Source organism: Ixodes scapularis, unplaced genomic scaffold (assembly GCF_016920785.2).
Source record: "Ixodes scapularis isolate PalLabHiFi unplaced genomic scaffold, ASM1692078v2 PGA_scaffold2__306_contigs__length_199485367, whole genome shotgun sequence".
In the NCBI taxonomy this organism is placed as follows: domain Eukaryota; kingdom Metazoa; phylum Arthropoda; class Arachnida; order Ixodida; family Ixodidae; genus Ixodes; species Ixodes scapularis.
Window position 1 is genome coordinate 94232468 of NW_024609857.1, and position 144179 is coordinate 94376646.

The following is a 144179-nucleotide window of genomic DNA, read 5'->3' on the forward strand; positions in this document are numbered from 1 at the left end:
AAGCGTCGTCGGGCGACCGTCGTAGGGACGGCGCCCAGGACAGGCCCTCGGCTGGCCCTCGGTTCCGCCGCACGCGAATCTTTCTCACTCTGCGGAGAGAGCCATACATTTTGAAAATACGCTCTTCTCAAATAAGGAAATAAAAACGGGTAGAGCGTAGTGAGAGTCAAGCATAGCTTAGCAAGCACACGGTACAAGACAAAGTTTGAAACAGCGGCGCACTTCGCAGAAACAAAAGAAACTTCCTCACCTTCGCTTGCACCAGTCGGCCATGACGGTCTGCCACTTGCGACGCTGCGTCTCACAGCTCTCAGTAATCGCTTGCTATTATTGAACACAGTATTCGTAAGTAAGCTATCTAAAATATCCGCCAAAAAGGCTAAAACGTAAAAAGGAAGCGATGCTCGAATCCTCCGGAACTCCAACGGCGGCCGAACGGAGGCTGATTGCAATAGCGATGGTCTCGCGCAGTTTTCAAAAGTCTCTTATTTTTGTCCTTTTTTTTTTTAAGACAAAACTAAGTAAATCAATATATTAGTAATAATAATGTCACTTTATTATATTCGTAAAAAATTAACAAAATGTTTAGTCTATCTTAGGTTTTATCTAAACTTTCGGTTTTCTTTTTCAGTGTACAACCGAAACTATCTCAAGCAATTTCTCCTAGGGGTGTCGCGAACTTTTGTCGAACCAGATTTTTAGGTTGAACTTTCGGGGTTCGACTGGGTCGAACCGGTTCGACGAACCTTTGAACTTTTCACCAGATTCGACCGGTTCGACTTTGTGGACACTCTGGCCAGACCTTGATACAAGCATGTCTAGGTTTGGAGAATTCTTCTTTTGTATGCAATGGGTTATTTTATTTTATGAACACTTGCAATTAAAAGAAATCAATTCTTATCACTGAAGAAGTTAATAATTTAATTTCTTGTATTGAATTAACTGAAAGAACCAATTAGCGCTGCCCTTGATTCCTCACTTAGCCATCACCATCCAATCCGAAGCCAACTGGTCAGCCTGTCGCGCATGCGCACACGAGTCGAACCTCAATGCAAGGTTCGCCGAACTTTTCACTAAAAGTTCGAAAAAGTCGAACCTGGTCGAACTCGAACCTCGGCCGGTTCGCGACACCCCTAATTTCTCCCATGCCGCCAAGGCTTTTTCGTCAGCAGCGTTAAACACTTGGTGCCATTGCCCTCGATCGCCTAGCTTCCGAATAGTGCTAACAGTTTTTTTTACAGTAAACTTTTATTCTTCAATAAAGGTAACAGATACAGCTGAGGGAAAATAAAAGCTATCTTTGTAATAAAAGTAGACTTTTCAATTGCTAAATTTATAGAAATGACTAGCTAAAATAATTATTGACAAGTTGGATAACGCTACTTTCCGTGGCGTACAATGTAGCTAATTTTTCTATTTGTGCTTTTTTTTAGGCGTAAGTCCATGTTGCATATGCGACGTAAGTATGCTATGACAGTGCCGGTCGTTTCCCCGGGGAACTTTTGGACCACGTGGTTTGCAGTGAAATGAGAAATGAAGCATCCCTTTGCCACATTATGTCAGCTATACCCGGTGAAATTTTTAATCAACTGGTTTCAGGAAAATTGGGGGCTCATTGTCATGTTGATGCACTCTTCATGTGTGTCGTGCGACCCGCCGGACATTACATGGGTGAATAACCGTGGCAACATTTTTTTAAAAATTAAAATCCGTAAATTTACTCTTTTATTATGGCTGTTTTAGAGGCAGTCGTTATTATAGCCTAACACAATCAAAACTATTTACGAAACTGCAAGGGGCTTTCAGATATTTATTTATCGAATTTCGCACTTTTTTCCCTCGATTCAAGAACCACGCGCGGCAGGGGCGGGCAAAGTAGAGAGTGACTGGGAGGTTTTGACATGGCATATCGGCGATGGCATGTTTGTTGGTGTTAGCGAGAACTTCTCATACTGGAGTTCTATGCATTATTTAATTTTTCCAGTGAAGTTACAACCCTCATAAAGTGCTGTCGTATTCAGCATGAACGAAGTTGCACACTTTTGACAGCGTGCCTTTGGTGGATGCTCCAGCATCATACTTCCAACGGTTCGACTGAAGGGAATACGTAAGAATAGCATCCTGCGCTCTGTCCAGCGCGCTGTTTTTAATCAGGCGACAAAAGACAAAGTTTTAGCTATGAATAACCCAAAACTCTTCACCTTTTCGGAAATTGTTTCAGTTGGGCTAAAGTTTATTCATAGAGCCTTTAAAACTGAAACTTCAACATGGTCAATTACACTGTCAATTAAAAAAGCTAATTAGACAACGTACTGTGATGTTATTATTATTGTCATTTACTCATCTAATGTCTGCCGAGCCCCACAAATATTCTGTGAAGACAGCATCGGCCTATCTATCGCGTTTTTAGTGTCTTGATGTTAAAAATTGCGCTATATATATATATATATATATATATATATACCGGGTGTTCATTTTTAATTCGAACAGATTTATTTTAAAAAATCCGTAAGAGATGCACTGATACGGTTTGTGCAGGTGAGTTATACGGCCAGGGGGACATATTATAGGGGGCTAATCGTAACGATTAGTTGGCGAATTAATTAAAGTTCGTTAATTAACTTTTTAATTAATGAAAATAGACACACGATTCCAATTAGAAACTTGCACAGCGTCACTGAAAACCACTAAATCAGTCATTTTCAGAAAGACTTTGAGCGCGTGAGAAGCGTAGTAGTGGACAAAAGTTACGACTCGTGGAGCAGGTACAAGGCTGGGGCTAGATAAGAGACGGAAAAATCGCGTGGGCGCCTTACCGCAACCGCTAGCTTTGTACCTGCTCCACGAGTGGTAACTTTAGTGCACTACTACGCTTCTCACGCGCTCAAAGTCTTTCTGAAAATGACTGATTTAGTGCTTTTCGATGACGCTGAGCAACTTTCTAATTGGAACCATGTGTCTATTTTCATTATTAAAAAGTTAATGATCTGATTTTAGTTAATTAGCCAACTGATCGTTACGATTAGCCCCCTATAATATGTCCCCCTGACCGTATAACTCACCTCCACAAGCAGCATAAGTGTAACTTTCACGCCTTTTTTTGTAAATAAATCTGTTCGAATTAAAAATGAACACCCGGTATATATACCCGTTATTATAATTTGAGTACACCGACTGCAAGCACTGAAAGTAGACCTTTAGTATACCTAAGTGCGCTTTCTGTATACTGATTTTGAACTACTTTTTACCGCAGGCACTACGATTCTCCTACATGTACTAGTTTTGTACGGACGAGTATACTTTCAGTCCACCGCCATTTTTACTGCAAGTATACTTTAAGTACACTTAAAGTACACAATCAGTACAAAAACCGCACTGAAAGTATGCTTTTGGTATACTTCAGTACACTTCAAGTGTACTGATTTTGAACGACGTTTCGCTAAGGGCATGCCCTTAGCGAAAAGTCGTTCAAAATCAGTATACTGAAAGTATACTAATAGTGAACTTAGTGTATGTACTGAAATCGTACTAGTTTCACACTTTTATGAAACAAACTAGTATGCCTTTAGTACACCCCAAGTACATATGTAGTATACCATAAGTGCACCTCGAGTGTACTTTTAGCATACTATAAGTGCACGTGTAGTGCACTACATGTGTGCTTTTAGTGTACTAAATGTACACTACCAGTACATATATGCGGAGTGTCCCAAATAACTTGCACCAAACTTAAAAAAAAAAAAGAAAACGGAGCGTTCTGCGGGAGTGAAACCAACTGTACGCTGTTAGAAAGTCTCTTGCGAAAGTGCACGAAATTGTTTTAGTGCGCCTATTTATTTAATTAAGAGTAACAAGCTAACTTTTGAAATCTTCGTTTAAAAGCCGGGGTGTGAAATCGAAAGTTGTAGAGCGCATTAACAAACACCCAATTAAACCATTTTCAACAAGGTGCACTTTGCATGCTCCTTTTTCCTAGCCTTCAAAAAGACGCCCGCGAAATACAAAAAAAAAAAAATACCCCGTGACAACTCGCTTCCCCAATCACGGCGTGCGAGCGCGCCGCGAATATGCGTTCTTTGAAGGCAGGAAAAAAGCACGAAAACGTATTATGTTTCAAACACTTTAATTGGGTGTTTCTTAATGCGCCCTGCAACTTTACAATTGATATCTTGGCCCTTAAAAGAATATTTGAACGGTTAGATTTTTAACCTTAGTTATTTACATAACCAGGCGTATTAAAAAAATCTGTGCACTTTCTGAGGACACTTGCTAACGACAGTTGATTTCACTCCTGAAAAGTCCTCCGGTGTTTTTTTAAGTATGGTGCAAGTTATCTGCATGGGGACGCAGTGTATGTCGGGCGTTCTGAATGGAAAGAACGGTCTCAAATTGACCGGAAAAATCGGCGCCTGCATTTAAAAAGCTGACTTTTCAAAGGTGTTTCTTTCAACAGCTGTATCCAACCTGTGAAATTTCATGTCATATGGCTCCATTCTCGTGAAATGTTAAGAAACGCCGTTGACAACTCAATTGATGATAATGCAGAGGCGCCACCATCGGGAGATGCACTCATAAAAATGAGTTAGCAAATTAACGAGGAAATCTTTGGCAGCTCTATTCCTCGTGAGAATGACGTACCGGCGTCTTCCGAAACTGTGTGAGAAAAGCCATAAAGAAGAGGTGCACTGCATTTTTCAACTGAAAGTATGTATGTGTAGCATACAAACACTTCTTCGCGTAATTGATAGCACAGAAATTGAAATCCTACTTATCACTTTATTCAAGTTTCCCAGCCTGCCTCACTGTACACTCTCCTTTGTGATGATGGTATGCCATTACATCCTGCGTAAAAAAGAAGAAAAAATTACCCTATGCCACTCTATGATATAACGGCACACAATTCGCTCAAAGGACCACTATGTGAGGAAGGCAAGATAGTAACAACTTAATCCTGACAAAAGGGCGAGGAAAATCAGACAATATCGTTTCTGAAAGCCTGATACCTGAAAGAAGCTCTAACACAGACCAAACAAAATGATTGGCATTTTTTAATGCCTCGTTTTCTTTTGCTATGAACACAGATACAAGTCATACGCTATTACACATTCAGTGGTCCGGCTGAATTTATGATAAGCACTTTTTTTTATATAACTTCGAGCTTTTAGAGAAAAGATTCAATATAATGAGTCGGACATAAATGGTTGCTATGAACTATCCTATATATTTACACATTATCTGATATCATAAAAGCACTAGAGCGGGGTAGGGCTGTACTGCATTAATTATAAATTTCTAACCAATCAAAAGCTGGCATTTATTTAATTTATTAGTATTGGCTATTATTCTTTGACAAAAAATAACTGGGCGAGTTGGTACGTTGGTAGTCTCTCAACTCCATCGAATATTCAGGTCCTTTTAACATTTTTTCATGCTTTTGCTTTTTCTAACTGCTCTGACTTTTGTAGCGGCTTTCGCCGCCACTAAACAACGTGACATCCAAACTCACTTTATTCACAACACACAATCGGAAACTTGGAAAGCGTGCCGCTTCAGCATAAGCAGAAAGATCGTCCGTCTCTACGGCACAGGCATCAGCACGGGCAAGAAATCATGCTGCTCGCTCTTGTAACGTTTTTCTCGCTCCCGCTTTATGAAACAAATCGTTGGCGAGAGACTGTTGGGACCACACGTCAGAGCTAGCATGACCTGTGATTGCTTGAACTGCCAGACTGTACTTGAACGCTCCGCAAAAGCGTCGTCGGGCGACCGTCGTAGGGAAGGCGCCCAGGACAGGCCCTCGGCTGGCCCTCGTTTCCGCCGCACGCGAATCTTTCTCACTCTGCGGAGAGAGCCATAAATTTTGAAGATACGCTCTTTTCAAATAACGAAATAAAACCGGGTAGAGCATAGTGAGAGTCAAGCATAGCTTAGCAAGCACACGGTACAAGGCAAAGTTTGAAACAGCGGCGCACTTCGCAGAAACAAAAGGAACTTCCTCACCTTCGCTTGCACCAGTCGGCCATGACTGTCCGCCACTTGCGACGCTGCGTCTCACAGCTCTCAGTAATCGCTCGCTATTATTGAACATGGTATTCGCAAGTAAGCTATCTAAAATATCCGCTAAAACGTAAAAAAGGAAGCGATGCTCGAAACCTCCGGAATTACAACGGCGGCCGAACGGAAGCTGATTGCAATAGCGATGGTCTTACGCAGTTTTCAAAAGTCACTCAGAGTCACATCTTTTTGTACTTTTTTTTTAAGACACAACTAAGCAAATCAATATATTAATAATAATAATGTTAATTTTATTATATTCGTAAAAGATTAACAAAACGTTTAGTCTATCTTAGGTTTTATCTAAACTTTCGGTTTTCTTTTTCAGTGCAAAACCGAAACTATCTCTAGCAATTTCTCCCTTGTCGCCAAGGCTATTTTGATTCATCAGCGCATGGTTGCACCGCTGGGATTTCGGCTTTTCTGGAAGGATCGGCTCTCGCGGCGCATAAATAATGAGGGCAACCTCGCGTTTTGAAACAATGAGCGTGCCCGTCTTTTTGACGAGGGAAAGACACGTTAAATTTACGTCGATTTTTTACAGTGTGGAACTCTCGATCGACGATGTTGTTCGTTGTTGCAATTGTATATCTCTTTTCACGTGAACTGAGATGTCTTAGAGTTTTGCAAGATAAATCTACACCATTAAACACTTTCGGTGAAAGCTTGAGGTTGTTACATAAAGGCGCCAATTTCTCCAGCCAATTTCAGAGCGAGCTTCCATTCATAACACCACTTCGCTTACGCGGTTCAGAAGTTCATTTGCGCTGCATGCGACCATGCAAGGTGGAGCATCTTATGTCCTCATTATTAGCCGTAGTTTATTTTGCCTCCTGTCCTTTTGATTGCTGTGGATGCAGATATCTGAAACAGCCTATAGTGCGCTGAGATCTGCATTACAAAAACACCGGATTATCCTGCAAACGTAATTTGTCCACTAGCCTATGAGGCAGCACGCAAGTGGCGGTGCACTTTGAAAACAAAGTCATGTGCATGCTTTTTCATCAGCAGCATTAAACACTTGGTGCGATTGCTCTCAATCGCCTAGCTTCCGAATAGTGCTAACAGTTTTTTTTACAGTAAACTTTTATTCTTCAATAAAGGTAACAAATACAGCTCAGGGAAAATAAAAGGAATCTTTGCAATAAAAGTAGACTGTTCAATTGATAAATATAGTAGAAATGACTAGCTAAAATAGTTATTGAGAAGTTAGATAACGCTACTCTCCGTGGCGTACAATCTAGCTAATTTTTCTATTTGTGCTTTTTTTAGGCGTAAGTCCATGTTGCATTTGCGACGTAAGTATGCTCTGACAGTGCCGGTCGTTTCCCCGGGGAACTTTTGGACCACGTGGTCTTCAGTGAAATGAGAAATGAAGCATCCCTTTGTCACATTATGTCAGCTATTTTTTAATCAACTGGTTTCAGGAAAATTGGGGGCTCATGTCAATGTTGATGCACTCTTCATGTGTGTCGTGCGACTCGGCGGACATCACATGGGTGAATAACGGTGGCAACATTTTTTTTAAGTAATTAAATTTCGTAAATTTACTTTTTTTTTATTAATGCTGTTTTAGAGGCAGTTGTTATTAGAGCCTAACACAATCAAAACTATTCACGAAACAGCAAGGGGCTTTAAGATATTTATTTATCAAATTTCGCACTTTTTCCCTCGATTCAAGAACCACGCGCGGCAGGGGCGGGCAAAGTGGAGAGTGACTTAGCGGTTTTGACATGGCATATCGGTGATGGCATGTTTGTTTCTGTTAGCGATCGAGAACTTCTCATACTGAAGTTGTATGCATTATTTAATTTTCTAGTGAAGTTACAACCCTCATAACGTGTTGTCGCATTCAGCCTGAACGAAGTTGCACTCTTTTGACAGTGTGCCTTTGGTGGATGCTCCAGCATCATACTTCCAACGGTTCGATTGAAGAGAATACGTAAGAATAGCATCCTGCGCTCCGTCCAGCGCGCTGTTTTAAAATTGAGAATTCAACATGGTCAATTACACTGTCAATTAAAAAAGCTAATTAGACAACGTACTGTGACGTTTATTTACTCATCTAATGTCCGCCGAGCCCCACAAATATTACGTGAAAACGGCATCGGCCTGTCTATCGCGTTTTTAGTGTGTTGATGTTAAAAATCGCACTATATATATATACCCGTTATTTAAATTTGTGTACACCGGCTGCAAGCACTGAAAGTAGACCTTTAGTATACTTAAGTGCTCTTTCTGTATACTGATTTTGAACTACTTTTTACCGCGGGCACAACGATTCTACTACATGTACTAGTTTTGTACGGACGAGTATACTTTCAGTCCACCGCCATTTTTACCGGAGGTATACTTTAAGTACACTTATAGTATACAATCAGTACACAGACAGCACCGAAAGTATACTTTTAGTACACTTCAGTACACTCGAAGTGTACTGAAGTGTACTAAAAGTATACTTTCGGTGCTGTCTGTGTACTGATTGTATACTTTAAGTGCACTTAAAGTATACTTCCAATAAAAATGGCGGTGGACTGAAAGCATACTCGTCCGTACAAAACTAGTACATGTAGTAGAATCGTAGTGCCCACGGTAAAAAGTAGTTCAAAATCAGTATACAAGGAGTGCACTCAAGTGTAAAAAAGGCTTACTTTCAGTGCTTGCAGTCGGCGTACTCAAATTATAGTAATGGGTATGTATATATATATATATATATATATATATATATATAAATATATATATATATATATATACATATATATATATATATATATATATATATATATATATATATATATATATATATATATATATATATATATATATAGTGCGATTGTTAACATCAACACACTAAAAACGCGATAGATAGGCCGATGCCGTTTTCACAGAATATTTGTGGGGCTCGGTGTACATTAGATGAGTAAATAAACGTCACAGTACGTTGTCTAATTAGCTTTTTTTAATTGACAGTGTAATTGACCATGTTGAATTTTCAATTTTAAAGGGGCTATGAATAAACTCTAGCCAAACTGAAACAATTAGCGAAGAGGCGACGAGTTTTGGGTTATTCATAGCTATGAATAACCCAAAATAATCCGGTGTTTTTGTAATGCAGGTCTCAGCGTCCTATACGCTGTTTCAGATATCTGCATCCACAGCAATCAAAAAGACAGGAGGCAAAAGAAACCATGGCTAATAATGGGGACATAAGATCCTCCACCTTGCATGGTCGCATGCAGCGCAAATCAACTTCCGAACCGCGTAAGCGAAGTGATGTTATGAATGGAAGCTCGCTCTGAAATTGGCTGGAGAAATCGGCGTTTTTATGCAACAACCTCAAGCTTTCACCGAAAGTGTTTCATGGTGTAGATTTATCTTGCAAAACTCTAAGGACATCTCAATTCACGTGAAAAGAGATTGACAATTGCAACAACGAACAACACCGTCGATCGAGATTTCCACACTGTAAAGAATCGACGTAAATTTAACGTGTCTTTCCCTCGTCAAAAAAGACGGGCACGCTCATTGTTTCAAAACACAAGGTTGCCCTCATTATTTATGTGCCGCGAGAGCCGACCCTTCCAGAAAAGCCGAAATACCAGCGGTGCAAGCATGCGCTGATGAATCAAAATAGCCCTGGCGACAAGGGAGAAATTGCTTGAGATAGTTTCGGTTTTACATAAAAATAAAACCGAAAGTTTAGATAAAACCTAAGATAGACTAAACGGTTTGTTAATTTTTTACGAATATAATAAAGTAACATTATTATTATTAATGTATTGATTTGCATAGTTTTGTCTTAAAACAAAAAGCAAAAATAACAAAAAGAAGAGACTTTTGAAAACTGCGCAAGACCATCGCTATTGCGATCAGCTTCCGTTCGGCCGCCGTTGGAGTTCTGGAGAGTTCGAGCATCGCTTCCTTTTTACGTTTTAGCCGTTTTTGCGGATATTTTAGATACCTTACTTACGAATACCGTGTTCAATAATAGCAAGCGATTACTGAGAGCTGTGAGACACAGCGTCGCAAGTGGCGGATAGTCATGGCCGACTGGTGCAAGCGAAGGTGAGGAAGTTCCTTTTGTTTCTGCAAAGTGCGCCGCTGTTTCAAACTTTGTCTTGTACCGTGTGCTTGCTGAGCCATGCTGGACTCTCACTATGCTCTACCCGGTTTTATTCCGTTATTTGAAAATAGCGTATCTTCAAAATTTATGGCTCTCTCCGCAGAGTGAGAAAGAGTCGCGTGCGGCGGAACCGAGGGCCAGCCGAGGGCCTGTCCTGGGCGCCGTCCCTACGACGGTCGCCCGGCGACGCTTTTGCGGAGCGTTCAAGTACAGTCTGACGGCAGTTCAAGCAATCACAGGTCATGCTAGTTCTGAGGTGTGGTTCCAACAGTCTCTCGTCAACGATTTGTTACATAAAGCGTTAGCGTGAAAAACGTTACAAGAGCGAGCAGCATGATTTCTTGCCCGTGCTGATGCCTGTGCCGTAGAGACGGACGATCTCTGCGTATGCCGAAGCGGCACGCTTTCCAAGTTTGCGATTTTGTGTTGTGAATAAAGTGAGTTTCTATGTCACGTTCTTTAGTGGCGGCGAAAGCCGCTACAAAAGGCAGAGCAGTTAGAAAAAGCAAAAGCATGAAAAAAATGTTAAAAGGATCTGAATGTACCAACTCGCCCAGTTATTCTTTGTCAAAGAATAATAGCCAATACTAATATATTAAATAAATGCCAACTTTTAATTGGTTAGAAATTTATAATTAATGCAGTACAGCCCTACCCTGCTCTAGTGCTTTTATGATATCAGATAATGTGTAAATATATAGGATAGTTCATAGCAACCATTTATGTCCAACCCATTATATTGAATATTTTCTCTAAAAGCTATATAAAAAAGTACTTATCATAAATCAAGCCGCACCACTGAATGTGTAATAGCGTATGACTGTGTGTTCACAGCAAAAGAAAAGGAGGCATTAAGAAAATGCCAATCATTTTGTTTGCTCTGTGTTAGAGCTTCTTTCAGGTATCAGGTTTTCAGAAACGATATTGCCCGATTTTCCTCGCCCTTTTGTCAGGATGAAGTTGTTACTATCTTGCCTTCCTCACATAGTGGTCCTTTGAGCGAATTATGTGATGTTATGTCATAAAGTGGCCATAGGCTAATTTTTTCTTCTCTTAAGTTTTTACGCAGGATGTAATGGCATACCATCATCACAAAGGAGAGTGTACAGTGAGGCAGGCTCGGAAACTTGAATAAAGTGATAAGTAGGATTTCAATTTCTGTCTTATCAATTACGTGAAGAACACTGACCATAATGCTTGTATGCTACACATACATACTTTCAGTTGAAAAATGCAGTGCACCTCTTCTTTATGGCTTTTCTCACACAGTTTCAGAAGACGCCGGTACGTCATTCTCACGGGGAATAGAGCTGCCAAAGATTTCCTCGTTAATTTCCTGACTCATTTTTAAGAGTGCATCTCCCGGTGGTGGCGCCTCTGCATTATCATCATCAATTGAGTTGTCAACGGCGTTTCTTAACATTTCACGAGAATGGAGCTGTATAAGATGACATTTCACAGGTTGGAATACAGCCGTTCAAAGAAACACCTTTGAAAAGTCAGCTTTTTAAATGCAGGCGGCGATTTTTCTGGTCAATTTGAGACCGTGCTTTCCATTCAAAATGCCCGACATACACGGCGTCCCAGATAACTTGCACCATACTTAAGAAACACCGGAGGGCTCTGCAGGAGTGAAATCAACTGTCGTTAGCAAGTGTCTTGAGAAAGTGCACAGATTTTTTTTAATGCGCCTGGTTACGTAAATAACTAAGATTATTGAGCTAACCTTTCGAATATTCTTTTAAGGGCCAAGATGTTAATTGTAAACTTGCCGGGCGCATTGAGAAACACCCATTTAAAGTGTTTGAAACATAATACGTTTTCGTGCTTTTTTCCGGCCTTCAAAGCACGCACATTCGCGGCGCGCTCGCACGCCGTGATTGGGGAAGCGAGTTGTCACGCGGTATTTTTTTGTATTTCGCGGGCGTTTTTTTGAAGGCTAGGAAAAAGGAGCATGCAAAGCGCACCTTGTTGAAAATGGTTTAATTGGGTGTTAATGCGCTCTAGAACTTTCCATTTCACACCTCGGCTTTTAAACGAAGATTTAAAAAGTTATCTTTTTACTCTTAATTAAGTAAATAGGCGCACTAAAACAATTTCGTGCACTTTCGCAAGAGACTTTCTAACAGCGTACAGTTGGTTTCACTCCCGGAGAACGCTCCGTTTTTTTTTTTTTTTTTTTTTTTTTTTTTTAAAGTTTGGTGGAAGTTATCTGGGACACTCCGCACATACGTACTGGTAGTGTACATTTAGTACACTAAAAGCATACATGAAGTGTACTAAACGTGCCCTTATATTATGCTAAAAGTACACTCGAGGTGCACTTATGGTATACTACACATGTACTTGGGGTGTACTAAATCTATACTATTTTGTTTCATAAAAGTGTGAAACTAGTACGATTTCAGTACATACCCCAAGTTCACTATTAGTATACTTTCAGTATACTTTCAGTATATTGATTTTGAACGACTTTTCGCTAAGGGCAGCGCTGTGTTTGTAGCGCTCCGCTGCATGCGTGAACAGACCTTTATTTTTCCAGAGGCGAGCATCGCAGTGCCATGGCGTTTAACTTGTGCCGTCTTCATGACGCCATGAAAGACGTTCTTGAAGCAATTAATTTGCTTCAGGGCAGGGGCCTGCTCCTGGGTTCTCGTGCGTGCCCATGAGTGGGAAGCTGCGATGACGCTGCAAGTCCGCGCTAGATCTGCGGATGACTACTCGTGGAGATGCGGTGTGTGGATGACTCGTGAGGTGCCCAAGAGGAAGCCGGTCAAGGTTCAGTGCCGGGGCGAGGTCTCGGTACGGAACGGTTCCTTTTTCGAGGAATCGCTCCTGACGCCTCCCCAACTCATGAAGATCATCTACTTCTGGTGTCAGAACCTACTGTACGCCGTCATTCGGCGGGAGACTGATGTCGCAAGTAAGACAATAACTTATTGGACGAGCCTTTCTCGGGAGGTTGTGGTAAGTGCCGTCTTTATGCATTCAGAGATGATTGGCGGCGAAGGCGTTACTGTAGAACCAGACGAGAGTATGTTTTGGCGGCGAAAGTACCATGCGGGTATATTTAAGGCTGGTCAGTGGATTTTCGGCGGTGTGAAGCGTGGCAGCGGGTGCTGCTTTATTAGACAGTTTTAATATAGCGTTGCTGGCTCTTGCGTACGCAATACGCAATAGTATAGCGTACGCTAAAAATGACCTGCTCGGACCGAATTTAGTTGTGCGTTACGTTTTCGAGTGAACACCGCGCGTGATCTTGGTTAAATTTGCTAGAGCCGTAGAATTCCGCGTGCTTATAGCGAAATATAAGAAATATTGAAAAGAAAAAGTGTCCAATCATTTTATTTTAGATTAAACCAAGCCACAGCTGCCTCGTCAAGCGCGCTTTTCTGCGGGGTACAGAGGCTACGAGTACGAGTGCGTAGCCAACTTCGATCTCGGAGCCTCCGTCAGTCGTCCCGTGGAAACGGCACCTTTTATTAATGCTACCACGAAATGAAATTCATGACCCTGATATCCAGTGCATAGCGAGAACTTCGGCGATTTCTTTTAGAGTCGGTCGTCCGTCGGCGATGAACTGTGGGAATTGGCTGAGCGTTGAGCAGATCGCAGCGTCGACGCACACTGCGAGCGGCGAACATTTCCACTGTGCACTCCTTCAACTGCAGGGCGATCTGATTCGACCGCGGTAGGTCCCAGAAAGATTTGCCGAGCTGAACACCACGCAATTTCACGTAACACAGGACTTCGAAAACACCACGTCGCCCTTGCTGCGCCAGTCGAGGCAACCGCCATCTTGAAACTGGCGCTCTCGTTGGGTCCGAGATCTCTCGAGAGCGTCCCGCAAGGCCCGCTAGCCAGCAACGCAAAATCCCCAGCGTTGCGTGCGTACGCAATACGCTAGCCCTTCTATTGCGTTCTGCGCATGCGCACTCACGACCCGCAATCTCCTTGCGTACGCAAAGCTATAGCGATACGGTCCACTAAAACTGTCTATTGTTCCCGTGGAGACCCGTGGCGCTAAAACCCTGAAAGGGCTAATAGCCGAGTGGATCCGCCCTGGAACAAGAATAATCACTGACTGCTGGGCTGGATATCGCAAGCTTGCAGATGACGCTCACTTAACGCACCTCACCGTCAACCACAAGCTGCACTTTGTCGACCCGAACACTGGTGCGCACACTGGTGCGCACTCTTTTCCATCTGGATGGCGCGAGAGCCACCATTTCACTGGTTACCTTGCAAGGTTCATGTTTTGGAGGAGAGAGAAGGCGCGCGGAAACACTGATCCAGTCGTTCGTCGCCGCGGCCGCCAAAATCTACAGCCCCGACGCAGACAGGGACCTTCCATATAGTGCGGAGGACGAGGATTCTGACGGCCCCGGTGCCTAAGTGATCCGCTGCGCTGAGCGAATACCACCTAGAACACAAGGCCTGCGCGTTTCCTCCCGTAAACGTCATTACTAGTAGATCCCCTCAGCGCCCCCTATAGGTAGCCCGGATGAGCACCATCGTCTGCTACGTCGTCTGCGCCAATGTCTGCTCCACCGTCTGCGACATCGTCTGCTTCAGTGGTTTATGTAGCAGATAATAAAACAGATGCTCACGCCGAGTGTCTGTTGCGATAGCATACGATGAAGTTAGGCGTTCAAGTGGAGCGTCAAATGCATGAGTGAAAATGCCTTACTGCTGTGCGAAGGGCTGCAAAGCCCTTCGCTGGACGTTGGCACTGGACGCCATTTTAAGGGCGCTGAAGCAAATATATAATGCAGCCAACGAACACCACAAGCGCGAGAGCTCGAGGTTGCTGCTTTGAAGCGTTCTTCCGCAAAACGAACGCGCGCGCTAGTGCATGTCTCAAAGCCAGGAGCGCGTGCTAGCTCGCGCTCCTGGCCAAGGGAGTGCTCGCATGCAAGTTGCAAATGAACTGGAAGCCCGCCATCAGCTCGCGCTCAGCAGTCGCGCACACCAGTGGCGCACACACACCTGTGGCCACCAGTGAATGCGACGCGGTCCATACTCTCGTCAAGTTTCAGCCTGTTTGCCGCTTGGGGCGGGTCGGGGATCTACTAACGAAACGTCAAGCGCAGGCCTTGTCTTCTAGGTGGTATTGGTGGGTGCCCCGTCGCCCGCCTGCGTGCACAAAGACGACTTATGCGCCAACCGCTTGTCAAGTGCTCGTTTCCCGCCCTTTTCAGGGCCCCCATATTTTGCAAACGGAGCTGCTTTCTGGATGCGGCACCCTGTGTCTCTGTAAAATGTTCACAGGAAAGACCCAGCAAAGGTATGTGGTCCCCAACTTGGATATCGCGCGTTGTGATTCAAATAAAAATTTCTCTTGCTTATTTCGCGCCTTTGATCTCAATAAATGCCCCCGTTGCAGTCGTCCCGCTGTGCACATGCTCTCGCTTGCTCAATCGCCGTCGGCGTGTCTCAGCTTCGTCGTCTTTGCCAGCGGCGCACCGGCGAAGGCGGCCGATCTGACACACAGCGTTCGGCTTTGGCTAGCAGACGGCGTTCGTAAAATGACGTCAGCTGTTGCCGGCTTCACGCGGCGGTAGCGTGCGTGCTTCCATTCATTCGGCGTTCGTTGCCATGGTAACGGCGATGAAAGCAGAAGGACTTTCCGCTCATTCGCACGGAAGCGAATCCGCGTTCGCAAAGCGGTTGCGAAGGCGGTTGTATAAAGATTCAGTACAATTTCACGCGCACTTGATGTCATCGAGTGCGCGTGCAATCGTACTGAATTTTTATACAACCGCGTTCGCAACCGCTTTGCGAACGCGGTTCCTCTTCCAGTGTGAATGAGCGGTTTATGCTGCGGAAGGATGCTGCGGCGCAGCGATACCAGGTGCATGCTGAGACCCTTCCCGCATGCTTTTCAATGGGCGGAAGGCGAACAAAAAGAGCTCGGAATAAGGACTTGGAATAAGGAAATGAGTTTGCCAGATGCCCCAGTTGAGCGTTTTTGGTATTGACTTTGGAGCTGGGGGAACGAGTGTCTTCGCCGCTGTGACGGTCTTTTTTTTTTTTTGTGTGTGTGTGAGTGTATTGCGATTGTACGGGAGCGGGTGTGTTTTGTTTACTTTATTTTTAAAGAGCGCCGTTTGGTTGAAAACTGCGAAACGGCTCGGTAGTCGTTGGGAGTTTCGAGAGCACAACCCGCTTTCCCTGTCGGCTCCGGGCGTAGCCTCGGGCACCGCGGTAAAGGGGAAGACCCGTCTGGACACTGAACGTCAGCTCTTCTGTGCTCCAACTCTGTGCGGCCTTCCTCTGCCGGACTGCCCCAGTGCGTCGACCGTCCGTGACGCGACAGCGTCTGAAGCCGACAACCCCCGCCTCTGGCGCACCACGGCCACGTCGAGACAGAGCCCGTCTCAAGTGACCGACCTCAGGTGCGCCCACGCCTCTGCGAGCTTCGTCGTGCCGGACTGCGCCAAAGTGCGGTATCGTTCCCATTCCTCTTGTTATGTATACTCTATAAGCTCATAGCTATTAAGTGTCTCTTGTATGCTTCCGCCTGATTGAGACTGTGTCTGTATTATCCTTTCACTTTTGTCACCATCTTACTAGCCTTTTATTAAACGTCTCTACTGCTCTGTTCGTCACGTGCCTTGTCTTTGTCCCCCCTTCCCTGGAGCCCACGTACTGTGGGATAGCGGGTGTCCGAACCCCCGTTGCGGTCTGCGGCGAGTGCGCTTCCCCTCTCGCTCCGCACCGGACCGTGACACCCACGCAGGAAAGTATGAATCAAAATGAAGCCTCCACCCTATTTAAGACAATCTTGGATTGGACATCTTGAACCTGAAAGAGAAATTAAGTATTTGTAACTGTCCATCCAACTGAACATTGTCACGAAAATTCGACTAAAATTATGTACAGTCATCTGTATAGGCACTTTTATGCAGGAGATTTAGCCTAGGCTAGCCTCTTTTCGTTTTCAACTGGTTTGCCACTCTTTCTGAGAAAATCTCACGGAACATTGTTTGAACTCGCAGAAAAAGTAGTTCCATTAATCAGCAGGAGCAGGTCCCAGTAACTGCAACCTACTGCCTCGGTGGGAGACAGGTACAAAAAGACCAGTAGACAGGTACAAAAATACCTGGCAATAAATCCACGATGACTTTGTTCAGGTCGTTCCCTGGAGTTTTAGTTCCCTACTCTTGAGGCAGGCTGGTGCAGGAAGCGGTGTTCAGTAATACTAATAAAATTAAGAAAATCGTCGGCACAATGCTCGCACCGGTCCTCGCCTCGAGCAGCGAGAAACTGTAGTCGCAACTGTGGGCGGGGGTCTTATCTTTTCCGGGAATTTTCAGCCTATGCCCTCACGATCAAGCCCGAAAAGGTATCCCACTCGTAGCTTCTAGCGCGAGAACGCGAACAGGGTATCCCGACGTCTTCCAACAGGACGCACGAGAACAGTGGTTTATTTTTATTAGTAATCTTTCTTTTAAAGGGGTACGGAAACAAAAATTTAAATATTCAAATTTCGTACGGAAATGAGTTAAGCATGACGGATAATAACCGTAAATAATAATCGCAAGTTTGCATTTTGAACGACTGGCTATATTTTTCGTTCCAAATAACGGTGCACTCGAGCAAGCGCTCGCGAGCTCGAAGAGAAGCGAACGGAGAGCGCGATGCGTCATGGGATATCCGGCGTAAACAAAAACAGAAAGAAAAGATTTCCCGCGTTTGTGGAGTACCAAGGCAGGCGTGGTTATGAGCTTTGCCCTTGGTGACGTTGTCAGCGTTGTGGTGGTGTCAATAGCGTCAGCGCGTTACAACCGAGCCGTTCGAAGTACCCGTGGGGTGACGAGCATGTGGCTGTCCCAAGGAGCACGTAGCTTCCACAACACTGTCAGCTTAGGGCTGAACGGGGTGGGGAAAGCAACTTTTGTTCGAGTTTTGAGCGACGGGCTAACCCAGAGCCTTTGATACCAGTATAAAAGGCTCTGGGCTAGCCTTCTACGGGGAGAATGGCTGTGTCCGGTTGCACGAACGAGGGTCCGAGAGAGAGGGGAGTCCTTCCTTTCCGTCTTGGACCGTTTGGTACAATGCGCGACTTGTGAGTTGAGGAGGAAAGCTAAGAGGGAAGATGTCGAAATGCCAAAGAGCGGCGCTGCTCCGAAGGAATCTGCTACGTCACGACTATGTAGCAGATTCCACAACGTTGCTAGACTACCTCCCAAATAAGCTCTGCATGCATCCACCAGGTGCACATAGCAGAACGCGTTGGATAGAGTAAACTAAGACGAGCGCTGCTTTGCTGATTTCTTTATCTCTTGAGCTTGTTTGTTTCTAGTCATCGTAATATGCTTACAGTGTTGTCGCATTCGCATGCTGAAGTAGTAGTGGAGCAACTGGGCGATTGTTTCTTCTTTGTGTTCAGCGCATGAAAACGTTATTGTGCATGTGTCAAGAACACTGTCGATTGTGTCCCAGTAGACAGTCTTGTGGCTTTTATTTTGCACGAAGAACTGTTCCGCTTTCTTCATTAGCTGGAAAAGGTTCTTGTTGGGGTGTGTAAGGCCTCCTCTGTTCTTCGCGTTTGTCAGTGCTCCTTTAGTAGAAGTGTTCTTGTCGATGCTGAAAGCGGATCGGCATGCAGGGCAGCGTGTAGCTTTTTTTTTTTTTTTTTTTTTCACGCTCAGAAATCTAGTTACATAATATAGCATGCAGCCCACAGCCTTGGTTTCATGAGCCTTTTCTGTCCAGACATCTTCGCATTCCCAGTCTTCGACAGAAATTAGACTGTCAAGCTAGGTCTTCACTTGGTCAACGAGACGAGGAGACGAGGTAGTAACTTGCGATCGGCCCTCGGGATTGCACGACGCCACTGCCCCAGGCGAGCGTCATTCGATGGAGCTTTAAACAAGGACACTCGCTCTGCGCAGTTCCGGTACCCCGAATTGCAGTTGGGAACGAAGCACGTCTTTCCCATCCTTATAGCATAACTTCTTCGGGTTAATGCTCATCTTCGTGCACGATGGTGGCACCGGTGATTGACACAGCACCAAAGCAAAACATGAGGCTAGCCACTGGCCGCACACCACTACCACACCGCGAAAAAGTCGAGCAAGCTATGCCCCCGATTCCGTGGCCGCCGAGGAGGGACCTCATACCCACGGTGCTCACACCTCAGCGCCCTCCGTGGCGGCACGGAACAACTGCACTTCGTTTCATCCTCTGTTGTACCGCAGCGAAGGCTAGAAGCGCGAGCTCATAGCGTTGGCAGCTGCTCTTAAGTCACGAGAGCTTGTGCCGCCGGGATGTGCCCCTGAGCAAGGAGCTCGCGCTTGTAGCCTTTCCTGCGGTACATCATAAGGTGAAACAGAGTATACTCCTTGTTCGAGGCTAGTTCCGAACACGATCTGGTCGCTCGCTCCCCGCGGGAAGAGCGGCCAGAGTCACCACCTAAATGTATTTCTTCCACCGTGGTCGCGCTCAATGGTCGCGCTCCTGTACGCTATGCGCCGTTTAGTTGCTGCGCTCGGAGTATGAAACTCGGAGCGTCGGAGTAGGAGTAAAGGAGTGCCGACTTAACGCACCCACTGACTCCGCGGTAACTCTAGGTAACTCTTGCCTCATTGAGCTGCACTACAGCAGAGTCACTCTCGACCACAAAATATTTATTTATAAGAACTGCGAGGGTTGTCAGTTTTAATAGTTGTAAGAAGGCTATTTGACGGGCTTCTTGAAAAGCTTCCAAAAAGTTGCAATGCCGACAACAGTGGACAACAGCTTAGAAACGGGGGAAACGGCACTTTTTCTCGTTCTTCCCATGGGAGGTATTCAGTGGACGCCATATCTGTGGGTGCTGTTTAGAGCGCATGATTGATTGATTGAAACGTTTATTTAATTTCCATGCCTCTGGTCTATGGAACCTCATGTGGCATGGGGGAAGGGGGAGTGGGAGAGGGGTAGTGATGATGGTGATGGATTAGACGTACCGTCCGATCCCGGAGGACCGGAGGTAGGAGATGATTGATGTGAAGATGAGATCTCGTTCTGCGGGTGCTGAGGTTCTCGGATGCGTCCATTCCCGAAGGGTCATTGGTCTAAGGTGCGGTGGTAACGTGTTAATTGCCGCTATCCGTTCTAGTGACGTCCCTTCACAGGACCATACAAGATGGTAGCAAGTCGCAGGGAAACCGCAGTGTGGACATCCAGGGTCAGGACCTGTGTCATTCTCATCTGTTGACTTGTATACTTGGCACGCCAAAAGGGAGTCACCATAGTCCGAGTCTGGAGCCTGTGTAGTGCCACTTGCTCCCATCATGGAAGCCCACGAGGGATCGGGTGGGGGTTAGAAGGTAGGAGCGCTGCAAGGCGCGCTTTTCGTGCTCTTTGTTCTTCCCTCTTCTTTTGGGTTAGATCAAAGCCCTCGTCAGGTGGAACGTCCCGTTGAACGGGCGAGGGGACCGGGCCTTGTGAGGGCTGAGTATTTGCCTGTAGCAGTGCCCTCGCGGCCCCGTCCGCCCGCTCGTTCCCTGGAACGCCTGCGTGGCCCGGTATCCACGCGATGGTGATTGTTTGTTGAGCCGCGGCTTGACGTACCAGTTCGCGGATGCGCGCAACTGTAACGTTGCATGTGCTCGACTGCTGTAGTGCACGCACCGCCTCTTGGGAGTCGGTGTATATTCGAGTTTCTGTAGTTTCTGCTCGTGGCATGTTCGTGGCTGTTTCAACGGCGAACAAAACTGCCAGAAGTTCCGCCATGCAACTGCTCCGTGTACATGCGGTAAGCTTGTGGCTCGTCTCTTTGCGTGTAGGGGAATGCCAGGCAATCGCAGTGCGGCCGTTGTTGTCTCTCGCCGCGTCCGTGTAGAAGACGTCCACGTGCGCGGCAAGCTTGCTGACTTCAGCGCGGTGGATGGCTACTTGTGTAGCACGTCGTCCAGGGTGATCAGGTCCTTGATGACTTGGGAGGGGCTTGATGGGAGTGACTGCCTCTGCATCCCAAGGTGGCGTCGGTGTAGGCATGAGTGGGCCGTCAATTAGGTCGGAACGGCCAATCGAGGCAAGAATAATTCGCCCGTGAGGAGTGCGAGATAGCCGCTGAGCTTGACTTATCCGCATCTCCTCGGCAATCTCACAGATGGTGTTCATTTGAGCGGTCCTTTCTAGCTGTTCAACCGGTGTGAAGCGGGGGAGCCCTCTAACGACCCGCATGGCCGCTCTCTGCATGGTTACTAGTGAGGTTTTTTGAGCCTTCGTAAGGCGGAGGTAGTTCAGTCCGTACACTACCTTCGAGATTAGGAGGGTAGGGACGAGTCGCCGGAGGAGATCATCCTGTGCACCCCAGGCCTTGCTCGAGATAGCCTTGAGCAAGTCTAGGCCCTCCTTCCACTGCGATTTTACTCTCCGAAGCCACGTGACTGCACCGCCTTTGTGGTCAAATGGGACCCCGAGGATTTTGACGGAGTTGTTCTAGGCGATGGGGATTCCATCCACCCTCAGTTGGATGTCGGTACGGGCGCTCCTGCGTCGGCTGGGTATTCGCGACTCCAGCGACCTATACACCAACTCATGTTTACAAACAAACCGGAGCGCCCCTAGCGGACGTCACCGGCGCCGCGCATGCGCCGTGGTTGGTGGGCAAGAAGCCCGCCGTCGCCCATAAACAAACCATTGAATTGGGTTGTTGTCGGCGTCGGTGGGAGTGCCCGTGCTCTTTTTCGCGTTGGAATTGTTGATTCTACGTCCTCCTAACAATGTCTGACTACTTGAGCGGCTTCAGCAAAACTATCGAGGCAAAACTTTGCGTGAATAATGTGACGTGCGGTGATTCATTTCACGTGGACGCCGCAGAATGGGCGCTAAGGCCTGACTCCCACGTCGAGATTCTGCTCGCTATTTTCAGTCGCGACGTCGCTCGGACTGCAAAAGCGTGGACCGTAGCTGAGATGGTGGACATCGATACTGAAAACCTCAAGTAGAATCGGGCATTACAAGTCGGTGATGGCCACTGGTAACAATGATCAACAACTTCTTGTATCTGTTTACACTTAGCCGACTTACCCCAACCAACCTTCAAAAGTGTTTTGAGGCCTGCACTTAGTTCTTATCGCAATTACCGGGTCAACGTTTGGTTTGCGAGCCGCTGTCGTTTGAACGAACTGACGACAAAAAGCAGCCAAGTTTGAAAGCAGACGGCAGTTCGAACGCACGCGCAATGGAGTACGGGCAAGAAGAACCGCGTCCCGCGTCAACAAACCATTCGAATGTCACGTTGTCGGCGTCTGTGTGAGTCTGCATACTCTTTTTCGCGTTGCAGTTGTCGATTCTACGTCATCATCGCAATGTCTTACCACTTCAATCGCCTGAGCGAAATTATCAAGGCTCGTTACGCCGCTAAACTTTCCGTAAATAATTTGACGTGCGGCGATTCATTCGCATGAACGCTGCAGAATGGACGCCAAAACCATGATGATATTCTTGTAGCTATTTTCGATCGCGACGTCGCTCGTGCTGCAAAAGTGTAAAAGGTAGCGGCGATGATCGACGTCGATACTGAAAATCGGAAGCGGGAACAGACAAGGCGTAACAAGTAGGTGATGGCCACCGGTACCAATAATTAACATCTTGTATCTACTGTTTACACCGAGCCTACTTAAGTCTTTTGAGGCCTGCAATTACTTCTTATTGCAATCACCGGGTCAAAGTTTGGTCTACCGGCCGCTTTTGTTTGAACGAGCAGACGACAAAAAGCAGACAACTTTGAAAGAGCAGACGAACGTTCGAACGATCAGCCGGCCGTGTGAATTGGAAGACGCACTGAATCCGTGGGTGGTCCGGACAACTTGGGGGTTTTCTCTCGGTCACGTTGGAACAAAGCAAATGCATCTGGCGACTACAAATTGTGGCCGCACACGCAATCGTAGTTCGACAGCGTCAGGTTTGCCCTTTTCACGGCTACAATCCACGTTCTCGGACGAACGGAGGGGGCAAAAACACATGAAAACCGATCTTCAAACCTTCCCAGACTCTCTTGGTACAGCCCCCGTCGCAGCATTTTGACGAGAAGGCAGGTTTTTTGTCTCGTTTCTTCCAAAGGAACACAGGAATGCATGTCTGGCACGGCGACTTCTGCCCACCGCCCCAGACCGGAAGTGCGTCCGGCGCGCCACCACCGCGGCGTGACGTAGGAGAGTTGAGTTGGTGTATAGGGGGCGCCACCACCAAACAAACATGGCGGCTGAGTCCAGGTCGCGTCGGCTCGGCCGGGCCGCCTGAACAGGTGGCGCGTTCAATTTAACCGATTTTCTTTTGTTTAATGCCCAATTTTATAGGTATTTGAACTGAGACGGTTAAGTGTAGCCGGTGCACATAAACTTGCAGAGCATAGTTCTGTTTTCCCGGAGTTTTTTGTTCTTTTCATGTCAAACTTTCATTTCGGAGATTTCGTTCAAAACCGAATCTATGGGCGCTGGAGAGACGGTAATATACTAATCAGTTTCGATCATCTAAAGAAAGCGGCAATGATTGCATAATTCTTCCACCGACAGTAATTTTCAGCCAACTCGCATGCCTCGACCATGCGACTTATCTGTCCGCGAAATCGAGTTTTTGTGCGTATCTGCGTTTAAGAAACAGCTCCAGTCGGCTGCTGGGTGAATAACACAGGCTGCAGGAAAATTACGAAAAGTAAACAAGCGCTTCTTGAGCCAAGGAGCATGTTAACCCGCCGGCACCCCACTAAGCAGCTGATACTCGCATTTCAATTCAGGTTTTAGTATAGCAATCGAGAAGTCATTTTGACGAGCGGGTTTTGTATTATATTACGTACTATGTCCCACTAAAGCGATCGTAGTATATTCTTAGGTTTGAAATATGAGCTTAGTTAACTAGCTATTAGGTGAACTGCTCAATAAAAGTATATTTGACAGACAGAGAGATACTAAGTTAAACTTAACCAAATGGTTCTAGCCGGTAGTACGGAAACGAATGCGGACAAACTGAAGAGAGTCTTCATTGGAGATTCACGCAGAACCTCTCTGGCATTGAACTTGACTTCGAATCTTGAACGAATAAAATGAGTATTTTTGTGACCGGTCAACCTGAGCAATGTCCGGCGCGCCGGGGCCCGGCGCGCCGGGGCCCGGCGCGCCGGGCCCGGGGCGCCGTTTGGCCCGGCGCGCCGGGATATCGCGGAAGCTTTTATTTTCATCCAACAAGTCGCCAGGCACTCCCAGCATATTGGGAGAAGGGAAATCCAAGAGCTCCAGCTCCTCGAATTGTTCGTCGACATATGGGATTGTCGATGTATCGGATTCCCCCCACGAAGCAAGCTCCGTGTGTTCGATCGAGTGCGGCTCCTCTACCACGTTGCCCTCTCCGGGTGGGGAGCCGCACTCGATGGTTACGCCGATCCTTCGGCCACCTTCTTGCTTGGACCCCCCGCTCCTCGTCGAGTGGCCACCCACCGTGGAAGTTCCCCGGAGCGATCCCTCAGTCCGCCCCGCGGAACCAGACCCAACACCCGTTCCCAGCCCCAGCCCCCGAAGTCCCCAAGAAAGGTTCCACCCAAGAAAAAGTGAACCCCGGGAACTACCACCGGACTTTCATCCACCCCAAGAGTGCTACGACCTTCTACGTTCGGTCGAAGCCCTCCCCACGGGCCTTCCCCGTGCTTTGGATGTGGTGCTGGGACAGGCACAAACTGTTGCCGTCGTCGTCAACGGAGTGCCCACGTTGGGACTTCTGCAGGACGTTCTCGTGCCCGAGGACCTCCTCCAACAAGCCCTGCGGGAGGCCGGCCTTCCCGGTTCTTCCGCCACCCTCGACCCCGCCGCCTGGCCTTCCCTCGCGACGGCGTCTCCGGTGAGCCTGGTGCAGCAGCCTGGGGCCTTCCCCCCGTCTTCTCCACCCTCAAGCATGGCCTCCTCCGCTTCGGACACTTCGTCCGATTCTGAGGTGGCCAGTGTGTGTTCTGATCTACAAACCGGGGCCTTCCCCCGGCCTCTGTCGCCCTCGACCACGGCCTCCTCCGCTTCGGATACGTCCGATTCTGAGGTGGCCAGCCAGTTGGCCGAGGACGACAGCTTGGCGGATGCGGCACTACGAATCCTGCAGTGGTTGCAACGCAACCAACCCCACCCGCCACCAGACCAGGACTCTACCAACGACGACGACGACGACAGCAGGCGGCCAGCGGCCTTCCCGCTTTTGCCACCGCATCCTCCCGTTCGGCCCAGTGAACCCATACCCAAGGTCAGATGGGACTTTGTGGCTGGAACTTTTGGGTTTAACCCCCCTTTTGATCCTTCCCATTTGAACTTTTTTGCTCGTAAGACTTCCGTCTTCAATGGCCGCCACCCCCACCCGGACCAGATCCCTGTGCTCCGGCTGGCGGTGGCCTCCATGCTTGCCTCCGGCATTATTGAGGAAACCCAAAGAGGACCCTTTTTGTCACCTATCCAGTTGGTGCCCAAGACCCCGACGGCTTCTCGTTTTGTCCTAGACTGTTCGCATTTAACATCTTCCCTGCCCAGTCCCAAGTTTCGGTTGCCGCCTCTCCCGCAGGCTCTAAAAGCATGCCCCTTACCGGCGGCCCCCTTTTTTGTTAAATTTGACTTACGAGACGCCTTCTACCATTTTGGCCTAGCGCCGGCTACACGAGCCCTTACGACGTTTAGACTCGACGGTCGTTATTACCGTTACACCGTCCTCCCTTTCGGGATAAGACCTGCCCCCTTTTTTATGCAGGCATTTGCTACCGCCTTAGCGCGGGAAGCTCGAGCCCGTGGGCTTTGGGCATGGGCCCATCTAGACAATTTTTTGTTTGCCCATTCCGACCCAGTTTTTCTTAAGTCCCAACTCGATTTTTTTTTGGACCAACTCTCTGAGGCTGGAGTCCGCCTCAACCCCAGTGACTCTATGTTCCGTCCTTCCAGACAAGTTAAATTTCTGGGTTTTCTTCTTGACGGGACCTCTGGCACTATTGGGCATACGCCCTCGCGGCGTCAGGACTTACTTTTGGTACTTCGTGCCTTACACCAGCCCCAAACCCAAAAGGTGTACCAGCGAGCTGCTGGTTTTTGGGGTTTTTATTTTTCTTTATATGCATCGCACTTTCACGCGCTGCGGCCCTTGCATGTAGCGGCCGCCACTGGTGCCCACCCATCCCTTTCTTGGCTTCAACTTTTTGAAAGTGTTGTCTTGACCTTGCCGGTGAGGGTCCCTTTTGACATTGTACCCATCCAACGAGATGTCTACGCCGACGCCAGCTCGACTGGCATCGGACTTTGTCTACCCCATGGCAACGTGGCCATCATCGCCAAGCACCCAAGACCCATCTACCAACGTGAACTGTGGGCAGTGTTGTTGGCGCTACTCCTGGCCCCGTCCAGAACCCGGGTCCTCACCGACAACCAAGCGGTCTACCATGCCCTAACGCGAGGACATGGACGCACTCTTTCACCCCATGAAGCCCTTGCGGCTACTGTAATCTTGCTGAATAAAAAGGGTTGGGTTGGGTGGGTCCCAACCGACCAGAACCCGGCCGACGGCCCCTCTCGCCTCCACCGCACACTAACCGTGGGGACGAGTGGGGTCGCCGCCAGGGGGCCGGAGCCTATATAAGGAGGCCCCGCGCTCCTTAGATGACTCCAACCCTGATCGGAGGGCGAAGGCCATGACAACGTCAAGCGCGCTCTGCATGTAGCGTTGTTGGCTATCCGCCCCACCTGCCGTCGTCCACAGGGTAACGATATCCGCATAAATGGTGAAGCGAATTTGTGGGATGGCTTCAAGGGCGAGAGCCAGGTCAACCATGGCGACATTGAATAGTAGCGGCGACAATACAGCCCCCTGTGGAACACCAATATTGTTTGTTCTCCATTGACCTTTGGTTTGTCCGATAGAAACCTGCAGCACTCTAAAAAAAATGGGTGTCATGGGGTACACCCATAGGGGGGTGTAAGTGCTTGTCACATATACTACACCCTTTGGGGGAATACATGTGCACCCAAAATATGGGAGTACGTGTACACCCGTTGGTGTGGTGCACATGTACACCCTTTTCTACAGAAATCTCAGTCGAAGGGAACACAGGTGCACCCCATTCAATGGTGTACGGCTACACCTCTTTCTACACCCAATGAAATGAAAGGGAACACAGATGCACCCCATTCGATGGTGTACCATTGCACCGCTTCATACACCCGCCTCACTCAAAGGGAACACAGTTGCACCCCGCTCAATAGTGTACCATTACTCCCCTTACTACACCTACTGCTCTCAAAGGGAACACAGGAGCACCCCGTTCAATAGTGTACTGTTACACCTTTTTCTACACTCACTGAATTCGGAGAGAACACAGATGCACCCAATTCAAAGGTGCATGGTCACACCACTTTATGCACCCGTTTCATAACTTCATAAACCTATTTAAGACACCAAGGAAAACAGTAAAAAATGTATGCACCCCGGTGATTGCAAAAAGGCAGGTAAACGGAAACACAGTATTGTTTGCAAATCTCATAGAAGTTTATTAGACAGCCTATTTCGTAAACAAGTACAAACTTGCAAGCAATCCGTGATATCTGAAGACGTACAAAGAAGCTGTTACACAACTGAAATGATTATTAAGCAAACAAGAACCAGGGGTGAGTCTTATAGGCAGTGTCCATTCTGCCAACAGCCGGTAAAATTATTTCCACAAATTTCCACCGGCAGTCGCCATTAATTCATCGAACGACGTTTTGTCGACAGCCCATATTAGCTTTTCTATATTAGCTTCTCTCCTTTCTTTTCTTGTAATGAGCCGCCCCAGAATGTATCCGCGAAGTGACGTGTATGGGTAGGACAGGTGGGTTAACATTTTTGCAATAAGCCGCCGCAGACTGTCGCCACGAAGTGGCGCGAACGGGTGGGCTGGGTTGGTGAGCACTGAGCACGCGCCTCAGAGATACACGCGCGACAAAATGTCCCTACCCTGTTGGAAAATCTCGAAGATGGAAAGATGACGGAAAAGGCTCATACAAGCGTAACCGTAATATGGGACATCCTATACAAGCGAAAAAGGCGGCTCCAGTATAGTGGAATAAGGCGGAACGACACAGGTGGGCGGAACCATACAAGCGTGTCGTATTATGGGACATCCTATACCAGCGTAGTGGATTAAGGCGGAACCATGGAGACGGACGGAACCATACGTGCATAACGTAATATGGGACATCCTATACCAGCAAAAAGGCGATACCAGCATGGTGGAGCGGCTCCACCATGTTGGTTTCGCCTTTTCACTGTTGTACAGGGCGATTTAGTTTTAAGCTTTACATATGTTTAAAAAGGTCGTGAAAGCTAAATTAATGCGGTTTGCGCAGACGAGTTATACGGCCAGGCGTACGTAGTACAGGGACCTAGTCGTAACGATCAGTCAGATAATTAAATACAATTTGTTAATCAACTTTTTAATTAGTGAAAATGAAAATATGGTTTCAATTAGAAACTTGCCGAGTCATTGAAAACCACAAAATCAAGTTTTTTAGAAGGATATAATGCAGGGGTAGCGTTTTATGCGTTCTGCAAAAAGCTTTATTTGGACGAGTTTCTAGGTTTCAGTTTCTTATCAGAGCTCATCTCTGCACCCACGGTCCTGTTCCCCAGGGGCTTAGACACGCAACACACGTGCGCCTTGCTTCCCTTCATCCTACGAGGGAGGCGAGGGGGCGGCTTCGCACTGCGGCCACCGGGCAGCTGGACCGCAGGTGCAAAGATGCGCTGTGGTAAGAAACCGAAGTCTGGAAACGCGTCCAAATTGACCATTTTTTTAGAACGCCATAAAATGCTACTCTTGTCTTATATCTTTACAAAGAAAATTGATTTAGTGTGTTTTGGTGATGCTTAGCAAGTTTCTAATTGGAACCATGGGTCTATTTTCACTGATTAAAAATTTCACGAACATACTATACTTAGAGAAAGGCTGAAGCAGTTTTGTATTTGAGAAAACACTTTTAAATCTACTTCATTCGACCTCCAGAATCTAATATCAAAATTATTTGCTAATTTAATTAATCGAGGCTGCATAGTCATTTTTAAAGCGTTGTGAAAGCACTTCTCTGAAGAGCGACGTCACAAGAGCAGCTTTCAAAATCTTTGTTCACGCATCTTCAGCGCCTATCAAAGCTATGCACGCACATGCTATTTTTTAAAAGGGCAGAAAAATGTGTCACGACTGGTGCCAATGCCGGAGAATATACCTAGAAAACTTGCGATTGGACGCTCGGCCCTTAAGCGACACACGCTTGGCGGCCGAAAGGTCTTCTTACGATGTCACTGTTGGTAGGATTTTTTTTGTGTTTTCTCACGTTTAGTTATATCTTTGAGGAAAACGAACGGGATATTCAGATTCGCGGGATAAAACTACGCTAGAATGAACCTCCATCTAGTTTTCTGAAAGAAGTCTGGCACATCTCTGTAATAAGCCGACGGATCATTACAAATCAGCCTTTTATACTATGCCGCCCTGGCCATATAACTCACGTGCACAGACCGCGAAATGTAGCTTCTACGGCTTTAAAAAAAATCTGTAAAACATAGAAAAAAACACTCTGTAGAATGTCCCCCGATACGATACGATTGTATGGTTCCTTCCCCGCTTGCATTGTTCAAGAAAGACTTGTGGACATCCAGCGTTTCATTGGAATGCTGGATGTCAGCGAGTCTCTACATCAGTGAGTGGTTTCAAACAAGCATGATGTTTGCACACCAGTAAGCTCTTATCCGAGGCTCACCAGGACCACTAAGAGCAGAGGCGAAATGTCGTGACCTGGTAAATTTGGTTGCAGGTATTTATTTTTAGAAGAACTGCAAGCAGCAAAGCTTAACTTTGCTCAAAAGAAGATTATTAAAAATTCAATACTGAACAATGGTGTCCCTTGAGCTGTCAGACCAAACTCCCACTCTTGCCACTCAGGAGTTCCTAACTTGTGCGTAGAGGATCAGCACAACCCAGATTTTTGCTGCGAGCGCACCTGCAATATAAAAGTTGAATAAATATGAGATGAAATATGAGACGTTTACAATTCTCTGTAACGTGAAATTAGAGCACAGATCTTGAAGAGGAGGATGGGAGGGTATGCCCCTCCTCCCCCTCCCCTCCTCCTCTTCTGCTCCCTCCCATTTAGCGGGAAATTTCCCTGAATTTAGCGGGAAAATTTCCCCACTAAATTTAGCTGGTTAAGTTTCCCACTAAATTTAGCGCAGAAATTGATGTCACATGACCTCAACACAAATGCAGTTTTTCCGCTAAAAGTAGCGGGGAAAATGACGTCGCATGACCGTGTCACGTCATCCATAAAAAAATTCAGTTTCTCAGCTAGACTTAGCGGAAATATTAACGTCACATGACCACAACATTAATTCAATTTGCTGCCAAGTTTAGTTGGGCGGTTACGCCGACAGCGACGCCGCGAAAAGCGGAAACGGGTGCTAAAAGCTGCGCTAAAAACTAAATGCATCAGGTGAAATAAAGTGAACATTAGAGATACTGTAAGAAAAAGAAGAGAATCTAAGATACCATTCTCAGATCCTTCCTTTTGTCCGTTCTCAAATGTTTTGATTTCAAGAAATGTTTATCTCTTTATTCATACCCAGAGAACCCCTCCTAGTTTCAGCATGAATGCAATAAATCAATGCAGACTAGACCTTGTAAACTATAATCCACATGAAAATGAATGTTTGCCACATAGTCATGTATGAGTCAGTGGCTCAGATCTCTAAATACATTTGTATTGAGGAACATTCTTGAATAAAACTTCTGGGCTTCGAATTCAACAGTTTGTACTTCCATAAGAAACACTGTATGGCACTGATTTTTTTTTTTTTTTTGTGACACATCAGAAACAGCACAGCACTGTCATCCTCACATACCTAACAAGAATTTGTATTTTTTCTTTTAGCATGGCATGTGCTATTCTAATGCCCATACAGCATCCTTTAACAAAATTTCCTTTGTAGAGCTTTTTATTGGTTCTTACTTAGCTCGCACGACAGATTCGTTACCTTGAATTATCAGTCGGCATCAACAGTTTTATATATTAATGTAATAGCGAAAGACAAGATGTATGGACTTGAGTACGGCTCAGCAAGCACAGATGTTGAGAAAAGTACTGAAGAAAACTCAAATGTCAAAATAAAAATAAGCTGGAATGTGGATACAATTATGGACATGATCATGAATACAGTTAGCAGATTCAATATGAAGAATATGTGTTAGACGCACGCTCAAAGAAACCTGTTGCATCTATATTCATTCAAATTACTTTGCAGAACCCAGCGCTGCAGTCTCAGGTGGGAGTTCGCTGAATGAGTCTACTGAAAATGAGTGTAGACGGAAAAAGCAGTTTGATCTGCGATAATGAGCATTAAATAAGTGACATGTCATTATTACTGTTACAGTGCCGAATGTTCCAAACTGTCAGTCGCATCATTCTGCGAGTTCCATCTGTATATTACAGGGTTTGGCTCTCTCGAATGCTTTGCGAGAAAAATGATGAACTGGAAATATCTAGAGTAGTTCTAGAAAAACTATTTCCAGAATCTTATCTCAGCATCGCAAAGAATATAAAAAGTTTCTAAAGACAAGGTTAGTGCACGAGTTGAATAAACTAAATACTTTGTTTTTCGAAACCATCTTGCCGTAGTAAATGTATGAAGTTCCCCTAGGTAGAGCTAGTCATTACGGATGATTGTGCCCATTGCGTACCATAAAAATTTAATTTGCAACCTACAATATTTACAAACTCAATTAACTCTGAATAAGTGGACCACTTGGCATTAAAGATTGGCCTCACCATGACTGTCTGCCAACATCTACATAATAATTTCCATGAACCTAAGTATTTCAAGAAAATATTTGGTGCGAGCTGCTTAAAACACAATAGCACTTTTTAACAAGTGCTGACTGTTGGGCAAGTTGGTACGGTACATTAGAAAACATGATTGTGCTTTGAAGACGAGGACATAGGAAGGACAGACATCACAGAGTGCTAACTTTCAACTGATTTAATTCAAGAACCTCAGCGTAGAAACACACTGCGTCACCGCACCACATCTCAACCAATCCGTGGCACTGCCACGGACCGCAAGTACGCCAACTCCTTATCCGCCAAGTCAATTGACGCCACACTGACACAACACGTGCCGGAACTATTTATAGCATCAGCCTCCATAATCTCTCTAACAGTCATATCTTTGTGCCTAGCAAGAACAGTAGACTGAGCAAATAATGGTTTGCACTCTCAGTCATGATCTGTCGTGTCACTGTCATGACTGCGGGTGCAAACCATTATTTGCTTCGTCAACTGTTCTTGAGAGGCACAAAGATAGGACTGTTAGCGAGATTATGAAGGCTGACACTATAAATAGTTCCGGCACAAGTTGTGTCAGTGTGGCGTCAATTGACTTGGCGGATAAGGAGTTGGCGTACTTGCGGTCCGTGGCAGGGCCACGGATTGGTTGAGATGTGGTGCTGTGACACAGTCCGTTTCTACGCTGAGGTTCTTGAATTAAATCAGTTGAAAGTTAGCGCTCTGTTGTGTCTGTCCTTCCTATGTCCCCGTCTTCCAAGCGCAATCATGTTTTCTACCGCACTTTTTAACACTAATAGAAAGCCTGTAATGGGCCACAACTTAAGCAGTTTTCACTTCATTATAAAGAGCAATTACACATATGTGAACCATGAAAATAGGCCTGCACTAAATTTTTTTCTTAAGCTGAACGTGCTATGCTCTGTTTACTATATAAATCTTTGCAGAGCTGACAATGTGCAAGTTCCTGTTTTTTTATATTTCACATGTCCCGACTGGTGGGTGTGGTAGGGACATAAGATTGATGACACCAACAAAACACAATGATTATTTTAAGAATTTGTTTGGGTATAGCACGAGCAAGGCGATCTGCGGGAAGTTATTTCTGTGCCACCGTCGAACCTACATCCGCGGGCTTTAAGTTCACATGTTAATCATGTCTGCAGACTCCTTTTTGTAATTGGAATTTCATCCAACCCAAGATTTGAATGTTTTTTGCATTTTAGGCTTAGTAGCGCTTTTGCTGTTTCACCTAAAGAATAGGTAAGAATGCTTATTTCAAGTGGCATACCTAACACCTGATGGCACGAGGACTCCCCTGTCGTGACGCTGATCGAAAGTCACAGGCAGGGAGATACTGCGATGCTCTTGTTGCTGGGATTACCTCCCCCATGGTCCTGGCCAGACCACAGAAAAAGATGAGTCCAAGCTTGTGGCCACTAGGATCTCCAGATCTTGAGGCACCCAAGTAGCTGAAAATAAAAACAAATCACAATCAAGTACTTGGCAGAGCTACATTAGAATGGCTAGCATATTCTTTCGTGATCAGCACATAGATCCTCTTATTTTAGTCATAGTCACCCCCCAGGACAAGGCTACGTAGGCGTTAAAATGATGGGTACCGAATTTAGGCGAATGATCAAATGCATTCATTTAACCCCCTTTCGCCCCAACCTGAGAGACTTCTGTCAAATATTCACATTCAACTTTGAAGACTACAAATAAAACTACTACTGCAATGCAAAGCCGTATACTGGGAGAGTTTAGCCAGCGGGTGTGGCAACGAAGGCGCCGGAGAGGAGGAAAGGGAGGAGAATGCCGAAGGAGGGATAGAGAAGGCAGCAAAGAGGCAAAGAGATGACCGCCATTTTGATGCAAAGCTGTCGGCACAGAGCACTGTTGAGGCTATGAGTCGTCTGCTACGGGCTTATTTATTTTTTTTGCCTAAATAAAAGTGCGTTCAAACATGGAAGAACTTCTTTCTTTAGGTTTTTAAGCCACCGAGGAATAACACTATATCATTTTATTGCCAGAGCCTGCCAAATAAAAGGAAAGAACCGAAATTTAAATATCGATCCCATGCCGGGCGAATGAATGAAAATGGCGGCCCTCCCCGCTCAGCTGGGAGCAGCCTAGAGTTCACGCGCATGCGCTCACGCCTCTTGCTCTGTGCCGCGGGCTGATCAGCTCACTCGGAAGGGAGACGTTACAGCAGCGAAATCATAGACTGCCAGACTCTCCCCATATATGGCTCTACTGCAATGGAAAGATTTTCCTACCCTCGTGCTCAGCGAGTGTCGACTGTGGATACAACTCCAGTTCATACACTCGCTGAACATGAGGGTAGAGTCTACCAGCAGAGGGCAGGTGTCTGTATACAAAGAGTTTAGTTGGCACACCAAGAGGCTAACGAATAAGAATGGGTACTACTCTGAGCAAAATGCCAAAAAAGCATGGATCTCGGCTTGACACTAGCAGCGGCACACAGTATCTATTTTACTGACAAAGGGGTACTAAATCATTATTTTCACCTACCTAACTAAACTAAATATTCTTCCCCGCTTGCTTTTTAGGAAAATCTCTAAATTTACAAAAACTACTAAGACAACGGCTAAGCAAAAAAAAGCAATGGCAAAACCAGCAATCGAATTCGCCTGCTCTCCAGTAGGACGACATCTATGGCAGGCAGACCTGCAGAATGAGCAAGCAGCTTAAAAACCAGACTATGTCCTATGTATAATTTTTTTTTTTTTATGCTGCAAAGCAAGCGCTGGAAGGAGGTTTCACGACATGAACGAAACTTCTTGCAATCAGTTGAGAACAAATTACAGCAGTGAACTTGTCCTTGCTTCTGGCATAACGTTTTAGTGTTGCCCATGGAAACTCTCATAAATTTGTAAATAAAAACAAAAAAGACTAACCTTCATAAAAAAATCTGTAACTTTGGCAAAGAAAAGTTACCTTGAACAAAATATGTACAATACAGTTGTACAGTGTCCATTTGTGTGCTTAACCAATTTTGAGGCAAATCGGCGACAATGAAAAGAAGACGTTTGAGTACAATTAAGGGAAAGACAGAAAGGATGCATACCTACAACAAAAAAAATTTAGAACGACCACGGGCAGGAAACTCTGGTGAGGCTCTCAAAGCGACTCCCTGATATGGGCCTGCGCAGATCACAGAACAAGATTGGTCACAGCTTGCAGCCATAAGGTGCTTCATACCATGAAGTTACAGAAGCGGGTGCAATTGGAAGCAAAGTGCATTTCATTTCTCTGAAAAACGAAGAGTTTAATAGCTCGTATGCATTCATAAGGTGATACTGTCATGAATGCACAAACTTTTCAATGCAGCGCTATATCACCAACTTGTTAACCATGCCGGGCAACACTAAAAACTGAGAGCATTATTTTAAACTATCTCAGCTTAAAGTTAACCACGACAGAAGCTTCAAGCCATCCTTGAAAATTCAGTGCACGAAGCAAGCCATGTGACCTTCTAGTTGGACGCCATGGTACGTCCAGCTTATAATCATGTGTCATGCTGTTTTAGCTGCAATGGCTTGTAGTGTCAAAAGTGGTCCAGCTTAAAGAGACTAAAAGTATAGACGTTTATGAGTGGGGCCCTCACCTAGTCTGCAGCTACATTGCGAAATAGGACGTTCCAACCGGGATGTTTGCTGCCTGTAACCACACGTTCAGCTTGTGCCCAGCGATTGTTCCGAGCTGAATAGATATCCTCGACAGTGCCATTATTTGACAAGCATTTCTATGAATGTTAAACATGATTGACTTACAGGGAGACTCCACCTCAACGACTAATGACTTGGGATACCTAACTGAATACTGATATATCAACTAAATGCAAAACAATTACCTGGCAAGCATTAAATTTTTTAAGAGGCTGGGTCGACTCTGCATTAAGTTGAAGGAGTCTATGCGTAATAGGACAATACAAACAAAAATATGCCTTAGAATTCCTTTTGCACCCCCAAAATGATGTCGTTTTGAAGCTAAGGTACACAATGTTCTTGATTTAGAAAGTGCCTCAGCTGTACAAATGCATATGCAATAAGGGCACTTGCCAAGCCTATTCTACTCAGCTCTGTGCAGGTTAAGCTAAGTTAGAGTATAGAAGTACACGCTCACTGACACCATGAGAAAGGCAGGGAGAAGTCTCCGTTGTTCCACCTCCAGCCCGTCTGCTACCTTCGATAACTTTTCAGCGCCTGATGAGCCTGGAGCGAGCACATCTGTCCAAAGCAGGGTGAAAAGCACAAGCACATGCTGGAGGACGCCCAGCCATTCTCTTTTTGTCATCGGCTATACTGCATATTTTTAGTAAGACATATTTTTAAGTGAGGAAAAGTACTGCAAATATGCAGTCCACCTTAAAGATAACAACAGTTGCCATTCACCATTTTCCAAATAAGTGCTCCCACCTATCGTAACATCTACACATATGGTACATGAGTAGGTTCAGGACTGAGAGGCTAGGAAACGAAGCACTCACAAGGCTTGTCTGGCCCTTCCAACCATGCGGGTACATTCGTTGCAAGTTCCCGATTAGTAGACAAAATGATTTAGAATGAGCAAATCTTGTCTACGCCCGAGGTAGAACATTGAATTGCGATTCCCCCATATTGTGCGAACCATCCTTCAAACTGCAGTACCACCTGCAAATGAACTATGTTGTGCTGCGGCACGCGTCCATGCTGCCTGCTTCAGAGGAAAACCACTGCTCGTGTTGAAGACGACATCCCACAGTGTACAGGCAACAATGTTTAACAAACTAAAACAAAATTGATATCATTCAATAGACAAAGATAGGCTCACAAAGTGTCGACACCATGATTGTTGTTGTTGGTTTTACTCTTGCATACAAACAAAAGTGACTTCCTCTCTTTTCCGATGTACAGTAAAACCCCCTTATCTTGGTGGCCCCTATTTCTTCTCGAATCGGTCACAGAGGACATAATCGCAGCCACTGAATTCCGCAAAATTGAAGGCAGCGAAAATTAAAGGGTCGCCAACATTAAGGGGTTTACTGTTCTTCTGAGTGTCACATGATGTTAACATTTCAAGGAGGCTGAAGGTATTGCTTTAAGAAAAAACTGACCTATGAAAAAAAATGCCCTTCTCCAGGTTAGGCACGCGAGGTTCTTTTGCACTACCTATAAGGCGGCAAGTTTGTTTCGGTAGAGCTTTTGGTAAAACGGAGTCACAAAAGCAGCTATACTTGGCGTCAACTATTTTGTGCTGCATTATTAAGCTAGAAAAAATTCCACAGTGTTTCGGCACAGCGCCGTTTGTTGCGAGAGCATATGTGGTTTATTGCTGCATCCCATTTGCATGATCTAGAGAAACTAGCGCTGACAGAGTTGGAGCACTCCAAATATTAACAGCCGACTGTAGAAGCATTGAGAGATGCACACATGCGAACTGTGCATCACTTAAAGGTGGATTCGAGCAAAGGTAAAAACAATATCTATACTTACGGCGGTCATACTTGCCTTTCCCAAACACGACCACTTTTCCCTCAGTAGCACCATCCAGTAAGAAGCACCAGCAACACGCCCATGAGACGCCGCCGACTCCTGGATTGAATGACGACCCGCCTGAGGTCTTGGAAGGAGATCCGGAACACTGCTTTAGGTCAGATGTTGTATCTGGTGGGGCAGGGACTAAAAGTAAAAATTAACAAATTTATCTGAAGCGCTACATTCCTATAGGATGGCAGTATTTATTTGAGGCCAGTGATGCGCTTTAATCATACACAAATGGTTGGTTTATATGATGAACCAGCAGCCCCTATTTTGCTTAAGTGTAATGCAGTGTCTAACGTTACGTCCGACGGAACCCGAATTAAAAATTAATGTTACGCCCAACGTAACTGTCAAGCATTCGAGTTACGTCCGACGTAACCCAAAATAAAAATTAAAGTTAACATATTTACTCGAAAATAGGTCGAAGCCTACTTGTTGGACCCACCGAAAATAAAAAAAAAAAAATAATTCAAATATATGTCGACCTTTTTTTTATTTTTAAAAACAGGGGAAATTTGGGGCAAAAGAAACAAACCTTTATTTACATCACTCTCAGCTAAATCACGGGGCGATGCCAAAAACTTCATCACCGTCAGAACTTCTGGACATGTCATCGTCGTCCGAAGCTTCGTCGGCTTGGTAGACATCCTCGCAAATACGCAACAATATTTCACTGACACCGTTGTAAAATGACAAGAAGAAACGAAAGAAGGTGCGAAGCGACGAAAGACGAACTACAAAGACGCAAGCAAAGCCGCCAGCAAAGCCGCCGTGTCGACATGAGCAACACGCGAGCCGAGCCGCCTCAAACAACAAACAAAAATAACTTTTTTTTTTTTTTTTTTTTTTTTTTTTTTTGTGTGCGTTTGCGAGGATGGAGGGCAAAGTGCATGGCGCATCGCGTTTCTTTCGTTCCCCGTTGCCCAGCAAGGGGAACGCTAGTGGCTAGAGGCGCCATGGCGAAACCAGATGCCCGAGAGGCGCGCGATAGCGGCACAGGCCACCGCGGTTGTTTTCGTGCACCAAAAACGTTTTGAAACAAGAAGCGGCGCGGCTCTACGGCAACTCCGGCTCGGTGACTCGATAGCTCCATGCCTCCGGTAGGGTCGCAAAATTTGGTCGCGAATGTAGATCGAAAGTCTTTAATCGCAATTTCCGAAAAAAAAAAAAAAAAGGTTGATTTATACTTGAATGAACACGGTAGTCAGCCGCGCGACGAGACACACATTATGAAAGCGATTGGTGCGAGCGACCAAGGCGATGAGCGACGTTTTGAGAAGCCCAAGAACCGAGCGGCGCAAGCAGCGAGAGTGAGAAATCTTCGTCGCTCGGCGCCGGCACTCGTAGCTTCTCGCCGTCGCTCGTCTCGTTGATCGCTATATTGCTTACATGCCGTTCAGAAAGGCGCTCTAAGTGCTTACCATTGCATTGGGACCAGCCTCGCATCCAACCTAACCAGTCTTGACTTTTTTTTAAAGCCGCCGAGGTAGAAGTTAACATCGTACATGCATCGTTTTCAAGCATGGCTCCTCGTTCATTGCTCGATTTATATTTTCCGTAAATGACAAACAGCAATGAAGCACAATTATTCTAGTTCAAAATTCTTACGAACACTTGGCACGCATGCTTACACTGTAGCGCACCTAACGTAATTTAAAAGTAGAACGAAAACGGGACGAGATTCGCTTACCGCTTCACGGAGACAGACGTCTTCGGATCCTAGGCCTCACGGCCGAACTGGGAAGTCGCCTGCGGTCCGGCGATCGGACGAGTCGAGCCGGCCTGACCCAGGTTGACCACGCCTGGTTGAACTACGAGAGGCGCCGTCGAGTTGAGAGCCAGAGACGCAGTAGAAACGGACCGTAAAACATCTGTCCCCCAAAACGCAGAACGAGCCAGCGACGCCAAAACCGCCTAAACCACTACGTTGACTACGTCGCCATCTCCGCGACGACCGGAAGCGTGGAAGCCGGGAAGTCAGAAAAGGCGCGACAGCGGAAGCCACTGGGCGGAAGCTTTACGTTTCGGTTTCGCTTTTCTCCGACGCCGGGTTTGCGGCTGGTTGCGACGACGCGAGGGGCCACGAAAAGACGCCGAGTTGGCCGAGTACGAGTCACGGCCCACGATACGAGCAACGGGCCGTTTGCCGCTGTCGACCGGCGATGCGGTATCCGCGGCTTGGTGTCACGATCGGTTTGTTGACGTGCACGCTGACTCAAAGCTCGAAGTTACGCACTTCCGTTCCGGCACCAGCCGCACCACGTTTTCCGGTGCATCGCACGTGGAGGCCTTTCGACGCATTTAGTGACCGTAAAGATGGTGCCCGCTGTCTTCGGTGCTGTGGAAGAAGTTGCGAGACGGAAGAAGCATCGAAACCAAGGCGTTTAGGACTGCAGGCCGGGGCGCCGGTTCACTCTGAACGAGAGGCGACATGTGTGCGCACGCTTTGAGGAAGCCTCCGCGTTTCGCCGCGCCAGAACTCGCCGATCGCGACCGTACCTCGAGTCCGAGAGGCTCTTGCGCAGCCGGGAACGGCACCGAGGTAGGAGCTGCTCGTTCTGCGCTACCATGCAGTGCTCAACAGTGCTCGGGGCTCTCGGTGTCGTTCGTGCTTGCACCGATGTCTTTGTGACCCCTTCGGACACGCAAGTCACGGCCCACGATACGAGCTACGGGCCGTTTGCCGCTGTCGACCGGCGATCCGGTATCCGCGGCTTAGTGTCACGATCGGTTTGTTGCCGTGCACGTTGACTCAAAGCTCGAAGTTATGTAGTTCCGTCAGTTCCGTTCCGGCACCAGCCGCACCACGTTTTCCAGTGCATCGCACGTGGAGGCCTTTCGACGCATTCAGTGAACGTAAAGATCGTGCCCGCTGTCTTCGGTGCTGTGGAAGAAGTTGGGAGACGGAAGAAGCATCAAAACCAAGGCGTTTAGGACTCCAGTCCGGGCCGCCGGTCCACTCTGAACGAGAGGCGACGTGTGTGTGCACGCTTTGAGGAAGCCTCCACGTTTCGCCGCGCCAGACCTCGCCGATCGCGCCCGGACCAACCGGACCCCGAGTCCGAGAGGCTCTTGCGCAGCCAGGAACGGCACCGAGGTAGGCGCTGCTCGTTCTGCGCTACCATGCAGTGCTCTACAGTGCTCGGAGCTCTCGGTGTCATTCGTGCTCGCACCGAAGCCTTTGTGACCCCTTCGGACGCGCAAGTCGTACTTCGCAAAGGTTTGGACGGGGCCGCCCTCACCGAGCAGCTCCGCTATATTCCGCTTACTTATGATCGCAATAAAAGCTTGCGTTCTCGGGAAAAAAATTGCGGGACCGCTCTCCGCGCCGCCGACGAGGTTGGCCGCCGCCATGTTCTCAGCTGTTCACTCGCTCCCGCAGCGAGCGCCTTCCGATAATCCTCCCCGTTCCAAAATGCGATGCGCTTTGCGCATTATGCCGTTTACATGACCGCATATTGAATGCGGCAACTGGATTCAATGCGACTAAGTCGCATTCGTGTAAACGTGGCTTATGTTCTTTTTCGACATGTATGGTGTATGTAACGATAGCGGTGGTGAACGATGGACGTTTTCGTTGGAAGATGGCGGTCGTGTTTCTGCATGTATGATTTGGTTATACCGGTGGTCCTGTGGTATAAGCGTTTTGTTGGAAAGACGGCAGTCACCTACGTCATCGGACGCAAAATCATACCAGCCACACCGAATCATATCGGCAAGCAAAGTGGCTGCCAGTATAGACAGACCCGGAGCCATAGCGGTGCCGGTATCTCCAGTTATGCAGAACGCCAATCCAAACTAGCTGCATGCATAACACAAAGAAATTATGGTGGTGTCATAACAGAACTTTACAAGCAGCAGGTTTGTTTCTTGTACGTTTTTCCAATAGGGTATCGCGTGCATTTTGCGTAACGAGTGACGATTAAATGTTAAGGCCCGTTCACACCCTTGCGACCGAGTACGACCGAGAGATACCAGACCGGTTTTTAATTGCGATCTCTTAGGACCAGCTCGGCAGCATCGCATCCGGTCCTAAGAAGTCGCAAAATGCTTAAAAGCCGGTCTGGTCTCTCTCGGTCTTACTCGGTCGCAAGAGTGTGAACGGCGCTTTAGTGTCGATGGAACGTGTCTGCAAAACGTGTATCGACAAAAACGTGTTTTCACAAAACTCCAGGAGAATAAGAAAGTCGGTATTCCACCTGCAGTTGTCACATGGTTGTAGACAGCTAATGGCAGGCGACTGCCGATGGAATTTCGGGGATATTCTTCTCCCGGCTGCTAGAAAATAGACACTGCCTAATTCTAGAGGTAATCCGGAACGGAACGGTCAATCGTTGCAAAGAAGTAGGTTGCAGTGCACTTACGTTGAAAATACCGGACTTGAATTATGTAATCCGATCTATATGTCGACACGGGCACTGCAGAACCACACAAACACAAAAACGAAAAGAAAAGGGTCCGTGAAGATTCAACACGATGTGGAAGAAGCAGTAATTTGCCGAACCGAACACTAAACACATCACATGATTTCCTTGGGCTTTTTTGAAGAAATCCCCTGTTGCCGATATACGCGCAGGACTTTTCAAATACTGGAATCTTGGTACGCTCGAATACGTTGTCGCGGGCGAAATCTACGGCAACCCCGCTGGTCGCAGCACAGCACACAAGCAACTAGGCCGGGAAGCGGACATTCCGAGGTCGAAAAAAGCTACTACGTCATCCGTGAAACCTTTACCACATGATCACGCTCCTGCCGTTATCCGCGCTCAGACAGAGGGGTCGAGGCATAAAAAAAGCCTCCGGTTCATTGGTCCGGCAACTGCGCGCCTTCTTCCATGCTTTCAACTTAGGTAGAGAAAGAAAAAGAAATGAGTATGAAAATTGCAGCTCCTTCAAGGCCAAAGGTGGCGCCCTCGCAAAGGCTTATCTTCAGGGACAACCCAACAATGAAAGGATTTGTCGCTTATATCCTCTTGAAAGTTCGACCCAAAGTTAATAGTGCAGTGGATGCTATCCGTGCCCTTGGCCTTCAGGCAGGTGCCGTGCTCTGCCTTATCTCTAGCTTGGAGACTGTAGTCACGTGATCCTACCCGGAGACCCGATTGGCCTAAAACAAACATAGCGTCCACTCTGCTGTCAATACCGAGGGAACAGGATAGCTCCATACTTCCTAAGAAACTGCGCTATCCAAAAAGTGACCCCCATGGGGGAATCCAAGCACAAGCTGATCGGGGCACGTGGCTAGCGTGGCGGTGCATTGGTACACCTAGATGTTTTTAAGGGAGAGGGGGATGCTCATTGTCGGTGTACAAGCACACTGGCTGCGCAATGGAGGGTGCGTCTTTCAGGAAAAGGGTGCATGAGCGCCTGATGCACCCGACTACACCCTTCTTTTCTTAAGGCCCGTTCACACTCTTGCGACCGAGTACGACTGAGAGAGACGAGATCTCTTACAACTTCTTATAGCATCTTCGATCAACTCGCACCGGAATCGCCCTGAAACCAGCACAGTGCACAGCGCTCCTCGGTCGTGCAGCGCGATGTCGGTGCAACATCGAGGACAAACTGCGCCGCGCCGGTGCACCGCGGCGAGCTCCACCTTGCGTCACTTCACGTTTTGTTCGTTTTTTCTTGCGCAGGTCAGCGCACGGTGCCCGTCTGTTGTCAATTTCTTCTATTCTTTTACTCGCGGATTTGACGGTCCCACAGAAATAAACATCGTGGACGTGATTGTCGATGGGGTCACGAAGCGGGTGACAATTCCACATGTATATGTTGGCCATCATTATTGGTTCAAAAAAACGAAACACCAGATAATAGCCGTACCTCGCTGTCATCGAAACGCCTCGCGCCGCTTACCACGAAGTTCGTGCTTTCCGGGCGCTCCTTGCCACCGCAGCAATCGCCAGTAATCACAGCGATGGCGAGAAGCTTGTCGTCTCGCCGTCAGAAGACCCGAGGAAATCATCTAGTGCAGCTGCGAGGCGTGTTCGTTTTTGCAAGATCGCCATCTCGATAGTCTGCGCGTCTGCTACTCCCGCCATCTTCTCGATTCCCGCTCCTGGCCGCAATGCCTGATGGGACTGCCCCCCGGCGCACCGCCGATTTTCTTGGTGCGCGTTGGGGCAACGAAAAGCCGCACCGGGAGGGTGCGCTTCGTTGATCGAGGATGTCTGGTGCGCACCGGTGCACTTGATCGAAGATGAAGGGGCGCACCTCAGTGCCCCGGTGCGCACCGGTGCGGATGATCGAGGATGAGGGAACACACTGACATTGTGGCGCCATCTATGCGGTGACCCTAGAACTGCATTTCACAAAAGCGAAGGTTTTGCGGGATTTCCGAGGTCAAATGGGCGTAATACCCATAGAAAGGCTCGTTTATAACATTGACAAAAGCTTTTCGAGCCAAAAAAAAAAGGATATTGCGCGAGAAATAAAAAAAAAAATATGCCGGACCGCCGAGTTTACACTGCTTCCCAATAGATGGCGCCAGTGTGTTCTCTGGTTTAAGAAGTTTTAAGGAACCCAGGTTTAAGAGGTCGCAAGCAGTCGCAAGAGTGTGAATGGGCATGCGATCCTGTTGGAATGTTTTGATGAAATTCAGGAATCGGCCCTGTATACCTCCTTTATTTGCGGCGGCCGCGACTGTGCTGTGTGGTATCGAATCGAATGCCTTCCGTAGGTCAATGGCCACGAGCGTACGCAGTTGGCTTTTAAAAAGCCGGCGCTCATAGAGATCATGATGTATCATGAGCAGGCTGTCTTGTGCCGAAAGGTGAGGTCTGAAGCCCGTTTGCATGGGATGGAAAGCACCCGTCGATTCAAGAATCCATGTCAGGCGTGTTGTGACCATGCGTTCTAAAACTTTGCAAAGGTTGGACGTCAAGGAGATCGGGCGGAGGTTCGCCACCGCGTGTGGTGTCTTGCCGGGCTTTGGGATAGGGATCACTGTAGACCTCTTCCAGTCGGATGGGAGTTCACCCTTCACCCAAATGGTGTTGAATGTGTCAAGGAGCTCTTTCATGGCATCTTGTGGAAGGTTCCGGAGCGCGGTGATGGTTACACGGTGTGGTCCAGGTGCCGACTTTGCTCGTGCCGCGCCAAGAGCGTCCAGGAGTTCTGCGAGCGTGAAAAGGGCGTCCGCCGGCTGTTCGTGCACGATGGTTTCCCGGGCGTAGACTTCGGCGGCGGGTGGCTCGGGTTGTTGGGGGAAGAAACAATCTCCTGCCTCTTCCGCAAGCTGCTCTTCCGTGATGTCAAGGCGGAGCGCTAGATTGCTTCCGGTGTTGCACATTTTTGTTTTCCCGGCAAGCCCTTTGTAGGCTTGCCACAGCTTGCGGTAGCCTGTTCGTTCGTTAAAGGAGTCGTACAGGCTACGCCGATAGTGCGGCGGAGCTCAATTGTGTATTTTTTGGCCTTTGCTGTCGTGCGATTTAGGCGGATCTTATTCCGGAGGGATCTCCTGGCTCTGTAGCGCTGGAGAGCCTCCAGTCTCCTGTCCCACAGCTTGATCAGGTGCAAGTCGGGAGGTGGTGTGTCTTCCTTGATGTTGTATTCCGCACGGGACTCCCGAAGGGCTTGCTGAATCCGGTCTGCGAATGGGACGTTGGCAAGACGGCTCATTGCGGTGCGGAAGTTGTCCCACTTTGTGAAAGTGACTCGACGCCTGGGCGAGGTGCTGATGGAGAGCTTTATGCGTATGGGGAGGTGGTCACTGCCCCATGGATCAGTCTGGACTTGCCATTGCACCTGTAGACGTGGAGAGGCCCAAGTGAGGTCGGGAGACGTGTCGTTTTGGCTGGCGACTTGGGCCAGCCGTGTTGGAGTGTCAGGGTCGTTGCATAGATGAAGCCCAGTTGCGAGGCATGCTTTCTTGATGTGTTTTCCCCTGGCGTTTTTGTTCGGGTATCCCCAAGCGGTATGTCGGGCATTGAAGTCTCCAGCTAGGATGGTATGCTTGTTCTGTTCTACCAAGCTTGGGCTTTTTGCTCCTTTCCTCCGTTCTCGTAGTTTTCTTCGGGGTGCGCCGCGGTGGGATTGCGCGCTTTGGACATTCATTGCTCGTGGCCACGTGGGCCCCATCACAGTTGGCGCACTTTGGATCTTTCGTGCACTCCTCCATACCATCGTGCTCGGAGCCGCACGTTCCACAGCGCTGACCTTTCCGTCGGCACACGTCCATTTTGTGGCCAATTGCATGGCATTCAAAGCAGACTAGCGGTCTCGGGCGGTACTCACGAACGGCGAGAACCTCGCGCATGTACGCCACCCGTTTAGGACAAGTCTTGCCCTGAAATGTCACGAGTATCCCGTTGCCCTTCTTCCCCAAGGGGCGCGCTGCTACCACCTTCTGGGTTCTGCACGCGATATCCTCCAGAAGTTGTGCAGGAGACACCTCATTACCCTGACCACCTAGGTACACAACGCCGCGGCACTCGTTTCCGGCGAGGGCCTTGTATGGTTGGAATATGTTGTCTTCGTCCCCCTTGCGGATTTCCTTTATTGTCATGAGCTTTGCGGTGATGTTAGGGTCCCTGGTAGTGATGGACAAGGCATTCCCTTTCTCATTCCGGTGGACGGTGTTGTTCGCTTGAGCGTGGATGCCGGCATGCTGGATTGCATCGCGGATTTCTTTTCCAGTGAATGCACCAACTTCTTTCTTTCCGACGGAGCGAAGCACCACAGTTTGTCCCGGAAGTGGCCCTGGTGTATATTTGTCGTCTTTTCCCGTTGCTTGTGGGCTTCGTTTTCTTATCTGCGAGGAAGCGCCTGGGAGCAGCCATTCTTGGTCGTCGTCTGTCTGGGAGACCGGCGTCGCAGTTAGCGGTGCCGATGGTACGGATTGACCCGGCGTGGGTCCTGGACGTGCTGTACGTCGACGTGCCAGCTTGAGAAGCCCAGCCGTCAGCTTGTGGCTTCGGGTTTGCCGATGGGAAGCGGCCATCATCTTCCATTTGTTGTAGTCCTTGATAGGACTCTGCATCGCGGTCCTCAGTGGTTGGTCTCACGGGCGACCGTGACCTATCGTTATTTTGTTTGACCGTGGGTACTGCCTTGGGTCTCTCTGTTTATGCTGGGGCGGGTCGTTCAGGACTTCTTGTGGTAGCGGCACAAATCGAGCAGCAAGTTGTTGCAGAGCTTCCAGGGTTGCCGGTTGGCGTTCAATCACTCCTGCCAGAACTTGAAAAAGTTGGCTCACCTCCGGCGGTGGTAATCTTTGGTGGGTCTGAAGGCCGGCGGGCTGGGTCCCCTGCAGCTGACCTGTGCCTTCTTCCCTGTCAACTTCTATTTGGCCCAATTTGCAAACGGTTTCTTAATTGGGTCGGCATGTTCTGGATGCCTTCCGTTATTGGGCCCGATGTGGCCGTGGTTGTCTCTGTATTGGCAGCTCGAGTGTTTGTGTCTCCCATCTCAGGTGATAGGCTTAGAGCGCTGTTCATGACACCATGTTCGAACATCACTGAAGTCGTCCCTCCCGGGTCAAACATTGGCGGTCGGGGGGTGATGGGAGGCCCTCGTTGGTCCATGATGCCCTTTCGGGCGCGAAGGTCCCTTAATTTGGGCGCTGCGAAGAGCTCTCGGCGGAGGTAAGAAAAACAAGTCTTACAGATCAAGCGCTTCGTCGTCCTCTCTCTTCGATATGTCTAGAGCCTTAGAGCGCATGCTCAGAACTAGCTCACATTAATAGCCTGCTAAGACCGGTGTCGCCTCATCCTGGCAGACCAACCTTACACTGTATAAACACTAAACGTCCAATTTGACTTTTGAAGACCGGCAACCTTGATGGTGCTAAATGCACGCTCCAAAAGGACTGCGGAAGCTCGCCTTGAGCACGCACTCAACAGTAGCGCACACGGATATGGCCCGGCCAGTAACGTTGGTTGGTGTCAACCGATGGCCGCCGGTGGCGACACTCGGCCCCAGCTGCCGAGGCCGCGGTCCACGATCCAGCCTACTACAATAGAGATCAGTGGGCTGGACAGTATTTGTCGCCACGGCTTTTTGTCCTAGCCGTTTGGTGCCGTCGAGTTCGCTGAAGTCGCCAATAGGTGGCGCAAGCCACTGCCTATTTGAAACATTTTAATTATACTCATCTATTCATCATTAAAGGGCAACTCCGGCCGAAACTGAAAATGAAATAAATTACTGGTATCGCTGTAGTGACACAAAATACGACCCCAGTCAAAATATTACGTCCGTGCGACGCGGCATTCTCAACTAATGTCGATAATAAAAATGCGACCCACCGCGAGCCGCTGCCAAGGAGGTGGTTATAAGTACTAGGAGAGGGCACGTTGCGATATTGGTGAAGCCTAGTCATAAAAAGTTTAAACGATTTTGTGCCCAGCGTGACCGCAGATCTCTCTGGCGATTGGTGCGCGTGACATGTCACGTGTGAGCAGGGGGGTAAAGGTGGGTGAGGAGGACTGGCAAATCCTATGCGCCGACATCCTGGGTCCCGAGTGAACGAACGCAAAAGAGAGCGACAGAACACGAGAGAAAAAAAGCAACGTTGCCATGGTAACGCGAAGAGTGAAAACTCTCAGCAATATGAACAGTAATAATTTAACGTTGTAAACTAAATTATGACCTATTCTAACGCTTATAAAAAGCAATAAAGTCATTACGCTGCATTAACTTCCCTTCTGTCGAAATCTCGGAAATCTGGTGGTTGCGCAGTTTCGTATTCCTCAACCGCGCCCAGCCGCGCCCCACCGGCGAAGCCGGGTATATGGTTTAGTTTAGCGTTAACGCGAGGCCGTACATCTGCGCGCTTTTCAAAAAGAAAGCTTCGAAAGGAACGTGAATATCTTTCCACCGGTAAGTTCGTGAATTGTTGAAGTTCACGAAACTGCTCTGATGATGTAACCGTGTTTGGGACCCCGAGGGTCTGCCTGCATGATCCGCCGCTTGCGGCAGCCAGAATGTATGGGAAAATGGCGGACCTTTTCCTCTAGAGTTAGTATGTATGATCTCTATGCGTGTGAGATGGATGGTTGATTGTAGAAGAAATCCTTGCAGGCTTGTGCGCGCGCTCCGTCCAGTAAGTTTTATCAGATCGAAGTCTATAACTTTATAGACTGTGGTGTATTCTAGTACCCCATAGCAAGACGAAAGTCGTGTTCCAAAATTTACTCGATCTTACTCCAGAGTAAGGGCTTTGTACCCTTGGCGTCCTGAAATCTACCCGCGTCCAGCGTTTTTCAATCTGTGCTGTGACGCGATACGATCGGCCGGAGTAACTCGGATCCATTTGGGTAAGATTTGGAACACAGCCGAAGGCTAGCTACGGTCACGTGATGTGGTCACGTTGGCATGGTAAGTGAGGAGAGTAAGGAAGAAAATGAGAAAGAGACGAGGCGTCAAGGGAGCATGGCTTGTGGAGGCTACACGGCCGACGTCATGCCCTCTCCTACCCTTCTATTCTCCATGGATGGATGGTTGATTGTAGAAGGACTCCTTGCAGGCCTGCGCGCGCTCCGTCCGGTAGGTTTTATCAGATTGAAGGCTAGTCTGTGGTGTATTCTAGAGTACTCCACATCTAGACGAAGGCTAGCTATGGTCACGTGTTGTGGTCACGTTGGCATGGTAAGTGAGGAGAGTAAGGAGGAAAATGAGAAAGAGGCGAGGCGTCAAGGGAGCATGGCTTGTGGAGGTTTCGCGGCAGACGTCATGCCCTCTCCTACCCTTCTATCCTCCTTGGCCGCTACTCCTTAGCGGGCGGCCAGCGGGGTGCCGATCGCTAAAGCAACATTGGGCCGTGACGTCAGTATCGTTCTCTTTTTTTTTCCTCCGGTCCGGGCGTTGCGCGAAGTGCGCTTCTTTGAGTCGCTACCATTGCTACTTCGGCTTGTGATTGGCGTGTTTAGCCATTGCTTTTATCTGTAGCCCGTGTAGCTTCGGTATAGCCTTTTGTTTATTTGCTTGTAAGGACTCGTTTTAGCGAGTCCTCACAAGACTCGTTTTAGCGAGCAACTCGGTGCCCCCAAGACTGCCCAGCTGTTCCTCGAAAGATGCCGAGTACAAGCTGTAGCGCTGTGGGCTACTCAAACAACCCGCTGCGCAACACGGAGGTGCTTTTTCACAAGTTTCCAACGGACCGGAAATTGGAGAAGGTGTTGGTGGACGCTTTTCGACGAGTGGACTTTGGACTTCGACTTTTACGCGCCCGAGGAAAAAAGAACGAAAAAACAGACGTGTACAGCCCAGCACACCTGTGTTCGGGCGCCGCGGCCCGCGCCGGAGAGCCTCAAAGCTTCGTGTCTGGGACTGACCCGCAGCACGAAAGTGAGAGGGCCCCCCGTACTGTACGGCACTGGCAGCGCGGTGTTGAGCAACGTTGCTCCATCCACGGAGCCCCGATGACAATTTAGGCCTAGCGACGAGTACGGAAGACCGCGCACTCGGCGACAGCCACCGAGTACGGCAGCGAACGAGTTCACTCGTTTTCCAGTCGCTAGCTTTTGGGTATACAAGCGACGAGTACGGCATAGCGCACGGACGGTGGCGGCAGCCGAGTACGGCACCGCACGAGTTCCCGGGTTTTCCAGTAGCTAGCTTTTAGGTGTACGCACTAACTCTTGCTACATATGCTGGATAACTACCACGTATGCAGAATAAAAACAAAACCAACTTTCCTCCTATCTTTAGGAGCTAGCGGAACAGAGGTAGGTGCCGCTCGGCCTGCGTACTCGTTGAACTACGTTGAACGAGAACGATCCTGACGTCACGTTCACATAGCGGCTGATTTTCAGTGTTGCCGGGGCATCGAGCGGCCAGTTTCAGTTTTGTTGGCCGCGCCCCAAACAAAACTTTGAGGCGTCAATATCTTTAAAACTACGCACACAATAACGAGAAAAAAACAAAACAAAACGTCATGATCCCAAAATCGAAAGTATGGACCGGAGTTGCCCTTTAAATATTTATTTTATTTTGTTGTATGTATCACTGTTCGAAATTTATAATTTGCATGTTTTATGCTTTTTAATTTAACGATGTCTTATGCCAAAAAGGTTTGTAGCTTACCTAGGGCGATCTGCATACCATTTGCATTGAGAGTATACTAGCGCCACTTTTATTTGAAGACTTGGCTTATTTGTTCCAGCCTGAGCTGTTCAAAGAGACAAAAGAGCACAACAAACAGAACACGCGTAGTTGTTGAGCTGGTTGCACCTGTAGGTGAATGCTTGTCGTGAATGAGTGCCGATGAAATGATCGGACGTCTTTTTTAATGTCTAGCCGGCGTCTAGCAATATAGCAATGCCGCGGCTGAAGGCTACAGCCCCAAAGCGGCTGAGTTCAGCGAATGAAAACGGAGTGATCGACTTAATAGGGGACGGGGAATGTTCTGGTTCGCGCTTGTCACTGATCAACGACGAGCCTGAAGATGCTGTCCCGTGCGCTCCAAAGAAGACCAAACGTGAGCTATTCCGACGATGTCTGGCTTGCATTAAGAAATATTTTAATTAAACAACACAAGTCTGGTCTTGACGTATAGCCTGGTATCTTCCGTAGTCATTGACGATTCAAGTTATTTGTTGAGACTGTTTCACGGTTACAACTCAACGAGGCGACTCTGCGCTGCTGTGGCTTGTAAATGTAAAGTGTGCTGCTCACGCTTGAGGCCTTGAGGCACTCAGTCATAAAAGCAGCCTACAAGAAGTTCGGGACAGTACTCTTACTGTGGGAAACTTCAGTTCCAAATGATCAAAAGTAAAGGCACACTTGCCGGCGTCGACGAAAACCGCTAAATCAGCCCATATTAGCAATATTTAAAGCCTGTACAGAATTTTACGGAGTTACGGATTTGCTCGTTCTCAGTGATCCCAGCAGGATTTTAATTAAGTGCGTTCCCTTATTTTTAATAATTAAAAATTAAATTATTCAAATGCAATTAATATCCAGATTATCTCAAAGGCATCAATCGTTTTCCTACGCGATGCGTAGTTTTCACGGGAAAATTTTGACCCATATAGACCCACAGATTCTGTGAAACGTCTTGCATTTGAGTGCTGCTTCTGACAAAGAGCCAGGCAAGCTTTGACAACACTATGGGTTGGAGCTTCCCGTAAGACCATTTTGATCTTCTTTCAGGAAAATCGAAAGGACTGTCACCCATGCAGTTGGAACTGAAACACCTCTTGTCTCAACACGAATTCATCATTGTGGGGATTCCGGCCAACCACTGCAAGGATCACCAGGATTTGTTCTGTTTTGGTCAAATCAGGTTTGCCCTGGATCATCGGCTTAGTGACAGTAGTGGTGCCCTCTGTCAGAGCTTGTGTGACTCTAAAGTCTACATTGGCTGGTGCAAAGAACAAACAAGGTGCCAGGTTATCTACTGGGACACTGGCAAGGTATGGCCACATGTGTTGCTTCTTGCAGACCAGCTTATATTATGCATCATATCTGTTGCTGCTGTCTAAGCGTCTTCAGGTTTCTTTGACACGCTGCTAGAATGCCTTTCATTGATTCCCAAAGTGTGCATAGTATTGCAGTTGGTGCTCCCGTACATGCTTCATGTAATTTATGCTAATATTGGGATTGTTGCGAACCTCTCGAAGCTTGGGTTCTACCTGTTTGAAAGCGGCAGCCTTGTTGGTGGTTGGAGTTTTGCAGATTTGAATGCCGCGAGGCTGTTAGATTTTTCGGTTCAAATCTTGTAAACATTTTTTCAAGGGCTGTGTTAAAATAACTTGAACGTTATAAAGATTTAAGCTCCACATATTTGGAATGTTATAGACAAGAGCCATGGGGACATAAAGTGAAGCTCCAGGTGTAAAAGTGCCATTCTGCAGAATGTCTTTTACACCTGAGTGTTGCTCAGAAAGTTTCTAATTGAAACTGTATGTTCATTTTCTCTAATTGAAAGGCTAATGAGTAAATTTTTACAATTATCTTGCTAATTAGTGTTTTTGCAACCCCTGGCATCTGCCGTGGCTGGCAGCTTGTTCCCAAAAAGTTCCTTTTTTTTCTCAAACATCCTATTTTTAGGGATGTTTAAATGTCTTCATGGGAACACCCATTATAGAGGATCACCTTCCTACAGCTTGGTATCTGCAGTGATGGAAGTGCTGTGCTATTTGCGCCATCAACGAAAGTGTGCTACATCTTGTGCCAAAGCGCCATTTTTGCTAAGAATTGCGCCATACTTGCGCCGAGGTAGGCTTGAACAAACCAAAAAATACAAATATTTTATTATTCGTCAATCCTAATATCCATAAAAGTAGAAGGAAACAAAAATGGTACAAATATCTATATCACAGCTTGTTTATTCACCATATATTGTGTTTCGTCGTAGGTCAGAACACAGTTGAAGGCTCAAATGCATATAGTCACGAACACACTCTAAAAGAGCAAGTCAAGGGACATTCGCAGCGCTTGATTGGTTTAGCCGATGAAATGGCATGTACAGATAATTGACGAACGCCATAGTGTTGCGCTTTTGATGCTGCGTGATTGGTCCCATTGACTCGTAGCGTCGCCTGGACTTTGACTCAAGATGAAACAAAGTGTAGAGATTGCTCTCAACTGCGCTGGCCCCGTCATTGTCTGAATTTTCAGACAATGTCGACGATGACAGGAGCTAAAAGTCGTGAGAGAAATGGCAAAAAAGTGGGGTGGCGGCTACTGTAATAAGACGGATCCAGAGCCTTGTACTACTGATGATATTGCTTGACTATCGTGTCCATTACATGCGTCCATGGCATGGCTACAGCGTACCATGGCACCTTCACTGCTCAAGTCAACCGTCACGGCTTCGTATCAGCGTGCACGCTTGTTGATTTTCACCACTTTGCACTGGAGTGCTAGGAGCAACGGTTAACATGGGGGAGCGCGTGGGTTAGCGCTAATGGCTCAGTAATTAGACTAAGTACTATTATAGGTCGGCTTTCTTTGGTCTTGACTGTAGGTTGACCTTTAATTTTAAAAGGATGTGCCAAGGAAGGAGACAAAATGCGGTTCTTTATTTGAATAAACATCGCAGTCAAAGTAGTTCCTGTGCAGCAGTCAATCGAAAGGGCAGCAAACTTCTGCTCAACTCTGGTTCGAACGCCGCTAAAGTGCAGTGCCACTTTTAAAGCACAAATGTAGATTTTTATGATATTTGTGGGTGGTTGTTTTTTCAGTTATTATATTAGAATCTTGAGTTTGGTGTTCATAAAACTTGCGGGGACATATTTTTATCGATAGACATTTCAGCAGATATGCTGATTTTTGCTGACATTTTACAGGAATTTACAGGCTAAATTAACTATATGAGTGTAAAAGTGGGGAGGAGAGAGAGACGATTTATCTCAACTGAAGTGTTGTGCTATGCCTAATTTTCCAACTATATTTTTTTAATACCAATTGTAAATGGAACCTACTCTGACATACACCTTATTTCTAAAAAGAAGACTGTGTGATTCTTTTTCATTTATTCTTACTACAATATACAATAAGTCATATTCTTCAGTATCAGAAAGGAACCTTCAATCATTTTCAGATATGAACTCATTTAGCGATGCAATCACATTTTCAAGTGACGTGCTAACAGACGTTGGCTCCAAAACCGTCAGTGGCTGCTCCAAACCAATATTTTGCCTGCTACAAAGCCTGCTACAAAACATCCAATGCCACTTCCATCACTGCATTTCTTATCTAATGCATACCAGTCCAGTGATAGTCTACAAATGTGGTTCTCAACCATTGATGTTTCGCGGACCCCTTGTGGATCGGTGGAGATGATAGAGGACCACGTTTGTGGTGAGGGGAAGGGAAAGGTATAGCTTAATTATGATAATGATTTAATAAATGGATTTAACTAAAAGCTAGTTGAAGTATACTTCTCTCATTTACATACACACTAGAAAACTCGCTTGAAAATTGGAATGTTTCTTCTAAATCTGAGAAAAGGTCAACTTTTATGGCCGTGCTCTACTGATGAGGCAGGGCTTGCGGACCCCTAGAATTCCTTCGCAGACCCCAAAGGGTTCGCAAACCCTCATTTGAGAACCACTGGTCTATAGCATCAACATTTTTGATTTAATATAAAGACAGCTCCAGAATGTCTAGAAAATTACATTTTTTGTTTTCAGTGTTCATAATTGTACCAGGGCACATACATTTGTAATTTTTGGGAGGTTCAAAGATGCTTTGTACATCATAATGATTAAAATTTTGGTTAACCTAATATTTCTAAGAACACATTTGGGGTTCACGATCTCCAAAGAAACCTGAAGTGCCCTGGGTGCATTGAGGAAATTAATCCTATATTGCTACACTACACACATCAGGTGTCTGTAGAGCACATGCAGGTGCAAAGATACTTGTAACAAGTATCTTTGCACTTGCATGTGCTCCACAGACACCTGATGTGTGCGGTGTAGCAACTTAGGCTTAATTTCCTGAATGCACCCAGGGCACTTCAGGTTTCTTGTTCTCTTACCAGCTTAAAAGGATACTGAACCGAAATTTGGATTTCGCACAATAAGGCTGCAGAAGCATTGAACAGGATGCTACGAACTCCAATACTTCACTCATACATTGATATCTCAAACAGTTGGCCGTACTTTTGGAAAAGAATAGCGCAATCAAGCGAGGCCTATTACTTCATTGTCCTCCTGCAAAAATTTGAGAATGAGGGGAAGTGGCCTCTCCTCTCTCCTCCTCGCTTTGGTTCACCAGCTCGACGGGACATACTGAGGAGGAGAGGGAATGAGAATTGTGACGTGACTTGCCTCGTCTGCCGTGTTCAGTCGTGCACTTCTTTTCCGAAAATTCGGTCAACTGTTTGAGATATCAATGTATGAGTGATGTTTTCTCGAAATCTCGAAATAAGATGATAAAAGTACACGCCATGTTTTTTTTATTGTTTCCAGTGGCTGACTTGCCCGGCTACACCCTCTGTGCCGGAAAACGTCCTCCTTGCTCTTCGAGTTCACAGTACAGCTGCGTCCACCATTTCCAACAACCTTCATCATTCTCATCGACATCGGGGTATTTTCCTGTGCATCATTGCTCAAGTGGAAGCCCTCGGCATCTCTTTGGGCGTGTTCCTTGCCCCGTTCGGAATTTCCACATTGCATCACCCAACTGACGTGCCGCGCCACAACGTCAACTCTGAAATGCAGGACGTGGTTCAGCATTTTTTTGGCATTGCTCACCCAAGTATGTTTTACTTTACGGCGGCATCGAAGTGACTTTTAAAGGTCAATTTTTGTGGTATATAACTGAAGTTCCATGTTGGCATTTATTTCTTTCAATGCGGAGGTGTTTTTATCGGGTCTAGTTTCTCTCGCAGATTCAGCTTTCGGTAATTAGTGGAGCAAGACGAAAATTTGGGGTTTATCGGGGCTCATGTTAAAGAAAATAAAACACGTGCTGGGGATTTCCCAACATCGGGGGACAAACATGTGACCTGAATACTTGAAAATGTCTCTGTACCAATAACAACAAGAAATGAGATAAGATTAGTTGCTCCAAAGCAAGAAGAAGCCTCTGTGTTCAGGGCCAGGCTGTGTTCAGCTCAGGTCCAGGTGAGCACAAAGTAAATCCATAGAGATTTTCATCCCTCAGAGCTTCTTGAAGCTTGTTTTTTCCTTATTCAAGGGCAGCTCCCACTGGAGTTTTTTTTGCCGATTTTGATAAAATTGGCTTGGGGGTTAATTTTTAGGGTTTATACGCATCGCAAGTGGGCTCATTTTCGTCTTCTGCGCATGAGAAAGGAAAGTAGCGGTGACATCAGAACACCGAGCCCTGATTGGCTGATTGCGACCCCCTATCTGAGCGTCGTCTGCTCCTTTGCAACGTCGTCTGCGTCTGTCTTACCTTTCCTGTGACTTTCGGAAGTCGAGCGAGCTCGATTTAGCCTTTCAGAGAGGCCAGACGAAATAACTCGAGCGGTACGTTGTTTTTGTCTAACAACTAGCAGACGCGCTTTAAGGAGGGAAGTCAAAGGACTCACTGGCGAGGTGTTCCGAGGCACCGAGGTTTGTTTGCTAAGAACCGAGAGTGAGCGTGCTAGTATCCGGAAGTTTCCTCCCAAATACTTTTTCCCTCCTTTCATGTGCGGTGAGACTCCTCACTCTTTAACGGCGTCGGCGGGTTGGCGCAGTTAACGTCGTCTGCTTTACGTCTGCTAGTCAAAGCGATGGCTGCTTTACCTTTCCTGCGTCTGTCGGAGATTCACCGCTTTTTCACCGGCGAGAGTCACCGTTGCCTGGGGAAACAAGGAGATGACAAGAGGAAGAGATTGACCTCTTAATCTAAAATTGAGGTCAGCGATCGAAGTATAAGACGGGAAGGGTTCACAAGGGTCGCGCGGGCATATTCCATTCAGCACGCCAGCCGGTCGTGGGCAGACGGTCGCCGAGTCGGAGTGCGTACTAGGCCTATCTGCCGTGCTCGTTTGGTCATTGTCGGTGGAATTGTGGCCGTTGGAGCTTTTCCCGGGTGTTTGTGGATCCAGCGTTCTTGTTCGTCGTGGTCTGTTTCAAGTACTTTTTACTTTTTTCTTGCTGCTTGAAGTCGGGACGCGTGAGAAGCGCACATAGAAAAATAAACGTCCGTTGGTCGTTGCAACCGCGACGCTGTCGTCCATGCTGATTTGATCGTAAGAATTGCGTAAGACAGCTTCGGAGCTATCGTAGGATTTCGTCGTAACCTGTGCGAAACTTACGAAAATTTCGTTTCGTGAATACGAATTTGTTCTCAACTTTTGTTCTATGCATACTTTTGGCGTAAGATCGTTCTGTGAACCTTCTGCACTTTAGAAAGTCGCAGGAAAGGTAAGACAGACGCAGACGATGTTGCGAGCAGACGACGTTGCAAAGGAGCAGACAACGCTCAGATAGGGGGTCGCGATCAGTCAATCAGGGCTCGGCATTTTGACGTCATCGCTACCCCCTGCACGAGGAGCAGACGAACTTGCCCTCCGCATTGGTATTTACCGAAAACACAGATCCAGTATAACTCTGGCCAAGGTCTAATCGAGACTGATAGCTCCTTAATTGGTGACGATACCGGTGGTGCTGCACTTATAATGAAAGTGGGAGAGGACGCAAATACATACATTACAATCCATCTCTTAAAGGGCAACTCCGCTTCATTTTTGATATTTAGAGAACTATGTAGCCCTCTTCAATATCATGTAGGAAAACCCCATGTCAAATATTGCGATCTAATTCCGTCTATATATTTAATAAACTGGCCAGCAAACCTTCAAGTGAGCCAAGTCGCCGAAATCTGCCAACTCTAGCGTGCGACGTGAGGCGCAATCGTCAGCGCAGTCAATGCGACGGGGTTGGAGCGGCCAACATTGAACTACTACATCAGAGGCATGACTACGTCATTCTCACGTTCTGTTTGTTTTTACTTCTCAGAGCTAAATTGAACGATGACGTCATGAGTTTCTCCTCCCGGTGTTGACTGATTGGCGTCCACGTGATCACCGTAACGCGGATGCGCTAGTTTGCGCTGCCCTGCGCGCTTATCGGTCTGTTTCTCCGCTCCCCCTCTCCTCTTTCGTCTTCTCCCTCGGGCCATCGCCGTCCATGCCATGCGAAGCGACCTGCTTGCATCGCGTGTTCTGTCCCTCGCCCCCCCCGAACGTCACAAGACCACGTGGTTCGACGTGACGTGGCCATGACTCTGACGACACGAGACCAATGTTGCCTGACGCAACCGAAGTTTCGGTTTCAGTATCAGCTGATGTTTAAATTAAGATTACACAAATAATATTCCACATTTTGCGAATTTGAAGACGTAGAGCTGTTTAGTAGTGCTTTGTGAAATGGGATCACATGTAAGCCTCAATTTTTCGGAATTGAGTGGAGTTGCCCTTTAAGTGCCTACGCCGAGTTCGAATGGGCATTGCATCCTTTCTCTCGAATTTTCAGCAAAGGTTTCAGCAGTTGCCGCTAGTTCTCGCGTGTTCCGCTTAATGAAGAAAATTGAGAAAATAAGAAAATGCACTAGATAGTTATGCGAGGTCTTGAAATTCTCTTTAGTGTCCCTTCAAGCAAGAAAATCCTGACACTTGTTTCAAACTTTTTTCTCGTCATAATAGTTTGCCACTGGAAAAGCTCGCTAAATAAACCTCTTCAGGTTGTGAATGTTTACAAGCGGTGCAGGATACTATCTGGATTCCTCTTGTGGTGGTGTACTAGATGTAAATAGACCTAGCTCTGGAGGCTTCCATTGGGTTAGTGAAGTGGCCTTATCACGCCATGTTTTCTGTCCCACTAAGCCAGAGTGATGAGTAAAAGATATCCTAGCTTACATAAAGGATTGAGTTGTTAACATATGGGCATTTCCTTCCCTTCACACACAAAGAGGCTTCCAGATAGAAATCCTCTGTTGTGTATTGAGGTACAGGAATTAAATACCATATGTCTAGCTGAACGCACCTGAATGGCCTCTCGGTAAAGGCATGGCCAAAGTAATTTTTATGGACTGAGCACTAATAACTGTGAGAGTAATTAGGGAGTGCTAGTTGTGGATACAGTAATGAAGCTGCAGCTACTTTATGTGAAAGATTGTATAGTTTTTTTGGACAGTATCATATCAACCGAGATATGCACATACTTTTCTGCAGAGGATTTAGAAGCCAGTCATTTATGCGAGACAGATATAGGGCTCGGAAATCTCATTTATGCTGGGGTTCTGACCATCTGAACATCATTTTCAATGCCCTAACGCAGCCTGCTTTCTCGTTCCCCAACATGGTTGCCCCCGTCATCATTCTCTGGGTTCTTCCCGTGCACAAACGTAATTGACCCTTCGCATCACTTTCTCCTTAGAAAAAAAGAAAGTGTAAACCGCCGCGATGCGAGGACGCGTCGCGGCAGTTCACACTCACTTCGGCAATTTCTTGATTACCAGCCTTCTAGGAAGTGAACCTTGTTGCCGTTTGCAGGGTACCCGATACGGCAGCAGTTCCCAAGACAGAATGTCGACGAGCTCTACATGAGAGTCGCTGAGGCGCAGGCGTCGCAAAAGGAATCGGTCGACTCGTCCGATGTGGATGTGCAGCACCCCGGACTTGTGCCCACGCTCCGTCCCTACCAGCGGGACGTTGTCAGGTGGATGCTTTGCAGGGAGAGGCAGCCCCCGGTAGCTTCCGAAGGCAACTTCCTCAGCACAACGGTGGTCGACTGCCGTGGGAAGACGCTCGCCTACAACGCTTTTGCAGGCTTGTAAGTATTTGACCTTTTGTTGGGTATTATCAATGTGGCATTTTGAGGGAATCTAAGTGCAGGCCTAAAATAGGGACTACAAGGAGCGTTTATAGAGTAAAGGCCCGTTCACACAGTTGCGTTCGGAGCGACCACTACACTTACGAACGAATGCAACTGGTTGGAACGACGAGTTACCATAGCAACGAAGCGCCAAACGGTCGTTTCGTTCGTGTTCGTTCGCAACGCAGGGAGTTCAGCCGGGCTGAACTTTTTCGTTACGTTCGGGAACGACGGGAGCGACAGACCAATCACAGGTCGAGGAGAGCTCGGTCGCGCGCGTTGCATGCGGGTCGTGCCAGGCTCCTTCTGTCTGGAAACATGGCGTCTGTGGTGATCGTCGCTGTGGACGGCGTGGTGAAAGCTCCTTGTTCCACGTAAAAGCGCTATCCTTGACTGTGAATTTTCGTCGTGTGTCATTATGATAGCCCAGCACGTACTAAAAGGAAATATCCACTTACTCGCGCGGCGACGCCGTGGCGCCACTCTCAAGACAGCAGAAACGCCCGTGCCGTCGTGTTTGTTTACTTCGACTACAGTGATGCTTTCTTAGCATCTGTGTCCTCATACATCACCCGGATTTCTTTTCTGGCGTATTCCATGCGTTTGCTCAAGTTCAAGGTATTACTGGTGCGTACCGTGTGAAGGTAGCGAATTTTCACGCGTTTTCATCACCCGAGAAAGGTAATTAGTGTTAGTAATCCTGAACGTTCTCAACGTCTTGCTCGCAACGTCTATCTGATCACAAAATTATATTTCTACATTGCTATATCGCTGCTAAGATTACATCGTCTTTCATAATCGTAGAAAAGGCGTGTGGCGAGATTTGTACTATTGGCAAAGTCGTGTATTAAAAGTCGTGATCGTGCAAGACGGCGTACAGCATCTTTTTTTCTTTTTTTTAATGCACTGCCCTGCAAGCGTATCCTAAGAAATAAAAAAAAAATAAAGTTTGTGGTCATAGAAGACGGTCTGTCTCTTTTCTGTTACGCAAGTGAGTGGCAGCGCATCCCCTTCTTTTTAGAGGCACCGCTGAAACAGCTGACGGCGGCGGAGAGGCGGTCGCCGTGCTGCCGATGCACTGCGCTTGTTGCAGGCTGCAGGGTTACTACGCGCGGCGCAGAGTGGTCGTTCCGGTCACAACGGACGCAGTCGTGGATAACGGGTTCGTGTCAGATGTCTGAACCAGCCTTTACGCAGCTATTGTAGGCGAACAGCAGATCTTCGTGACTGTACGCCACAGCCAAAACCTCCGGCTGCTCCGGTGGACCTCGCGTCGGGCAGGAAACCGTCCGCCATGTTTGTAAGCGTACCTGGGTTGCTTCCTATTGGCTAGGAGCAGGAGCTGAAGCTCGTTTCTCATTGGCTGTTGATTCCTGTGGTTGCGTGCGATTGCATGTGTGTGTACACGTCGCGCACGGTTGTCGTTGAAGTCGCAGCGGTTGCATTCGTTCGTAAGCATAGTGTTCGCTCCGAACGCAACTGTGTGAACGGGCCTTTAGCTGCCTGACAGCAAAAGTTTTAGCATTTCTCGACGAATTCACTTTTAAATTTGAAGCACATAACCACAATAATTCCAAAGGATTAGTTCCTTGTAAAAAGCAATACTTTGTCACAAATAAAAAGAAAGAGGCCAATTGAAAACAAACTAGATTCTCCTAAAATTTATTTATTTATTTATTTGCTTTCATTACCCAGAGGGCATTACTGGGGAGGAGGACTGACCGTGGTGCCCCAAGCGGTTAACTTAAGAACTACACGGATGGGGACAACAAATACAATGACTCAGCGCTCGGCCGACATAACCGAACGCGGCGTCAGCGTTCGGGTGGAGTTCGTGTTCTCCGGTGAGGGGGAGGAGGGCCTCTTTTGTTACCACTCAGGCCTGCATGAACAATGCAGCATGCACGGTCCCAGCTCAGCACAAAAGCCTAAGTGGGTCAAGCTCGCATTCTCTGACGACTGCTTTGGGGAGAGATCCGGCACTTAACGTCACTTCGTTGATTGTTAGTATTTTTTACATTACACTGTGCCCCGCGGTCTATTGTAGAAGATGACATGGACATGCCCATGAGGCGGCATGTGCACAGGCCTTACGTTGAGTAAACACCGAGGTGGGGGGAAACAAACGGGCCAGAGCGCCCCCTATAGTTCGATCTCCTGCCCAATTGTAGGGGAGTTACATGAGGGGAATATATATGGTACAAAGATATAAACAATGTGTTCTTAGAAAAGCAAGAATAAAAATGTATGACAGTACATCTAATCTGTATTGCAGAAGTGAAAAGAGCATGGTTGAATTGACAATTTCACAATAAAAAAAATTCTATTTGTGAATGGTGAAAAAGAAAAGAGTGGATAAAGACATTAGTTGTGGCGTCGTTGAACTCTTGCACTTTTCTTTCATGATTGTTTCATTGCGAAATAAAATATGGGTCCTTTGTAAATTTTTTTTGTCAATGCTGGTTTCATTATTATAAAGAATGTTAAATAAACATTTTAGATGATAAGGTAGTTAATGCAAGGGTGCAAGTGAGCTGGACAAGGACAGCGATTAGAATCTTAGAGAAGGGGGACGAAGGACAAACACAAATTTTGAAAATACAGCTAGGTGACTTGTACGTGACTGAAAGAATCTGCCTGGTATAATTAGGGATAGGGACCTCTTCTTCGGTCGTGCACCAGTTGCCTAGCTGTGTTTGGGGATCTTTGTTTGTCCTTTGTCTCCCTTGTTCCCCTTCTCCAGAAATTCCTATCGTCAATTTTTTTTTTTTTTTTTTTTTTTTTTTTTTAATTTTAATTTTTAGTTAGAACGTATGTTTGCAACTAACGCCGTGCACCCTGTGACGCCGACAAGGGGGACGGCTCCCTCGAAGCAGTGCACTAAAGCTGTTTTTATGCACTGGTGTGCTCGGGAACGTTCTAACCAGAACATACGATGACGGACAAGTATGAACTGAAACTTTCTAGGAAAGTAACGATTGATAAAAGGAAGAACTAGCCCAGCGAGGTTTGAACCCAGGAATTTTGCGCGGCAGCCGTTTGCACTGCCAACTTCGCCATGCATGTAGCAGTGTTCAGTGAATTCAAGGGGACACGTAAGCCCAAATTTTAAAATTCCTGGAAAAATTTGTTTTTCAAATTTAAGGTCTTCAGTTTTAGAAACTAATTATACACCCTTACACTAAATTTTATAACCATATGCCAAATATTTATGTTGATATAAAATATTTTTAACACATTGTGAGGCAGTAACAAAGTAAAGGAGTTCATTGTTTGAATGCATTTTTCTCAGTTCCACTTTTTGCTGCAAATTTTACGAAGAAATCTTTTGCTCGAAGGTAAAAGTATACTAACCCCACAATCAAGATCTGAACTGAAATTTACTGGGGAATCGGGCTATTTACTTTGTTTTAAGCTGATGTCGTCATGGAGAGAAAAAACTATGTTTTCAAAAATTGACATAGGACAGATATGCATCTCATATTTTGAGGTCAATAGCTCTTCATGAAATATTTACATCTGGGCCCGTTTGCTCGAAGCACTAACCGCGGCTAAAGTTAGCCGCAGTACCTAGGAGAGGGATTTTGAGATCACGTGACTGGCTCGGTAGGGATGCGGGGAAACATGGCGGTGCCCCAGTGAGTGTGCGCCGCTCGCTTTGGAACTAATATGCCGTTGTGGTTGCAATATCGGGCGCGTTAGTCAGCAACGAATGGTGCAGGAGGCTTTCGCTTTGCCTTACCTCACTTAAACCGCAGAGCATGGGCAATGACATCGCCGCATTTTTTAGATAGTGTTTCGATTCTGGGCATTCCTAAGCCTAAATGATCGCGATAATTGTTGGCATAGCAACGTCTTTGGAAAGCGGATTGTTGATAGCACACAAAAGCAGACGGCGTCCCAACAGACCTCTTTTCTAAATTATCCAAGCACCGAGGTGCATGCTACGACTGTAGTTGCACGCGTCGCACGTGCTGGCTTCTGCAGTAGCAACCGTTCTAAAGCAAAAAGTATAAAACAAATTTTGCCTTGCACGCACGTTCGTTAAAGCCTTATTATGATTTTTTACTTTAAATATTTTATAAGAGGAAGGCCAGCGCGCGTGAACCGTAGAATTACACTTCCAGCGTTCTCCTCACGATGCTTGAATAATTTAGAAAAAATTCTGTCGGGACGCTGTCTGCTTTTGTGTGCTATAAACAATCCGCGTTCCAAATACGTTGCCATGCCGACAATTATCGCGTTCATTTAGGCTTAGGAATGCCCAGAATCGAAACACTATCTAAAAAATGCGGCGATGTCATTGCCCATGCTTTGCGGCATAAGTGAGGTTGGGCAAAGCGAAAGCCTCCTGCATTATTTGTTGCTGACTAACGCGCCCGATATTGCAGCTAAAACGACGTATTAGTTCCAAAGCGACCGGCGCTCACTCACTGGGGCACCGCCATGTTTCCCCACATCCCTACCGAGCCAGTCACGTGATCTCAAAATCCCTCTCCTAGGTACTGCGGCTAACTTCAGCCGCGGTTAGCGCTTCGAGCAAATGGGCCCTGATTTATAAAAACTAGATAGCCCACAGTTTCACATCCCCCCACTTTATATTTAAGCAGTCAAAATGGTGCTTAATAGCTTTATTTGTATATCTTACATATCTTAACAAAGAGCGACACATCTTTTTATACAGGTTTGAAAAATTGTCTTAGAGAGCTGAAAGTTTGTAATACACCTACATCTGATGTTAAATCTCCCCTGCAGTTTTCATTCTGATCACTTGAGTAGCTCAGAAGTTAAATCTCTAGCCAGTGTCCCCCCTTAACTAGTAAGTTACCTAGGTACTTTCAGTGTCCTTTTCCTGACTAGAAAGTCAAAATATATTTGACAGAAAGCTTTTCTAGGGATGAAAGACACTTGTGGTTTCTGAATTTCTTGGAGGAGAGAAGTTTAATATTTATTTCCAGTACATCACACTGGACCCGATGTGGATGGGCACATTGATCAATACTTGAAAGGAGAGAGAAAGGAAGGATAAATGGTAGCTTTGGAGAGATTGGCACATAACTTAGTATGTATTGAGCCACCTTCGTCATAAAACCTGAGGAGACTTGATTGATTATTCTCAAACATCTTTTTGTGCTCATTGTGTGTTATCTCCTGGAGTTGATACAAGGTAGCTTTTTTCTCCTAATAACTTTCTCAAAAAATTTTCCTGCTGAAAACTGTTTTGGCAGGTCAGCCTTTTACAGTGTGACATATATTCACACTGTTTTGCGAGCCCAGCTCTGCGATAGTTCACTGCCGATCAAAGAGAAGTGTTGTAGGAATATGCCCGTCTGAAACCCGGAACAAAAAACATTAATAGACAAACTTGAAAAAATACAAGATAGAGCTGCTAGGTTTGTTCCGGGACGGTGCGGGCGGAGAGACAGCTGTACACAAATGAAGACTGAACTGAATTGGGAACCGCTCTCAGCCCGCCGTAAAAAATTGTGTTTAAAGTTTCTGTTTTTGATATTTAAAAATAAAACTGGAATTAACAGTGAAACTTACTTAAAAGAACCATATTATATTTCTAAATGGAACGATCATGCTTTCAAAATTAGAGAGTACCGCGCCAGGACAAGCATGTACGCCAACTCTTTTTTTGTTAAAACGATACGAGAGCGGAATGGGCTGTCGGAGCTGCAAGAGTGCAGTGAAAATGAAGATGCGTTTAATAAAGAATAAAGGCACACATTCCGTCAGCTGGTGTTAAAAAGCCGTGAATAGTTTCTTCAGAGCAAATCTGTGTCTTGCAGAGATCCCCTCAATACTGGGCAGTGCAAGTGCATCTAGCCCAAATGGGGGCAGGCACATCCGGACCAAAAGGGGCGAATGTAACGGGCTTCTCTGATTTCATGCTCGTTTCAGTTTTGCAAAAGAAAAACTTCCTTTTGCTTCTGTGGCCAGACCAGGAGGAATTTTGGCAGATGAGATGGGACTAGGCAAAACAGTTGAACTTCTTGCATGCATTCTCTCCAATCCCATGCCAGACATTGATGCTCTTTCTGTAAGTACACTAATTTCTTTATTCACCCACTTTATTATTACTATTCTTAATATTATATCGATTGAAATCTATGAGGAGCCTTTTATTTATATAACTGTTGTTCTTTACTGTAGCTGTACAAACCTCCAGTTGACCATTTGTAGGGACCATGGCATATGGCACTTAGGGTAAAGGTCCAATTTCTGCCACTTGTTTTTATGAATATCTGAAACTGATCATTGACAACTATGCAAGACTGAGACAGCAGGCCCCGATTTTGAGCTTACTGCAACATATATCATTTGTAGGGTACCCTTTTTCAGACGATAAGCTATGCAGGCGATCTGGTTGGAAAATGATGCAGTAGTTTAAGGATTTAAAGGGGCACTGACACACCAAAGGTTGTATTTTTTGTTGTCTAAAATGATGCAAATTGCAGTCATAGACGCAAAAAAAAAATAGCACAACGCAAAAAAAACAAATTTCACAATTTTTGGCGTTTCTTTTTTTCCTCTTCTGACATCCTCGCTTCCTTTTATTTGTGACGTCAAAAATGATAAAATTTAGAAGCTTTTTAAGTGACATTTCTATATTACTTAATAATGGCATTCATAAAACATGGTTTTTAACGTAATTGCAAATACACTATGGCCCCTCTTTTTGAAATACCGAAAATCGAAGTCCGGAGTGTTGTCGCCTCCTGGCTTTTTATCCTGCCTCGGAAAACGTGGCGGCGCTGGCAGCGCTCGGCACATTTTGCATTTAGGGTGATCGGTGAGTCGGGGAGTCAGACGAAGTTCTCTTTTTTAGGTTGTTGACGACCTCTCAGACTTCGAAAAAGAAATCACCAAACTGTCAAAGCAACTGGGTTTGGTGTCTGTGCACCGTAGTTTCAGCTGTGGCTCTGCTGGGGCAGCCTTTCACTGAGAACCGGTGTGACGTGGTCCCTCACGTCGCTCACAGAAGTCCACTGCACATTCTCTTTGACCTCGCATCGTTTCAAAGACATTGAGATAGCTGAAAGAGCCCTAAAAGAATTTAAAATTCGAAAGTGAAGCGTCGTCTGCTCACAGCAATAGGTGGCAGGCATGGAGAAGAGCGGTTGATCATGGGACACGAGCGAACATGACACATTGAGTCGTTGCGGTTCGGAGGCTTGAGAGAAACTTGAGTTGCAGGACGACTCAATCTTTGATGTCACTGCACTGGCGCGGATCGCGCGGGAACTTCAAATTCAGCTTTGGGAAATTTTTTTTTACTTCACAAATACTGCGTTCCCAAGTTTTGAACTTTGAGGGTAATGTCTAGGCGTAGTTTTCAATCGTTTCGGATAATAATAAAAAAAAAAAAAAAAAAGATTTTGAACTGTCAGGATGCAGGGATGCTGAACAGAAATCTGGATTCCCCCAAACACACGGCAAAGGCGTGCAACGGGATGCTACAAACACCAAAACATCACTCATACAGTGATATCTCGAACGGATGACCGTATTTTTCAAAAAAAGAGGCGCATTTGGCAGGAATGTTGACATCATGTTTCTCCGAGAAGGAGAGGGAATGGCCTCGCATCTTCTCTGCCTCGCGGCCTTGAGGGAGCGAAGCGAAGAGAGGAGGAAACTAGGTATCTTGATGTCACGCGCCTCGTCGGCCTGGTTTAATCTCGACTTCTTTTTCCAAAAATACGGCCGTCCATTTGAGATATCGCCTTACTAGTAGTGTTGTAGGGATTGTAGCGTCCCGCCTACATCTCCAGCATTGTTTTTTTGAAATCCAAATTTCGGTTCACTATCGCTATGACCCTTTGTCGATGGGACTGTAAACAATTCAGCGGTCTTGGCGAAAATGACATGTTTGCGTTGGAATTCCATGGTTGATCGAGCTTTCCTAACCAGTGAGGTGGCATGCTCAGGTTTGGGGGAGTTTTAACCTGAGCCAGTTGTCCCCCGCTGCTCAGCAAACGGGAATTGACCAACACCTCGAGTTGGGATCGCTTCCTGTGTTGCGTGCAAACATAGAAACAAGAAGGAGTCCATGCATTTAAGGGAATCTGGGTACAGCAGTGTTTATTAGCACAGAAGCACCAACAACGCTTCAGCCAGCAACGGAGGAGTAGGGCCACGTCTTGGTCTCTAGGGCCAAATTTGGCATGCATGTACTTTAGAATAGGTAGAATGCAACTAGCGAGGTCTAGCTAGAATGTGTATTTTTATATTTATGAAAAATTTAAGAAACTTTTGTTAGTCCCTGGGAAATGTCATTTTTGCCATTTTTAATTACTTAGAAATAAAATATGTCTCACACTGATTATTTCTGTTCTTTATTGCATATGATGGTTTAAGAGGAGCAAAGTAGTTTATTTTACTAGGCTCTTTTAAGTGGGTTGCCATGCCCCACATGTGCACAATAACGAAGCTTTTCTGCATGTGCATTGCATCCAGAATATAAAAAAAAAAACTATGTCAAATTTAACACCATATTTATGAAGAGGAGATCAATCACTATAAACTGTAAAAAATTCATTTTGTTATTGTAAATAATAAAATTAATCTTTTCCCCTGGCACATGTCCCCTTAATATTTGTTTGGATTACCAGTTCAATCCACTGAGAATGGCCAGTGAATGCAGCTGTTCTTCACTTCTAGGTCAGCAGCTGTGATACAGAAGTGTACCCAACTGAGTTCCAGGATGACATTGCCGAGGGTGCTAAAGTTGAGTGCTTCTGTGGGGATTATTTCAACTCGTGTGGCATCCCTGAAGAGATTGTGCTGTGTCCCGAATGCGGTGTCTTTCAGCATGTGGCTTGTACGACCAAAGACGGTCTCTGTTCTGAAGACCGATACATGTGTCCACAATGCTGGGTGGATCCCCATAGGGTGGGTGTCCTTTTTGTTCCTCCAGAAACTAGCCTGAAGAAACCCTCGGTCCTTCGAGAAGTGTTTTAATGTCGTTCCCCAGTGTGGCGCTTCTCGTGTACTGCAAGATAGTGCAACTTGCAGACGCGGTAATGAGTGTTGATATCTCTTGAAGGTATATTTTAGGCTCCTGAACAAGTCGGGGCTCTAAGCTCTACAATAAGTACTTGGACAGGAACTTCTTCATTTGCTGTGATTGGTCACCACTGTGTATGACAGGTTTGTAAATGCCGTCAAGATTTAAAGGTCTGCTTTGGAAAGTTGGGGCCGATTATATGAACAATTCGCAACTTTCATGAGTTTGTGGCAGCGCCACTGTGACAACCACCAACTACTCTGGGTTGCCCGAAGGTCATTCAAATTGCTGACAAGATTACTCCCACTTTCAACGCTTATAAGTCATAGCTCCGCCTGATGTTACGCTGCCACTGTCTAGTTGGGGGGTCGGCGACCCGTGGTGCGCGGACCACATGGCAGTATTATGCGGCCCCCAGTATGACACCAGAAAAGACCTTTCACCCATCCCCTCTGCCACCTCCTTACACAATCTCAAGGACTACACGGCAGTAAAGACCTGAAATGATGTCAGACAGGAACAATAATAATAATAATAATAATATAATAATAATAATAATGCTTTATTCGGTTTCTAAAACCCGGGCGACAGTGAAAAGGCTATTGCCCATGCCATAGAGGCCCACTGTACCCGCTACACAAACATATATACAAAAAAAAAAAAAAGTATATATATATATATATATATATAAATCTTTGTACACTGGGATTTGGGTCGGATTGAGTGTCAGATCACAGTTCTTTCAGATGGATGGTTGCACATTTACACAGTTCCTTTATGTCCGCTTTGCTTTCAAATGTCCCTTGTGTGACGTCACTCGGGAGGGAGCGCCAGAGCTCGATGGTTCTCGGGAGGAGCGTGCTTCTATGACGCTCCGTCCGTCCAAGGAGGGGTTGTAGTTTATCGGCGCGATTCTTCCTCACATACCCTAGGAGAGGCGTAGGAGGGCCACCCAGCGTGCAGGCTAGGAGGCGGAGCGAAGCCACCTGCCTACGGACAGACAGGCAGTTCCACCCCACAGCTCCGAGAAGTTCCGGGGTGCCAATGTCCCTGTATTGCCTCAGCTGCGGCGGCGATTGGCGACGGAGGATAGCATAGGCCGCGCGCCGTTGCACACTCTCCAGCGAGGCAATTGCGGCGACCTGCCTAGGGCTCCACACCGACGAGCAGAACTCGAGCTGCGGGAGCACTAGTGCGGTGTATAAACTCCGCAGTGCCTTTGGGCCGGCCCCCCTTGACACTCGTTGGACGAAGCCCAGCGTGCGTCGCGCTCGCGAGAGCACCTCGGTAATGTGGGGGGAAAAACGGAGGTGCGGATCGAGTGTGACCCCCAACAGTTTTGTGCTCTGCGTCCTTGTGATAAGGCTGTTCCGTATCGTCAAGTCAGGAGAAGGCGGAGGCTGTCGGGTGGTGGTGAACAGCATTGTAGAGCACTTTTCCGCATTGAGGGGTAGCCTGTTTTTCATGGACCATTCTTCAATCTTGCAAAGGTCCTCTTGTAGCCGTTTGTAAGGGTTTCTGCCCCTGATAGGCAGAAGGAGAGTTAAGTCGTCGGCATATAAAAATGGTGTTGAACTGAGGGAACGGGTCACATCATCAATAAAAATGTTGAAGAGTGTTGGGCCTAATACGCTGCCTTGAGAGATGCCCGAGACTACTTCTAAGGACTCGGACTTAGCTCCTCGAAATACAACCCTCTGGCTTCTGCCTGTTAAGAAATTTGCAATCCATTTGTGTGTTGCACCTGCCACGCCAAAGCTCGACAGTTTCCACAAAAGAAGGCTGTGGTCGACTTTGTCAAATGCCTGCTTGAAATCCAGCTGGACCAACTCGCATGCTGTGCGGTCGTCCAAGCATTCACTTACTTGGTGCACCAGTGTGGCCAGAGCAAGCTCGCAGCTACGGCGTGAGCGGAAACCGTACTGGTGAGTCGAGAGTAAGCTCCGCTCCTCCAGTTGATGAAGCATCTTGGTGTTAATAATTCGCTCCATTGTTCTGCACACAATTGATGTAACAGAGATAGGCCGGTAGGAGCGCACGGACGTGACGGAAGTGCCGTTTCCCTTGTGGATCGGTTTAACCAAAGCCGTTTTCCACTTGGATGGAACTGACCCTTGTTCAAGAAGTGATGAGAACATGATGGTGAGGATCGGACAGAGTTTTCTTGCACAAGTCTTGAAGAACGCTGGGTGTATGCCATCAGGCCCTGCTCGTTGGGACGGATTCACACTTTGCAATGCCTCCCAGGTGTCATCACAGGTTATGTCCAAAGGTGCAAGAGGCTCAGGAAGTGGGGGCTGGTCTCCCAGAAAGGAATGAGCCGGAGGATTTTCTCGCGGTGTCCACGCGGACGCAAAGTAGGTACTGAAAATGGCAGCTGTCTCTTGAGCTGTTCTTACTGTTATTAACAAAAAGTGATTCCAATTGGCATTGTCCAGCATCCCCACACTTGGACAGATAACATCGTCACTTTTTTTGCGCTGGTCCAAAGGAGGGGCAAAAAAGCTATGTGATGGAGAAAAATTCTTCGTGTAAACACGATAGGTCAGAAACAACTTTCATCTAAATATATTCAGTCAATGGTCACTCGGGAAAAAAACATTTTTTCGGGTTTGAACTTCGTCTTGACCTTGAGGAAGCAGCGTCCCAGAAAGGGTTATGTGTACAGCCTCTTCTCTCCATCTGGAGGCAAGATGATCAAAAGATAGATAAAACAAGTGCAGGTTGGCTTTTTTCATACTTCGTGTGGCATCTTGGTCAATGACATACTGCTGGAAAGTGCTTTGTGAGTGCCACTAGCAAGATCTGTTTTGACTGGTGATTGCCACACTGGAAAGATACACATTTTGCTGTTGTGCCCGATTTTCTCAAACTACATCTGTACAATTTGAGAGGCGAGTTCCTAGAGAGGTGAGTTTCCAAACAATAATATAGTCAACGGGTGATTTGCTTCCTAGAATTGTCTTTTATAATTGCAAGGGAAGGAAGAACTCGCGTCCTGGATGCTCGCAGATGCAAAATATTTCAAGCTGAAGCAAATTTTTTTCCACCACCAGGTTACTGAGTCTAACCTTTATCATTTCCCTTGCTGCAAAATGTTTGTGTGGGAGATAAGCACACCACTTTCCACAGAAAGACTCTATCAAATAATTTGTTATTTGAAGGAGGAGTTTGCTGTTAATTTCTCTAATTTTGAAAGACATTTGAGCAACATTTGGATCTTCTGGAATCTGTTAATATCAAATCTCGGCGAGATTTCAAAAATTTACCAGATGGAGCTGTCTGATCTCCAAATAGGCAGTGAGTTGAAAGACAGATTTTATTATTATAAAAATAATCTTTATATTTCCAGACATACATGTGTCTGAGGTGCCGCTGCAAAAGAAGACAACATATCTTCTGACAAGGCCCTCGGCCCCTGATGTGAAAGACCTTGTTAAATTTTACGCTGACCTCACGGAATTGAATTTTTTTTATTTCGAAGAAACTTGCAGTGGCCATGATCACAGTGTTTGGTAGCATGTACATCTGTTAACAGACTTTTTCGAGGAGGAAGTACATCGAGCCAAACTTGCGTCCATGACTGACCTACAAGCACCTCCACGATTTTTTACAACCGTCAGTGAGCAACTTTAACATGTATCTGAAGCTTGAGGAAGAATGTTCAGCAGCAGAGCTCACGTTGAAAAGATTCTTTGCTTTTATAACCTATGTTTGTAACCTTGTGTCATACAGGCTTAAAATAAGCAGCATGATTTCTATTCAAGTTTTAAACATTACCGTCAATTCAGGCCTTTTTTTTTTTTTTTTTTTTTTTTTTTTTGTTTTTGCATTTTTTCTTCTTTTTTGACTTGCCGCCCAGCCTCCTTTGTGTCGGCTCCATGACGTCTCGGCCCGACACTGCAAGAGATTGCCGACCTTTTGTCTAGATTATTATATTTAAGAGTAATCATTACGTCAAACTTAGGTTGGTCTGCTCATTTTGTGAATGTTATACAGATGCTTCCCGTAAACTGTGGTCTTTACAACGGCATATGTGTCACTGTACTGCAGAAACAAAGCTCGTGGCCTGCACTTCTTTGATTCGTCCACTATTGCAATATGCAGGTGTTTTATGGGACCCGCATTCTTTGACATCCATTGATCAATTGGAACGCGTTCAGAAGAAGGCACTTCGATTAATTTATAACGCATACGACAGGGAGACGACTGTATCATCCCTGTATGTCTCCTCCGCATCACCACAGTTACCATGTCAAAGGAAAGTCAAGTGTTTGAAGTTTCTGTATAGTCTGATACACAATAAGATTGGGTTAAATTCCAACGACTATCTGAAATGCAACGACAGCTCCGTGACACAAGGCGGAAACACAAAAATTTGCTTCACGAGTTTCAATGTAAAAAATACATTCTTAAATATTCTTTTTTTCCCTAGAACCATCTGTGATTGGAATGACTTGCCTCAAACTGTGACAAGCCTTGCTACATATGATTGTTTCGCTAGAGCTTTAGACGATTCTGTATATAAGTAAACATCCACGCAATAATATTTTTGTATAATTTAGTATATGACATTTTGTATTGTATATTTTTACAATGTGTGCCCTGCAACTGTACATGCAACCATGTCTTTGCCCACAAGATTGGGTCGACAGTATTCCTGAAATAAATAAATAAGTAAAGTGGAAACTACGGTAAAATACTGCGGAAGCACCCACTTCACTTAAGCGCCCACATCCCTCAAACTTGGGAATTCTGCATATTATATGTTAAGCTCCCGATTTGACCGGACAAGCGTCTAGATTAACCCGATTTTCAGTGAAAGTGGTCTGGGCGCTCTTCCGGTATATTACGGCAAGTTGATTTTTAGTTTCTCGGCTTTCGGGCTGCTAAATTTAGGGCTGTTGTTAGAACTCCTCTCTGAAATATATTTTGAAGCCGAATAGTACCTAAGTGCAAAGATGAATATTTCCAGTTAATCTAAGGGATCAGACATCTTTATATCTGTGATTGATGCCTTGAAAGAGTGGCTCTGCTGTATTAGTGAACCCCCTTAGCGAACGTATGAACAGTAAAAAGGAACCCCCCAAAAGCAGTCCTAAAACAAATGAAATGGTGTCTATAGCTTTCTTTGACTATATTATGTGATCAAAATAAAAGGGCTTAAAAAAAAATATGGTAGGTATCATTGTGTGCAGTACAGTCTGTTGCATGGCATGCAAAACCAAGTGACCCCATTTTACTTCGAAAATGCCGCCTAGTTATAGAGTCTGAGTTGCGAGTGGAAGTGCAGCGAGTAGTTCTCTGTCATTCCAAGTTGCCTGACCCTTGTGATCTTACTTTCAGGAAAAACTCAAGGTGAAAGCCACCCTGATTGTATCTCCAGCCAGCATCAGCTTCCAGTGGCTAGAGGAGATTGAGAAGCACCAGACTGAGCTGTCAGTCATGGTGTACGAGGGCATCCAAGCCCAGGGCTTCGTGCCTCCCACAACATTTGCAAAGCACGACATTGTGCTCGTCACCTACGAAGTGCTGAAGAGGGAGATCTACTTCACAGACCTGCCAAATTCCAACGGTAAATATTGTCAGGGATAGAAAAGTAGACTTGCACAGAAACTAAAAATAGGCCTTTATTGAAGCAAAATTGCACTTGATACTAAAACAAAAGAGAGAACAGTTTGTTCTGCGTTGGCGACGAAGGGAGGCTGACCTGAAGTAGCGCACTACCGCTGCTTTTATACAAGCCCTGTATTCAAGGAGGTTCTGAAGGATAACAAACGACAGCAGCTGAGAATGAACTGAAACTTTCCAGGAGAACACCGACTAGGAAAAGAATGAACTGGGCCGACAGGGTTCGAACCCTGTACCCCCGCGTGGCAGCGCACGCTTGTAATTTGTGCCGTGAACTCGGCACTATTCTGTGTGCTTGACTCGAAGGAAGGATAGAAAAACGGAGAGCTCTGCCTGGACTGCTTGACTTGACTGAACTGTGGTGTCAACGACATGATAGAGTATTTCTCCAGCATTTTGAAATCTTAGAAGTTTTCAATCAGTGCCAGAGATTGCCTGAAAGCTGCTCTGCAGCGAAAATTTGTGAAACGAAAAAGCAGCCTAAGCTTTTTGAGTGATACTAGTTCATTTGAATACGGCGTGCAAGATTCCACCAAGTCCTTGCCAAATTAGCCTTAAATATTGCTTGCCTTGTTCTGTTGAGGGCGAATTTATTGAAATCTGGATTTACAGCTTGAGGCTACTGAATTCACTCTAAACACCTGCAAAATGATAGAAAAATGTACTGGCTCGATAATGCTCACAAAGAACACAGAATGTGTCCCGCACAAACCACACTCTGTATGTCGTTTGTGCAAGACTCGTCAATCTTTTAATATTCTGTTTTTATTTCTTTTAATTTTCAAGTGTTTTTGTTTTAGTATTTTATTTTTGTTTTAATATTTTATTTTTCATATTTTGATGAATTTTATTGCAAAATATTATTGTTCTTACTATTTTTGTTCCCTGCCACTTTCGCCAGGACATTTGCATTCAAATAAAAATAATTTATCCTTCCAGACCAGCCATGCTAATAGAATATCCGGCTGTCCCAGGTTCAAACTCCACCAGGGCTTGAACTTTACATACTGTATTTATATAAAATTTTAATGTCTGTAGAGCATGTCACTCATTCGTGATGCTCGTGCATGACAATTTTTCTTGAAGAAAATGCCACATAAAACACAGTCCGTGTTAAAAACAGGAAACATGCAGGCAAGCTGGCGAGTTTTCAGCATTGTAAAAACCTAAAACATGAAAGAAAAAAAAAAAGGACTACACACACGGAAATGTTGCAGAGTTGCGTAAGGTCGGCTGTCCGTGCGCCCAGTCGTTTGCAAATTGTGGCGGTCTGTGAAAGCCGAGTCATTTACAGCATTCGTGCGCGTCAGCCGCATACTATCGGTTACGGAAGGCGATTGTGGCAGCGAGTCTCAGGCTGCCGAGTAGCGGCAGCTTATTCAGACACTTGGGAGGTCGTTCAAAACTCGAGGGGCGCCGACCCGATCTCGCAACCTTCCAGCTCCCGGCGGGCGTTCGCTCAGGAACCCCAAAAAATTCCTGCCCGTCCCGTGCCCCCTGACGGCCCCGGAGTGGTGGCGGGTGGCCCTCGACGAGGCCCAGATGGTCGAGGGCGCCGCCAACAACACCAGCAGGATGGCGCTCAAGCTCTCCGCTGTCAACCGCTGGTGCGTCACCGGGACCCCCATCCAGAAGAGCTTGCAGGGTACGACACCCCCCCGCCCCCTCCCGGAACCATCCGAGACCAGTGGAGGCTTTCTTTGCGCGGCCTCCCCGCAGTAGCGCGTCGTGTCCGCAGCCGCCGCCTGTACCGCGGGAAGTGACTTGTGCTTTCAAATTTTGCTGGTGCTCCAATTAGCATAATACTCTTAGAGATGACCTTTCCCCGAAAGATCACCCACCCCTATTTTTGGCTCGATTCGCTACATATTTTTTAACTACATATTTTTTAAAGACCATAAGATGGCCCACTCTTAGTAAACATAGTGTTTGAATCAACAATGACCTCAGTGCAAATGCGGCTAGCTAGCTGTGGTGTGATATAGGAGAATGTTGCTGACTGGGAAGTAGTCATATATCTCTTCTTCATTGCCCCTCACCACAATAATAAGTTTGTCAGAAGCATGCAACGTAAAAAAAACTTCTTTAAAATTTTTCTTGACTGCACACGGAAATTCAGCCTGCTTTTTATTTTCATCCGATTTGCTCTGAATTTTCGGGTGGGCTATTTTTCTGGATATTAAGGTAGTGGAATGCAGCTCTAGCAATATGCCACTTAGAATAAAAGCCTGCGAACGGCTTTTTCTACCTCCACGTAACGCTATCATACTTGGACGGCATCAGACCGATATTTGGGCCCGAGCCCGACGCTGAACGTCCTTCGACGCGTCGACCTAATGAGGTTCAGCCCAACGCCGATGCAGCACTCGCGTGCAGTCTGCATCCACGCTCAATCTCACCGTGATGACGTTGAAAGGCTAGTGCGCGGGCTTCGATTATTCTAGGTGGTGTTGGCTATAATCGAGACGAGAATGGCGGGGAGGTCCATTGGTTGTCTCGCCTCCAGCACAAGCTTCCTACCTTCGTTGACGTTTCGGCGTCTCGCAAATCTTGGGCGTGCACGCGCAGCCAAAGCACAAACGAACGTGACGAGCGCGTGCCAGGGGCCGGGCATCCGAAGAAGGCACCTTGCTCTTCTCGTGCCGTTGGCGCCCATATGAGCATGCGCGCACACCATGCAGAGCTGTTACTTGACGTCCCAACGAGCTCCTTTCATATGATAGTGTGAAACGTGGGCAAGAACAACGTCATAAGCTTCCGGACCGGAAACGGCCAGAACAAAAGAGGAATGGATTCAATAGTTACATTATTATTTCCAAGCTAGCTTGCCTTTCACGTACTTATCACGGATGCGCATAGTTTTTACAGCAAAGCTGCTAAGGGCTAGCTTCCTTAGTATCGTGTCCGTGGACAAACAAATGTTGGCACAAAAATTCCAGACAGCTACTGCCATCAATGAGTGACGGCGGCAACCGGCTTGCCGGTTGTCGTACTGCCGCCATCACTCATATCGTAAAATCCCAAAAGGACGCCTACCCAAAATGAAGAGATAAATGGTGAAAAACATGGGGTGGGCTATCTTTGGGGATGCCACAGAAAAGCTTTATAAAAATTGATGATAAGCGCCGGGGCACTGCTACAAACCACGTGATGCAGAAACTGATACTGCAGATCGCAGACACGGCAAATTCGCGTTTCACGATGTGATAAACACGCGGAAATTTGCTACAAACTCCTGTGTCACGGGAAAGGGTACGGCAAGAAGCCGACGCAGCAGATTCGCGTTTCACGGTGCGAAGGACTCGCGGAAACCCGCCGAGAACTCGCATCTCACGGGAACGAATACCGTAGATCGCGGATGCATCAGATTCAAGTTTCATGATGCAATAAAGACGCGGGAACTCGCTACAATCTTGCCTGTCACAAAAACCGATATTGTGCGCGCAGATCGCGGACAAAAACACGGGATTACGCAACAAACTCGCATGTCATGGAAACGAATACAGCAGATCGCGGACGCAACAGAATCGCATTTCACGATGCAATATACATGCAGAAACAACTCGCACGTGTTACTTACAGTTAAAAATCGATATTGCGCGCGCAGATCGCGGACAAAAACACGGGAATCCGCTACGAACTTAGGAACGGATATTGCAAATTGCAAACGCAGCAGATTCACATTTCACGATGCAATATACACGCGGAAACAACTCGCGTGTTACGCGAGCTGATATCGCGCTCAGATCGCAGACAAACATGTGGGAACCCGCTATTAACTCGCTTCTCGGACACACCGATACCGCCGATCGCGCCGTTGATGCGCGATTCCCGTCGGACATCGCTTGATGTTCAACGGGAATCGGGGGGGGGTGGGCGATGTTTCGGAATTTTTATGTTACAGATATTGTGCCAAAAAAACGGGATGGGCGATCTAAACAATTCTAAGTGTATACATTGTGGGAACCACGTGTTCCCCGCATCCCTATCTAGGCCTAGCTCAGGCAGGCCGTGGGGCGTCACCACGTGGGGGCGCGTCCCGGATGCGAGGGCGAAGCCGTATTCCCTGGTGGACGGCTTTCTCTCGCCCTTCTCGGGTGATTTGCCTAAGGCACACCCTTCGGGATCATGACTTGGACGCGTCCGCCCCTCCGGGGAGCCACCTACATCCAACCCACACCGGGCGCGTCCATTCCCGCAGGCTATATAAGACGGCCCTAATCCAATGGGCAGGACTCTCGCTGGGGGAGGCTCTGCTCGACGGAGCCTTCATATCCTTATCTGATCCTCCCCCTCCTTGATACTGTCAATAGCGGCAGCGCGGACTCAGACTGGCAATCCTGTGAAAAGAGACAGCTCCGTCATCTGCACCATTGTTGGCCCTCGGGCAAGCGTGTGGCATTGTCGTGAAATAAACACGTCTTTATCCGTACCCAAGGAACCTTCTGTGTTTCTAAGTGGTACCCCTAAAAGGGGAAACCCACATCTGGCGCCCCAACGTGCGGCCTGTCCGGCGATTGCAAACAAAGCAGCACTCTCGCAATGACAGCGAACCAGGCCAATTTCCGGCCAAGAACTTCGTGGACAGAGGAAGAGGCGAATGCCCAAAACCCGATGCCACTCAACGGCTTTGTGGCCACGCCAGCCACGCACGGACACAATGAGCAAGTGTCCTTTCAGCCGAGCTTCCCTAATGGGTATGACTCACAATGCCCGGAATGCAACCGTGGCACTCCTTCTCGGAGCGCGCCAGCCTTCATCGCTGAGCAGGGTTGTAAAAGTTACGTAAAAAATGTACCTAAGATACAGTTACTCTTTTGAAAAGGTACTTAGGTACGCACCTAGGTACTTGCTTAAAGATGTACCTAGGTACAGGTACAGTTACTTTAAAGATACTGTCTTTATTTATCTTCCCCAAATTTGTAAAAATATATTGGAAGTACTAGAGCTTTTAACACTAAGGATACACTAAAAACGAGTTCGATAAATGTGTTTTATTGGCGTCAATGCGATGTCCACATCGGTGTTGAGTCCTTACGCGCCTTGTTCCCACGCTCCAGTTGGTTCACCGAGGCCACAGCTTCCACCGTTTACCATGTCACACCGAAACCGCCAAAACTCACTTATTGACGTTCTTTCCCTCAGAGCCGGTGCTGATGCCGACGGGCCCAGAAGATGTCGGCAGCATAAAGAGACGCATGGGTCGAGTGCATATGCACCTAACCTTCGCGACGACGAGCGAAAGGCTTTAAGCTTCCTCGTTTTATTTTTTCTTTCGTTATTCAGTAGAAAAATGAGTTGTTTTTTTTCTTCTTTCAGAACTTTCTTAGTTTTGATAACTGCAAAATTTAGGTCCGATTTATTGAGTGGAAACTGTATTATATATGCAATGTTACATTGCTTTACGATTGTAATTATAATTTATTTGTAATTATATTTTATATTGTATATATGGCAGAACAGTGCCACCACCAGGTCAAGATACGGACAACAGAAACTGCACACATCATTCAAGTTATCTCCTCCCCTGTATGGTAGTCGGAGGAGCTTCAAGCACGCAATGATGTAGATTTTGGTTCGAGATGAAGGAAGCAGGTCGCTATTTTTCCTAAACGGAGTTCCGAAGCGATTAAATAAATTGGTGTCGCTAGAACGGCATCGCTAATTCACCGTTCGCTCAAATGAACACCTACATTCACTAAAGCGTGTCGTTCGATGAAACATCATAGGCGGGGCTTCGTTTGCTGAAACGTTGTTTGATCAAGTCAGGGCCTCCAATGCCGTACCCAACTCAATGTTAATCACGGCGCATGGTAGTGGGTTAATACTTCAAGGTTTATAGTTTCTACCATTTTGACGAAGTGAATAGAAAAGTACCTGTAAAAAGTAGCTTCACTTAGTTACAAGTTACTGGAAAATGTACCTACGATACAAATACAGATAGTACCGAGAAATCAAAGTACCTAGGGTTGTACCTCAGGTACAACAAGAGTACCTTGATACCGATTTCCAGTTACTTGTACCTAGGTATATTACAATCCTGTCGCTGAGCCAAGCCCACCTGTGACTTTCGAAGTCAACACGGGTCGAACGAGACAAGAGACAATGACACAACAGCAGGCAAATGCAGCCTCTTACAGCTTCGATCTCTTAACCTCAGACTGGCCGTCAGCTTCTCCGCACGGAGATAACACTGACGCCGTTTACGAGCCGCAGCACAGCGCAGCTGCTACAGGTGCAACAAACCACTCGGCGGGCCCATACAGAGGGAACAACCCGCCAGCCGCACATGCGGAGAGCGATTCTCACTACAGAGCAAACACGCTTGGCACGTATCACCCCCTGCTAGAAAACGCAGCTCGGGTGATCGAAAGCCTGACGGGCGCACTGCAAACAGCAGTTAGGCCCCCGTTGCCGACACGGCTGCCGGTCAGAATCCCTATCCCGACATACCAAGTGAGTGCGACAGACTTCCTCGAAAACCTGAAAAAGTACCAACAGGCCATGGGAATGTCGGCCACGAGATACTTGAACGCATCTTGCCAATCTCGTTGGTGATCCAAGCGGCACGGTGGCTCTGTCTAACCGGAAGCCAGCTGTCCTCGATCGAGCAGTTCTGCAAGGCATTTCGCCAGGAGTTTCTCCCTGCAGACTACGAATGCAGGATGAGGCGAGAGCTCAAACAACGGACCGAACACCCAGACGAATCACTGTTGGAGTTCGTTAGGGCGATGCAAGAGCTCTTTGAGCTGGCAGAACCCTCAGCGCCCAATGCAGAGCGGGTCGAGCGAGTCATTTGACAAACGCACCCGACTTTTGCGGCGTATCTCCGAGGCAGTCGCTTTCGCGACTTGAACGAACTGGCCTCCGAGGCTCGGCGGATTCAAGGAGACATTCTTGCCGCACGAGCGTATCGTCCCCCACCCCCAGCATCAGCAGCATTCGAGCCGCGCTGCACGTGGAACGGGGACGTGGCGTCCTGAAACAGGAGACACGAAGCCGCCCACTATGCAGACGAGCGAAGTCGAAACACATACGACATATCAGATCGTGCGCTCGACCCATACTCCTATGAACGGCGGGCAGCAGAGACTGCGCCGCAGTTCAACAGGCGAGATCGGACCCCAGCGTTTGCCCCCAGGACGCGGTCCATTGGATTCGGCAATTCTCTCCCAAATGTGAAGAAGGCGGGGGTGAAGCCTGTCGAACGATTGACAGTGGAACGGAGAGCGAACCCAATCTCGGGAATGTATGCGTCCCAGTCGCGGTGCTTTTCGGCAAACGCTGCCAGCATGGGTTTGATGTTTTTGTTACATCGCTCCGTGATGTTTTCCTGTGGGTGGTAGGGTGTGGTTGTTCTGTGCTTGATGCCCAGCGCTTTGCAAGCATCCACAAATACCTCCCCGACAAGGTAGCTTGCTCTATCTGTTAGTAGAGCTTCAACGAACCCGCATTGGGTGAACACCTATATGAGCTTTTCAGTGATTACTCGGGCCGTCAGCTTTCGTAGTGGGAAAAGTTCTACCCATTTGCTGAAGTGGTCAGTGACAACCAATAGATACTGGTGTCCTTTGGGGCTCCTTGGTAAAGGGCCGACCACGTCGCAAGCTGCCAGAGACCATGATTGCTGGCTCGGAGTCGGTTGCATTAGGCCCGGCGGTTTGCCGCCTCTCGGTTTGAAGCTTTGGCAAGAGTGGCACGTGCGGGCATAACGGAAAACGTCCCGTTTCATGCCCGGCCAGGTGGCGGTGCGACATAAATTTGAGTAAGTCTTGGAGCCGCGCGCGTGTCCGCCCAAGTGTGAGTCTTGATAGTAGCGCAAAACTGCGTTTCTCAGACTGCAGGGTACCACTACCTTGAACGCCTCGTCGGAGTCGTTGTCGGAGGGTATGTACCTCAGCAAAAGCCCGTCATTGCTCAGCAGATATGAATCCTCCGTGCCCGCACCAATACCAGATACGTCCCGGCACTTGGCGCCTACTAATATACCAGTAGTGTTGCGCCCGGCGGTCGCACCGCCCGCCTCCACGGCGTCCGACTCTTCCGCGAGTCCGTCGATCACCTTTCGACAAAACGGATCATTCTGCTGGGCTTTCAGAAGCTCTTCTTTGCTGAACACGATTCCCACTGCGCTCACTGCGTCTATGTGGTTCACGTTTTCGTCCGAGGAGGACAGTGGTGCTGCGGTCTGGAAATTTCACCTGAAATTGTCAGAGAAAACCTGGAAAAGTCAGGGAATTTCAAAGTAATAATTTGCTAGACACCGTGTTTACCAAGGGGCAGGGACGGTCGAGGAGGTCTGGGAATCCGTGAGGGTACTCTGGGGAACTCCTGGGAACCCAGTCTGAGAACCCATGGCCTGGCAGTTTTCGTGTGCTTGCAAATGTGTCTTTTGGCCTGTGACTACCAGACCCTTTAGTATGTGTGAATACAGTATTTCGCCGGTATACAAATGTGTACTTAGCACTCTAGTTCAGTCTGGTTCTGGCTGCATTATGTAAAAAGGAAAGATATAAATCAGACTCTATGAAAAAGTGTGGTGGCCCCGGAGCCAGGTGGTTTCAGATTTGATGTTATTGAAAACAAAGTATGATTTTGGAAGCTTTGAGAAAATGAAGAGTGAGATGTGTGATACTGATGCGACATGTTTTGCCGTGTTCGTACCTCCCCAGATTTGTACGGCCTGTTTCTGTTCCTGGGAGAAGAACCGTACGACAGTGAATTTTGGTGGAAGGAACTGCTGTTGATTCCATACTGCAATGGTAATACAGAGCCGCTGGTCTCCTTGCTTTCGAGCTGCTTCAAACGAACCATAAAATGGAATGTCTTGGAACAGGTGGGCATGCTGGGATCTTGCACTTCCTGGCTGTCGCATGCTAATGACTTTAACCCTCTAAACTCGTAAATAGCTGCTAATGTGTTACTAAAAAGTCTTAAAAACTAATTGCTCGTCCTAGCAGTAATAGTTTTTGTAGTGTTAGTACGATGTTTTAAAATACATTCTTAATAACTTTTTTTCACTTTTTTTTTTTCGTGTACACATTCAGTCATGTTTGGACCCATAGTCAAACAGTTATTTTACATTGGGGAAAAGTTGGCTGACAGATGGACTTAAATGTTTAGCTTGATAACATTTTGTACAGGCAAGAGCCTGCCATTGGGAACTATGAAGTTGAGCTTTCCATCCTCATTGCTGGAAAGCTTCTGATGCACCAGTACATTTATACCTTGAGAACTTGAATGAAGGTTTGTGTTGTTTGTACGCATTGTTGATCATTTACCAAAAGTTTTGTCAGTGACACTTGTTAGGGTGTTTTGACCGCAACATCTGAAGCTGTGCAGTATGACAAACAATGAGCTCACTCCCTGCAAAATCAAATCCATTTCTCACTCGTGTCCCTAGATTGGCGTTCCCCCTCAAGAGAGCCACTTTCATTCATTGCATTTCTGTCCCGTGGAAGAAGTGTTCTACAAAAGGGAGGCTGAAAAATGTGCCTCTGCATTCCTGGAACAAGTTCGGAAGTTTCCAGATCACAGTGTCAAGGTTGAGAAGCTGGACAGACACTCGGTCGGATTGGTGAGTGGACTAGTTTGCCGACTTCATGTCTGCCTAAAAACATGGGACCTGGTTTGAACGAACCGGGCAGTTTTAGTGTTGTCCTACGGAATTTTGAAGTAAAAGGGTTCAGACCCGCAGAGGAATGTTTATTGGAAGCTGAAGTTTAACTGAACAAACACGTTTCGGAATGCTTCTTTCATTTTTAAGTAACTAAAATAAAAAAATGCCATTTCAAGGGGCTAATAAACAATTCTTAAATTTTTCATAAATATAGAAGAATATACATTTTAACCAAACCGAGATACTTGCATTCTACACATTCCAAAGTATATCCATGCCAAATTTGGTTGTGATAGAATAATATTCGGAACAAAAATACAGTCGAGCCCGGTTATATCACATTCGGGTATTCGAATTATTGTTTATATCAAACAGTTCGAACATCCCCTTGAAATTCTCATGTAATAGTATAGGATTACTGTCTTTTTGCATCCAACTCCCTTGGCGGGGACACTCGATATAGCAAAGGAAGCCCGGGGCAGCCCGCCCATTGCTTTTTCGTTGCTTTTTCGGCGATCCGATTGTGCCGGTGGCAAGCACATCGCTTGCGTTGCATGGCTGGCAGACCGCCAAGCCAGCATACAGGCGGGAAGATATGCAGGGAAAGAGCAGTTGTGGGAAAAGCGAGACAATGAACTGTAAGAAAAGAAAGTGGAGGATGGCAAAAGCAAGGGGAAGGACATGTGCATGCGCGTAGGGAAAGTGGGGAGTGTTTCGCTGTTGGAACGGTAGCCTGTTCCCTTTCCCCGAACACCGCTGATGCTGCGCGACTCCCTAGCCCCAAAATAAATTAAGCAAAAAAAAAGTCCGGCAAGTTGAGTGTGTCAACAAAAATGGTTATGCAATCAAACTTTGAACACCTTATCTACCTTTTTCTTTTGTCGTTATTGCTTTGCCCGTGTTTGTTTTCTTTTTGCCTTTCTTTTTTGCTGCTTGCATTTAGCGAGCTTTCTTTTTTGTTGCTTGCTTAACTTTTTTTTATGGATCAAGAGATTTCTTTTTGTCTCGCTTTTCCGTTTTTATTTTATTTATTATTTTTGTGTTTTGTCGCTTATGCTGTGTGGAGGTTCCGGCCAGGCGCGCATCTAAGCGCGGCGGTGTTTGCGGTCTCTGCCAACTACGCTGTACTGTATGTAGCGGCTCTTGGATGCTCTATTTGGTAAGCTCCCATTTGCCGCGACCTTTGATATTAGCAGAGACGCCAGGAAATTTGAACTCGAGCTTACCCGTAATATCCCGAGTCATCGCCCACCCCCCAACCGCCTGAAATTCATTAAAAAAGTGGGGTGGGCCATGTCTCGGTGGGTGAGCACAAACACTTGAAAAAAAGCGGAAAAAACCGCCTATTTTTCTTTGCGTATCTAGCGCTGATGCAAAAGAGATACATCAAACTCAAAACTCGATTTAGTTTCATTGTTTTATAGAAAAAAAAATGCTCACGAAAGAATATTTTACTATAGGGTGTTTTCACTGACGTAATTTCGTCCACCATTTTGTTGTTGCGATCTGTCTGGCGTGTGCCAAACTTGAGCATTTCAATGATTTACATGCCTTCTCAAATGCGTAGAGCACCGATGACATCATTTCAACCGGTTACGATGTAATCCTTCAATGTAGTAAATTTGTTTGAATAACCAAACTAACAACAAAATGGCGGATTGACATGTGCAAACAACCTATATGCGTTGCTTGCATACGCGCTAGAAACACCGCCGATCTGCATATAGCACGAACGTTTGTTCCGTAAAAGAATGTCACCACTATGTTCTCCTAGTTAGTAGAAAAAAAGAAAGAAAAGTCTACAAGAAAATAGAAAAACCGACCAGGCGCAACGAGCGAGCGAGCGAGCGGACCAAAGAAGCGACCAAGAGCAATGCTGGGAAAGCGGGAAAGCCGGCGGTCGCGTTGGCAAATACTTTGGCGTCGGGCCAAGTCGGGCGCCTTGTCAATTGCAAGCTCTTGCGCAACTTTCTTGTTTGGTGCTTACATACGTGCGTCCGTGCACGGCGGGCTATCAATGGACGGTTGGGACGCTCTGCAAACGTCTGTGTAGGACGTTCCAACAAAGCTTTATTTACGCTTTGGCTTTGCCTAAAATATTGCACAACAGCGGTCGCGACGGGCGGGAAGAAGGAGCGGGTTCGCGGTGACCTTACTTCGGCGGAGACAGACTTTGACCTAACACTCCGCGGTTACGTTAACAAACTCTTATTTTGTTATCTCCATCGTTTTCTTTTCGCACGGATACACGACCACTTTGGGGCCGCTCACGGAGGAAATGCGTAAACAAAAAGAAGTGTCTTTCCCTCCTTCGTTTTACTTTGTCACGGACGTCCTCCAACTGTAAGGTCCGCGGCCGCGTCATTCGGGTAGGATGAGTGTTCGCGGATCGCAGAGTCCGCGCTGGGGTATTTGAAGGGGTGGGCGATGACTCGGTGTTTTTTCGGAAATCGATATTGGCCCAAAAAATGGGGTGGGCGATGGCTCGGGGATGGGCGATGACTCGGGATATTACGGTAATTTAACATATTTTTGTATATCAAATTATTGATATATCAAACTATTTTACAATCCCCTTTGAATTCGATATATCCGGGTTCGACTGTAGACCATATGCAAAATATAGCGTGCCGAGTACTATGTTTGCCATCTTGGTAACGGCGAGAAAACGAAACCAGTGATTCAACCGGCAAAGACACCATGTAAACAAGCAACTGCGCTTCGTGCTAGAGATGTGATGCCAACGCATTGCTGCGTTCCACTGCGGATGCAGTGATAATTTTTCGATTTGTGCATGACGTAAGTGCAAACGTGAACAGGGTTCATAGTTTTTTCTTATTTTTATTTGTTGCTTGAGATGCAGCTTTTGACAAAAACAATCGGTGACAATTCGAAGAAACTTGCGGACGTTATCGCGTGGCATGAAGCTATTTACAACTATTGAACTGGGCCCTAATCTTTTGAGAAAGTTGTACCAAATTTGTTTCTGAACTTTTTTTTTTTTTTGATGCCCGTCGTAGTGTTTGTTTGCGTTTTTCTTGATGTGCAAGCAGCTCAATGTATGCGGACAAGACCAAGGCTGTTAAGCAAGGCAAAAGGATGACAGTTTTAATAATCTACACCACAAACCATAATTGAAGATGTATATGGCTAAGTAGCTAGATTTAAAGCTAGAATTCCCAAAGTAGCTAAATTCAGGGCTAGATTAAAAAAAAAAGAAGGAAAGCCAAATAATTTGGAGGCAGTCACAAACTGTCCGCTCCAAAAATTCTGCCGCCCTAGGCAGCTGCCAACTCTGCCTATTGGTAAGTCCGCCCTGGCAATATCGCAGACCCAAAAGTGCTCATGGGCCGAAAATGTTACTTACCCGTTTTGAGTTTAGTCCGTGAGGATGACTCTTACAGCTAGTGCGTGAGGGAAACCTTGGAACTCTAAATGGAAACGAGTTAGGTTTTTTTTCTGACACCAGAATCCATACCTGTTTTATCAGCAAAGTAGACTGCTTAGGTGGCAGGTTTCGGAAGTAACACTCAGGACAACAGATGCAACAGATGGGAGATTAATGCACATATTCCACGGGAGTATAACGGGACCGGCTCCTGCGAACGTTAGAGCAGGTAAAGTGTATCAAACTGTAACTTATCTATGGGGTCATACTGTAAATTTAACGTAGCATGATGTCATCTCGACAGCAGCGGTGTTAACACCTTAACGAGGCCTTGTATCTCCAGCTCTTGCAGCCCCTGAAGCGCTTACGCCAGGCATGCTGCCATCCTCAAGCAGTCCGAGGAAGTTGCCTGCCCATGAGGACCGAGTATGTTGTCCATTTCGAACCGAGCATGTGGCTGGGAACTTATGAGTCGAGTGTGGTTTCAGCACCATGACCATGGAGGAGCTTTTGACGTCTCTCATCAAGAAGACGACCGTGGAATGTGAGGAGGCACATCGACGCATGATATCTGCCATGAATGGTGACTCATTTTCATTTCAGAGATTTTCCAAGGGGAATCTGGTGGCTGGGCGCGTTAATGCACCGGGGCTCAGTAACATGGGGTTGAAAACATGTATAGTACTGTAGACTCTCATTAATTCAATCTCCAGGAAGTCACAAGTTTTGTTTGAATTATCAGAAATTCATCTAAATATGATGCAAAATAAAATTATGATTTGCCATGAGTGGCTACACATGCAAAGCAGATATTTGGTGATTTCCTCTACATAGGCCCACTGATCATAAGCAAGTATGCCACATATAAAATATTTGTGAAATGTATGACATAAGTTTATTTATCCCTCAAAAATTTTGTTTATCGTGAACTGTTTGGGCAGCACTTGACAACTCAAGACAAAATTAAGTTTGTTCATCAGGCCAAGAAGTTCTCTAATGTGGACTATTAAGTAGGGGATACATGAGCAACAAAAACAAACACTGCGCGGCAGTTTTTATAGGAACTTGCGCGGACGCTTTCACGGCGACCTATGCCATGCCGCCACATCACAGCATCCACGCAAGTTGTTATAGAAATTTCTGCATGGTGCTTATTTTAATGCTCATTGAAGCCACATATCTAATTGAGCATTATATTTCTTCCTCAGGCATTGCTGGAATCTACATAATCCAAGATATGCTCAAAGAAGCAGCCAACATCTACAGAGAGGTGCTGTGGTCTGCAAAAGACCACAGCAAAAACATTAAGACGGACAGGCTGCAACAACTGCATGCTCTGCACAACTTGGCACAGCTTCTGGATGCGTGCAAGGTTCCATCCAGCGCCATGACATATCCAGACAAGCCCTCGCTCGGTTGCGAGAACAGAATTGTGAATGGAACGCCTCCAGATGCTTGCAATACATCTTTTTATAGACTGCCAGAACAGAAGCACGATGAAAGTACAGGACAGTACCCTAAAGTAAACATAGTACAAACTGAGGCTAACTGCCCGGAAATGCAAACCGTCTCTCCAGCACCGATAGGTGCTCCAGATATTTGCGGTGATGGCTTGGAAACAAAGTTTCAAGCAGTCTCGAAGAAAGAGGTGTCTTGTACCAAAGACCTGTCGACGGCAGACGCAATAATTAATGTGACTCCAGCCGCTTCTGACAAGACCTCAGCAGAAACGTCTGAGCCAGACCTGAGAAAAGATGAGGCAGACACAACTTTGAAGCTACCAGTTGACAGGACTCCCAACAACAGCTTGGAACTTTTACTGGGCGACACGGATCGTCCACATTCCAGTAAACTCGTAGATGCTAACGTGTCCCGTGTGGAGGGAGTTCGACAAATGGGAACGCCTGCTCTCCTAGTATCTAGACTTACGCAGGGAAGCACCCCAATGCCTGCATTTCGGAAAATCTCGTACATTCCACAAGCTCCAAATGATGACAAACTGGAGGAGGAAGCATTGAAGTTGAAAGAGTCATACCTCGAAGGCTACATTACAAGGACGACCACGGCAAAGGAGCAGATGCTGCAAGCTGTCCAGGTAGTCCAAGAAAATACGAAAAAATTTACCTTGCCCAAGAGCAAGCCCTGGTGGAACACACTACTAAATGCAAGCGTGGAAAAATGCTTGGATATGTGGCTAGTGTCGAAGGTTAACACCGACCTCGAGACGCAGAAGTCTGCTGTGGCACCTTCGTTTTCTGGCCAGTAAGTTTTTTTGGAACTGCTATGTTTTTTGAGTAGGCTGTAACTCTTTTACATAAAATTGACTGAATATTTTGTCAATATTGCACGAGCTTTTTGTACACAATGTATTCATTGCATTGTGTTTATATGGTCAATTTGTCATTCTTATCTTCTTCAGAATCAATTTCTGGAGCAAAGCAAATTTAAGAAGGTTTCTCCCAGGCTCATTTAGAACTACCGTAATATCCAGAGAGATAGCCCACCTGAAATCGAAAGCAAACTGGGTGAAAATAAGCAATGGGCTAGCAATCGGTGTGCAATAAGTAAAAGTTGAAAACATTCTAGTTAGATTTAGTGACCTGCAAAACTTGTGTGATTGCAGGATGAACCGAAGACGACTGTCCTTCCCAGTCAGCAGTGTTCGCTTATCTCCCGCCTTGGTTAAGTAACACTGTTTTTGCCAAGTCACCATTGGCCAGGGCCCTGCAATTAATAGAAGAATTGGGGTGTGTGTATGTTTATACAGCCTAGAACTTAGCCTGCCTCAATGGGCAACTTGTGTCCTAGCTGTAGATGAGCAATTTAGCCAGTGCAGTATACAGCCGCTAGCCTGGGGTCTTTAACAGGCACCACGCAGTAGTGATACACGACTGCACGCCGGTACGATGCTCATCCAGATCGAAACGGGCAGGGGTGGAGATTGAATCCAGTATCTTTGGGTTCTGCAGCACGAGCCTTCGCTCCACGTGCTCCGAGGTGGTGTGCGCTAGCCCACTCAGCCACCGATCCCCCCTGCAATTACTAGAAGTGGGTTATCTTTCGGTGTTTCTGAAAAAAATAGCAAATCGTGCCGAAAATAGGGGTGGGTCATCCTTCAAGAGTGGGGCATCTCTCAGGATATTACAGTATGGAATAGAACCTGTAGCAATAATATGGATATACTGAAGTGAAGTTAAACTATTATACTTGTACAGGCATTTGAGGCACTGACATACTGAAGAACTGATGTAGGGAAACAATTTTCTAGAAAACAGCTACTTTACTATAGAAAGGTTTCGCTGTACAGTCGCCGACTGATTTTTCGGACGCCGAGAATTCGGACTTGTCCGATATTTCGGACCTGAAGGAGGGATCGTCGCAAGCGATCAGCGGGGAACACCACCAAGAAATCGCTATTTTAAATTCTATGTTGGCTGCACATGGATTGGCTTGGTTTGGCAGCACTACTTCCGTACTACTAAGTCCTACTGCTAGGTGATGCTATATTTTTTTTATAGCTGAGCCTCATTATCATTATTATTATTACAATTTTGCTTCGTTCATTCGCCATTGCAGTTGTGGACTTGTGCCTTTCATCTCTTCTCGGTGAATTGGGTTTTCGGACTGCACTGGCTTGGACGTCACTAGGGTCAGCAGCACCCAGGGCAATGGCCCGCCGCAACGATCTCTCCCGTTTCCTCCGCTGCACCCAAGGCAATCTGCCCTCCTCCCTCCCCCCCCTTCCTCCTTCCGTAGTGGCACCACTGCTTGGACGTCATGGCCCCATCTGTTCTTCCACTGCCGCGAAGTGTCGCCAAGGGGTGCAGAAAGTACTCAGCCAAAACGCTAGAAAAGAAGGCAACGATTCTCAAGCTAACGTTGAGAGCAAGTCATCTGCTTCTTGCACAGGAGTTATGATGATGTCACAACGACGTGGAGCTCTGATTGGCTTTGATTGAAGGGGTAGTGGGTGGACCTCAATGTTCAATGTCATCAGGTCTACCCACTATTTTTTCAATCGGACAATAAGAGCTCAGCATTCTGACATCATTGCAGCCCCTGTACAAGAAGCAGACGAAATTGCACTCCGGATAGAAAGTGGCGGAACGCAAACAGAGGCGTACCCTGAAGCAAGGCACTATTGACGGGTTTTTTAAGCCCGCTTAGACGTAATGAAGGCAAGTTTATGAATCTGCTAATTTTTCGAACTGCTCTATTATTCAGGCATTTTTTCGGTCCCTGCAAAGCCCGAAAAATTGGTCGGCGACTGTAGTTTCAATATACATGTGTCCCAAGTTGGTTTGGATGATTACACTTGGTTAAGCGTACTTTTTAGCTGGCCCCATGTTAACAGAGAAGGACATTTTCTCATCTGATCACTAACTAATGGGTGTTTACCATATCTTGCAGGGTTCCAAGATTGCAAAACCAGTCACTATTCTGCATAGCATTGTACCCTAACATTTTTTTCCAAAATATTTTATCCTCAGGCTAACCAGTGTGACTGGCCTGCAGTACATCATCGAGACCCAGCTGATGCAGCTGCATAGTGCCAGGGAGGCCCTCCTGCACACCGTGGGAGACCTGTCTGCAGAGCCTTCCACCGAGGAGGTGACTGCTGCCGTGGAGTGCCACCTCAGGCCCAGCAGGAAGAAGCGGGACAAGTGAGGCCCCTGTTTTTCTTCTTCCTGCCAGGGGTCAGCACTATCGCCAAAAGCTATGGGCTTTTGACCAGACAAAACAGACTTGATTGTTCATGTCATATCACGGTACGAAGAGATGGCTACGTAGATATAGTGGTAAATTCGAAGATTTTAAGATTTTTAACTGCAAGTGCAACTATGCACTTGCAGCCATTACGAGAGCGGCTTGGCTTGGCTTGACTTGGCCTGGCCGCATGGTGGCAAGAGAAAATTGGCTTGGTGGCTAGCTAAGTTGGACGCAGTTCGATACTCGCAGAGCCGGAAACTGGAGGTGCGTTCATTATGCGAAGGGAAAAAACAAAGTCTAAATATTGATGCCCATTGTGGGGGGTGTGTTCACTATGTAAGTGCATTCATTATGTGAGTGAATACGGTATTGCATATATTTTTTAATTGGTGAGAGGTGGAAGAACTGATCTCATGTCACCATGCAAACAAAGATATTGTTATTTGGATTCAAAAGTGGAATGATTACCATGTGATAAGCAGTATATAATTTGTTTAGAGTGATGGGATGTGGAAAAATTGCATTGTAGTAAAAACCAGGGAAATGCCTCGCTCTTTCCCATGGCACTTCAGTTTTGTACCCATCTGGTAAATTATTTGCTGTTCACAATGTTAAGGTTACGAGGACAAAAATGCAGGGTTTCATTTTTTACGGTTTTTGAGAGCATTGACTAGCTAGAAATGCAGTAAACCCTTGTTAACTTGAAGTCATAAGAACTAGAAAAAAATTTGAGAAAGCAGAGTTTTGAGATAAGCAAGGTACCGAATTTTCATTGCACTTGCCGCGCATTGTGCGAATGGAGCACTTCCAACAATCACGCCTATTGGCTTGACACTCGTGCGGTGCCCTGGGGAGAACAAAACAACTGCAACAAAATTTTCAACAAGTAAAATTGATAAGGTGAGATAGCAAAATCGAGAAGAACAAGAAAAAAAGAAAAAAAGACAGATAGAAGAAGAGGAAGAGTGGAAGATAACCTTGAGTGCGAGGGAGAGAGGTACAGCGGCACAAACCACCAAGGTATTGGGAGAAAAAAAATATTAAGACAAGAAACCTCCCTGAGGAGCATGCTGCTAGCGCATTTTTGCGCACTCACAGAATGCTGCACAATTTTGTTTTCTTTTTGGTCTTTGTTTTTGGATTGCTGTTTTTTCCGCAACCAATGTTTAACTTCATTGTTTGCTGTGCCCTTCCTGTTTTTTTTTTGTTTGTTTTTTGTAATATTTGTTATAAAATTTCAGATATACAAGGTCCATCCTGAAAACTTAGATAAGCAATGAGTAAATGCATTGTGCCTACGGGAGTTCATTCCAGAACAAAAAAATCTTTCGACTTAACCGATATTTCGAGATAGCTGAGTTCGAATTAACGAGGGGATACTGTAGTTTCCCAGAAATGTAAGGCTTGTTTAGCTCCAACGTGCCTGTCAAGAACAAAGTTCGAAATCATCTTCAGCTTTTCTAAGATCCAGATTTGTGTACACTTATTCGAAAGTTACGGACACATCAACTGAAGGCCTTCGTGACCCAGGTGCAAGTACTGCACCATCCACGAGATGTTCAACCGGTATGAGAGCCGCCTGTTCTGCTTCACTGAGGGTGCCGCACACGTGGAAGAGCAGAACAAGGAGGATGCACTGCTCGCCTCCCTTCGGCGGGGAAACTGGGGAGACAGCAACCTTGAGAAGATCATCAAGAGCCTCTGCAAGAACGCCGCATTCTGTGGTGAGATGTGAAGCCGCCTGCATTTCAGCGAGGTGCTCTTGTGTACTATAAATTACTTTATGATTGCAGGCTCAATATCTCGCGAATTCGGTGAAGTGTGGGTTCCAGGAACATTTTGTGGGCACAAAATTTTGCGAATTCGAGTGATGTGCCATGTGTTCGGTACAATCATGGTGCAATATATCCGCATTACCAAAGGTTTGCAATATTTTTGAAGTGGTGAAATTCGCAAAAATTAGGTCCTTGCAAAAATTAGGTAATTTGCCGTGTTTCAGCTAGAAGAAAACATGTTTCATTTGGTGGTTGCTAAATTAAATTGAATTATTTTGTGGATACTGTGCTAAACACATAATTAAGAAATTTGGTTCAGATGAGCTCGTGCTTTTTGAAACTTTGTGCAGTGCATCTCTTGACTGAAAGTTTCAAAGGTAATTGTTTAAGCCAAAGGCATGGTAGCGCTTTTTTGGACGAGGACAAAAAAAAGAAAGACAAGACAGACACGAGCGCTGATGCCTTTGCCTACCATGCCTTTGGCAACCCAAGACCAATACCAACTAGCCCAGCATACAGCATTGATAATTGACTAAGTTTGTCATTATTAAAAGTTTTATTTTTTGTTTTAGGTAATAAAGCAGTGTGTGAGGATGGAGCATTGCACATGCAGCTGTTTACTGCCTTCAAGAAAGAGTTTCGGGTGAGCACCTTGTACATACAAATACATACAATTGGCAGGCATGTGGGGTACCCATATACAGCCCTACATCTTTGTTGCACAGAGTTTGCTGTCCTCTTCTTTTCTCCTACCTTCATTTCTTTTACTTCTGCTACCATGTATCCACAATTGCCAACATAATTTATTTTCTCTCTTTTTCTCAATCTGTTGCTCTTCTTGCTCTTGAGTCCCTTCAGTCAAAACGTTTTTGCAGGAACAAGTTTGGCCAGATGACCTGCACCATGCCGCAGAGATTGTGTCAGAAACTGAGCCAATACTATTAGACCCGGCATGCTGTAAAATACCGGGCAAGCACCCACTCAAAATTTAGAAATAATCGCGAAAAAGATGGGGGATGGGCACTTGTCCGGTCATCAATTTTACATATCAATGTACTGCGTCTATTTTCTCAAATCTTACAAATTTGGGAAGGGGCACTTAGTGGGGAATGGGCGGATGCACTGTATTCTGCGGTAGTGTTTACACGTCATTATCTTCAATTCCTAGGCCATGCGGGCTGTGTACATGAGCACCACCGATCTCGTGGCTGCACTCGATGAACTGGAAATGGCCACTTTGCGGCTGGAACTCCAACAGCCTGACAAGATCGTCCACCGCGGCGGTAACAACAAGGACGACGACTCCATTCAGAAGCCCACGAATGTACTTTCGCCGTGGGAAGTAAGCCACTTGCAGAACATATCTGAAACTCTCTCTTTTGGTGTGGGCGTTCACAAAATGCACTGTCGAGAGCAGAGAGCTCGCTAGCCATGGGGCATGGCAAACCTTTTGCTGAATGACTGGAACACCAAGGAGCATGCTCTCCTTGTAGGTGCACATGCTGCACATCTTGGCTTCTGCAGCAGTATTTTTTTAAGCAAATGCCTAATTTTAGTAATTTATTTTGAATCTTTCCTACAGGCAGTGCGAGTTCATGCAGTGCATGAATCTGCAAGCCCAACATGCTCCTTGGAATTTCCGTCAGACCTTTACGGTGCTACTCTGAGGAGACAGATTATATACTGTAACCCCATGTTACGAAGAAGTCAACGGGACAGCAAAAAAAAAAATTATATAAGCGGTAATTCGATAAAAGCGATAGAGTGAAATAAAGAGTGGAAGCAGCCTTGAAGGTAGATGGGAACACTACAACACTCTGACCGTATATTTAATCAAACAGACGTTCGTTATGAACATCTCGTTGCAGCTTTACCGAGTAAAAAGTAATTAAGTGAAATTTGCCGATAATTTCATCCGGGCATCAATTCTCCTTAAACTGCTCCAGACATCGCAAGAACACTGTCACCGCCGCTGCGCTCCACTTTGTTTCAAAGCAGCCATAGGATGTTTCGTGTGTCTGCAGCCGTCGGGGCGAGGCGGGGCGGGGCGTCCTTATGGAATTCCACGGTAGTTTATACAGATATTCAGCCAAAAAAAACAAATGGGCGATTCCTCGAGGAGGGGGGGGCGGGTTCCTTGGCAATTTTTCATCTTCGGGTCGTGAGCGCGCTTTCTCCTATATGAAGTACTTGTCCAGTATGCTTTGCTTGTTCTGCAAACTGGTGGACAGTGTCGAACTGCCGATGCCGGAATGTAGAATTCTTTGGCGATTTCGGACTTGGGCCGGCCACTTTTCTCAACCTCGCAAATGTAAGCGACTTTCGGTAAACACTCCATATCTCCCATAAGATGCACGTGTACGTGTAGTATGCAGAAGTGCGCGCACGTAGGCGCGCGCTTCAGTGGCTCTTGGTGGGATGATTTCTTCTGGGCTTCATCGCTTCCCTTGACCCGATTCCGACAGAAGTTGGGCAGCATTGGCCGCTGGCATTGTGAGTAGCATCAGAACGTTAACGCTGCTCACACTGCTCCCTGCTCGCGTCCCCGCTTAGGCGCATCGGAGTTGGAAGTGGCGCTCTGCCAGCTCTGCGCACTCTTCCCTCTGTCACCCGTTTATTCTGTTTTCCCAGTTTGCCTTGGTGGAGAAGGGGGAGGGAACACAAGGGTCTCCGTGCATCTCCGTGTAGGCTTGCGTGCTTTCGGCACCTTGGCCTTCGTAATAACCCAAGTCGGACGCCGATACACTTCAAATGATCCGGTTAAAAATGCATGCATTTCGGTCGGGACCATGTTGAACTTTGATAAAAGCGATACAGTAAAACCTCGTTAAGACGTAGTTGACGGGAATGCGGATAAAGTATGCACAAAGCGGTAATAAGGCCTAAGGGAAAATGACAAATACACACAACTTACCTGTCAGAAAATGAAACCAGAGACATTTCTTAAAAGAACCCAAAACACAGCTATTTTATTTTACTCTGGGCAACAAAATTCAGTAGTTGCTGTTTAGCGCTGTGCCGGCCTTGCAGCGCAAAAACGCGTCTTCGATCTGGTTGAAATCACGAGCCAACTCCTTCATTAGGCCTTTCTTCAGGGCAAACAGGTGTAGGACATTCAATGCCCGCGCCGTTTCTGCGACTGTCGGACATAACGTGTCTGCCATCCCGACGTTGTCGTCGTCTTCATCGCTTAGGCTACAGGAGGACACTTGGGGAGCAACGGAGGCAACAATGTCATTGCCGGTCCAGTCCTGTGACGCAGCTGCGTCAATGTCTACATCTCAAAAAACGTCAAACTGTACACGTTCTGCAGCACCCTCCCGTTCCAAGACCTCCGGGCAGGCGGGGCGGGGCGGGGCGGGGCGGGGCGGGGCGGGGCGGGGCGGGGCGGGGCGGGGCGGGGCGTCCTTATGGAATTCCACGGTAGTTTATGCAGATATTCAGCCAAAAAAAAAAACAAATGGGCGATTCCTTGAGGGGGGGGGGGGGGGGGGGACGTCCTTATGGAATTTCACGGTAGTTTGTTGAAAGGTCAGTCTTCCCGAGATACATTGCACTTCACACCTAAGCAAAGAATGAAGTGTCAGTTGTGCTTTTTTCGCACCCTTTTAAGTGTTACGTGGCGTATCAAGAAACTAATTTCTTTAATTTTAGAGTCTCATCAGACTCTCAGCAACAAGTTCCTGCAAATTTTGAAGTTGGGCAAGTTAGAGATATAACTTCCTTTTTTCGTGTATGTCAGACAATGCAGTCCTTGAGATGCTCTGCCTATCATCCACAGACCTTTGCAAAAAGAGCTCTGTGGCCTCCGCCATTTTGCAAATCGAGCGACCCCTATCAGCCAGAAATTTCTGCCACCCGCCTGAGCTATGGAAACCTGGTCAGCTCAACGCCCCACCCCCATTGTGCATTTGGAGTTTGCCGGTTTCTCTTGAAAGATTTTACTTTATTTTCCTGTTCAGGGTGCTTACCCTTTGTGTGTTATCTTCCACCTTGAGAACCAGGGAATATCAGGGGCCATAGCCTGCTCAGCCTTCGCAGGAAATGAACGAAGAGAGTAAACGTCAAGCAGCCCGCGACACGGGCCGTTCGACATTCTTCAAGGATTATTCCTCTTGAGATAATCTCCGAAAAGCCTTCCCGGCTATGTTCCGGGTCTTCGCTAGAAATGACTGATAGGGTCGGGTCTGGGGTGTGAGAACAGTATAGACTTGTTTGTTCGTTTGCTTTGATGCTGTGCAAAAAATAAGCGCTCTTCAACATGTGCCCCAAAACATGCTGAATTCCGTCTGATCGTCGTAAAGTGACTATCGTTGACACTGCACATTGAATATGCTGTTTCATTTTACACCTTTTTCAAATCCTGTTTGGATAACGCGGCACCAGTGGGCACATACAATATATGTTGTTTGATTGATGAGACTCGTTGAATTTCATGTTGTGGGCGGGGAATACCCATGCAGTGCGGATATCCTGTGTGGTCAAATATTTTCGACAGCTAAGATTTTTGTAGATTGGTACGGCCGAAGGTATGGTGCCATGAAAAGATCAACATAAAATGAAACAAACATTCTAGTTGCATTTGTTCTGTCATGCACGGACTCACCCAAACAGCTTTCATTTCCTTAAAATGGTGTAATGCATTCTTAAAAACCTCGAGAAATTCTTTTCACCAAGAACACAAAAGAAAAATAAAACGCAACAATTTAGCTTCACCAGCATCCAGAAGTGCGCCTATGCAGGCTGCCACAGCCCACTGACAAGAAAACCCACAGCCCAGCACAGTTGGGCAACACTGACACAGCCTTTCAAAACTAGGGACGCACGCTGTAAATCGCTTCATTTGAAACTGCCGCTGGAAAGGTTTATGGACTCCCGAGGTTTATCTCTTGATTGTAGATGGTACAATTTACTTGCATTTACAGGTTCCAGAGCAGCAGTCAAGACTGCTTGTTGAAAGAGAGCTTCACAGAAATGACCTCAGGAAAAAATTGGGGCAGCTCTTTTACCTTCAAAATCTTGAAAAGGTTGGTACTTGTTTTGGCTTTGCACTAGGCACTAGAGAAATGACTCAAAAACACACTGAGAATCTCGTTTGAGCTATTCTCTTTGGAAATTGATTGATAGTGTAAGGCTGGAAGCGGCAAGGTACGTACAGCTATAGTTGGTGGCAGCTTAAGAACTCGGTACAGTAAACTCTCACTCGAGCGAACGTCAGTTTAGTAAATATTTCAGAATAACAAACTTTAAAAGATCCCTGGCGGTTTTCCTATGCATTTTATGCAAAAATGTTTCAGTCAAACGAAAAATGAATTTCGGAATAGCGAATATTTCAGTTCAACAAACTTGATCGGTGGACCCAGGATTATTTTTGCGATCAGTTCAATGAAGTTTTGTGCTCTGCAGTGTTAGCGTAGCCGATGCCCGCTGCCGCCGCCTCTGCAGCGGCAGCGTGTCATCCCTGGCGTTAACAGCGCCACCAGGGCAAAGCGGTGGTGTGGTAGACGACAACGAACTGCGGTGTGTGTCTGTTTTTTTCTTGTCATCTCAGTTTTTGGTAACAACGGCAGGATGGCAGTTTGTGTGCCCACTTTCGTAATGAGTATGACGAAATAGAAGTGGTTCTCTCTATAAGACAAGCTCAAAATTCTTCAGCGTCTGGACAACGATCAAAGGCAGGTGGACGTTGCGAAAGACTCTGGGATTCCACTGTCCACGTTGTCAACGATAGTGAAGCAAAAGTCGAAGCTTGAAGGAGAAACTGAATTCAATCCCAACAGGATATCACCCTGCCTGGGACATTTTAAGCCAGTGGATAATGCCGTTGCGGTATGGCTTTGTCACAGCAATAAGCTGTGCCAGAGGAAGTGCAAAAAAACATGGACAGCTTTGTTGCTTCATGCGGGACAGCTTTGTTGCTTCATGCGCTTTAAGCGCGCCGGTGCAAATAAAAATTACTGATCTTTTTCCAAAATGGGAAAGGCAGCAACATAACTGTTATGCACATTGTATATATGCAGGGTGTTTTTTTAAAGTTTTACAGATTTGTTTAAAAACAGCCGTGAAAGTTACACTTATGCAGTTTGTGCAGATGAGTTATATGGCCAGGGGAACATAGTGTAGGGGGCTAATCGTAACGATCAGTTGACTAATTAACTAAAATTCATTAATTAACTTTTTAATTAATGAAAATAGATATGGTTCTAATTAGAAACTTACTGAGCGTCATCGAAAACCACTAAATCAGGAATTTTCGGAAAGACTGAGTGCGTGAGAAGCGTAGTAGTGCACTAAAGTGACCACTCGTGGAGCAGGTACAAGGCTAGCTGTTGCAGGACGTGGAGGATTAGATTATCATCGCGTTCCGCCACTGCTAGCTTTGTGCCTGCTGCACGAGTGCTAACTTTGAGCTTCAAGTCGTTCTAAAAAGAGTTGATCTAGTGGCTTTCGATGATGCTCAGTAAGTTCCTAATTGGAACCATATGTTGATTTTCACTAATTTAATTAACGAATTTTAACTATTTAGCTGACTTATCGCAAACATTAGCCACCCAGATAATGTCTCCCTGGCCATATTACTCACCTCCACAAGCTGCATAAGTGTAACTTTCACGGCTTTTTTTAAAACAGATTTGTAAAGCTTAAAAAAAACACCCTGTATATCGATGTACAGTGCCCCTCAAACTTAACGCCGCCACTAGATCGCCCGGTTTATTCACTTGTTGAGCTATTCCTGAACCTAGTGGTCGAACTACTTGGTGAACATTCGCGTCCCCGATGAGAACCCAACCAGGGGAAGGTATTCGAGCAGCTGCAGCGACCAATTTTTCTTTGGGTAGCATGCAATAGATCAATATCTGCGTAACCGAGTGTAACCGAGTGGCGGCGTTAAGTTTGAGGGGCACTGTACATGACTCCCATAAATTGCATTTTACGCTTTTGACTCGACGTATGCTGGGGGGGGGTGCCCTATGCTGTTCCATATTCTAGTGAATATGTTCAGTTAATTGAACTATTTCCTTGGGTCCCTTGAAGTTAGTTGAAGTGAAAGTTTACTGTATATGCTCTGTCTGGAGTGCAAGCTCTCTGGTACATTACGCTTTGTCATATAACACTTTGTCATATGGGCGGCCGAAGCCCGGTGGAAGGCAACAAGCGCATGCTGGAAGCGGAGCATCTTCTAATTTCTTAACCTGTCACCGATCATAGGTAATTAATTACGCTACAGTCATGTCACGAGACTTTTAATTAGAAGTTTACAATCCTTTTTTTTGCAAGGGGGACGAAGCGAGGGCATAGGCAGTTGGTTTTCATATTATACCGTCGGAACTACTTTTCCTCCCTGGCTGCCCTCTTCCACTACCAGTGGCAGGGCGCCTTCTTTTTCTCAGTTCTGTCCATCTTCATAGAAAGGAACAGAGCAAACTGATCCAGAGTGGCGCTGTCGTGACTTTTTTCCTCGCCGTTTCGACACAGGCCGGGGGTTCCGGCAATGCCTCCAGCAACCCGGAGCCCTGCCCCATTTGCCAGAACCCGCTGGGAGAGCGCTGGAGCGTCATGCAGTGCGGCCACAACTTCTGCATAGGCTGCATCCAGATGATGCTGCGCACTCCCGCCTGCACGCGGGGCGGCGGCCTGCTCTGCGCCGTTTGCAGGAGCATCAGCGCCCACGAGGACATCTTCTTTGTGGACGTTAAGGCGAGCAAGCAGGACGCGCCTGAGTTTCCCGTGAAGGTACGTGCTCTGTTGTGCGTGAATGAGGTTTAGAACCATATAGCGTTGCATCATTTACGTCCTTCACATTGCGAGGAAAGGTCCCGGCATATTGGCTTCTTTACAGTGTTTAAGGTAGGGATGATTCTGCACAATTCAGTTTGAAGTGATAGTCATGCATTCCTACGCTGCAGTATGGTAGAAGGCTGAGCTAGTTGATTATGCAAAGTCCCGATGTAGAGTGTCTACAACTAATCTTGGTGCTCTAAAAAGAGCCATAAAAATTGGCACCTGGACGTAGAAAGCTCAAAATTTCACTAAATACCATCCTCCTATAAGCGCAGCAACCAGACAACGCAATGTTTCGTCTGCTCACTGTGCCTATCGGGAGATGGCATGACAATTTACGGCCATCGCTAACTTGGTCGTCTGCAGACACGTCCATTGTTTACTCTTGCAAGTTTATTCATCACATTTTAAAGCGATTGCTTTATGGGTGACACTTTGTAGGTTTGTTGCTGTCTGTCGTTGCTGCCGAGATGAAAAAAAACCTTCTTATCCCCCCCCCTGGAGCGGGGAGAGAGCAGTCGGGTGTTCCTATTGCCCACGCTGTGCTAAGAGGGAAGATCACACGTCCCCCTCTCCGCTTACCACTGAACGTCAATATTACACCCTCTCTTGAACGCTCAACTACATCGGGGAAACCTGCGCCTTCGCTTGCGTCATCAATGCCGCAGACACTTCCTAATGGTGCCACCGTGCCAAGGTCAAAATCGGTCCCTGGGGCGAGCGTGGAGGGAACGACTCGGTTTACGGCTCGCTTCCGCGGTCCCCGTGGGCAAATACCTTTGACGTGGCCAACCCGCAATGGACGTTCCACCAAGTTCTTGCTTTGCCGATTATGTGTTATGTTCTGCGACAAAGTCTTGCTCATCGTAACCTGCTACCTCCCTTAGCTTTAAAGGGCAACTCCGCTTCATTTTTGATATTTAGGAAACTATGTAGCCCTCTTCAGTATCATATAGGAAGACATCATGTCAAATGTTACGATCTAATTCCGTCTATATATTTAATAAACTGGCCAGCAAACTTTCAAATCAGCCAAGTCGCCGAAATCTGCCAACTCTAGTGTGCGACGTGAGGCGCAATAGTCAGCGAAGTCAATGCGACGGGGTTGGAGCGGTCAACGCTGAGCCACTACGTCAGAGGCATGACTACGTCATTCTCACGTTTTGTTTGTTTTTGCTTCTCAGAGTGAAATTGAACGATGACGTCATGAGTTTCTCCTCCAGGTGTTGGCTGAACGGCATCCACGTGATCACCGTAACGCGGATGCGCTAGTTTGCGCTGCCCTGCGCGCTTATCGGTCTGTTTCTCCGCTCCCCCTCTCCTCTTTTGTCTTCTCCCCCTCCCCCTCTCCCCCGGGCCATTACTGTCCACGCCATGCGAAGCGACCTGCCCGCGTCGCGTGTCCTGTCCCTTGCCCCCACGAACGTCACAAGACCACGTGGTTCAACGTGACGTGGCCATGACTCCGATGACACGAGACCAATGGTGCCTGACGCAACCGAAGTTTCGGCTTCGGTATCAGCTGATGTTTAAATTGAGATTACACAAATAATATTCCACATATCGCGAATCCGAGGACGTAGAGCTGTTTAGTAGTGCTTTGTGAAATGGAATCACATGCAAGCCTGAATTTTTCGGAATTGAGTGGAGTTGCCCTTTAAACCACTCGTTCTTGTGACCTTGGCGGCCACAAGGACGAGTGGTTCTGCAGCCTCATCACAGTGGAATGGGGCCTCTGCATGGTTTCCGATATCGGCGCACCGACACCACGCCTGGCACCACCATTGACCTTATGCTTACAGAGAACATTGACGCGCACGTTCAGTGTCTCGCCTTACCCACTTACTTCACCGAGCACTCGTGGCAGTCGTCGGTGGCATCCACGACGCCAACCACGACGGCGATGTGCATTAACTGCTTTGAAACTCCGTCCTTAGATACACGACGACACCATTTTTCTCGCATTGCGCGAACGTGCTACAGCTATCGCCTTTAGTTCCTCAACATTGGGGGCAAAAAAAGTGCCTTTTTTCATAGGAAGGAAGCTATGACTTGGGAATTTCGCCAGATAAAATGCACCACTTAAATGCATGTTTGGTGAAAGTCAGGGCTTTTTATGGCGCTGATTCATTGTAGGCACCCTGCATTAACATTGTTTCTCCAGCCCTGTTTTGTGTTTATTTCTGCATTGTATTACGTTTACACGAGCTTAGAAGGGTTTTACTGAGCCTTGGACTGCAACCATCTCTTAAAGGGTAACTGCAAAGAAAAAAAAGTCTTTTTTTAAGCTGCCTAATTGGGGCAAGCATGTCACAAAACAAATGTTCCGCGAAAAAAATGATTTTTTTTATCAATATTTACGCCACAGGACGTAATTTAGTAGAGTCAGAACCTCTCCACATTTGAAACTCCCGCTCTTTCGACCCCCGCGGAAGAGGAGTACGCCCCGCCCCTCACTCTCCTTGCGTTGCCGAGTTGAACGACGCAGCGTCTCGACTTCCGGCAAGATCTGGCAACTACGCCAGGCCGCGGTATGGCGGTATTGTTTTGGTTTGACGTGGTTTGCGAGCACATGTAGCAAAGACGTGACCGGAGAAGTGCCCCTGTGATGTTCCCGGAAGACGGAAAGTATCGTTCGTAATCGTCGTGCGCGCTTTGAAAGCGAAGGGAGTCACAGAATCCACGAGTGCGCAACCACAAGCCAAGGTTCACGACAGCGCTGCGTTGGTTTCGGCGATCTCGTTCTGTTTGGTGTAACAGGGCGATGCGACAGAGCTGAAACCTTCGTGGTGTGTGTAATGCGGTGCTAACACGGAGCGCAAATTGGTTGTTATGGGGTTGACGTTCAACCAGTTAAGTCCCGTCGTCGTCAGCTGATCCAGTCAAACTGGTTCGGGAGGACGCTGGGAGCGTTTTTAAAAGTAAATCTGCCTCGTTCTATTTCAAAATGTGGAAGTTTCCCGACGCATACCGTGAGTAAAAAGCTGCGGACGTTTTCAAATAAATTACGTCGTTTTAATTGAACAATGGACTCCAAATTGTTGTCCTAAATCTGCCGTTTTTATGCTTCGTGTTGCATCGTGCGGTGTGAATAAATTTGGGCACGATTTCGTATCTGCCTACAGATGCATGAACTGAGACCACTTTTTACGTAGTGGACATAGTGCTTTTTTATTTTCTGTTTAGTCGCGGACGTTAGGTGCACACGGAGCGAATCTTGACGGCCTCCAGAGCGATATGACGAGAACGTAACTAGGCACGTTGGTCGCTACGCGAACGCCCGATTGCCTCCAGCCAAATAGCATTCCTTTCGGGGCGACATGGCTGCTGGAAGGCTCACTGTCGGGATCACGCATCTGACATCTCCGAAAAGTCAGCATTTGCACGCGCAAACAAGCAAAACAAACAAACAAACAAAAAAACACGCTAAGCAAGCAAAGGGGAAAACGAAAGAACCGCGCTATGAAAGCCAAAACCCCGCGTCGCTTCCTATCACTAACACCTGCGACAGCTGCTAAACACACACTACTTCACTTCGAGAAGTCTCACTCAAGCACCTGGGTCAGCACGAAACGACGAAACACTGATCACTTCGGCGAAACGATTAGTCGAGGTACGCGAGACAGGCGGGAGCAGAGACTTCGGCGGTCATGAAAGAATGGCGAAGCTTTTGTTTGTATCGTTTGTATGAATCCAAACGGAAGTGCCCGTCTTGTAAACCTTTTGTAAAGAATAATAACTCTCATCACATGGGTTATTCTTTAAACGTAAAAATATGCCGCTCAAAAGGAAATTGCAACATACAACAAAGGTTTAACAACCAAGATCTAAGCTGTCAATCAAACTCTTAGCCAATGAGAACCTCTTGGGATTGACGTCACATAATCACAACTTCGTGGCGCGCGATTTAAAACGGACGAAATAGCCGCAAACTAAAATGAGTCTCACGCAATAAATATTGCTGTAAAAAATGTTTTTTTCTCGCGGAAAAATTGTTTTTTGACATGCTTGTCCCAATTAGGCTATTTAAAAAAAAACTTTTTTTTCTTTGCAGTTACCCTTTAAAGAGTCCAAAGAGAGGTCTATGTCCTCTTGTGCTATGTCCTCATACATAGCACAAGGTTTTCATGAGCAGAGACCATGTGTCTATATACTTTATAGAGTTCATTACTTCCATTTGCTGAAGGAGCCCAGTTAAGGGGAGGCACTACCCACAAAAAATATTTTTTGCAAAAAAAGTTGATTTTGAAATATGCCATGTTTACATCTACCAACATCTAGAGAGTATTCCCAGAAAGTTTTATTAGTTTGCACCGCATAGTAAATTTTCTATAAATTATTTTCGGTTCACCAATGTCAAAGAAAAGGTAGAGGTTGGAGCACTTTTAACGCAGTTTTCTCCATTACATTTTTTGGCATAAATTTCACTTTAGGAAAACTATTGTTTGTTATTGGGACAAGAGGAAAAACTCGCTCATTGTTTTTCTTAACTAGAATTTTATGGGCAATGCAGCTGTGGAATTGTTTTTTGACCTCGTGGATGTCTTTTATACAAGATGTTAAGATTTTGTTGACAACATAAAAGGCAAAAAATTTATTTGATTTTTCAGTGCGATGTTAGCATAAAATAAATTACTTTTTGGAAATTATGTTTTCACAGTTGCACTCTCCAGGCATTCTGCTGCAGATCTAGAGTAGAAAAATGTTGGATATTAGGTATTTACTCGAGTAATAGCTGCACTCTTTATAAAGAAAGCCTGAAGGTTTGCTTTTTTGTAGAGCACGCGGAGTGCCAATCACCGCGATCGACAGCATGATTCCAGCGGTTTACAGGACAGCGATAACGTCTTCGCGTGAAGATACCATCTGTGAAGATTGCATTTGTATGGAGACTCATGTTCTTGATCTAGTTATTCACTATGTTATTTATGCGCAACACGATTATTGGCTGTATATGTGCTTTGCAGAAAATAGGCACAAGCGACTTGTTCATAGTGCAGCTATTACTTGAGTTAATACCGTACGTTAGTTTCCTAACAATAGTTTTCCTAAACAAAGTCGGTGTGTTCCTGATAAAAACGACTATAACTTATTTTACAATTCATGTACACAGATGAAACTTTGCACTGCCTTCTGCCTTGCAACTGCCAGTATGTATATACTGTAAATTTCATTCATATTAAGCTATAGGTTCAGAAATGGACCCTCTTGGCTAGTGTCCCTCCCTAATGAAAGGCACTGATGGTATTTGGACGGCGGAAGGTGGGCTGCACTCTGCGGTCTTCGGTAGTAACATGTTACTTTGTTACTTTTTGGTACTTTTTCAAAATGGAACTTGTAACTGTAGTCCTATTACTTTTTCTGAAGTAACGATGTTGCTTTTTTAGTTACTTTGCAAATACATAGTTTCCCATGAGTTACATTATCTCATGTGCTTGTTCTTAGTTATCTTTATGCACACACTTGTTCTTTGTGACTGAACACTTGCATGTTGATAGCTTGAAGCACTGTTATTGTTGCCCTTTTATTGTTTCTGTCCAATCATTTTTTTGGTCACATCAATTGTGAAACAACACCTCCACAGTGACAAATCAGTGTAAGTAGGAGGGCTAATTACAGCATGAAGTAGTAATATGGTGTTCATGCAATAAACTTGAGGGAAGCATTTCTTTTTCTTAGGTTTTTGTGTAACAGAAATGTAACTAAAAATAACTCAGTTAATTTTTTAAAGTGAACATAACTGTAACAATTTAATTTTTTGTTGCGGTAACTGTAACAATATCTTTGCTACCCTTTTTTTTTTAAAGGAAGTGTAACTGTAACAAATTCCTTTTTGAAAGTGACTTATATAGGACTAGAACTGTGACCCTGACTGGTCGTGATTTTTTTTTTAGTCCAAAACATTATTGGTGTTATATTGTTCCCTGTTCTCCTTTTATAAATGGCAGTGATTGGCTTTGGCATGCTCTGCGGGAAAGTAGGCGCACAGGCTTTGATTATGGAGAGCTTGTACCGCTGTGCGAGGCAGTTATCTTTCTCTTTGTGTTCAGTTGCTTATCCCATCTCATAGATAAGTGACTCTTGCTCCTGCTTGTGTGTTCTTGCACTAGCCAGCCTGCTTACATCTCTTATTTCAGCCGCCGCAAAGTGTCATATCTGTCTGAATCTAGGGCAGTGTTTTTTTTTTTTTCACAAATAAATCCTACGCGTCTACTTTATGAACTTACTATTATTTACTTTTAGGGAAGCCATTCAACAAAAACAGAAGGCATTGTGAGGACACTGCTGAAAATCAAGGCAGAGGATCCCAGTGCCAAAGCTCTTGTATTTTCTACCGTATGTATGATTTCCCTCACTTTGTGGGTTTCCCACATATTCTACAATAGCTATTAGCCCCAAGTTGTTTAGTGCTCTAAGAAAAATGCTGTTAATGTGACTGTGACATTCACTTCTGTTTCAGTGGCTTGTTGTGCTAGATGTTTTGAGGAAAGCTCTGGAAGACAATGACATCTCTTACATACTGCTGAAGTCTGCCAACAATTCCAAGGTTTGTTGGTTTCTTTTGGTGAGGTTGCCCTCTTCACAACCTAGGGTCATGCACAAAAACATATTTCTATGAAAACTAGAGATTCTCTGAGCATCAAGCTTTATTTCACAAAACTGTCTGTACAATGAGTTTTGCACAATAATAAACTTGCATACGGGCAAATGATGTTAATTTTGAAATGCAAGGAGACCCTGCTAGGTTTACCGTGTGCCTTTAAACAGTAGTGCATTTACTTAAAGCCTCATCATGCAAGTTTTGTGTTTGCTTAGCTACCAGATTTGGCAAATGTTTTAGGATTTCTAAATTGAGAAATTGTGCTCGCTCGTGTCAAACTGTTCTGTCCTCCACAAAAAAAAAACAATGAATTTTACTGACACACATGTAGGCAGGTTGGATGAGAGCAAACAAAGCAAATCAGGAATGGCAAGATTATAATAAAAGCTCAATTACAGTCTAAGCTCGTTATAACAGACCTTGATTTTGATCAAGATTTCTGTCTGTTGAAAGAGGAGTATGTTGTATGCAGATATGAAGTTGAGTCAATGGTATGTAGAGGAAAATCAACCGAACTTCAGAAATTGGTATGTTATATCCGAATGTCTGTTGTAACCAGGTCTGTTGTAATGAGCGTAGACTGTACTGCAAGTATGCTATGCAATTTTTTACTTGCCTCCACGTAGCAGTACAGCAAAGCCTCTCCTGACTCTGGCACATGCACATGTTAGGGCCATCCAACGGAGTGAGGTTTAATCACATAGATGTCTGTTACAAGGCATGTGTCACCTCGACTGTCTTGAGTTACAGAAGTAACTGTGTGAGTTACAGAACCTTGGAGGTCTCGCTCCAGATACACTATTGGAGCCAGTTTATTGACGTTTGTGTGGTTAAGGGCCGACAAGAAAGCAGAATAGAGCACCCTTCAATTGCTCCTTTCCCTCCCGGAAAGGAGGAAATGCTTCCTCCTCTCTGCAGGGAGAAGCTATTTTTGGGTGAGGTTGGGTCGGAAATGGAGAAAAGGTAATTGGGGAAGTCTTTTCTGCCGCATTTGCCTTTAAGTGCCAGTTTAAAAGCTAGATTTGTGCAAGGCAAGGTGCCTTTGACGTTACAATCGCCGTAACCCTGGGCCACGGTGGAAAATATTCCTAGGTGAGGACGCACAGTGTGGCAAATGCAACGACGCAATCGACCGGATGTTGCAGTGCCATTTGCATCAAACTGTGCCAGAACGAACAGCCTGCTTTGTGTTGCTCCAAAGGCTGTATTTGTGCACAATTTGCACCATATCTGCACCAAAGGGGAGCTGTTTTCAAAAACGGAACTGAAAGTGTCTGGCACGTGGCAGTGTTGGAGATGCCACTGAAAATTAAAAAACTACAGTTTTTTTTTTTTTTTTCGGATGATAAGTATTATGTGCGAAGGGTGGGTTTGCACGACTATTCGAATTTTCAAATAGTAGTTCCGAATAATACGCTTTTTGATATTCTCTTCAAAATGAACTGCAATATTCATACCGTATTTTCCGGGCTATAGTCTACGGATTATACATGTTTCAAGGTTGAAATTTTAGGCTGTGCGGACTATACAGGATTTTTGTTTTTTAATATCATTGATTATGACGAGACGGATATTGTGAATGAAATATTATGTTATTGATGATTTATGTATATTATAGGCTTTTTGGTAAGCTAAGAAAGCAGACAATTGTCAAGGTGTGCCGTCTATGAGAGAAGATTTTCGTGTCGACTAAGCACCAGGTGTGGACTATGCACTGAGTGTGCGGACTATGCACTGGGTGCAAACTATCTAAGCAAAACTTTTATTTTTGACTCCAAATTTTCCCATGCGGACTATACACCGGGTGCGGACTATAGCCCGTAAAATATGGTACTTTTCGAAGTGTTGTTCGCAGCAAGTTAGTCCCCTTGAGTGCGCTTCTCCTCAAGCGCTGGTGCACTGCTGAGAAGCCACACCTGCGAAGCTGACACCGCAATCTTGCAACTCGCTTCGCCGCAGTGGAGCTGCGTGTTTAGGCGAAAAGCACACTTTCGAAGTGGTCTGGTGCACGTGCACACCTGGTGTATTAACATGAAAAAAAGAAAAAGGCTGGAAGCATTTTTACATTGCAATAAAATCTTCAAAATTTAACTGTGACTATTATGCGAGGGTATTTGTTAGGCAATGATGTTCTTACAACCTGTGTTCATTATTTGCGCTTATTTTCTTTTTAATTCAGAATCGAAGAAAATATTTGCATGCAGCAAGATGATTTATAAATCCCCTCAATTAGATATGGCTGGGCTCCTTTATAGGCTTAATTTAATGTAAAATCTGTCATTTACTTGTCATTCCAATGTAGGTATTGGACTTTCTGAGGCCACAATCTATAAGTATAGCTAGATTCAATTTAACAGAGCTCATAAGTGGGCATTTAGAAGCTTGGAAACAATCTTTGCAAGTTCAGCTGAATCTTCGTTTAAGTGTGGTGTGTGGTGCAGCAATTATTCAATATTTAATTACAAAATATCAGGCCAAAACCACTATACACTTTGAATTTGCTTCCAATCCAAAATCCATTATTTGCACATGTCTAACTACCACAAAGCAGACAGCAGCGTGAGACACATTCAACATGAAAGCGACCGACTAATGTTGAACTCATGACAATTACGTCACCGTAACAGAAACCCTAAAAAAAATTTTTTTTTTTGCGGGAAATTTAATTTTTGTCATCGGATTGTTTAAAAAAAAACTTTTTTCTTTTCAGAAGCCCTTTAAGGGGTTAAAAACAAGCGTGTCTCCCATAGAGAAGCACGGGAAACCCGGGCTCGCAGCAGACTACCACTAGAGTTCCTGTATATAAGCTCCCGTAAGGAGCGGTGTTGTGTTTTCATCCATCTTGAAATCCAAAGTTATGCGGGAAAGCCACTCTTCGCGTGTGCAGGAGCCAATATTAAGGGTAGACAGAGTGGATCGGCCTAGTCTCCTCGAGTTCGCATGCGGTAGTACATTCGCATTGCCATTGTTCCGCAAGTGTTTTCCATCAGCCTCCGATGTCACACACGTGATGTCCATGTTTTTGGTTCACAGCATGGTTAAAAATGTACCCAAATAGGCCGGAATCGGGTAAGACCTAAGCGGGCAGTGGACCACCGCCTGTCCTTGTTGTCATCGCAATGCTCAGTTGAATGATACATGGATGATATACTGCCTATGAATGAATGATATACGGCCTCATGCAAAACCAAAGAACATAAGCACAGTTGGCTAATGGCTAGTTAGCGGCTAGCGGAGCTGTGGAGCAGCCGTAGAAGAGGCTTTCCCGTGCAGCATTGAATTTTTGTATGTCACGTGATTGAATTCGGCGAATAGCGGCGCAGTGGCCCATGGAAAACAGGCATGTAACAGGCTCCCCAAAGGGGAGCCTGTCTAGGAACTCTAGCTACCACTAGCCTAAAGAGCCATCTGGTGATACCACTCGCAACCAAAGCGAGGAGAGGACTTCATCTAACAGTTGCCATGCACGCGACATCCATACCCACGTATATCTGGCATCGCCTCGTCCAGAACAACCTGGCCCTGTTCAAGCATGACCCCGAGGTGAGCGTGCTCATGCTGCCCCTCTCCCTGGGAGCCAAGGGCCTTAACCTGACAGAGGCCACCCACGTGCTGCTCATCGAGCCCATCCTGAACACGGCCGACGAGCTGCAGGCAATCGGCAGGGTGCACCGCATTGGGCAGACCAAGTGAGGCAGATCGAGTCGTGCTCAGTTTGTTCTTGAAAGGTTTTTAAATCAATTCATTTCCGCAAAAGACATGGAAAATTAGTGTTGTGACTTTTAGGAGCTGCCAAGGATTTCAGCCTGGGTAAAATTTTCACAATGCTGGACCCAGTAACGTTATCATAACGTGCCCTTAAAGATTACCCGATAATAACCAACTTCTTTTCACTGTCCATTTTTTTTTCTCTTTAAACAAGGATTGCGTTTTTTGGTTTTTATGACAACATGTGCAGTCTAGGTATTGTCAGTAATAGCGATTGTTTTCTCCTCAGCTTAAAGGATGGGTGGATAAATCAGGTTCCAAAACTATGTACCGAATCTATTCGAATATAAGGCGGTCACGATTATAAGGCGAGGGGGCAGTTGAAGGACCCAAGAAAAAGAAAAAAATTGTCATATTGCTATACCGAGCTTCGAATATAGGGCGGGGTATGACTTTGAGACTACAGATTTTGGAAAAAAACCTCGCCTTATATTCGAATAAATATGGTATATCCCAAAACACTGAAAGGAACTCTAAAACGTTTTGTTTTCCCAGTTCGCACTTCATAAGCTGAAATTGTAGCTCGAGAGCATGGGGCTTCAATTAAAATATTCTTATGATATAAACTTTTCTACAAAGAGATCCTGTTTAGTGGTTGGTGAGGTCCATAAAAAATCTACTATAGTCAATGTTTAGCAGACCATACTACTTGAATATTATTGTCCATTTGTCTTTGCTTTGCTGAATGTCTTCTGTCTACCATTAACGTTGTAAAGCAAACAGAGAGGTAATTGCAACCTGTTGCCGAATTACAGGTAACTATGCTTGATAAACTTAACCAATTTTGCCAGCAGACTATTTTTGACTTCACTGGTATCTATGTGGATCAGGGTGCTGGTAAAGGTCATGAAATTGAATGTTTTTGCCAAATGGTAGACAATTAATGAACACATACTTTTTCTTTTCCAGAACAACGCATGTTCATCGCTTCATGATACAAAACACAATAGAGGAGAAAATCGTGGATTTCATCATGTCATCTCAGACATCAAGGAACCCTTCTGAAGATTATTCCAAAATGACCATCGGTGACTTGAAGAAGCTTTTTGAGTGAGGACTCAGTGACCTGCCATAGCGCAGGTTAGCACATCGCTAGGGGTTCCCCGTTTTTAAATAAATTAGAAAAATAATTTTAAAAAAAGCCATTGCCGCTAAAATATTTGTCAATCTAGGTTTATTCAATAAACTCTGTTTTTTTCTAAACGTGTGATTGCCAAAAAGCAAAAACACAGTAAGCGCTACAGACAAGGACTCCTATTAGGAGTGGACAGGACAAGTGCAAAAAACAAGCTGAGGTGCTTCACATACCTCCGGTCATGCTGCAGGGTCGGCAGTCCTGAGGAAATGACACTCAGTTTCTCCTTTAAAATCTTGGGAGGATTGACAAAAGAAGGGCTCATCTCATCGTCAGTCCAGGAAAATGGGTCAATGTATTTCTGGGCCACGGCAGACGCCGATCTTAGCTTGGATTTTTGCTAGCCACTATTTCAATTTCAAGTTTAGGCCATGTCATTTACAAGGAGGAGGGCGGTGCTTTCCTTCGCGATTTTCATCACATCATTTGGGACCTACTTACTTTCACAGCTTTGTCTTTTGACTGCCAGGCACTGTATCTGATTTGCTTTAGAAGACTGGAGTGAACCTGCCACTAGGTGGCATTGATTTCATTTGAGTCGCCAATAGTGGAAGCTATGATCCTGTTCATTTTATGGTAGCGGGGGGGAGGGTATCAACTGGAAATTATATTTTATATTACCCCCCAACCCCGCGTGGCCACGGCACTTGTCTGTACCTTGACCTCGGAGAGATAGGAAGAAATAAAGCTCCCCCAGCGACCATGTGTAGGAATTTAGCCACTTTGAAGAATAGATGTCTCCTGAAAGAATTGTTTGGCAGATTTGTTGTATAAACAGATCATATTGTCAATGACAAGGACACCATAAGTATTGCGGAGCATCTGTAATCGCAACACCACGTCCAGGTCCTGGGCACCTGGTCTAGATACAAAGAGCACTCTTCTAAAAGGGTACGGAAACGAAATTTCAGCTCTTATTTCTTTGGTTAGCCAGAAACTATATATATATGTTGTGTCAGTACCTTAAAGGGACACTGACACCCCCCAAAAAATTTTTTTTATTTTTTGCCAGGCGCCTGATTATGGTGTCGGAGGACTACCCAATTAATATTTTGCAACAGAGTAGCTTATTTCTTTGATAAAGCCAAAAGACGCAACTGCTCGAAACCGAAACCGAAACCCGACGGAGGTCGGAGAAGTGGAGAGAAGAGAGTGACTGGCGGAAGTCACGTGGCTACACCCGACCGTGCGGTTATTTTTTTTTTTTTTTTTTGGTTTTTGTTTTCTCTTTTCCGGTAGCAGACGACACGACATGCGGCGTGCGGGAACTGCTTGCCGTGCGATTCTTTTGCAGTTATGTTTGTTCCGCTCGTTGTTCTGTACTCCAAGATGAGTTGTTTTGTACATTGAGGAGTTCGAGATGAGTAGTGAGTGCCCGTGGTGAAATTTCCATGATCGGCTCCGAAAAGAATAAACCCAAGATGTTGCGTGAAGAGCTGGCTCACATGTCCTGCATCCGAAAAAAAGTGGCATTGTGCGACAGAGTTTCCGAAAGATCAACGGGATCGGGACCAATGGCTGGCTGCAATTCCTGTAGAACATTTACGGGCACCTCGGAAAGCGGACGCTACCTGATTTATATGCTCCTTGCATTTTGTGGAAAGTGATTACATTGAGTTCGCAGGTGTCAAAACTGAAATCCCATACCGTTTAATTCAGCGAAGTATCGTCCACAACATTTGTTTGTTATTTTTTTGTTCGTTTCTTCAGTGATGATTGTAATAAAAAGAAAAAGATATGTAAACATCAAAAAATGTTTGAAAAAAAAAAAAAAAAATTCACGGGGGATCGAGCTTGGTCCTACCGCGTGTGAAGCGGACGTCTTTCCCACTGAGCTACTGGGGCTTTTTTTTTTTTTTTTTATTAAAAGTATGGGTATTTACAAAGTTTTAAAATGATCACATTGGTTGCCATACACTTATCATGTCAGTGAGCACTGTTTACAGGCGAGGACCGCGATTCACACACAAATTCAAAATGTATCTCGCTCAATCATTTCTCTGTAGCGTCACATGCACCCCATGCAGCCACTCGCGCAGTGGCCCGGGAATCCTTGTTTACCACTGAGCCTTTAGAGCGCGGTTATGCATACGCGTTCCAAATAGCGACCAACATTCAAGCCCTTGTTGTTCCGTCGCCTCAAGAAGGCTGCTCACGTACAGAAAGCCGTCGCAGAAGTGTTGCCAGGCGGGCTTGGATCCCTCTCGGACCTCCAAGTGATTCGTCCTCGACCACCACAGCGCATATAGACCGAGGAGTGCCAGCAGCTCCCATCCCCTACTCTGTGCACTGTCGCCGAAAAGCAGAAATTTCGCGCTCTTCCACTCTACGTAAAGATCTATCTGCAGCACTGCTCGAAGCTCTGCCCAAAAAAGCTCCGCATTCGTACAGTACAAAAACACATGTTCAAGTGTTTCGGGAAACGGACACAACGCACTGTTTGTTGACCACGGTTCAAAGAAACCTTTTTTAACCAGCCACGTCTTGACCGGCAGTACTTCGAAATGGAAGTGTAGGAAAAAATTCTTGACTGCCGTTCTGACAGGGTATCTACGTAAGCGACGAAATACATCCGATTTATCCACACTTCCCGGAAAGCTGCGATAGAGTGGGGGCGGTATGAGCAAATCAACTGTGCCCCAGTATAGAGATTTCTTAACTTTCTGCAGGTACTCGTCGGAAAAGCGGGCTCGGAAAAATTCCTTCGCCGCTGCTGTTTCCTGATAAAACTTCAGAGCACGTGCTCGGAAGTCCCCAGTGCCCCCCTTGAGCCGCGGCCCCAAAACGCTTCCTCCCAGCTCCTTAAACGCAGAAATCACGAGAGGATTGCCTTGATCGCGGAAAAATAGGAAACGCTGTACTTTCAGCTTAAGTTCTACGTTTACAAGGCCCAACCCTCCTTTCTTCTGGCTTACAAATAGGTTGTCACGCCTCATACGTTCAAAACACGAGTCCCAGATAAACGTTGCGAAAAATCGATGCACCTTCGCCACGTCACTTTGGGAGCACGGCAACACTTGTGCCGCGTACCAGACGATCAAAAAAAAAAAAAAAAACAGTTACAAATAAATGCGCGATTGAACAAAGAGAGTACCCTAGCATGCCAGTCAAGCACCTTACTTCTGAGGCGATTAATGTCCAAACCACCGCATCGGCCACTCAGTTTCTCTGCGGTCAAACTGAGCCCTAGGTAATTCGAAACGCTCGTCGTCCAGGTGACACCGAGGAACTGCTCCGGTTTCAAGTCCCAGTCTCCAAGCCAGGCTCCGACAGATTTGTCTGTGTTCATCGCCGCACCCGAGACACTGCAGAAGTCTGCGATGTGTTGGGTTACAGCGCTCACTTGCATCCTTGACGAGCAGAACACCGTGACGTCATCTGCGTAGGCGAGCACTTTAAGCGTACCCGACGGACAGCCCACGAATGCTCGCGTCACCGATAATGGCCCTGCACAACGGTTCCAGGTACAATGCGAACAGAATAGGCGACATCGGGCAGCCTTGTCGCACGGATCGGGTAACGGCAATGGGAGCCGTCCTGCTGCCGTTGACCAGGAGCCGCGTCGTGATGTCACGGTAGCACAGCTGCACATATCGTAGCAGTCGCACCCCGATCCCACACTCCTCCATGAGCCGGAAGAGGAACGAATGGCGAACCCGGTCGAAGGCTTTGCTCAGATCTACCTGAAGCACTGCCACTGGAAGCTTCAACACCTGCGCTGCCTCGCACACGATTCGCATCGCGTGCAGGTTGGTGCTGATGGTCCGTCTCTTGATGCCGTAGGCCTGATGCTCTCCGACGACGTCCCGTAGACCCCACTCCAGCCGCTTTGCCAGAATCTTGGCTAGGATTTTATAGTCGCTTGTTAGCAGACTGATGGGCCGGAAGTGGTCGACCTTCGGGGTACTTTTTGAGTTTTTCTTCTGAATGAGCACCGTTACCGCCTGTCGCATGGATGGTGGCAGCAGTCCTCGCTTCAGTACGTCGGCGTACACGTCTCGTAGGATAGGATACAGCTGGGCTGAGAACGTCTTGTAGAACTGGCTACCGAGCCCGTCCACTCCTGGCGATTTGCGCGGAGCTAATTCCTTGATGGCTTCCTCGACCTCTGATGCCGTTATTTTCCGGTTCATTTGTTTTCGGACCTTTGGGGATATCTTGGGCAGCGCCACTCCAGTCGTTTGGAGAACGCCGTCGTCCTCCACTCTCGTGAACAGGTCAGTGTAGGCCTGCAAAAACGCGTCTTCGATTTCTTCTTGCCGGGTAACCTCGACGTCGCCTACTTGGAGCTTCCCGATCTTGTTGCGTGAAGCGTGCTGGCGTTCCTTCGTCTTGAATATTTTGCTCGGCTCTTCATCTCTCTCGAGGAACAGCGTTCTGCTTCGGACCATGGCACCGCGGTACTCCTTCTCGAGAAGCTCCAGAATATTGCCTTTGCAATCGCGGATATCTTGACTGAAGAGTCCCGGGGAACGATTTTCCTCTGCGATGAGGATTTCCAGGGTCTTCATCAAGCGGCGCTTTTCCGCCCTTTCGCGCGCCGCTTTTTCCTGGCTATGCCATAACGCTTTGAGCTTGACGTCCTCTTTCAGCTCCTCCCAGGTTAGCGCGCTCATGGGCGCACTTCCCGTTTTACCCTCGAGAAACTCCTTTATCTGCGTGCGCAGTTGTTTGTCTTCGATGAGGCTTTCGTTTAGCTTCCAGCCACTCCACCAAGAGGACTTCCGGGTTCGCGGCACGGGTCTGCCCAGCGTTACCGTGACCAGAGCGTGGTCCGAGAACGCCAAGGGTAGGACTTCTAACACAGGCGTCATTGCTGAAAATTCTCCCGAGAGGTAAATACGATCCAGTCGAGCATGGCAATTTCCTTGCCAATGCGTGTACGTTGGGTCGGCTGTTTTCTCGTTGTCCTTAATCCACCAGGTCGAAGTCGCGGAGCAGTTTTCGCAGTTCCAGCCGGCTGACGTCCGCTTTCAGCCGCTTTGAGCAATCCCTCTCGGCCAGCACACAATTAAAATCACCAGCGAGGATCGTTCGACAAGGTGTGTCGAGATACTGGCGAAGATTTTTGAAAAAGTCCCATCGCTCAGTCGCGTCATTAGGTGCATACGCAGATACAAGCCTGTGAAGCTGTCCGCAGTGCAGCATTTCTACAGCGCACACCCGTCCGTTTCTGTCTCCCTCCCAATCGGGGCAGATTGCGATGTTTTTCTTCTTGCGAATCATTATCGCCGTTCCTCCGCTCTGTCCAAATGCCCTCGACAGGAAGATGACGAAGTGACGATCAAAAAAGCGCGTCAACTTCTCCACTTGACCGTCTGTGGCAGTGGTCTGTGGCAATCTTGGTCTCTTGCAAAAAAGCGACATCAACCCGCTCGTGCAGAATCGTGTCCAGCACCCATTGCTTTCTTCTTCTCGCCAGAAGACTTACACAATTGAGGGTTGCAAACTTGAGGGGTCGCATATTGTGGAAAAGGGGGTGCTGGTAAAGTCATGCGACGAGGACACTTTCGAGAGATGAGTAGTGAGCAGAGAGAAAAACAAAAAAGAAGTGACGTACGGAGGGGCCGGCCGACGTCGCTCTTCCGTCGGGATGCGCGGCTTCGGGTTAAAGCGCTCCTTCCGTGTGGTGTTCTTGTGCCACTTGAACTCAGAGCGTGCTGATGCTTCCCCTGGCCGCATGGTGCACGTTTCACTGGCGTCGCTAAGGTCGGAGTTGTCGTCGCTCAAACTGACCTGGTTCGTGTCTTTTGATTCCAGAGCTTGGATGGCCTCTAAGTCTTTTGATATAGACATTTGGACGTCGCTCGATATGACAGGGCTGCTGCTCGGCGCTTGCGCATGGTCGAATTTCATGGCGTCCCCCTCGGGCTGCAACTGTGGAGGGTGCACTTCTTTCAGTACATCGACCGGGGCCTCTTTCGCACCGACTGTGGCGGAAACCTCAGTTTCGACGTCCCTTGCGGCTTCCTCTGCCTCTTCCTCGTCCATGTTGAGGACACCATCTCTATCCGCCACCACTTCCTGCGTCACTGTAGCGTAGGTACGGACGCAGTTGTCTCGTTCATGTCCTAAGCGATGGCATTCGTCGCATCGCGGTACACGACACTCTCGTCGAATGTGTCCCGTACCTTTGCAGCGTAGACATAATGGATCACGTCCCGGAATCACGACCAGAACGTTGCCACCAGCAATCCTCAACTGGTGCGGAATGCGTTCTAAAGTGACGCCCTCCTTTAGGCTTAGCCGCACCAGTCTGGTCGTCGACTGGACGCCGATGAATCCTTCCGCCTTCCATTTTTCACGCGTCAGGCCCTGAACCTTCCCAAAGGGCTCTAGGGCCCTCCTGACGTTTTCGTCTGACGAGTGGAAGGGGAGCCAATGCAGTTTTATGCGGACGTCTGCGTTCTCCGGGTCCACGACGATGCAACGCTTGCCCTTTACCTCCAGTTCCTTGGCGGTGACCAGGCGCAGCTTGGCTTCCTCCGTCTTGAAGGTCACCATCGAGAGATGATTCATTTGGTAGGCGCCGAGCGCCTCGATGTGCCCAATCACACCAAGATGTTCCATCTCGGCCCTGAAATCGCCTATCTTGTATGGACGAGCACTCACGTCACCGTGCAGCAGCACAGAGTTGCGCACAATGGCTCCTGATGGCAGAGGAGGCAGAACATTGCGATAATCCGAGTTAGCCGAAGAAACAGATGAACCGCGGCCGGCGAGGGCCGTTATCGACGCTCCTGAGGAGCTCATGATTCTCCAACCGTAGTGCTCGGAAGCCGGAAGTAGAAAGCTACTGGGGCATCTCGTTTCTGGTGGATCTCTTTCCTTAGTAATAATTCAGCCGGTAAACTGTAAGTTGGAAAGTTTGCTGTCGATTTTTCTCTAGCAAGAGCACTCCCGGGTTGAAGTCGGGAAGCACCACGCTTTGGGGACATTCGCACCTAGTAAATAAATCGTACGCGTGCATATTCAACTCGAAGTAGACGCGTCGTGCTTGACGTTTGCGCGAGCGTTGTCTTCAGCCACGAGAAGGGAGCGACGGCTCGGCGACGTCTTCGTGCAAATCGGCTTGGTGGCCGGGCGTGTCGTACGGAATGAATACCAATTCTTTTGATCAGTCCCAAATTTCTCTTTTAACGGTAGACAGAATTCGCCGGTACCGCGAACGACAGTTCTGAAATAGAGGTCCCACGCCCGTCGTCCGCTGCCATCGCCGTCCCCGCGAGTCCCACGATACGCGAAACGACGAACGCACAGAATGCTTCCGGTTGTCTGTGGAACTTTTTTTTTCAATCAACGTAATTACAGCTTTTTAGAAGCCACAAAAAATGGGTTTCATATTTTTTTCTATTTTTAATATTGAGTGTGTGCCTTCAGTGACCCACGACTTTGATTAAATTTGGTGGTCGCATCGATACCTGAAAACGGCCCGTGACCGCGAAAAAGAGAGTGAGCGAGACTCGAACCGGCCAATTCTTGATCGGCTGTTTTCGGGCGGAAAGAAACCGAATTTCGAGCCGCAAATTCTGTTCTGGGTAGTTGAGCTCTCATATGTCACGTACAACTAAAAACCTCGGCTAGCATAAATACCGTCAGTGTCCCTTTAAAAACACCGGTCTTCTACTCGTAAACACACAAAAACGAATTTTAATACAAATAAAACAATTTCTCAATAGCACCTAGTAGTTGGGAGTGTGACGTAGATATGACGTTGAATGCCTCCCGCCCCAGCGCTGCGGAATTGCGGCGCACATGTATAGATAACTCTGGCTCCTACAGAATCGCGAAGCTTGGCAAAGAAATCCACAGTGCTTACGCGACGTGCATTCCACTCCATCAAGATCGCCGTTCTTAACAGACAGTAAGTAGGAGCTGGAAACGGGGATGCGAGGACCTCTGCCAGGCCAACCATACCACTCCCCCGCCCACCTGGGGTGCTGTGAATAATGCGCACAAATATGGCACCCAGTGAATATCTTATATGCATAGTAGCTTGCAGGTGTTGCAATTGCTAGGTATTGACGGCTAATTCTACTTGCCGGTTCCCTCGAGCTCCTACTTGTGCAGTGTGAAACTACCACGGTGAACCAAACACTCGCAGCACATAAAATACCGGATGGCCACGAACGACGTTATGGGCAAGCTATGTTTAGGCGATAGGGCGAACAGTCCTCGGATATTACTACTAGGTGAGGCTGGGTGGATAGATGGATGAGGCTGAACCCTTTACATTAAGCAACAACTTGACCACCTAGCCTGTTTTTTTTTTCCTAACATCTATTTAACATAGAGTTATAAATCTAGAGATTTATTTTTAAAAGCTATGATCCGTATGACGGAGTCACCTCTATGCAACCGGGTGCACACCCTCCGCCCTACGGGTTGCCCCGGAAGAGAATAAGAAAATATTCATCTTTCTCTCGACCTATGCCACCAGTCAAATAATCTCTTCATGGTTTTCTCCACCTTCCCCATGTCTATTTTCCCCTCACTATCTCTAAATCCCAGTGCGTTTGCTAAATTAGTCGCCTTCTCAGCTAGTACAGGGTGAAGCCCCTTACAGTAAAGTACCAAGTGCTCAGCCGTCTCCTCTCCATAGGCTCCACACACCGTATCTACTTCCTAATATCTAGTTCTATATTGTCACGAATGACAATAGATGAGGCAACGAATGACTGACGGAAACTAGATGTTTAGTGGGGCGAACTTGTGCCAAAAACAAAATAGAAAAGGTCTAGCGTCGATAACGGCGAAACAGCAGGATCGAGTGCCACGACGAGCTCCGATGTACACGCATGGGCTTCTATCCTCGAATAAATAGCAAGGTTCTCGAATTCACCAGAACGCGACATCCGCTCCCAGGCATTGAACCTCAGCCCTTTACGTGGGAGCCAAGCACGAAAACCATTCGGCCACGGGCGCGCTTGCTCAAGGATGCGCCCGTGGGCCTGAAGCCGTACTACTCACAATAAGACTGAGGACTGTGTTCCCCCCTTTAAAAAACTTTCTCGATGCAACGTGCAAGGAAACAAAACGGAGCAAAACAAACAGAACAATGGGAAAATACAGAGGCTGGTTAAACACAGTCTTATCAAGCGTAGCACGGGATCGCAGTCCACAGTCTTATCGTGCGTAGTACGGCTTAAGGCACACGACGTGGACGACTTCAGGTCATGGTGGGTGAAGTGACGATGTTCTTTTTTTTTCTTTATTGAAGTGACGATGTTCTCCCGTCGGGCATCACCTCATAGTTCAGATCTCTGAGTCAACGAAGTACCTTGTAGGGTCCAAAGTAGTGCTTCAGGAGTTTTTCGCTTAGTCTGCGTCGTCGTATCGGGGTCCAGACCCACACACAGTCACCGGACTTGAAGCGAACGTCAGTCCGACGAAGGTTGTACCAGGGAGTGTCGACATGTTGATCTTGAATCTAGAGTCGGGTGAGCTAGCGAACTTCTTTAGCTCGTTGTGCAACCACCTGGGCGTCGTGGCTCCCATCGTCAGCTGGTTTGTGGGGCAGCATCGCGTCGAGCACGGTCATTGCTTTTCGTCCATGCACCAGCTAAAACGGTGTTACTCTTAATTGTGGTCTCTTGCACTGCCGTGTTGTAAGCAAACACGACGTAGGGTAACACATCGTCCCACGTCTTGTGCTATATGTCGACATACATGGATACAGGGGTGGAAGCAAGCTTCAGCCTTTTGGAGCAGGCCTGGGAGCAGCAAAGATGCCCCTTTGGAGCAGCTAAAAGTTCAGCTTTGGAGCAGCTCAGGAGCAACAAAAATCGAGTTTCGGAGCAGTATAAGCAAATCTTGGAGTTGCTTGGTGCTATAAGCACAGGTGTATTTTTCGAAATACGAAAAGAAATAAATAAAAGAGCATCTCCATGTGACGTTCTAGAATCATTTCCAAACATGAGCTTTCCTTAAATATATTCCAGCCCATAGCAATAAAGATATTTGAATGGCTGCCATTGAGAACTGTCCTGGTGGTAGCGGGTTGGTTCCTCTCATGGATTTACAATAGAAGGCGTAGGCGACTAACGAAAAACAACATAAGCTTCATGAAAACAAGACATTTTCACTGTTTAACAACCTAAATCGCACGTTCCAGAAGTTAAAAACAAAACAATTTCAAGCTGTAATAGTATGGTATGAAATAAAGTCCAATACTGACTACAGTTCATCATTAGGAAATACAAATGTTTCAAGTCTCTTTTTAGCAAACAAAAGTATTCCAATACTCTGAACAGAGTACAAATCAAAAGTATTTCAATACTTAACAAAGTACAAATCTACTCTATCTGATCAAAGTACAAATTCAAAATATTGCGTCCATTAGGGTCATAGCAGAGAGGGTAATAGAGAGAAAAAAATGCCCTCCCCCTCTCACCCGCATATCGTCTGCTCCGCCGAGTGGGCTGCACCTAGCATCCGGCTGGCGTACGAACTCTGTTTAAAATCGCGGCATTTTGGAAATTTCAAGCGCAGATGCGCAGATTTTGGTATGCCAGTTATGGTGTAATACTATGCTAGATAAAAAGCCTAACAGGGTCTAATTGCGCTGTTACCTGCGTGTGCAAATAAAAAAAAAATAAAAAAAATAGGGAAAACTGTGTCAGATTAGCCGGTCTCTCCGGCGAAAAGTAAATTCGGTAGGCCTTTAGCGACCATAAGTGGAAGTCTGAAATAATAAATAAAAAAGTGCTCTCCTGCCGCAATACACGCAGTAGTTTAGCGTACTGCCGGCTGACTCAACTGCTTTTTAAGTAACGGAAAAAAGATATCCTAGTTGATCATTTACCGAAATAGAACAACAAAGAGCTACAGGCTGATTTTGGAGTAGCCGGAGTAGCCATTACTATTCTAAGAATGCGAACCACTTCACAACGGCAGCCACGAGCGAGAGTTCGATGTTCCGTACAGCCCGCCGGTGCCGCCGTAAGGCCCTATTGTTCCGTACAGCCGCCGGCAACCTCCCGGTTCGTCGTCTGCTAGCGGAGTCGGGCGCGCGCCCTCTCTCTCGTTTTACACCGCCCCGCTGAATTTCCCGGATGTGTGGAGAGGGCGCTGCTGTCGGACAAAATGGTTCCGCCCATAGAGCGCTAAATGGAACAGTCTATACCATTCCTGCTCATACTTGCGCACTTAATTAACCCTTACTAAAAGGCATCACTGACTAAATGACTAAATAGAAACAAGAAAGCTTGATTAGGAGTTTAACCAAAAAAAAGAACTGACTGACAAAACTAGCAAGACCATAAAACGGAAGGTTTTCCTTAATCAATGTGGAGCGCAAGTTTGTCTGCTTCTTGCACAGGGGTTGCGTGACATCAAAACGCCGAGCTCTTATTGGCTGATTAAAAATATATATATATATAGTGGGTATATCTCAAGGCACCTAGCATTGATGTCTACTTACTATCATTTCAATCAAAACCAATCAGAGCTCGGCGTTGTTCTGGGAAGCCAGATTCACGAAGAGCTTCTTAGTTTACGACAACTTAGCTAAGAAGTTCGTAAGTTAAGAACATCGTAAGAAGAGGAGAAATCGGTATTCACGAACGCGTTCTTAAAGGGACACTGACAGGGTATTTATGCTCGCCGAGGTTTTTAGTTGTTCGTGACATATGAGAGCTCAACTACCCAATTGATAAGCGCTTCGGGACCGATCCTTTACAATTGCAACTCGATGCTGACGTGACACCCGGCGAAGAAAGGTTGGACCGGCATTGCGACCCACGAACTGTTACAGCGATCGACAGTGAGGTGCAGTCGTGTCAGAATAAAATGGAATACTAATAACAAAGTGTACATACCATATTGCGAAGGTAATCCATACGGCGTTTATTTGAGCTTGATATCACACAAAACAGAGATAGAATCGATGAGAGCCCCTTTTCGACGACAGCGTTCGCCACCGTTGCCTCGGAAAACAAGGAGATGACAAGAGGAAGAGATTGACCTCTTAATCTAGAATTGAGGTCAGCGATCAAACTATAATACGGGAAGGGTTCACAAGGGTCGCGCGGGCATATTCCACTCAGCACGCCAGCCGGTCGTGGGCAGACGGTCTTCGCCAAGGACCGTCAGATCATCGCTGCGCCGAGTCGGAGTGCCTGCTAGGCCTATCTGCCGATCGGTCGGAGTCCGTACTCGTGGCCCTTGGAGTTTTTCCCGGGTGTCTGTGGATCCAGCGTTCTTGTTCGTTCGTCGTGGTCTGTTTCAAGTACTTTTTACTTGTTTCTTGCTGCTTGAGAAGCGCACGTAGAAAAATAAACATCCGTTGGTTGTCGCGACCAACTGAGCGACGCTGTCGGCCATGCTGATTTGATCGTAAGAAGTGCGTAAGACAGCTTCGGAGCTGTCGTAGGATTTCGTCGTAACCTGCGCAAAACTTACGAAAATTTCGTTTCGTGAATACGGATTTGTTCTTAAGTTTTGTCTTACGCACATTTTTGGCGTAAGATCGTTTCGTGGATCTGGCCTTAGCAGACGACTTGCTGTTCGCATTGCTTGGGTGCGTTCTAGGCTCTAACACAACGGTTTAGAATTCGCTTCGCTCAGCAGGACATTCCTACTGTTCTCCTCGTCCTCCCGCCGGCTTGCTGTTTGGGTGCCGGAAGGTGTATTCGCCACGTACGTCATTTACAAGAAGCTCTACAGATGATTGAGGCAACCAATTATCACTTTTATATGTTACGTTTACGACACGAATGAGGAACGCGGAAGCAATCTCAGCAAAAGCATCCCAAACACGCAAAAGTAAATATACAGGGTGAAACAAGGAGACAGCAGGCTCTTTAAATCGAACGCAAAATTCGGTTTCTTAACCTATCACTCTACGACTTAGTGCAGCTTTGCCCACAGATGGTGCATTTTTTTTTTTTTTTTGTGAAATTTGCAAAGAGCGAACTTACCTAAGGAAAAAGTGAAGAAAGAAAAAGGCTTAGCTCCTATGGAAACGCAGCGACGCCACCGGTCTTCAAACAACACGGCGCCGTTTCGCACGGGACACAAGAGATGGCGCAACGAACGCCGCCAACGAACGAGCATACGGCGCCGAGAGCCAGCGTCTTTAGCAGACAATCTTTTCGACTCAAAAGCGGCGCGCGTTCCGCAGGCTGCGACAGTCGCAGAAACAAAAACAGGCGCGGTAACAACAAGGAACTGCTGTTCCTTGTCTGCTGAAGGGCCGGCTCTCGGCGTCGTCTGCTCGTTCGTTGACGGCAGTTGGCGTCGCGACCGCTTGCGCCATCTCTTGTCTCCCGTGCGAAACGGCGCCGTGTTGTTTGAAGACCGGTGGCGTCGCTGCGTTTCCATAGGAGCTAAGCCTTTTTCTTTCTTTACTTTTTCCTCAGGTAAGTTCGCTCTTTGCAAATTTTACAAAAAAAAAAAAAAGCACCATCTGTGGGCAACGCTGCACAAAGTCGTAGCGTGATTTAAAGAGCCTGCCGTCTCCTTGTTTCACCTTGTATATTATGTTTATTTTTATAGAGTAGCTATTGCTTTCCCCAGAAATTAGATGATAGGTGAACAAATGCCAGCAAGCTCTTATGTACAGTCTTCGGCAATATCAAAGACCCACTGGGAGCGCGTGGCCGAGGCGGTGGCTGGCGGGGGCGCTTCGAGGGGAGGACGCTCACTCGGGGCTCAGCACAAACTGATAAGCGCGTTTCGCTTTAGCTGAGCCCGAGTGAGCGTCCTTTCCTCGAAGCAGAATGGAATTGCCCGGAGCGCTCGCAGCGCCCCCGCCAGCCACCGCCTTGGCCACGCGCTCCCAGTGGGTCTTTCATATTGCCGGAGACTGTACATTTATATACCTGAAAGAATGCACACCCAAAATGAAAGGGTAAATTTGTGTGTGTGTGCGCGTGCGCGTGTGCGCGTGCGCGTGTGCGCGAGTGTGCGTGCGTGTGTGTTGGGGGGAGGGGGGTACTACAAGCTACGTGAAACGGAAACGCTTCAACTTCAAAGTTTCCTAACTTTTCCCTCACCACAGTCTCGGGTTTTAAACATCATGATTAACTATCACCAGCTCGCCTGCTCACTCACTGTCTTCTCGTTACTGATACATATCGCAGACACGGCAAACTCACCTGTGCAATAAGTATGTAGGAATTCGCTATAAACTGCCCAGTCACGGGTATGGCAGCAGAACGCGGACGCAGTGCATTCGTGCTTCACAGGGCGGTATAGGCGCAAGAACCCGGCCCCCTCAAACTCGGGTGTCACGGGAACCGATATCGCAAGCAAAAATCACAAGCAAAAAAAAAAAAAAAAAATAAAATAAAATAAAAAAAATAAATAAATGCGGGAACGATTTTGGAATTTGCATGTCATGGGAAGGGATACCCCGCATAGTACGGATGCTGCAGATTCGCGTGTCACGGTGCGATAAGCACGAAGGAGCTCGCGGCGAGCACGCTTGTAGCGTACCGATACCGCAATTCACGCAATAGATAAAATAAAAACAAAAACGGGATGTGTGGTTTTTGGGGGGCGGGCGTTTGTACGAGACTTTACGGCGATTTAATGCGTGTGTGTCGTATTTCGAATACACTCTTTCATGCTCAGTACCACTGTGCAAAAAAAGATTAAGTGAATGACGAAACGATCCAAGCATCGTCTCGTCGTTTGTCAGAGTTCTGATGAGTACTCTGACAAAGCGACCTGTGCATGTGCCATTTTCGGAGATGAGGCTTACACGCCGTTGACACGACCACATCTGTATAATGGTTTTATAGCAATAGGGCCTTTTAGCTAACCGTTACCGCGCACTAATGGAGCCTTTGAAGCATGCTTTTAAGCGCGCGCCCCGCGGTCACGGCATCACTTGGGCGCGTGCTTAAAAGCATATGCTTCAAAGGCTCCGGTAGTGCGCGGTACGCGGTAACGGTTAGTTAAAAGGCCCTATTTTTTCAGAATTGCCAGAACAAACACAACACGGTAAATCACTGTGGCCAATAAAAAAGAGTACTAGAAATATAGCCTTGAAAAAAAAAAATCTTGTTTGACTAGTTTTGGCGCAACATGTGCGCTTGGGAGCAGGATGGCGCAGCAAAAGTGGATTGGCGCACAATGGCGTGTCGGTGATGGTTTTGTTTAGTTGTTCTGCTAGTTCATTTGTTTGTGGCACGCAGTGGTTCGACAGTGGCTGGTGCTACTGAGACGAAGGATCTCTTGCGTCAGCTGGGCCATGAACAATGATTCACGGTCTGTAATCGGGACTTTGGAGCCGAACGGAGGACGATGGACTTAATTAAAAATTTGGTGACTTCAGCAGCCGTGCCTGACGGAAGGGCTTCCGTCTCGGCGTATACCGTGTGAGATAATCGGTCGCGACGATTATTCATTGGTTTTCTTGCGCCGATGGTGTAAAAAGTCCAAGCAAATCCATTCCGATTTGCTGAAATGGGGAAGATAACGGCTCAATAGGCTGAAGAAGTCCTTCCAGTCTCGTCAATGGTTTCTTCTGTCGTTGACATTTGTGGCTATAGATCGAGTGTAGTGATGGACTGTCTTCGCAAGCTTGGGCCATTCGTACATCTTGCGTATCCTGGCAATGTCCTGCTGTAGCCAAGGTGTCCCGCCTTCGGATAATCGTGGCAGGCTTGAAATATCTCTTCTCGAAAACGAAGAAATTATCAAAAGCCACGCCGTGTTGTCGCTGAAGTTCTCCTTGTAGAGCACACCTTGTCGGATGGAGAAGGTTGGCAGTGTTCATGAAAAACCCCGGGAACCGCAGTTCCTTTTCCCTTCAGGTGCTCAATTAGTGCACCGAGAAAACACTGCTGGTCGTTGTCTTCAGCACAGGCGGGACCGGCCTCAACGGGGGCACTTGACAGACAATCGGGAAACACTGTGCTTTCGGCTGGACTTGTACACCACAATCATGTCAAACTCCTGCAGTCGTCAACTCCAACGGGCAAGGCGTCCTGAGGAGTCCTTCAGATTCACAAGCCAGCAGAGCGAGTTGTGGTCTGTAACCACTCGGAACTGACTTCCATGCAAGTATATATGCGAAACGTGTCGATGATCCAGATGGGCGGCGAGGCATTCTTTCTCCCTCTGCCTTTGACAGTGCCCGGCTTGCATAGGCGATTACCCGCGCTGTTCCCTCCTCTGTTCGGAACAGCACCGCGCCAAGCGCCGTGTTACTTGCGTCTGTGTGAATTTCTGTTTGTGCATGTTGGTTGAAATGGCCAAAGACGGGAGGTGTTTGAAATCTTTGTTTAAGCTTGTCGAACACCGTCCGGTGCTTTTCTGTCCACTAAAGCTTTACGGCGTCTTTCGTAATGTATGTCGGAGGCGCAAAAAGCTCCGCAAAATCTCAAACAAAGCGCCTGTAGTAGGCATAGGGGCCTAGGAATCTTGCGGCCTTTTTGTCCGACAGCGGGGAAAATGTGGCAACGCCGCGCGTCTTCCGGGGTCGGGACGAAGATCCTCGCTGCTCAAGACGTGGCCTAGGAGTTTGAGCTAACATTAAAGGGACACTGACAGAGTATTTTTGCTCTCCGAGGGTTTTCTTAATAACATGAGAGTCCAACTACCCAGAAAACAATTTGCGGCTCGAAATTCGCTTTCTTTCCACCCGAAAACCGCCGATGAAGAACTGGCCGGGTTGAGTCGCGCTCACTCTCTTCTTCGTGGTCACGTGTCGTTTTCTATGGTTTAGACGCAACCACCAAAAATAATCAAAGTCATGGGTCGTCGAAGGCACATACTCAATATTAAAAATAAAGAAGAAATATGACACCCATTTTTTGTGGCTTCTAAAAAACTGCAAATATGTTGATTGAAAAAGAAGTTGCACAGGCCACGTGACTTCTGCCAACTTCTTCTCATTATATCTTCTTCCTCCCCTGCCAATTTCGGTTTCGAGCAATTGCGTTTTTTTTTTACTTTATTAAAATGTATGTGACGCTGTAGCAAAATATTGATTGGGTAGTCTTCTGACACCAAAATGAATCGCCTGGCAAAGAATAAAAAAAAAGTGAACACCGAATTAGAGCGCAGCTCTTGAGGAGGAGGAGGGAAGGATACTGGGGGGTGAAGTGACCTGGGGGGGTCACGTGACCTTGGGGGTCATGTGACGATGCCGATAATGTCATCAGTGACGTCACTGATGACGTCATCCGTGATGATGACGATGCGGATGCCGGTGACGTCATCAGTGACGTCACTGATGACGTCATCAATGATGACGATGCGGATGCCGGTGAGGTCATCAGTGACGATGACGATGCGGACTCCGATGACGTCATCAGCGATGATGACGATGCGGATTTCGGTTACGTTATCAGTGACGTCACTGATGACGTAATCCGTGATGATGACGATGCGGATGCCGGTGACGTCATCAGTGACGTAACTGATGACGTCATCAGTGATGATGCGGATGCCGGTGACGTCATCAGTGACGATGACGTCATCGGAGAGGCGTGACCCTGGGGGTGGTCACGTGACCTCGGGGGGGGGGGGGGGGGTCACGTGACCTCGGGGTCACGTGACTTTGGGTGTCACGTGACCTTGGGAGTCACGTGACCCTGGGGTAGGGGTCACGTGACCTCTGGGGGTCACGTGACCTTGGGGGCCACGTGACCTTGGGATGACCTTGGGGGGTCGCGTGACCTTGGTTACGCCGACGCCGACGCCGCTCAAGCCGGGAACGGGCCCCTAAGAGCTGCGCTCTAAAATAAAAAAAATTGGGGGGTGTCATTTCGTTGGTTTGAGAGTGCTCGTCGAAGTTGCTGGCGAACACTACAACTACATTCTTAGAAAAAAAGGGTATGGATAGTCCTCCCTAAGGGGAGGAACGGTCTTGTAACCTATGTTCCTTTAGAAAGGGAGAAACCTTCGTCCCTGAAGCAGGGGAGCAAATAGCTCCTCCGTCGCCTGCATCTCATTATGGCGGCCCTGAATCGAGCAAATCGAGCTCAATAAGGCCTAACGAGGACGCTACGTCTCTTGTACGGGACGAAAGATGCAGCAAATAAAAGCGTAACACGAGCTTTCCGCGAACTGTTTATTTCCGAAGCCAGGTTCCCACCGCAGGCACAGAAACTTGCGTTTCGAAAGCAGTTACTCAGTCTTCTCGTCGTCAGCACTGCGATGTTCAATGGAGACAGCCAATACCCAGTTACTTCGCACACTTCACGCCTTACCTTTGGTGTTCCTCGAGTCACAATTTTTTCGCCAACCGCACATCACGGAGGAGTGGCGAACCAATCCGCGAAACCAAAATCCGCTCTCAGAAGAACTTCCTCGAAGCCGCTGTTTACCGCAGTGTTGCCAACCTATTTTTCGAAAATACCCCACGGCAGCGTCCAGAAAACCCTACATTACCCTACGAATGTTTCTTATTACCCTACGTTTTACCCTACGAGGCAAATCTTTGTTCAAATAATACTGTTGCATGGATTATGATGGGTAATATTAATACAGTACAAAGCGACAGGGCACGCATGCACGCGCATACCTGCGTTATGCTAGAACACCATGCTTGCATCTTGTGTGTAGCATCAGCACAACAGTGATTTAGCGAGCGCACAGACATCCCTAACCAACATGTTTAGTCGATTTGTCGTGAAATTAAAAACTGGACTGCGCGGAACCAGCACTCGCGGCGTCAGACAAGGCGGCTCGTTACAAAAGGAGGTGTATTAGCTTCTTTGGGTGTACCGCCTAAGGATTCGTCAAACTAAGGTACTATTTGGACAAACTAGGCTTTTACACCAGGGGAGGATAGGAAACCGGCGGCTCCTCCGTATTCGCTAAAATGTCATTCGATGAAACGTCAGTGTTTCGGCTTCGTTCGCTAAAACGTCGTTCGCTCAAGTGAACGCCTCCAGTCCCGAACGCCCAGGTTTCACCGAATGACACTTTAGCGAATAGTCGGACGCCGCGAAGCGGCGTTTTCAGGTGGGCCAAATGGGTTCACATTTTTGTAATGAGGCGCCGCAGACTGTCGCCGCGAAACGGCGTAAGTGCAGCGCGGCCCCCGTTATTCGCTACAACGTCGATTCGCTCAAATGTCGCTGTTCGCTAAAACATCATTCGCTCAAACGATATGGACCCGTCCTGGGTGGACTCGGGATGGTTCCGACCGCGGTGCCACGTGTTTCGCAGGTGTAACAAGGACCGCCGGATGGACCAGTCATCAGAAAAAAATTGGCTGGACCATTTCCACTGGGAAGATACCTCTTCTGGCTCCAAACTTCCTAAGCGCAACAACACCTCCTCCCACCTCTCCCACTTGCTCCAGCTCTCCAATACTCCCCAATATTTGAGCCTACATACTCCAACTTGGTGTGTGGTGCTCTCGTTAGCACGTCTTGCAACTTGGATTCTTTCGTTTTGCATGATGTTGTGGTGTGGCAGCACACGGGTTGTAAAGCTATGCAAAACTTGCGCGGCAGCTTTTTTTTTTTTTTTTTTTGTTACACTTGTTGAAGAAGCAACGTCTGAAAATACCCTACCTTTGGCGGGGAAATGGCCGGACGGCCCTACAGCCCTACAATATACCATAAATGCCTAAAATACCCTACAAGTAGGGTAATTCCTCTACGGTTGGCAACACTGGTTTACCGCGCAGCGCGAAAGAAGGTTAATTCACGTGCCGCCAGATGGGCAGGGTCAAGCAGAGTAATTGCAAGTAGCGAAGCTAGGTGGCGCTAGGTACCGCCCAATTTATGTTCTACAAAAAAATATTTTTATTTTTTTATTTTTAGGCTATCCTTGCCTTCGGTATCCTCTACTATACACACATGTAGACACATTCTGCATACTACAGGCATCAGGTGACCATACACGGACTTCTTCCAAAACCACTGATCTCTATGACAATTGCTGGATCGCGCTTCCCCGCTTGTTCGCTGCAGCGCAAGTGAAGCCACCGGACTTCACTCGCTTGGGATACGATTTACCGTTTTTGCTAGCCTTTGCTGCGGTTTTCCAGTGTGCTGTAGACACGTTTTCTACTCGTTCGTCGTCATTCGCCGAAGAAGTTCTTTGAAGACTCTGTGTATTGTTGAGACTTGCCGTTGTGAACACGTGGAAAATTTTACGAAAGTGCAGTGTCGCAGGAAAAAGGCACAACGCGTCGAAAGGAAGGGCCGGCGGCGTGTTCAAAGCTTCCTTGGCACGCCGAAGTGCCGTGTCTCTGTGCCTTCGCACGCTTGGATACCGACCAAGAACCGACGCCGTGTGTATGTGTTTAGCGAGTGCAATGTGCGTGAAGCTGTTCGTGCCTCTGGATCAGCGTCTTTTCCCCTCGCGGTTTAGGAACGAGCTTAATCCAGCGTCCACTAGCGACGGAAGATGGGGGGAAGGTACGTATTTTTTTCGTCCTTAGACGATTTACACAATACCGTGCACAACAGCTCCTCATCACTGATCAGTGCTGGCTTATTATCAACCTACTTAATTGCACTTGACGTTTGAGCGCGGCTCGCCTAATTGTAATTGGTCAACAGATTGCACACGACCATATCGGCCGCGCTTCTAAGATTTTCATTCTCGCCGTCTTGTACTTTTGCTTTCGAAAACCCCCCTGGCTCCACAACGTTGCCCTATTCGTGCTCCCATGGAATCTATTAGAGTAGATTTGGGACATAGCCATGGTTAATATAGTACATAAGAACACGTACAGATCTCCCCCTTTTATTGATAGCAACTCACCGGAACAGCTGGACGATCCAGAACTCCGTGGCCGATATATATAAATGATCTAAAGGCATCTACGCGCGACACACGTTCAGAACTTGGGCGCGGCGTCAATTCTTGACCGGTATCCAAGCGTGCGAAGGCACAAAGATGCATCACTCGGCGTGCCAAGGAAGCTTTGATCACGCCGCGACACCGGCGACACGTTTTCGACGAGTTGTACCTTTTGATACGGCTTCACGCACATTGCACTCGCTAAACACATTCACACGGCGTCGGTTCTTGGTCGGTATCCAAGCGCGCGAAGGCACAGAGACACGGCACTTCGGCGTGCCAAGGAAGCTTTGAACACGCCGCCAGCCCTTCCTTTCGACGCGTTGTGCCTTTTTCCTGCGACACTGCACTTTCGTAAAATTTTCCACGTGTTCACAACGGCAAGTCTCAACAATACACAGAGTCTCAAAAAACTTCCTCGGCGAATGACGACGAACGAGTAGAAAACATGTCTACAGCACGCTGGAAAACCGCAGCAAAAGGCTAGCAAAATGGGAAATCGTATCCCAGCGGGGTTTCGTCCGGTGGCTTCACTTGCGGGAGCGGCAAGCGCGATCCAGCAATTGTCATTGAGATCAGTGTCCAAAACCGACGCGCCCCATTGCGGCGAAATACCACGCAGTGCACTCTGGGAACTATAGTCAGTTACAGGTTAAGAAGGTAGCGGCAAATGCCCCTCAAAGGGAATCCTATATCCCTCCGCCACCTCCGCATCCAATAGCGTCCCATCATTTCCGTGACGTCGCGGCCAACGCGCGAGGAGGGTCGTGCCTTTCTGTACATATTTGCTTTATCTTTTGACCTTGACTTAGCATTGTGGAAGCCACGAGAGGGAGATTAGAGTTTACCCCCTCCGATGGAAACAAAGACGACTTTCGGGGATTCGCGTCCCCCTCCGATGGTACAAAGGCTGCTTTCAGGGGTTCGGTTCCCCCTCCAATGAATACAAAGGTCGCTTTCTTAGAGAGTGGGATCAGAGACAAGTTGGAATCCATTGAAGCGGAGCGAGGAGCGTTTCCAGGGAACTATTCTTTCGACTGCGGATGGGTTTGAAACGGGCGCATCACGGTTGCGGGAGGAGCTTCTCCTACCTTCTTGACTTGTAACCGACTATAGTTGGCCACTCAGTTTCGGTTTCGACTGAGCAGCTTCATCTCATGCTATCACGCCGCGGCCGAACGCGCTGCTTGCGTTTTCGATTATCTCACCTTTTACGAATGTACAATACATTCCTTCTCGAGCGATAGAAAACGAAGGCCGGGGCACTTTCCTTGGTTCCCGAAACACCTGATATTGTGCGTTCGTATGCAAACGTAGTAAGACGTGGCTTAGTCATCTCACCCCACGACTGCATATTTGAGCTCAATTTCAATAATCCCGTAAAGTACCGGTGAACTACAACAGAAATTTGGTCATTGGGCGAAAAGGAAGCCGCATCCTCACAGGAGTTTCAAAGTTGAACCCAGCGTTGACGCATGAACTTTTGAGGAAACGCTATAAATCCAACCTCACTACTGCAAAAAAGTTACTATGATGTCTTCATCGTGTCATCATCTATCTCCCACTCAAAATTTATGCTGATAGAAGATTAAGTTTTCGCCAACGCTGAAATCGGCTAGCTACGACGGAGGCCCTAACAAGCGTCCCCTATTCCTCGTTAAGCCTTTTTGGACGAGCTTTCCTGACGCCCAAGATCTGTGCTGAACGGTGTGTCTGAAATTATCTCCGGATATGTAGTCAGGAAGAAAGCAAACACATAAAAAATATTATGGCCATTAGCAACCGTCCCGCACCGCAATAAGGGTTCATGCCCGTCCGGCGCACTTCCGGCAAACGGTGCGACATTCTTCACACAAGTGCTCGACTTTTGCTTTCTTAAAACGGTTTGTATGTGCGAATATGCCTATACGATTGCAGGATAACTTTATGGGCATACGCCATGTTGAATATTAGTGGAATGCAAGCGGGTGGGGACTTCACTTCGTGTGCTGCGGGTCAGTACAGATAAGAGATAAGAAGTGAGTTAAAATTGAGCTTTTCAATGGCGCCTCCAAGTTTTACTTCGCGTACTCAGGCGTACGAAGAAAAACCGTAATAGCAAAACGTTATATTTCGTCTACGGACGCACGAAACAAACTTCCTGATCAACAACACTAATGTGAAGGCGGGAGCTCGATGTATGCATACTTATTGGTTACTACAGCTTGTTGATTCGTACCAGGGATGGGCAAAATACATGCAAATACGTATTGAAATACAGATACAAAATACTTCGTCAAAAATGTATTTAATTACAAATCTAATCACATCTCCAAAGAAGCATTTAAGTACAAGATACAAATACAACCAAATGTATTTGGTCTCCTCCAAATACTTTTCCAAATGCATTCCTCAAAATTTGCGTCAGCGACTTCAGGGCACCTGCAACAGGTTTCTGCAGGTATCTCATTTTAATTTTGCATCGCACACTCGGGAGTTAGTGTGCGAGGCCCTAGTAACGCAATAGAAATATAATCACAAAAAAATGTAATCAGCTTGGACGCAAATAGGTGAAAAAAGCACAAAGCTTCAAGCAGCTTTTTTTTTTGTCGATTACATTTTGGTATAGACCAACAAAGAACCGAGACGACCAAGACGCGCAGCACTAGCTAGAGAATTTTTTATTGTTGCAACTCGCACCAGTTACGAATATCTGGACGACCCGCGCATTTAGAATGTTCCAGGCGAAAATATGGATGGAAGTCAGGCTGGAAACCATTACAAGTTGTCACAGGCGCTTATTTAGCCAGTCTGCCTGTGAACGTCGATTTCGTCACTATTCTTGCCCTGGACTAGCACCGTAATCACAAAGTCACTAAACGCTCGTGCTTGATTGAGACACCGCATTCGGTGCAGAACGCAGTTTTTTTCCTGATCTGCACAGTGACAGTAATTTTGAGGGATGTATTTTCGCCCACAAAATTGTATTTAATTACAATTGTATTTGAAATACTTACGTTTTAGTCTTTAAATACACACGTCAAATACATTACCCAATTTGTAATTAAACACAAATGCAAAATACACAAAGTATTTGAAATACGTATTTCAAATACTTGTATTTGAAATATTGCCCATCCCTGATTCATACACAAGCAAGATCCCCGAGCTTCGCAGCATCGAGATTCCCAGCACTGGCCTCGAAACGCTAAAAGGGTCAAGTAAAAAAAAAAGTGAAAGCCGTTTACAGCTCCCTGTAACGCCGAATTGGAGCGCAGCTCTTGAGGAGGAGGAGGGAAGGGTACTGAGGGGAGGGTAGACCCCTCCTCCTCCTCCTCCTCCCCTCATTCTTTAATATGCTCCGGGGAGTCACCTGACCTCGGGGGGGGGGGGGGGGGGTGTCACGTGACTTCGGGGGGGGGGGGAGGGGGGGTCACGTGACCTTGGGGGGTCACGTGGAGGTCACCTTGGGGGGTCACGTGACCTTGAGGTGACCTAGGGAGGGGTGACGTGACCTTGGGATGACCTCGGTGTGTCACGTGACCTTGGGGTGACCTTGGTGACGGCGACGCCGACGCCGCTCAAGCCGGAAACGGGCGCCTAACAGCTGCGCTCTAATACATAAAGCATGTGTTAAGACAAGCTATACACGAACTCAACTCTCCTACGTCACGTCGCGGTGGTGGCGCGCCGGACGCACTTACGGTCTGGGGCGGTGGGCAGAAGTCGCCGTGCCAGACATGCATTCCTGTGTTCCTTTGGAAGAAACGAGACAAAAAACCTGCCTTCTCGTCAAAATGCTGCGGTGGGGGCTGTACCAAGAGAGTCTGGAAAGGTTTGAAGATCAGTTTTCATGTGTTTTTGCCCCCTAAGTTCGTCCGAGGACGTGGATAGTAGCCGTGAAAGGGGCAAACCAGACGCTGTCGAACTACGATTGTGTGTCAGAACAACACTTTGTGGTCGCCAGATGTATTTGCTCTGTTCCAACATGAACGAGAGAAAACCGCCAAGTTGTCCGGACCACCCGCGGGTTCAGTGCGTCTTCAACTTCACACAGCCGCCTGATCGTTCGAACTTTCTACTGCTCTTTCAAACTTGTCTGCTTTGCGTGGTCTGCTCGTTCAAACAAAAGCGGCACGTAGACCAAACTTTGACTTGGTGATTGCAATAAAAAGTAATTGCAGGCCTCAAAAGACTTAAGTAGGCTTGGTGTAAACAGCGAATACAAGATGTTGATCATTGGTACCAGTGGCCATCTCTGACTTGTTACGTTTGGTCTGTTCCCGCTTCCGATTTTCAGTATCGACGTCGATCATCGCCGCTACCTTCTACACTTTTGCAGCACGAGCGACGTCGCAACCGAAAATAGCTAAAAGACTCTCATCATGATTTTGGCGTCAATTCTGCGGCGTTCATGCAAATGAATCGCCGCACGTCAAATTATTTACGGAAAGTTTAGCGGCGTAACGAGCCTTGATAATTTCGCTCAGGCGATTAAAGTGGTAAGACATTGCGATGAGGTCGTAGAATCGACAATCCCAACGCGAAAAAGAGTATGCAGACTGACACAGACGCCGACAACGTGACATTCGAATGGTTTGTTGACGCGGAACGCGGTGCTTCCTGCCCGTACTCCATTGCGCATGCGTTCGAACTGTCGTCTGCTCTTTCAAACTTGGCTACTTTTTGTCGTCAGCTCGTTCAAACGGCAGCGGCCCGTAAACCAAACGTTGACCCGGTAATTGCGATAAGAACAAAATGCAGGCCTATAAACACTTTTGAACGTTGGTTGGGGTAAATAGGCTAAATGTAAACAGATAAAAGATGTTGATCATTGTTATCAGTGGCCATCACCGACTTTTAATGCCCGATTCTACTTGCGGTTTTCAGTATCGACGTCCACCATCTCAGCTACGATCTACGCTTTTGCAGTCCGAGCGATGTCGTGATTGAAAATAGCGAGCAGAATCTCATCGTGGGAGTCAGGCTTTAGCGCTTATTCTGCGGCGTCCACGTGAGATGAATCGCCGCACGTCACATTATTCACGCAAAGTTTTGCCTCGTTAGTTTTGCTGAAGCCGCTCAAGTAGTCAGACATTGTTAGGAGGACGTAGAATCAACAATTCCAACGCGAAAAAGAGCACGGGGACTCCCACCGACGCCGACAACAACGCAATTCAATGGCTTGTTTATGGGCGACGGCGGGCTTCTTGCCCACCATCCACCGCGCATGCGCGGCGCCGGTGGCGTCCGCTAGGGGCGCTCCGGTTTGTTTGTAAACATGAGTTGGAGTATACGTCTCGGGCTTGTGCTAAGGCTTCGAGGCCTGGCCATTTAGGTTAGTTTAGAGACCACAATGTCGCTCTCGGGATCAGAAAACGTGAGATAACGGCCGTTAATAGTCCACGCTCTGTGTATAATATCTCGTCGACCTGTCGATCGAATCCTAAACCATGCCAGTCTCCTCACTGGCCAACTAGTTCCCAGAGTGCAACGCGCGCGGTGTTGCATGCAGGGCTTTATGGAAGTAGTCTATTGAGGACATACACACACACGGCACATACAAATTAATCTGTGTAGAGCGGATATTCACTCAGCTGGAAGTGATGCTTCACGCTTTTCGATCAACTTGAATGCAGTCAAAGCCGCGATTTGCGGCAGGTGTTAAAGGGGGACACTACCCAGAAAAAAAAATTCTGCAAAAAACGTTGATTTTGAAAAATTACATATTTACATCCACCAACATGTAGAGTATTTTCAGAAATTTTCGCTAGTTTACACGGCGTAGCTAATTTTTTATAAATTATTTTCTGTCCACCGAAGCTAAAAAAAAAAAAAAAGGTAGGGTTTGGAGCACTTCGAACACATTTTTCTCCGTTCCACGTTTTGGTATAAATTCCATTTTAGTCAGCCTATCGTTTGATAGTGGCAATACAGGGAAGGCTCGTTCTTCACTTTTCCTGACTGAAATTTAATCAGGAATGCGGCTATGGAATGTTTTTGTCACTTTACAGATGTCTTTTATAAAAAAATGTTGACATTTTGTCAATGACACAGAAGACCAAAAAGTTTACCAATTTTGCAGCAGAGAAGATTGACAGAAATAAATGACTTTTTACAAGAAGCTTTCCATAGCCGCACCTCCTAGGCATCCTGCTACGTATCTAGCGAATAAAAATCTTAAATATCGTGATAGTTTTTCGAGGATAGATTAACTAAACAATGTAGGCGCATTGCTGATAAAAGCTGCCATAATTTCCTTCCCACTTAACCGACAGACATGAAATTTTGTTATGCACCCTCTAGCGTGATTACCAACCTACCCAGCAAAATAAAGGGTAGCGCTTTTTTTTATTTTTTTTTTAAATTCTTGGTGAAATATGAAATGCTGAAATTCCGCACTGTAGATATACGTGCTTTCCGTCATAATTTCGTACTTTTCAGTCCTTTCCACAGAGCGCAATCGCTCTCGGGGAGGAGACAACCGACAGCCACATTGACCACAGTACGATAGGAGCTGTTCAGACCAGCGTTCCAACAGGCCTATCCGCACGTCGACCGATTACACCTAATCCCTCAAGTGGTACCGCTACTGTCAACTCTTTAATGTAAAGCGGAATGTCGACCTGCGACACCCCGCCCCCTCCGATCACGGCCCGACCAGCGGCATAAATCCCCGGCAGTTTGCGTCATCTGATCTTGTTGTTACACCACTGATACGCGAACACACGGTCACATCGGCGATAATTCCAGTCTTCTGTTCACAACGCACAACACTGCCACCACGATGTTGCTGCTATGTTGGTGACACGCAGAAATTCAAAGCCACGTTGATTGCCGGTTGGCACTCGGCGTCCGAAAACAGAACCGAACTCAGCACGGAAGGCCGGCCGGCAGCAAAACCTGCCTGTCTTGGACGCAGTTCCTGCGATTTCCATAACGTCGAAAACGTCGACACAGTTCCACGTGGTACCGCTACTGTCAAGGAGGTTGGTTACAAGTAGGGATGCCGCGAACCACCCTAGGTTCGATTTTGAAAGATTTCAATATTTTCGAAACGAACTGATGTTTGAATTCGAATGGTTTTCGATATTTTCGACCGTACGGAGATTCGAAATCGAAAAATTTGCAACTTTCAAAAATCGTGAAGTTGCGAATTCGAAAAGTTCGAAGCTTTCACGGGGTTTCTAAAAGTTCGGGTTCGATTATTTCGAATATTTTTTTACTTGAGGTTCGAGAAATTCGAAGATTTCGAACTTTCCTAACTTGAAATTCGAGAGATTCGATTGTTTCGAATTTCTTTGGATCTGAAATTCGAAAAATTTGAACGTTTCGAATTCTTATAGACGTGAAGGTCGATAAATTCGAAGATTTCGAATTTCTTTCCACATAAAGTTCGAAGGTGTCGATTATCTTTTAGCGCTAAATTCGAAAAAGAAACTTAGGTTTCGAATTTCTTTAAAGTCCAAGTGCGCAAAGTTCGAAGTCCGGTTTTCATGTTCCGCCACCAGTTTCAGTTTCAAATAACGTTTTCACGCCTCACTGGTTTTCACGAAATCAGGTTTAGAAATGTTCGGGCGTGATATTCAGATTCCGCGAAGTTGGTCAGGCAATTAAATGAGACGACGAGTGTCCCGGATGAGCTGGATTATTTGCCAGTGGAGAGTAACGTGTGCAGATCAGTAATTGTGGCCGCCAGCCCCGGGGGGGGGGGGGGGGGGGGGGTCTTTAACGTGCATGACGCAGTAGTGATCACACGAACGCACTGTTTAACGATACTCATCCAGTTCGAAACGGCCAGGGGCAGGCAGGTGGTTGAGTGTCACTGAGGCTCAGAAAAACCTTGAAGCGATCTGGCAAACTGCCTCCCCACCGCCTTGCACGCTGGTAGTAATCCGCTCGAACGCCGCCCGAGTGACGCTGGCATATAGTAAGTTTAGTTTGTACATGATGCAAAATCCTGAGACTGGGAATGAAATTTGAAAGAAAAAGTGTAAGAAGACAGAGAAAAGGGGACAGGACAACGTCTCAAACTCAGCTCAGGACAACGTCTCAAACTCAACTCATCTGAAAACTCAGCTCAGGAATAACGTCTCAAACTCAACTCAACTGATATCCCTCCCCTTTTTTCTTTCTTCTTACACTATTTCTTTCGAATTTCATTCCCAGTCTAGGGATTTTGCATCATGATCAACAGACACCAGCTCGCCTGAACATTGACATTTTTTTAGTTTGTAATTGTTTTGGAGGTTTATTTTCGGAGACGGAAGAAACGCCGAGCAAAAAAGCACAGAAGCCGACACAACTTGAGGTCGAGGAGCGTTCTACCATACCAGCAGCGTCGGAATAGGAAAAAAAAAGAAGGGGGGGGGGGGGGCTCCGGTTTCTCCCCCCCCCCTCCCTCACCCCCGATATTTCGGACTGTAAAAAAAAAAAAAAAAAGAACATTACGGGGAAAGAGGTTATCGTCGAGCTTATTTTAATCTGAAATTATTTATGCATATGTATAGCTACTGTCGCTCTTCACTGCATAAAAGATCGCGTAGATGGTCGTTGTTAGAAACTCGTTGTCAGAAGGCACTACTCGTCACATGCTTAGTGGTTCGGAAGTTCAAAGCTATGTCTTTTCGACCTAAATAACTGCGCCATTGGTAAGAAATAATAAATTATTAAACATAACAATAAATGCAAAAAATATAAAGCTGAAAAAAAAACTATCAAGAATCCGCCGGAAGTGTGGTATTCTTGCATATTCAGAGGCCCAGAACTACGAAACAAATTTCTCCTACCAAAATAAGTACAGGCTAAAAGAAACACGTCCCAAAAAAGTGAAATGAATAAAAAAAAATAATAAAGGTCTTTCTTTGTTTTTTATGACGTGCCGAATTTAAACAACATTAGAATTTTTTTTCCCCTGAGTTAATTTATTCCTCAACGTGAAAAAGACAATATATACATTCATTTGTATTCTGCAGATAGTACTTAAATGCGATACCCTCAAACAATTTCGACGAAAAAATTACCAAGTTTAGGGCATAATTGCCCGTAGTACATATTTGGACATTTCTTCGAAACTCGTCTTGAACAACAATAATCATATCTTTTGGCTTTGTCCCGGCATTTCTATAAATAGCTATTTTCCTCCAACTTTTACGGTGTTTCGCCAAGACAGAGATTATGCTAAAACGGGTATGAAACTCAGGGGTGGTGTACTGATTGCTGTAAATTCTTTAGTTCAGTGCCACAGAAGGAAAGATCTCGAATCCTATGCTGAGTGTGTCTGGGTTGAACTACCTGTCAGCGATGGTTTTAACTATTTAATCGGAAATTACTATTTCCCTCTTCTTTTCAGTGATCTTGAATTTATCGAACATTTTGAATCGCTGCAGAAAAGGTCGACTTTTCTAAGTTTCGTGTCCAGATTCTAGGTGATTTCAACTTGCCTGGAATTGACTGGGGCGCTGGCATTAATTTTCGCACAACTGGCGTGACTTCTAGAAAAGCCGCCTGGCTACTTTCGTTTATAAACTTTTTTCTTTTTATCAGTACAATGAAATTCGAAATTCTTGTAGAAATGTTCTAGATATGTGCTTATCTAACGCACCCCTCCAGCCGGCGGTATCAGCTGTAAACCCACTTGTACCCGTTGATGTTTATCATCCACCGTTCAAAACAAAATTCTGCTTATCATGTAGGCCACGTGTAAAACGTACTCCTGCTGGGTATTCTTATTCTCACGGAAATTATCTCGGTTTATATAAGTTTCTAGAGAACTATGACTGGTCAGTTGTCTTAAACGATGACATAGTTGGCTCCGCTACAGAAAAGTTGACCGCGATAGTTAAGAAAGCTGTGGATGCTTTCGTTCCTAAACGGTTGACGCGCAACTCCCGTTATCCCAGTTGGTTCTCAAAAGATTTAAAAAATGCATTACGAAAGAAACTGCACTATCATCGCTTATACGAGAAAACAGGGCTAAGTTTATGGTATCAAAAGTTCAGTATTCATCGTTGTCTCGTTAAGAAACTTTATGAACAAGATAATCGTTTGCATTTAGATGGCGTCGAGCAAAGCCTTAGAAAAAATCCGAAAGAATTCTGGTGCTTTGCTAAGCAACACTTGCATGGAAGTAAAGAAAGTATTTGTCTTCGAGATAATAATGGGTACCACTGTTTGCCGGCTGATATCGCGAATATTTTTGCTGACTTCTTTCGTTCGTGTTATTCCCCTCCTATGAGTAGCTCTTTTAGTGCCACTAATGCTGGTTGTAATGCTTTTTTGTCTTCGTTT

The 144179-nt window shown here is 46.5% G+C and overlaps 1 protein-coding gene across 1 annotated transcript; it reads left to right on the forward strand.

Annotated features, from left to right (window-relative positions):
- Positions 1-50687: 50687 nt before the first annotated feature.
- Positions 50688-113257, forward strand: LOC8025353 (E3 ubiquitin-protein ligase SHPRH). The gene is made up of 23 exons (XM_042291955.1): positions 50688-50964; positions 51639-51901; positions 55409-55697; positions 59446-59725; positions 65675-65813; positions 68435-68665; positions 74127-74355; positions 75853-76056; positions 83084-83247; positions 83815-83988; positions 87762-87844; positions 87907-88001; positions 88627-89680; positions 91909-92082; positions 93659-93852; positions 94476-94546; positions 95072-95245; positions 98829-98930; positions 101380-101637; positions 107929-108021; positions 108146-108232; positions 111797-111975; positions 112964-113257. Exons 1-23 carry the CDS (start codon positions 50805-50807, stop codon positions 113106-113108), a joined length of 4842 nt encoding a protein of 1613 aa, XP_042147889.1. The 5' UTR covers positions 50688-50804; the 3' UTR covers positions 113109-113257.
- The last annotated feature ends 30922 nt before the right edge of the window (positions 113258-144179 follow it).

Excerpts from the sequence above, each read along its gene's own strand:
- LOC8025353 (XM_042291955.1), top strand. The coding sequence starts at position 50,805 with ATGCCGCGGCTGAAGGCTACAGCCCCAAAGCGGCTGAGTTCAGCGAAT. Across the intron at positions 51,902-55,408 it reads TCTACTGGGACACTGGCAAG|TGGCTGACTTGCCCGGCTAC; the intron begins GTATGGCCACAT and ends TATTGTTTCCAG. Across the intron at positions 74,356-75,852 it reads AGACCTGCCAAATTCCAACG|CTCCCGGCGGGCGTTCGCTC; the intron begins GTAAATATTGTC and ends GCAACCTTCCAG.